Source organism: Bos indicus x Bos taurus, chromosome 7 (genome assembly GCF_003369695.1).
Source record: "Bos indicus x Bos taurus breed Angus x Brahman F1 hybrid chromosome 7, Bos_hybrid_MaternalHap_v2.0, whole genome shotgun sequence".
NCBI classification, from domain to species: domain Eukaryota; kingdom Metazoa; phylum Chordata; class Mammalia; order Artiodactyla; family Bovidae; genus Bos; species Bos indicus x Bos taurus.
Window position 1 is genome coordinate 15050972 of NC_040082.1, and position 144179 is coordinate 15195150.

At 39.1% G+C, this 144179-nt stretch overlaps 1 long non-coding RNA gene across 1 annotated transcript; it reads right to left on the minus strand.

The window, feature by feature from the left end:
• Window positions 1–4257: 4257 nt before the first annotated feature.
• LOC113894984 lies at window positions 4258–57273 on the minus strand. Its single transcript, XR_003511725.1, has 3 exons — window positions 57182–57273; window positions 7504–7578; window positions 4258–4295 (listed from the first exon to the last, which is right to left on the minus strand). It is a non-coding gene; the product is annotated as an uncharacterized LOC113894984 (long non-coding RNA).
• Window positions 57274–144179: the final 86906 nt, after the last annotated feature.

A 144179-nucleotide genomic window follows, 5' to 3' on the forward strand; every position in this document is an offset into this window, starting at 1 on the left:
TTCACCTCACTGCTTTCTTCTGCCAATCCCCACTTTGCCCCAGAGCATGACTCATTAAGCTCATGGTAGAATAATTACTTTGTTGTGTTTTCTTATTTTTTTAAATCATTTGATGTCTGCAACATAATCTAAAAGGAAATGTATTTTATTTCACCTAAAAATTTGAATTAGGATCATGAATAACTGAAAAGGTTTAGCAATGAGCAAATATACCTAATATATACATTTTTTTAAAGTCGTTTTTGGCCTCACCACGCTAGAGGCATGTGGAACTCCCTGGCCAGGGATCAAACCTACACCAGGGTATTAACCCCTGGACCACGAGGGAAGTCCCAAACCAAACATGCCCAATATAAAAGAGGAAAGGTGAGAATAAACTCCAATAGTTACAGGAATAGAAAAAGCATAGTCTGTAAAGGTATATGTATGTATGTGCTAAGTCAATTCAGTCCTGTCTGATTCTTCATAACCCTATGAACTATAGAGTGCCAGGCTCCTCTGTCCATGGGATTCTCCAGGCAAGAATACTGGAGTGGGTAGCCATGCCATCCTCCAGGGGATCTTCCTGACCCAGGGATTGAACCCGCATCACCTGCGGCTCCTGCACTGAAGGCAGATTCTATACCACTGAGCCACCAGGGAAGCCCCATAAAAATATATACTAGTGATTTAATGATGAATTCATCGAGATGTAAAACAAAAGCAAAAAGTAAAACAAAAACCTTAATTCTCACCTGCTCCCAAAATAAAATATTCCTGAAATTAGATACTCTTCTCCTATCACACATCAATCAATGCCTACTTTTGTAACTATCAGAATAACTGAGTAAGATTCCAACCACAGATCTATACATGGAAACATGGTTGGCTTTTACCCTCAAGAGCTAAGGAAGTAATGATCCTCGAATTTGGAAACTGCTATTCGGAAACTGCTAAGAGAGGAACTTCCAGATGTTCAAGCTGGTTTTAGAAAAGGCAGAGGAACCAGAGATCAAATTGCCAACATCTGCTGGATCATCAAAAAGGCAAGAGAGTTCCAGAAAAACATCTATTTCTGCTTTATTGACTATGCCAAAGCCTTTGACTGTGTGGATCACAATAAACTGTCGAAAATTCTGAAAGAGACGGGCATACCAGACCACCTGACCTGCCTCTTGAGAAACCTATATGCAGGTCAGGGAGCAACAGTTAGAACTGGACATAGAACAACAGACCGGTTACAAATAGGAAAAGGAGTACATCAAGGCTGTACATTGTCACCCTGCTTATTTAACTTCTACGCAGAGTACATCATGAGAAACGCTGGGCTGGAAGAAGTACAAGATGGAATAAGGATTGCCGGGAGAAATATCAATAACCTCAGATATGCAGATGACACCACCCTTATGGCAGAAAGTGAAGAGGAACTCAAAAGCCTCTTGATGAAAGTGAAAGAGGAGAGTGAAAAAGTTGGCTGAAAGCTCAACATTCAGAAAACGAAGATCATGGCATCCGGTCCCATCACTTCATGGGAAATAGATGGGGAAACAGTGGAAACAGTGTCAGACTTTATTTTTGGGCTCCAAAATCACTGCAGATGGTGATTCCAGCCATGAAATTCAAAGACACTTACTCCTTGGAAGGAAAGTTATGACCAACCTAGATAGCATATTGAAAAGCAGAGACATTACTTGGCCAACAAAGGTCCATCCAGTCAAGGCTATGGTTTTTCCTGTGGTCATGTATGGATGAGAGTTGGACTGTGAAGAAGGCTGAGCGCCGAAGAATTGATGCTTTTGAACTGTGGTGTTGGAGAAGACTCTTGAGAGTCCCTTGGACTGCAAGGAGATCCAAACAGTCCATTCTGAAGGAGATCAGCCCTGGGTGTTCTTTGGAAGGAATGATGCTAAAGTTGAAACTCCAGTACTTTGGCCACCTCATACGAAGAGTTGATTCATTGAAAAAGACTCTGATGCTGGGAGGGATTAGGGGCAGGAGGAGAAGGGGACGACAGAGGATGAGATGGCTGGATGGCATCATGGACTCGATGTACATGAGTCTGAGTGAACTCTAGGAGTTGGTGATGGACAGGGAGGCCTGGTGTGCTGTGATTCATGGGGTTGCAAAGAGTTGGACACGACTGAGCGACTGAACTGCACTGAACTGAACTAATAGGCATTCTAATCTGAATGTATAAATGCTAAGCTCAGGTTAACGCACAGGAAAATGTAATAAATAGGTGAATACACTTTAGGTGACTAGAAGATCTGAGAAATACTTTGATAATTTGATACCCACACTCTTCCTTATTAGCTAAAATACCTTTAAAAAAAAATTAGGTTTCACATATGTTGCTATCCCACTGACTATTTCAGGGTGTCCATTTTGCTTTCCCTGTACAGATAGAGCTGTAATGATACAGGGATAAAGCAGGTGGGCACCAGGGCTCTGGGCACTCAATCTATTTCTATGTGTGTGTTCTAAGTCTTTTCAGTCGTGTCCAACAGTTAGCAACCCTATGAACTGTAGTCTGACAGGCTCCCCTGTCCATGGGGTTCTTCCTCTAATTCCAGTTTTAAGAAAAATCTACTCAAATCTGAGCATCAAATAAGTGTCTTAACACATTTGGTTTTAGGAAGCTAAAGCTAAATTCAAAGCCAGGGCCGCATAAGGAAAGCAATTGTCTAAGCTGAGATGGGATAGCCATCACACTGGTGAAATTCAAAATGTACAAAACGGTCTCCTGCTCGAAACATTTTCTGCCCTTGCCTGGCTATTGTCATTAGAGTTCATCACACTGACCAAAATATCCACTAGATACTGATTTCAGAAATTCAAATGACACTAAAAGCTGTTTGCACTTTAGTATAAGTTAGCTTGATTTGATTTCTATCCTTTCAACAGAAATGGCAGCTTCTAGCTGTTCTCAACCCTGGCCTGCACACTTAGAATCACCCACGAATATCTGAAAACGATGCAAATGCCGGGGCCCCACCCCAGAGATGGTGTGGTTCTGGGCACACTAGGACCTAGGCAGCAGCACATTTTATAAGCACCCAGCTGGCCCTGGTATGTGCCAGGCTTGAGAATCACTGGTTCAGACACTCTGCCTCCTGTAAAAAGAAGTAATAACATTTGCTGACCATGTCCGTATTTTCTGTGGTTTCCATCCTGCAAAGATTAACCTTTCTCACAGAAGGCTATATTAAGAGAGAGAGAAACCATCACAAAATCTACTCTGAAATAAGAAACAAAAGTTGTGTGGAAAGAAGATTAAAGGAGGGAAAGTCTGTTTTTGGTGATGTTAAAAAAAAAAAAAAAAAACATGTTATCTGACTTCTTTGGGATATAGGAGACATGATCCCATTTTCTTAAGTAATCCTTTAAATATGATTCATTTTGAACTACATACTTCTTAACTGCCTGTGAGTCTTTATGAAGTTTACCACAGCTGCCATATGATAAGAGTCAAACCTTAACTGGCAGACTCCAGTCATTCTGAGACCACTAGAATTTTGACTACAAAGTAGGTTCAACAACCAACAAATTCAATTGCTATTTCTTTTCATGACATTTGATCAATAGTACAGATCTGCAATATGTAAGTTAGTCTGGATGAAATACCTATATTTCAGGAATCTAGGTCAGAACATTATTATTACTGTAAGAGGTTAAAAACAGACATCCAACTTCACCTAAGGTTCTTACAGGAAAATTTCACATATAAAATAACTCTTTCCATTAAAATGTGAAACTTAGAAGAATTAACAATCAACACTCTCTGCTACTAATTTTCTGTGCAATCAGATAGGTTGCTTAATATTCTGTGAGCCTCAATTTCTTCATTTTTAAAATGGGACTATTATTGTCTACCCTACTTCCCTTGAGATTTTCTTAAAGATTTTGTTACAATGCTTGTGCACTTGAAAAACTTCAAAACACAATACAAAGGTAAGCTGTCAGTAGCCACTTAATCATAAGTTTTATGAGGGCAGAAACAGTTTCTCACAGATTTATGCATTCTCCAAACTTAGCACAATACCAAGCATATGGTAGGTACAAAGTAAATGAGCAATATTCATTAAATAAATGAATGTGTGCGTTCTAACTAGCTTCAGTGACATCCGACTCTTTGTGACCCTATGGGCTGTAGCTTACCAGGCTCCTCTCTCCATGGGATTCTCCAGGCAAGAATACTGCAGTGGGTTGCCATGGTCTCTTCCAGGTGATCTTCCTGAATCAGGGATTGAACTCGCATCTCTTACATCTCCTGCATTGGCAAGTGGGTTCTTTACCACTAGTACCTGCTGGGAGCACTGCAAAATATATGATCATATTGAAACTCACAGAAAACATGAGCTAATGATTGTAAGTAAAATGCATTTTTGGACTTTTTTCCCCCTACCACAAAAGCTACCATTGCCTTTATGAAATCAGTAACCATATATTTAACTTTTTTTTTTTTTTTGCCACTTTTTCCTATGAGCTAATAGGAAAACCTCCCGAAGAGAAGCTTTCATTGAATGTCACATAAAATTCTCCAAGAATCAACTAAGAGTATGTGGAGACCAGATGCAATCTGCATTCATCCACCTATTCACCTATTCTTGGACTGTGAGCTTACATTCCACTCCTATCTCTAACACAGAAATGAAGTAGAAAACAACATGAAAAGAGTATACTCTTCAACTTGGCCTCCTAAGTGATGTTAAATGCCAGCGTTCTTGGTGCTGAAAACAATCTTTGTCTAATGGGCCAGAGAACAAACCAATTGAGGCATTTTTCAAGTTTTTTGGAATGAAGTTACTCATCACATGCTTGTATTCATTAGACTTAGGCAAGAAGAAGGCCCTTGACTATTATACCACAACCACTAGTTGAGCTATCGAGGTCTAAGTTTCTCTCTAGAGAGAATGGTGACTGGTTGATGTCAGTGATACACCAATTCATCTCATCTTTTACTTTCAGAGACCAGGAATAAGTTTCCAAGACTCCTTGTATAGTAAGCATGCATTTTCTTTGCTTTTATTTAGAGTGTTTCTGAAAGGTTACTACTATGCTTCCTCCTTCCCATTCCCCTTCCAGTGAATCTGGGATTCTTGGACAGAAAAAAAGCTATCAAAATGTGGTTGGATGAATTTTGTAGGTGCCATCCATCCCAACAGGACTGTACTTTGGAGTAATTTATTAAAATATCATTGGTATTAACACATATGCCATACAGAACTTTATTAAGTAACTTACACACGTTTATAAAATGACTTTACAATTATGCCATTTATTGATAAGCTTTTAATAAGTTATGCCTTTATGAAGAAATTAGCACAACTGGAAACTGGTTTATGGTCCTGCTATATTTATGCACCGATGATACTGTAGAGCAGAAAACAGGCCAGCAAAGAGCAGGTGTTCAACTTTCAACAGATAGGAAGCCTTAGTAAACAGTTAGATTATTGGCTCTGAGCTCAGATCAGTTGGATAAACAAAGATCTGCCCAAGTAAGGAAGGACTGCTCTGTGTTTTTTCTCTGATCTTCCATCAATCAGTACCACATTCTGAAGTTGGGTTTCCAAAGACAGACACAGTCCCATTCTTCTCCTCAGGGTCATCCCATATCTAGACTGTTGTTGAAGCAGGGGAGCCACAATTCAGAAGAGGATATATTAAGAGGACATCCTGATGCAGACTATCCACTGCATATCTTATATTTAACCTACTCTTTTTTTTTTTTAAACCGAAAGAACCCTGCTTTTATCTAGGGTAGCAACAAAACATTGCTTAAAAACTACATTTCCTCACCTCTCTTGCATTAGAATTGGGCATGTGATACAATTTGACCAGTAAGAAATAGAAGTTGCTGTTAATGTGTCCTAAAAAGCTCCTTAAAAGGAGAAGCAGACTCAGGAGGCTTGCACTCTATTGCTTTGGGCTCTTCCCATTTTTCCCTGCCTGCAATGGGAACACTGGTGGCTGTAGCCACAGTGGCCACCTCCAGAGCCTGAGAAAGAGAATCGCACCTTCAGGCAGAGGAGAAACCTAGAAGGTCCTAGGTCCCTGATGAATCCGCTGAGTCACCACGGAGCTGTCTACTGCAGGGTCTCTTCTATGTGAGAGAAAAATAAACTCCCTTCTGTTTTAAGCCTCTAGTTTGGTGGTTCCTATTGGTTCATAGCAAAATATAATTTCTGACTGAAATAAGTCCAGTCCTAAAGTTATCAATCATAACATAAGAGGACTTGAAATCATGTCATTTGAGAAAGGTTGAAGGAACTGGGGATTTACATCTGGAAAGAAGGAAGTGGAAAATATAGAAAATAAGTATATTCAAAGTTGTGAGTCACTGATGTATGAAGAGCCACAGAAGCCAAGTTAGAAAGGATGAGTGAGAACAAGAGGAGCAGACCAGCTCAAACTAAAAGATTTTTCACATAATAAGACCTAGCTGCTCATGGATGGGGTTCCATCAGGGGAAGGGTTCAAGTATTAGGATGAATGTCTATTCCACAGGAATACAGTAAGGACAAGAAAACACTAAATGGGATAGTTGGGCAGGATGATATTTACTTACATTTCCACACCCAATCCAGAGAGTCTATAAATCTATGAGTTCCTAATACCTAATCATCAATTCTCTCTACTATAACAAATATTTTCTGAATGCCTGTGAAGTGGATTTTATTGCTTTCCTCTGTTTATTGTGTTTAATTCACCTAACTTATGCCATCTGTAGGCCTCTTTCAAGGACAACTGCCTTTTCACTTAATCTTAGAAGTGTCTTTAGCTTGTCAGAATTTGAAAAGAAATTCATTTGCAGCTAGAACAGACTAAGCAGAAGTTACAGACATTCGCTGCATCTAATTGCATGCCAAGCACTGAGCCATGTGCTCTAAATTCATGATCTATAATTTCACAACAATCCTATGAGGAAAACAGTTTCATTGCTTCCATTTTTAAAGGAGTAAAATAAGGCCCAGGGAGCTTAAATAATTTTTCAAGATGACATAACTAAGGGTGATGCCAGAATGGAACTTGTCAATCAGACTCTAGAATCCCATACTCCTGACACCTATTCTATGTCTGGCTTCAAAAAGACATATACATCTAAGGATCATAGTAAAACCAAGAGTGAATTACAGGGACCATAAAATCAAAGGATGAAGTCAAATACCCTGTGGTTTCTGAATATGTCTCTTGGTAAATTTATTTATTTTTAATTGAAGGGTAATTGCTTTACACTACTGTGTTACTTTCTACCAAACATCGGCATGAATCAGCCACAGGTTTATCCTCGTCCCCTTCCACTTGAACACACCTCCTTGAATATTTCTTTACCAATACTTTCTTCTTTTACATTCAATGTCACTTTATCCTTGTCTCTAAATATCACCTGGTAAAAAACAAATATGAAATAATGCACATTAAAAAGGTATATGGCAGCTATACGACAAAGGACGGTACTTAGTCTCTGGATAAATTGGTGAGGGGTTATAAGGTCAGCCTTTCTCCACAAACAGCTACAATTACCTTTGTAAGCCAAAGCAGCTCCAACCGAAATCTTCTCCCATCGATGACTGAGTGGAGGCCCACAGATTAAAAAACCTTGAAAGTATAAAAACACAGTAATTTTTCACAACAAATCTGACAACAAAATTTAAAAGTCAATATTTGAAATTAGCTTAATATTTGAAAAACAAGATACTTATTGCAAAGGTCCTAAACTTTTCTCTTACAGCATCGTTAACACAAGAATATGAGCTGGCACAGTGTTTCATCATAAATCCTTGTCAGGACTTAAAAATCTGTCCCTTAAAAGCTGAAATAACTGCTTAATTGTTTTTTAAAAAAATAGCCACTGACATTACAGCTGAACAAATAAAATATTAATTTATTAACTTTATTCTAACCTCTTTTTTTCTGGTTTCATTTTTAAATCATTTTGAAGCTCTATCGCATTTGGCCACTTGTTCTGATACACTCTGATTCTGCCTTGCATGCTGATCAGTCAAGATAAACTCAGGATCAGAACTCTGAAACCGCAGACTTCAAGTATGCCCAGACATATGCCGTGCGTTTCATCTTACAAAAGCCTGGCACATTGTGACCCCCTCACCATGGAGACCATCCTATTTAGTGCACCCTGTATCATCCTGACTACAGGCACGGAGACCCCGATAGTCATGAATACGATTTTCCCTCTCTTTACACCCAGTCAATGCGCATCAAGTAGTTAAATAAAATATACTTTGGAACTAGGTCCAAAAGGAATGAGGAGCAAAGAAGAGAGAGGCAGGAAGAAAGAGAGAGAAAGAGAGGAAGTAAGCTTTGTAGAGATAAATAAATAAAGGTGAAGCCAAGAAAGCTTGGTGATGGCTCTCATTTTTTGGCAGGTGGATTTATGGTGTTAATGGCAAAGAGCAGAAAGCCAGGAGGAGGTCCTTCTCACTGACCTCAAAAATACATGCATCAATTATGGGCTTTGGTAAATATGTCTCCTATAAGCAGTGGCCCTACCTGTCACCACCAAGGGGTCTACTATGACTGAGCCTGTAAGTTAGGAACGTCCTTCCTCCTGTCCCCCAGCCGTGTGTCTCACATGGCCGCTCTGGGGCACCAATCGCCTTGCTCAGAACAGCCAGGGCAGTGGCAGTTTTTCTCTGCACATTGCGCCTCGGCCCTTTGCTCCCATAAGATAACCCTGCAGGTGCTTTTCTTTGCTTAGACTATCAGCATATTTAAAGGAGCTGCATTTTCCTAAACTACCAAGCATGCAAGGGGCTGTGAAGTTATGACAGTTGCCAAGCAGTTTTTCTGGGGGCAAAATAACAGGAAAGAGAAAAGTTGGGTCTCCTTCCTGCTGCAGCCCAGGACCCAGCATGGCCGCCATCCCAAGAGGGAAAGAAAAATCACTGATCGGACTGTGTCTGCTCCACATTCCAGCTGGACATTGCATCCTTTCCCTCCATCCTGAGTGTGCGAGACAGGAGCATGCTGACACATGTGGACACATGCTTGTTCCAAGTTTTACATTCTAAACAATAACTCCTCAGCAATTCAGAACTAACCACTGCAACAACACAGGGTCCTCTGAGACACAATCAGGCAATCAAAGCCAACAAGTAAACAAAACCTTCTGGGCAGCCAGAATACAAGTCACAGTATTCCTCTCCCAGAGCTGGACAGTGACTCTCAGGAAAGATTGCCAGAGCTTTGCCCAAAATCCAGCTCATTCTAAATAAGACCTAGTTCTCAGCAGTTTGGCTATGTGGGAGTACAGCCCACAGAGATCAGAAACAGAAATGAAAGCATGTGTACGTACTGACAGCGGTACAGAAACAGCTGGCTTTCAAGGAAAACGCAGAGCTAACAGCAGCACACAAGCAAACCAAAACCCGTAACAACATAGGATTAAAATGCAGGAGAAAATTATCTGCTTCAGTGACTTCCATAATATACTGCATAGCTCAGTAAAATAAGTCATATTTTAATGACAATTCTGAATCATCAGGAAGCATACAAAGCTTCAATGCCTGGTGAAAGCTGAGGAGTTTTAACTTTTTTTAAAAAAAGTCATGGCACTTCAATAGGTAAAGTTCCATTTTCTGCAATTCCCAAGTAATTTTACTGAAATGATTATACACCAATATGTATCTTTAAGGTACATGGTTATTAGCCACCTAATAAGAGTCAGACATGACTGAGTGACTTCACTTTCACTTTTCACTTTCATGCATTGGAGAAGGAAATGGCAACCCACCCCAGTGTTCTTGCCTGGAGAATCCCAGGGACTGGGGAGCCTGGTGGGCTGCCATCTATGAGGTTCACAGAGTCGGACATGACTGAAGCGACTTAGCAGCAGCAGCAGCAGCAGCAATAACCGGTCAGGGCAAAGCCAAGCCGCAAAATGGGGAAACTGGATGAAACTGTCAAATTCAGATTACCACGCAGCAAAGCTGTCGACTTGAGAGAGGTGGGTGGAGGCTTAAGAGGCGGATGTACTGAGAAGCTTGCCCCGAAGACAAGTCTTACTCTTCCAGAACATGGTGGTGGTTATTCATGGGCCCTACGTGGCTGCAACCACGCCGGTGGAGCAAAGAGCGGGGGTCACTCCTTCTACACAAAGAACTTAGAATAGGAGCGTGGAATTCTAGCTGATCTCCAAGTTAAGAAGGCAGCTTTCCAGGATCCACTCTTGGATATGCTAGCTTGGAATGTCTGTCTGGATCCCTGGAGCCTGCATCTTTTAAACCTTGGCCAAGCTTGGTACCACTGACCGGGGATGCTGCTCTGGGGAGGAGCTCTGTGTGCCTGGACTTCTCAGTTCTGCACCTCCCACCTGAGGGGCCGCTGATCCAAAAGGCACGTGGTGCTGCCTCTGGGACCACTCTGTTCAGCCTGCCTCCCACGTGAACACACAGAGCCCACCCTCTCCCAGGGGAGCCCGGTGAGACTCCGAGCCAGCACCCTCGAGCTAGGTGCAACTAGCACCGAGCTAGCTGCAAGAGATTAAGGCAGAATAAGAAACATAAAACTAGCCACAACTTGGTTTTCTTATATTATTATAAGTAATTGATCCCCACCCTCCACCACCAATGAAAAATACTTGAAAAAAATTAAAAGGAGATTGAATATTTTACTGCATCAAAATCAGTTATAAGAAAAATACAGTTTGGGTTTTTTTTTTAAGTTTCTTCAGGAAACTGACCACGGTGATCAGAATGTTCCAATTCTAACCACTTTCTAGCCTTCTGGCAGTCTGTTTAATAAAAATAAAAGCTCACACTTAGGTACTGCTTAGCCTGTTTATCCCTCGATCATTTATTCAGGTATTTGTACTATTTGGCTTCATTCTTTAATGAATCTCTTTTATTTTCTTTTATCAATTTGATTTCTCCACAGAAATATTACAGTCTCCCCAACTGCACAGATTTTTCAAATACAATCACACATAGACAAAGTCTTTAAAATAAAATGAATCACTAGTAATGAATTTGAATATACATACAAAACCTTCCAGAATGGGTAGAACCAAAGCCTGGCTATGCTTCTTTGGCATTTCAGCCATACTCATTACCATTATGGTCTTTTTCCATTACATAGAAAGCAAACATTGATATCTCTGAGCACACAGAAAATTTCTTCTGCTTAAACTAGGTGAACTCTACTGTCAATGAGGGCAGCTTGTTTAACCTCTTCCCTTCTATTGCTAAACAGGTATACTACATAGTGTGAGACTGAAGGGAAGGAACAGATTAAAGTTTACAGTATTCTGTCCCTTTCTGAAAGATCCCCATTATAAGTGCTAGCAAAGGCAAGAATAAAGTACTTGCCTGATTTGTCCAGAGATGCTATGAAAGTTTCCACACAATCATTAGATTCTAGCTCTTTGGAGGGTGGGATGGTGGCTTTTCATCTCCGATGTGTTTAAAATTGTAACAGCAGGATTGGTAAACTTGGGACTCTATCCAGTTTCTAGAAGTTTCCAGCTGTCTTCATCAAATAACACTCTTTACATTATTCCTGCATAGAAATACCCTGAAATTAAGTGAACTAAAATTCTCTAGAACATGGTATGGCTCCTAAACACACTACTATATGTATGCATGTTCGATGAGTAGGATAGAGTGGGCTCAGGGGAACAATGAAAAATATTTCTCTGGAGTCAACTGAAACAAATTTTGAGTGGATTATCTGAACAAAATGAAAATCAGCTATTATTCTTTCCTTGATTAGTAGATATATTTTACAGTTATTCTAAATAACCTGCAAAGTTCCTTCTTCTACATATTGCCATCCCCGCTTCCTAAAACATATTCTCTGAGGCTATATTTACTACATTCATAGAGGCCTTACCCACACAGTCACTCAGTACATATTTAATCAAGGAATGAATACACACCATTTAAAAAACTCAACCAAATATCTCAGGTATTGAAACAGAAAGATGTTTACAATTTAAGGATGCTACCTTGAGTCATTGTAGGAGAGAGTACAGGTTTTGCAGTGATTAGAACTGGGTTACAAGTCTCGTTAGAGGCTAACTAATGTACAAGCCTCAAACATTCAGCTTTCCCATCCATCAAATGAGGTTAATCATTTGCAGAGTTTCTAGAAAGATTAGAAATAATATCTGGAAATCTCTAAGCACAGTGTCTGCATATATCATTTTAATGATGATGATTAGTTTTCTTTAAAAAATAATACTAAGAGCACGTTATTTCCATCATTTTGAATGTCCCAATTTTTTCTATGCCAGGTAATCCTACTAATATTTTATTTTGCTTGACATAACTTCCCAGAACAGTAGAGCAGCATATTCAGAAGATATAAGAAAACACACTCCAAAGTAAATATAAATAATTTTTAAATCTTAGAATATTAATGAATTCCAATGTTTGGAACTGTACTGAGAGTTTTTCTTTATCCATGAGGATTCTTGGATTGCAAGAAGAGAAAGTTGAGTCAAAATGAATTTATCAGAAGGATACAGGGTAGTTCACAGAATTGGAGGAAATGCTTTATAATCTTGCCTTGGAGGAACTGACAGAACTAGGTCACTCTGGAGACCAGGGTAGAGGAACTAGGAGTGAGCTTTAGGGCAGCCAGGTGGAATGTTCCAAGTCTAACCACTCTCTAATGTTCTGTCACTCTGCTTAATAAGAAAGTTCACACTTGTATACTGCTTACCCTGTGCCAATACTGCTTCTAAGTACTATGCATGCATTAAGTCAATCCTAACTTAATGAGGATTTATGAGACAGGGTAATTCTCAGGAAAAAAGTAAAGTCTCATCAGTATACCTTGAGTCATGTTCCTATGCATTGGGTAAGGATGTATCTCATCTGATAGTCCCACCAAGGTGAGATGGAATAGCCAACGCCATGGTAATTTTAGCAAAAGAAGGGTTAAGCGTGGCTGGGCAGGTAAAATCCACAAATATCTACTACATTTGATAGAACCCATATGTCTCGCTTTGAAAGATTCTATGTCTCTATTTCTAGTTGGCAAAATATTTTCTATTAGTGATATGCACTGATGAGCATTTCAGCTCAGTTCAGTCACTCAGTCGTGCCTGACTCTTTGCGACCCCATGAATCGCAGCACTCCAGACCTCCCTGTCCATCACCAACTCCCGGAGTTCACTCAGACTCACGTCCATCGAGTCAGTGATGCCATCCAGCCATCTCATCCTCTGTCGTCCCCTTCTCCTCCTGCCCACAATCCCTCCCAGCATCAGAGTCTTTTCCAATGAGTCAACTCTTCGCATGAGGTAGCCAAAGTACTGGAGTTTCAGCTTTAGCATCATTCCTTCCAAAGAAATCCCAGGGCTGATCTCCTTCAGAATGGACTGTTTGGATCTCCTTGCAGTCCAAGGGACTCTCAAGAGTCTTCTCCAACACCACAGTTCAAAAGCATCAATTCTTCGGCGCTCAGCCTTCTTCACAGTCCAACTCTCACATCCATACATGACCACAGGAAAAACCATAGCCTTGACTAGACGAACCTTTGTTGGCAAAGTAATGTCTCTGCTTTTCAATATGCTATCTAGATTGGTCAAAGCTTTCCTTCTAAGGAGTAAGCGTCTTTTAATATCATGGCTGCAGTCACCATCTGTAGTGATTTTGGAGCCCAGAAAAATAAAGTCTGACACTGTTTCCACTGTTTCCCCATCTATTTCCCATGAAGTGATGGGACCGGATGCCATGATCTTCGTTTTCTGAATGTTGAGCTTTCAGCCAACTTTTTCACTCTCCTCTTTCACTTTCATCAAGAGGCTTTTGAGTTCCTCTTCACTTTCTGCCATAAGGGTGGTGTCATCTGCATATCTGAGGTTATTGATCTTTCTCCCAGCAATCTTGATTCCTGCTGTGCTTCCTCCAGCCCAGAGTTTCTCATGACATACTCTGCATATAAGTTAAATAAGCAGGGTGACAATGTACAGCCTTGACGTACTCCTTTTCCTATTTAGAACCAGTCTGTTGTTCCATGTCCAGTTCTAACTATTGCTTCCTGACCTGCATATAGGTTTCTCAAGAGGCAGGTCATTAGAAAGTTCAAAAATAAAATGCCTGTCTTCCAGAAGTGGAAGTTATACTTTGTCTTCTATTATATATGTGGATAGAAATACAGAAATACTCAAAATGAATATATGATTGCACACTGATTCCAGTGATTAATAAAATTAAAAAATAGGTATTGAACAACAACAAAAAGAAACTGTAAATTCAGTCAAGTTTAGCACTCCTGACTTCACTGGGTCTAGGAACCATAGAAGAGAGAAGGAAATTCTCCCTCCATTACCCCAGGATTAGCGAGATAAACATTCTCCCAATCTCTTGTAAGCCCCTGGTAAAACAATCCCTTCACTGAGTTACTCAAATAAACGAGACTCCCACTGCCAGAGAAAAAAAGACATTCTATTATCCCGCAAACTTTCATTTTCAAAAATCAGTTCTGATGTTTGACCTGAAAAAGGGGGGAAAAAAGCAGTTGCTGCCAATAAACTATATGTGAGGTTCCTGCGGGATAGTAGGAACAAGTCAAAAGTTATAAGTGAAAAGAACAAACAATCGAAGCTATTTCAAGAGTAGTCCCCATTTTTTTTTCTAATCAGAACCTGATTGTCATTACTACCATTTGAAGTATCTTAGAAACATGAAGAAACCTTAAAGTTTTCAACACATAAAGAATAATACAAAAGTTATACAATGATAATTCGTATCCTTTAAGTTCAAGGTGATATTCATCCTTTGTTTCGTCATTACATGTTCTTTAAAAGCCTGTGACATTCAAGTCAATAGGATAATGTTAAAAGAACTCGATATGTGAATCAAAGTGTAAGTGCCTCACACCCCCTATTCTTAGATTTCCACTGACGTTCAAAGGGTTATCAAAGATGAGAAAGTCACTTTCAAATTAGAAGCCATGGTAATAATCTTCCACAAAGCAAACACTTAGAGGAGTTTCAGCTATATAAAGTAGATAAGATATAAAGCATACAAGAACAGTCAAGGAATAACTCTCAAATTCTCCAGCACCTAGTCACTTATTTGTAAGGACAAGATCTAATAGCTGGGTGTTCTAAGACAGCAGAGAGTAAAAATACATCCCTTCAATTGGTATCTCAAAGATTTGAATAAGCACCATTTGAAGCCCTCAAATTATTATAGAGGCCGTATCAAGTTGTAAGATTGCAGTTGGGCATAGATGCAGCTTACATATAGCATGAGGCGAGCTGGCTAACAAACAGGCAGTCAAGAAGCCTGCATAGCACCTTCACCAAATATGGAGAGAAAACACTGCCCAATCAACCTTCCTCGATTGGACTACACAGGTGTCCCTCTCCCTTCCTTCTCTCTACAGTCTTCAGGAGAGGAATCTGCTAATCAACAAAATAACTAATACCAAGCTTAAGAAAGCTGGAATCTAACCTACCAGCATGTGGGGAGACAACAAACATGAATAGCCCACTGCTCACAGAAAAATGAGAAACAGGGAGAAAAAAATACTATGTAGGATTGGTTTATAAAGACATTCTATGGCATAACAAATTGAAGACAGCATTCAAGATTTTTTAAAAATCAAACTTACATACCTACTACACAGGGAAATACAAGTAAATGTTAGAAAACATGACCTTCATGTCCCCAAGAAGATTAAGAATACATGAAATGGGATTAGATTATAAATTCGATGGAAGTTTACTTGGCTAAAAGGGGGAGGTAATATCATACGGAGACCAAAAGATGTAGTATCATAACTTTAACCTATGTGGACACTGCAGAAAATAAAATTAGAAATACCAAGGTAGCTGCACAAAGAGGTATGTAGGATCATTTTTAAGGCAGTATTTTTATTGGCTCCTCCCTTATTACTTTCCTAGCCCTTATTAAATAGTGAACCTATTAACATAGGAAACAGGAAGCATATTTAATATTCATTAGTATTTATATTCATGAATATTCATCATTGTGAATATTCATCAGTGGTGGATAGTTTAAATAAATTATACTGTATCTAAACTGTGGAAAACTATGCAACTATCAAAAATGATGAATAGGTTTTAATTTTATGACATTAAAATTTATCTAAAAATTGAAGAAATGCAAAATTGTATATAATATGATGTCATTGAAAAATATGTACAGAGGGAAAATGAAAGCAGAGGAAAGAGAACAATCCAAAACAATATGCCCCCAAAAGCTTAACATTTGTTAAACCAGGTTATACAGATTACACTTTTCTCTTGTTTTCACTTTTCTCAAAATGATTTGAAAAAAGTAGCACTGTATTTAATTTTTTCTTAGTTAAGGGAGATGGTTTAAACTTTTGGGTTATACTTACATGATCTTCCATTATTAAACCAAGAAATAATGAAAATGAAAGAATTAAGTATACAATTTCAATAAATTAGAAGGTAAAGCAAACCTAAAGAACAAAAAGAGGGGCTTCCCTGGTGGTCCAGTGGGTAAGACTCCACACCCCTAAGGCAGGCGGCACCGTTCCGTCCCCGGTGGGGAAACGAGATCCCTTCTGCATGCATGCTGCAACCAGGAGGCTACATGCTGTGACTAAGCCTGAATGCTGCAGCCAACCATCCTGCAGCCTGCAGCCAAAATACATAGAATGTTTTTTGAAAAGAACAAAAAAGAAGTATAAAGGTAAAAATATATCTTAATAAATTCAAAAATAGAAAAATAAAATTAAAAATAAATCCATGACAAATCCTTTGGATAAAAATAAGCTTTATGAAAAGTTAAGAATGAGTAAGGAGACAAATCAACAGATACAGAGAGGTTTTTTTTTCCCATTGCTAAAATACATACATTCAGTTTTATGAAAAATAAACTTGAAGTGTGAATAAAAATGATACGCTTAAAGAAAAACATACCAATTTCCAAAATTCAATCAAGAAGATAGAGGCAACCTCAACAGATCAATGATTATGAAAAGAATTTAAGACTTTGTCAAAGATCATTTCCAGAATATGGTTCCAGGTCCATTTTATTTTTATGTACAAATGATAGAAAATGTCCAAGGAATTGATGATTTTTCAAACTACTAGTGATTGCTTCCACAAACTTCTGGACAGCATTTTAAGAAACCAATTTACCCCTAACTCCCACATTAGGCAAAATTAGAAAACAGATATACCTAAAAAAAATTTAAACACATATTTGAAAAAGATTCATATACATAAAATTCCAGCAGAGACAAGCCAAGGGTACTCACCCCTGTAGGAAGGTTCTGAGGTGGCTCATTATGCCAGCCCTCTTCTCAGGGTTGTTTTTTTCCTCTCCCTACAGAACAAGACTCTTGAGAGTCACCACAGCCCCTGGTGCAGATTCAGTGTGGACAGAACTCACACAGTTTTAGTTCCTGTTGAACATCAATGGATTTGAATTGCTAGAAGGCCAGAGGGCTGAACTCAATGACCAGAAGCACCTGGGTCTCAGCTTCTCTCTGAGAAATGCTTCCATCACTGTATGTTAAACACACAAAGAAAACTAGAGGTGGGCTAAAGGATTCAGTGGAAGAAGATTTACTTCTGATTGGAAGGATGAGGAATCAGGAAAGAGATGGTGGCATCTGAGTTGGTATTTCAAAGATTCACAAGATATTGTCCAACGTAGGACCACCAGATGAGATACATGCCACTCAGTTAACTTTGAATTTTAGATAAGCAAATAATTTTTAGTATGTGCATGGTAAGTCATTTCAGTTGTGTCCGACTCTTTGAGACCCTATGAACTGTAGTCTGCCAGGCTCTTCTGTCCATGGTATTCTCTAGGCAAGAATACTGGAGTGGAGTACCATGCCCTCCTCCAGGGGGTCTTCCCCACCCAGGGATGGAACCCATGTCTCTTGCTGCTCTGGCATTACAGGCAGCTTCCTTACTGCTGAGCCACTGGGGAAGCCTAGTTTTTAGTATAAGTATGCCCAAACATGCAACCTTGGGTAGAAACCACCACAGAGCTAGGAATGGAATACCAGAAAGTTCAGCAGGAATGCCTTTGACTTGCTCTTTGGACATTCAGAGCATGATTTTGTTTTGCCTTTCCTCCATTCCTTAGCCCTCAACTCACAACAATTCAGAGAGATACACTGGAAGTGCCATCCAAGCACATAACTTTGGGCTAAGGAAAGGGAAGGCCTCCAGAGTACCTTCAGAAGGCAGTCCTAGAGAAGCACGTGTGTAGTGAGTCCAGCTCCGGTCACCACCAGGACACAGAGTGCACCAAGCTCTCAGAACTGGTGACTGACCACTGGGCCAGGCAAGCGAGCAGAGAGCCAGGCTGAAGGCAGAAAACCCAGGAGCTTGGCAACGACAGTTGCTTTTCCTGGACATATCACTGAATTGTGAGTTTAAAAGGGAAAGAGAGCTAACCATTGTGGTATTTGGGATTTCCACAAAACTGTGTCCAAAGACGGCTGTGATAAATATTTCACAAGAATAGGTAATTCCAAAAACAACCAGTCGAGCATAGTGGTTTGAAAAATGGAGTCTGAAGTCAGAGTTGGGTGTTAGTCCCGACCCCACCCCCTGTGAGTCAAATGACCTTGGACAGAGTGTAAGTCATCTCTGCAGACTCAGTTTCCTTTCTGTAAAATGGGGAAAATCGCAAGGTTATTAAATGAGATAATATAAAAAAAAAAAAAATACCTAGCTCATGGGCTTCCCAGGTGGCTCAGTGGGTAAAGAATCCACCTGTGACACAGAAGTTTGTGGGTTCCCTGGGCCAGGAAGATCCCTTGGAGAAGGGACTGGCTACCCACTCCAATACTCTTGCCTGGAGAATCCCATGGACAAAGGAGCCTGGTGGGCTACAGTCCATGGGGTTGCAAAGAGTCACACAACTGAAGTGACTGAGCACACACGCACGCACACCTAGCTCATAGAAGTTACTTAGTAAGAGGTAATCTCTATAATATTCCAGGATGTTCTAAGTAACCAAAGGCAAAAGAAATGACAAAAAAAGTTAGAACTGTTGCTCTTCTCAGTATTTCCTTAGACCCCTGAGAGAGCTCAGGAATCATGTGGGCCAGAATCAAAGGGCCATCATCTAGGACCCATTCCAGCATCCCTAGGCATCCAATGTCTCTAGAGTGCTCAGAGTGTTCTCAGGTTCTTGCTGTTAGGAGAGGAAACCAGAGTTACCCAGAGAGCAGGGAGGGGTGGGGAAATACACTCCAGTCCCTGAGCGACTTCAAAGTAGAAGAATTTTCAGAAGCAGGGAATTTCTGAGATTCCAAGAAGATATTTGAGAACGTTCTTCCCCCAGAGGGAAGAAACTAGGTCGTGTGCTCTTAACCCAATGAGGTTTAGGGTCACAGTGGAGAGGGAGAGAGAAGATAGTTGGCCTTAATTAGCTCCCAAAAAAGCCCAGGACTCCTGGGATTAATCCAAAAGCAAGCAGAACTTCTGGTGGAGAGATCCAAGCTCCCAAATTGTAAGTACTAGTTTCGGTAGGATGAAACCAAATCTAGGACAGCTCCTGAACAATTACCATTTTAACTACATTTCCATGCTATAAGGACTAAATTTACCCTGACCACAACTCCTGTTTATAGAAAAGGCTCAGTCGCCACCAGAAAGTACGCTCTGTGAAGGGACGGACTGTGTCTCCCCTTTTCACTGCATATGCTCAAGGAACGGCAGCGTGCCTGGCACGTAGTTGGTACTTAATAAATATTCACTGAGCTGAATCATCAAAGCCACACAGCGAGTTAGTGGAAGGAGCTGGGATTTGAACCCTAGTCTGACGCTCAGAACCACACTTGCCCCTGCCAGGCAAAACACACAGGCCAGAAGCTACTGCAATGCAAGTTTTTGCCCTGGCTGTCTCCCTCCAGCCTGTCCTGGGGTCCACCAAGTTTTTCTACCAACTGGGAAAACCACTTGGAAGGACACCCTGTGGAGAATCTACGAAGCAAAACGCTGTGGCAGACACTGCTCGTGACCTCTCAAGCATCTTATCTTCTCCTTGCTAAAAGAACTTTGATCTATGCATTCACCTATGAGAAATGTTTGGTAGCTTAACTGTCGTGAAGATTTCGTAAGTGTACATAAGTCTACTAGATAGGGTTTCCATTAAAGCTATTGTGATACTGTTCAATTTGAATATTAATAACACGAAATTCCACTCAATCATTTTAATAGCAGGGCCTTCCTCAGCTCTACAGGGAGGTCCTCAGTGTGGATTAGAAAATGTGTCTGTAAAACTACACGGAATCATGAATTGACCACAGCCCCTGACAATAGCAGAGGTTTTGCTGTCTACATATTGCTTCCCTGATGGCTCAGATGGATGAACTCTTGCCTTTGAGTTTCCCTTTTCTTTCTGTCCAGAGGTGAAACAGCTGTCCTGAGAGAATAAGGACAGAAGCCTCAAGCTAAGGCCAGTGAAACAGCAAGCTACAAGGAACCTGATCACTAGTCCCTGGTAACTATCTGGAGAGGCTACACCTGCCTTGGCTGGCCCACCTCCTGATTTCTTGCTTTGTGAGACTACAGGGAACCTGATCACTAGTCCCTGGTAACTATCTGGAGAGGCTGTACCTGCCTTGGCTGGCCCACCTCCTGATTTCTTGCTTTGTGAGACTACAAGGAACCTGATCACTAGTCCCTGGTAACTATCTGGAGAGGCTGCACCTGCCTTGGCTGGCCCACCTCCTGATTTCTTGCTTTGTGAGAAAAATAAATCTCTATTTGGTTGACCTGACACTGCATGGTTTCTTCAGATGCTGCTTGCAATTGCTGAGTGACAGTATTCCCAAGCAAAGCATAAAGAAGAGAACCCTGCACCATTCCTCAAAAAATCTTCAGTTGTAAGACCCAAGCCTCCCTAGTCTTATCTCCTACTATGGCCTTTCATAAACACGTCCTTCCAAGCCTAGCAGGCTCTTTCCCTTATTCCAAATAAGCAATGTATTTTAAGATTAATGCTGTTTTCCTAACCTGATATGTCTTCCTTCCATAATCTTTTACAGGCCTTGGAAGATTCAAAGAATTTATGTCGATCACAGTGGCCAGTGGAAGACTTGAGAAGAAAATTTGTCTTCTAAATATAAGCCAGATGCTTTTGCCTTAAATATCCATTTCTGGAGTAGGAAAATCAAATGCTCTGGTAAGAGACCTGATTTACTCTTGGCTTTTTTTTTTAATATGAAAGACTATCACCTTTAAAAAAATGATTAATAAGTTATGTATTTGGAATGTTAGAATGGAAAAGCTCATTTACAGCAGTGGTTATGAGAAAAATCAAAATTTTAAGAATATTTTTCCTATTCTACCATATCTGATTATACATGAAGATATAAAGTTTTATATATGTAACAGAATATATAAGTAAATATGTTATGATAAAGACTTATCACTGTGATCTAACATTCTGTGTGTTGGCCAAACCCACAAATTATTGACCAAATATTTCGTTTCCAGAGCTACTTGTTATGTAACTAGGAGAAACTAATTAAACCTCCCAGTTCACCCATCTGTCAAAGAGAAATAATATATTTGCCATCTGTGCAGCCTTCAGGTATGGCAAATACTGATGAGAGGATTTTAACTAAGTATAGGGCTTTGTGTCAGCTCATTTCAAAACTTTATCAGTACTGTAAACTCCAGAAATCAATTTTTGTATATTGATGTTATTTATTTACTCTTTAAAGTATTCTAGACACAGCTAAAGTGCTAATCCCACCCCAGGCTTTCTCTCTCTTCTTTCTCCAGAGGTATCCTAAATTTGGGGGGAAGCAATTCCATGTAAGACTGTATAATTTTACCACATGCATATGCAGGAATTAATATATATTATTATTTTTGTTTTTAAATTTAACTTGCATGTATTTTGTTTTATAAGTCTATTCCTACTGATATAGGAAGATTGACACAAGTACTTTATTTTAACTGTTAGCTAGTAATAATCTACAGTTAACTTATCCATCCCCTGATTAGTGGAGAGTTAGGCTGTTCCTCATTTTTCACTATACCCAGCAATGCTTTAAAAAAGAATATTTGTGTACATATATGCAAGTGTTTCACTAAAATATGTGACTGTATTTTAAAGTAGAATTGCTGTGCACTTCTGTGCATTTTTACCAAAGGCTCTATAGGAATTTTTATTGGAATGGCATTCAATTTTTAGATAAATTTAAGGAGACTTAATATTTTTAGGAATCTAAAACTTACCTGTGAATATGGTATGTCTCTGAAAATTCTAAGATCATCTACTTTATGTCTGTAAATAAAGTTTCATAATTTCATGCATGAAAAAAGGAAAAGTTTCTGTGAGATTTTTTCCCCTAGATATTGTATATTTTCTCTCTCCACACTGTTCCCCATGCTTTTTTAACTTATTGCATTTTTGAGTTACACTTTACCATTTTTCATATTGCATTCTTACAAGGTTGTGCTGTTATACACATACTCTACTGAGTTGCTTTTTTTTTTTTTACATTGAATTTCTGGTCTTAATTTTGTATTCAGCAAACTTGATGAACACTATAAATTCTAAAGGTTCTTTTATTTACCTCAGGATGTTTCTGGATTTTCCAAAAGCTTTTGTCTGCAGATTCCCATGGGTTTTCTTTCAGAAACACATTATTTGTGGATAAGGACATTGTCACTTCTTTTCAGTCATCGCACATTATCTTTCCTATCTTAATTTGTTAGCTAGAACTTATGTTATCATATAGAATAAAAGTTTGGGGGGAAAAAAGCATCTTTGTCTTCATTTTGCCTTTAAAAAAATACAGCTAATGGTTCTAGGTCTAATGATCCTAGTTTGTTATCAATTACTATCATTAATCAGTGGGTCATTTTATAAGTTTCCAAGTTTCATTATCAATGTCCAGAAATAGAGTGTTTAAATAACAGATGACCATAATGAAAATTTTTTTTTAATCTGATTGTTCTAAATAAACATGGGTAATAATTTTTCTATACATCAGGTCATATCTTGAAGCCCCAGTCCAAAATTCCTTCAAAAAGTCTGGGGAACTTTGAGAACTAAATAGTTTAAAAATGAATTTCAAATATTAACAGGAATTTTTAAAGTCATCTCACTTGATGAAACAGCACATAATTAATACCTTCCATCTACTAATACAATTAACTCTTTTGATAGGACATAGGCAAATAATCAAAATTAACTCTAAACACTTAAAGCAACTTTTTAAAAGTCCAGGTTGGTAGGAAGATTAAGTTGGTGAAGGCACTATGGAAAACAGTATGAAGGTTCCTCAGAAAACTAAAATTAGAATTACCATAGGATCCAGCAATCCCACTCCTAGGCATACCAGGACAAAAGAATAATTCAAAAAGATACATGCACCCTTATGTTCATAGCTGCACTGTTCACAATAGCCAAGGCATGGAAACAACTGAAACATCTATTGACAGATGAGTGGATAGTGAAGATGTAGTGCACATGTACAACGGGATACTGCTCAGCCACACAAAAGAATGAAATACTGCCATTTGCAGCAACATGGAGGCCACTGGAGAGTATCCCATTAAAAGTGAAGAAAGACAGAAAGAGAAAGGCAAATCCCATATGATATCACTTATACGTGGACTGTAAAATATGTCACAAATGAAAACAGGAACAGACTCACGGACATGGGGAACAGACTTGTGGTTGTCAAGGGGGTGATAGGGTGGTGGGGGCAGAAGGGAGGAGGAGGGATGGACTGGGCGTTTGGGGTTACTAGCTGCAAACTATTACATCTAGAAGGAATAAACAACCAGGTCCTACTCTATATCACCAGGAACTACATTCAATCTCCTGTGATAAACCGCAATGGAAAAGAGTGTATATAAATAAATATGGGTGTAATTTCTGTATCACACAATACTATAAATCAACTATACTTCAGTTTAAAAAAACAGAGAATAAAAAGGCAAAACATGGTAATATCCCACTTTACTGTTATTACTGGCTTGTCTAATCTGTTTGGGGTCATTTTTCCTAAAGATGGGGCAACTTCTTGACTGCTTTTTGCCCAAAAGATAATCTACTTGTGAGGAGCAAATGATCTTAAAATTCATTTTTTAAGCAGATTATCATGCACATGCAAAATATTTTCTAATGGAAACATTCCCCATCAGCAGATGAATGGATAAGAAAGCTGTGGTACATATACACAATGGAGTATTACTCAGACATTAAAAAGAATACATTTGAATCAGTTCTAATGAGGTGGATGAAACTGGAGCCTATTATACAGAGTGAAGTAAGCCAGAAAGAAAAACACCAATACAGTATACTAACGCATATATATGGAATTTAGAAAGATGGTAACAATAACCCTGTATACGAGACAGCAAAAGAGACACTGATGTATAGAACAGTCTTTTGGACTCTGTGGGAGAGGGAGAGGGTGGGATGATTTGGGAGAATGGCATTGAAGTATGTATAACATCATATATGAAACAAGTCGCCAGTCCAGGTTCGATGCATGATACTGGATGCTTGGGGCTGGTGCACTGGGACGACCCAGAGGGATGGTACGGGGAGGGAGGAGGGAGGAGGGTTCAGGATGGGGAACACGTGTATGCCTGTGGTGGATTCATTTCAATATATGGCAGAACCAATACAATATTGTAAAGTTTAAAAATAAAATAAAATTTAAAAATAAAATAAAATAAAATTCTACTTTGAAAATCAAAAAAAAAATTATTAAATTCTCACACTAACTCATAAAAATCTATTTATTCCATGATATACCAGAAACAAGTACAAAATACGTTCTTTCAACTATACCAAGCCATCACTTATAACATACCTCTATAATGGTAATTTATAAGAAGGTCACTTTTAAGACCTTCATGATCAGGGTAAGGAGTTATGCATTTGTTGGGAAGGAAAGGTGAATGACCTTGAGTGACAACAGTTTGTCTTCTTTAAATCAGATCCTTTAATTTAAACTGTTAAACTATTTTCATTTAGAATTACAATAAAAACCTTGATTCAAGATTCTGAGATTCTCAGGCTTACTTAGCCCAGTATTGGTTGCTCAGTCATATCCAACTCTTTGCAACCTCATGGACTGTACATTTGTCCATGGGATTTTCCAGGCAAGAATACTGGAGTGGGTTGCCATTCCCTTCTCCAGGGGATCTTTCTGATCCAGGGATCGAACCTAGGTCTCCTGCATTGCAGCTGGATTCTGAGCCACCAGAGATGATTCAAATTAAGCTTTGTTACATTCTGCAACTTCATAGAACAAATATCATAAATCCAATCAACAGGGCCTTCTTGCTTAGTGTCAGTGTTCAGAATTACCTAGTTAACTATATGAGGTATGGATATGTTAATTAGCTTGATGTGTTATTTAGCTCGTTATTTCACAATGTATATGTATACTGAACTATCAAGTCCAGGTCATTCTCTTTAAATACATACAATGCTTATTTGTCCATTATAACTCAATAAAGACGGAAATAAAAAAGAATCACCTAGCAACATTAAAATTCCTTCCATTTTTTTTATCACCCTACCCTGCAAAGATATTGATTCATAGGTCTAGGGTGAGATTGATAAATTTTCATTTTTGATAAGTATTCTCCACCCAAAATACTGATGGGAATTGACCCCGATTCATAGAAACACTTCTGTAGATAAAGTATACACCCACAGTTGTGGTCTTCCTTTTACCATCAACATATAACATATTCTTTAAAGCACAGTGACCCTATTGGCGTCTCAACTCTCTCCATTCAATCCTGATTAGTAAAAAAAAAAAAAAATAGGTTAAGCATCTGCTGAATTGAGATTGGCCTCCTGCACCAAGTTCTTGGGGCTTCCCTAGTAGCTCAGTCAGTAAAGAATCTGCCGGCGGTGCAGGAGACCCAGCTTTAATCCCTGGGTCAAGAAGATCCCCTGGAGAAGGAAAAGGCAAACCACTCCAATATTCCTGCCTGGAAAATCCCATGGACAGAGGAGCCTGGAGGGCTACAGACTATGGGATCACAAGAGTCGGACACAACTTAGCAACAAAACCACCACCAAGTTCTTATTTTACATAACCTTCTGGCTATCTCTTCTGCTCTGACATGCAGTGCTTTACTGAATAGCATCTAAATACCTAGGTCACTGCCAAAATTCAATATGCATGTTTTTGCCTTTCTTTTTTAATATTTTTATTTATAATCTAATCATTTTGGTCTACAATGAAAATAATAAATCATAAAATATTAATGTCATTGTTTTCAGTTTATTTACCATAACTATTTTTAACAACTTTATTAGGATATAATTTATACCATAAATTTCACCTGTTTAAGTACACGTAAGTATGTAAGTCAATGGTATTTAAAATATTTACAGGATTGTGAAACTTACTATATTCTAATTTTAAAATACTGTCATCGTTCCAAAAAGAAACCCCATGCCCATTAGCAGTCACTTCTCATCCTTGTCCCTCTCTTTCCCACAAACTCTGGTCAACCATTCATCTACTTTCTGTTGTTATAGATTTGCTTCTTGTGCGTTCTTCATACAAATGGAATCACACAATATGTGGTCTTTTATGACTGGTTTCTTTCACTCGGTGTAGTGTTTTTGCAGTTCATCCATGTTGTAGCACATATCATTATTTCTTTTTATGGCCAAATAATATTCCATTGTGTGACAATATAATATCTGTCTATCCATTCATCTGTTGATGGACGGTTAGAATATTTCCACTTCTTGGCTATTATGAGTAATACTGTTATGCATGTTCATGTACAAGTTATTATTTAGACTGTTTTCAATTCTCATAGGTACATACCTAGTAGTAGAATTTCTGTATCACAGTAACTCTGTGTTTAATATTTTGATGAGCTGCCAAACTGTTTTGCAGAGTGACTGTATCATTTTACATTCCCACCAGCAAAGTATGAGAGTTCCAATTTCTCCACATCCTTGACAGTACTTGCTATTATATATTGTGTCTTTTTTGTTAAAACCATGCTAGTGAATGTGAAGGAAATGGAGAAGAAAATGGCAACCCACTCCAGTGTTCTTGCCTGGAGAATCCCAGGGACAGGGGAGCCTGGTGGGCTGCCGTCTATGGGGTCGCACAGAGTCGGACACGACTGAAGTGACTCAGCAGCAGCAGTGAATGTGAAGTAGTATTTCATTGTCACTGTGATTGGCATTTCCCTAATGGCTAATGATGCTGAGCATCTTTTCATATGCTTGTTGGTAATTTGTATATATTTTTTGGAGAAATGTCTATTCTTATCCTTAGCATATTTAAAAAATCTATTGTCATTTTTTTATGGAGTTGTAAGAGTTTTTTATATAGTATGGATATATGTTTAAATATATGATTTACAAATATTTTCCCTCGGCCAATAGACTGTCTATTTTCTTCCTAATGATGTCCTTTAAAGCACAAAAGTTTTTAATTTAATGAAGTCCAAGTTAACAGTCTTCTCTTCTATTGCTTATGCATTTGCTGTTGTGTTTAAGAAATCATTGCCTAATCCAAGATGAAGAGTTACTTCTGTGTTTTCTTCCACAATTTTTATTACCATGACTACTTTTATAGATATGAATGAATGGGAAGTGAAATTTAAAGTGGTATAATCAAAGAACTATCCAGGGAAAATATTTCAATTACTTAATTTTACAGATAATAATTACTAGGATTATGGGATAGTTTCTGGGCATTAACTCCAACTACAGGTAAGTTGATAGAAGAAGTATCAATAAAGAGAGAACTGAAAAGTCATGGTGAACCTAAAAACACTTAAGGAATAGGTAGGAACCTGGATTAGTGAGAAATCAGAGGACTTTGTCTCCCTGCCCAGGGCACCTCTGGGGGACATTCCAAAGCAGTTCTAATGGCTGCCAATCATAAAGGAGAAGTCAGGAACCCTAACTCCTGCCCTCATACTGTAGGATATCAGCTAGAGGGAATGGAGTCACTTCCAGGCTATACAACCAAGTTCAGGCTTGATACCATACTGGCTTGATCAGTCATTTGTCACCATAAGAATGAGAGGTTTCTTTCTTCAACTGGTTAAGAGGTATATCTGAGCACAAGGAAGTATCAGCTTTGTCACCATCGGTCCAACAGCCAACTACCAAGAGTCATTGGTCAACTGTTCTCCTTGGTCCAGATGGGAAGAAGAACCAGGAAGATACTATTATTTTACAACAGAAGGAACATGGGTGAGGATAAGAGAAGAATTTACTGATGGCCTGTCAAAATAAAAAGAAATGAGTATCATGGGCATTTTGAATCTAGTTTCCCCTTCACATTTCCGGTACTATGTGAAAAGTAAATGTCTCCTAATTCAATGAATGGATCACAGGAGTGAAAAACAGCACACACTGTGTTGAAACCTTATTCCTTCACTTCAAAACACAAAAGGAACATAAGGGTCACTGTGAACTATGTGATACAACTAAGTCACTATACCCTGAAGGCATTCTAGAAGGCATCATTTATGAAAAACAAACCCAATCACAACACAATGGTGAAATGTGAAAGGTCATTTGCCAGCCTAGTGGAAAACAAAATGTTTTCTAAGGACCTGATAGAGAAAAGAGCAAAGTGTTGTCTGTCTGGCATCCTTCATGTAATAATCTAGAAGTACTCAACACATGATTTGATACATCTTCATAACACAGGATCACTCTCTATTCTGTAGAGAAACAGAGCATTTAGAAGAGAATCTATCCTCACCTAAGTGGAATGGTTTGATGGGTTCTCTTTTAAAGTTGGATAGTGGATAACCTGAATTTTTCAGTCTTTCCAACCCCAGGATTCTGTGGAGTCACAAAATGGTTATTTTAAACAGAGAGCAAACCAACCAGAAAAGGTTTTTTTTTGTTTTTTGTTTTTGTTTTTACACAAAACGGATAAATATAGGAACAGAACTGAATATTCAGGTAATTTTCATCTAAAATTCCCTATATTTTGAGATATTGTCTCCTACATATTTTATTCTTACTTTCACATTTTTCATAAAATATTTGCTCATAATTTTCTATTTTGGTATAATGTCATCTACTTGTTCCTTAAAACAGTCTCCAGGATAGAAATTCAAGGTTTTGAAATACAATCAACTTTGCAAGCATGCTGACACATTAAATTCTCTCTGAGTATTACTGTGACTCAGAATAGTTATATCTTCTTTTCAAATCAAGGTTTTCAGTATGTAAATGAATCATGCAATAATCCAGAGCTTACTTTGTCAAGGCTTTCTGTGCAGAGATGGATTATAAACTTTACATAAGTTTCTTTGGATAAATGGATTGCAAATGCAGACACTAATCTACAGGACAAATAAAATTTACTGGAGTCCCACACTTAAAAACAGGTTTAATCAAGACAACAATCCATTCATTCATTCAAAGAATAATCTAGTGATGGAACAGGGTAGAAGAAGTGAGGAAAACATATGAAATAAGAAATTAGAAGGCTGGAGTCCCACACTTAAAAATAGGTTTAATCAAGACAATAAGCCATTTATTCATGCAGAGAATAATCTAGTGATGCAACAGGGTAGAAGAAGTGAGGAAAATATATGAAACGAGAAATTAGAAGGCTAATCAAGTAGTCGAGTCAAGACTATGTTACCATGTTCTCTTATGAACTTGAGCAGATTAATTTCTCAAGATTTATTCATTAGAAATGTGCAGAGATATGAGTAATAGAAAAACTGACGAAAAGTGGCTTAAGAAAGAAAGACATTTAATTGTCTCATGAAGGAGAAGAACCAGATGTTCCAGATGTGTTGCAGTGGCTTGCTGCAGGAACCAAAGACCCAAGCTCTTCCCATCCTTCTGCTCTGTGGTCACCCCATCCCTAGTCTTGCCACCTCACAGTCCCCAGATGGCTGCTGACCTTTGAGTATTACACTCCTATTCAAAAACATAAAGCCAGGAAGGCTGAGAAAGATTTTTATCTTCCATCTAGCTACTTCCCCTTAACAATGAAAAGATTGTTTTTCTCCTGAAACAATCCAGCAAATTGTTCCTTTTATACTGTTGTCCAAAAATTGGTCACATGGCCACCTGTATATACAAGAGAGTCTGGCAAAGTGAGGATCTGGCTTATCCAGTCTCTTAAGAAGATGACAGACAAGGAAGAAGGGAGCCTCATAGCTCTGTCTAAAAAATGTGGGAATTGGATCAACTGATCTCTCAGGCATAGCTCTAGACTAATGAATGAAAAACAAGTCATCTGACTTCTACTTTATATGTTTTTAAGAGGCTTCAGTTTTTATTTCAAGCTTCCTGTGATGGAATTTTTCCTCCATCTAAAAACAAAACCAAACAAACTTCCTCCATCCATGAATCTGAAGTTCTAAAGTGACAAGTGTTTCCCCTTTCCTAACTAGGGGGGAAAAAACGCTTCTGAGTGGTCCAGACACTGAGTCATTCAATTTAACTTTGATGGGGCTGCATCTATTTTTGAGGTCTTGCCATCGTGGTTTAAGAGCACTGACTGTCTATAGACACTTCAGATGATTTTCCCACCACCTCTCTGAGTTTACTCTGCACTAAATTTGAAATGGAAAATTGATGATGTAAAAGGTTGAGTAAATAATTCTATTGGAAAAACACGAGTAATCTTTTTCTTTAAAAAAAAAATCCAAAGAATTCAAAATGTATTGAATTTGTCCAACTGACATTCTATTTATGATGTCTCATACGCCCATGAAATATTACAATGTACCTCTACTTTATTTTTTTTTTACAGAAAATTACACAGCAGCCTTTTCTTATTAAAAGCATCCAACACCAAATATACATTCACACTAAAATTAAAACAAGGAACTAAATGGGAAAAGCTTGGAGGCTAGAATATTGCCAGCTGTGTACATGAGGTATGATTTAGAATGACAGCAAGCAATGCTCCAATCAGCCTGTTGGTTAGTTAGAAACTGTGGACACCTAGATGATATTCCACCTGAATACACACCCAATGGTGTACTCAAAACTACTGTGCAAAAATGCTTGTTTTACCCAGGTATCCTATGAGAATATTTAGCTGTTACATTGTAAATGCTGTTATTTTGGTTTCCAAAAATGTCATGACAGGAAATGATTCCATGGCATAGTTGCCAAGATGGCTGTTGAGCAGAATCAAGAGCAGGGGGGCGGGGGGCAGTTAAACTTAGACAACAAGAAACTGGAAAAGGTGAAAATATTACTTACTTTCTGCAATAAAATAATTCTTATAATCCAAAATAATTTGATTATTTCCCTCTAACTGTCATCACTCAGAAGGCTGTTTATGCTTAAGGAGTCCCTACTGCTCTTTGTCCCAATGATTATAAAATCTGCTGTCACCTTTGGGTCAATTACCTGGTTGATAAATGACTAAAGAAAGACATCCAATTTGTATAGAGACAAGAGATGAGTACTTCTTGTCCTTATTTCCCAGCTGCTACAGCCAACAGGCAATTGAGGTCTTTTGGTAAGAATTTCTGCAGGTTCAGAAAGACTCATGCTTGTACTGATTCTTATTCTCACCCTATCTGAGAAGTACAAGGTGAAAACAGGTAAAAATAGAGGCTGTTCAGGAAATAACTATAGTTATTGTTTAACTATAAATATATTTATGCTGCTGCTGCTGCTAAGTCGCTTCAGTCATGTCTGACTCTGTGCAACCCCATAGACGGCAGCCCACCAGGCTCCCCCGTTCCTGGGATTCTCCAGGCAAGAACACTGGAGTGGGTTGCCATTTCCTTCTCCAACGCATGAAAGTGAAAAGTGAAAGTGAAGTTGCTCAGTTGTGTCCGACTCTTCGCGACCCCATGGACTGCAGCCTACCAGGCTCCTCCGTCCATGGGATTTTCCAGGCAAGAGTACTGGAGTGGGGTGCCATCTAGTTAGTGCCATATTAGGAGTTTGACCTTCCTCAGAGGGATGCTAAGTTAGGTAGTTTAGTAATTGAAGAGCTGTAGACATTCAAAAACATAGAAAGGGGAAGAGATGGGAGGATGAAAGAGAATTATTAATAACTAAATTGGTTTTTCTTCCTCAATAGATTCATATTATAGAATAGCTCTAAGTATAAACTTCCTGATACAGCCAACTTACTTCCTGTTAATAATATTTATCAGTCATAGTGGCTCAGTTGATGAAGAATTTGCCTGAAATACAGGAGACCCAGGTTTGATCCTTGGGTGGGGAAGATCCCCTGGAGAAGGAAGTGGCAACCCCCTCCAGTACTCTTGCCTGGAGAATCCCATGGAGGGAGGAACAGAGGAGCCAGGAAGGCTACAGTCCACAGGATCACAAGTCAGACATGACTGCAACTAACTTTCACTTCATTTATCTTTAAGCAATAATTTGTCTTCATTACTCTTTCTGTTATATCTACAAATATTCAAAAACCACAACAACAAAAAATCACCCAAGAGAGATAACTAGCTATCTACATTCTTAAGGAGGTTCATAGTTCATAAGTAACATCTTTTCAGAAAACTTCCAACATATTTATAGTTTTACTTTCACTGCTTTCAAGTAAACTCAATACTCTCCCCTCTTCTACAGCAACATGAGTGAGCTTCTTCCACCCTTTATTTTTGGACTCCCATTAACTCTTTACTATTTAGTAGGTTCCTCATGTGTTTTACAGTATAAGTTGCAAATAATTTTATTACTTGTATTGTTACATCCCTTTATCCTCCCTTTCAATTTTCTTTTTTTTTTTAATTTTATTTTATTTTTAAACTTTATAATATTGTATTAGTTTTGCAAATATCGAAATGAATCCCCCACAGGTATACCCGCGTTCCCCATCCTGAACCCTCCTCCCTCCTCCCTCCCCACCCTCCCTCTGGGTCGTCCCAGTGCACCAGCCCCAAGCGTCCAGTACCGTGCATCGAACCTGGACTGGCGACTCGTTTCATACATGATATTATACATGTTTCAATGCTATTCTCCCAAATCTCCCCACCCTCTCCCTCTCCCACAGAGTCCATAAGACTGATCTATACGTCGGTGTCTCTTTTGCAGTCTCGTACACAGGGTTATTGTTACCATCTTTCTAAATTCCATATATATGCGTTAGTATACTGTATTGGTGTTTTTCTTTCTGGCTTACTTCACTCTGTATAATAGGTTCCAGTTTCATCCACCTCATTAGAACTGATTCAAATGTATTCTTTTTAATGGCTGAGTAATACTCCATTGTGTATATGTACCACAGCTTTCTTATCCATTCATCTGCTGATGGGCATCTAGGTTGCTTCCATGTCCTGGCTATTATAAACAGTGCTGCAATGAACATTGGGGTACACGTGTCTCTTTCCCTTCTGGTTTCCTCAGTGTGTATGCCCAGCAGTGGGATTGCTGGATCATAAGGCAGTTCTATTTCCAGTTTCTTAAGGAATCTCCACACTGTTCTCCATAGTGGCTGTACTAGTTTGCATTCCCACCAACACTGTAAGAGAGTTCCCTTTTCTCCACACCCTCTCCAGCATTTATTGCTTGTAGACTTTGGATCGCAGCCATTCTGACTGGTGTGAGATGGTACCTCATAGTGGTTTTGATTTGCATTTCTCTGATAATGAGTGATGTTGAGCATCTTTTCAGGTGTTTGTTAGCCATCTGTATGTCTTCTTTGGAGAAATGTCTATTTAGTTCTTTGGCCCATTTTTTGATTGGGTCATTTATTTTTCTGGAGTTGAGCTGTAGGAGTTGCTTGTATATTTTGAGATTAGTTGTTCGTCCATTGCTTCATTTGCTATTATTTTCTCCCATTCTGAAGGCTGCCTTTTCACCTTGCTAATAGTTTCCTTTGTTGTGCAAAAGCTTTTAAGTTTAATTAGGTCCCATTTGTTTATTTTTGCTTTTATTTCCAATATTCTGGGAGGTGGGTCATAGAGGATCCTGCTGTGATGTATGTCGGAGAGTGTTTTGCCTATGTTCTCCTCTAGGAGTTTTATAGTTTCTGGTCTTACGTTTAGATCTTTAATCCATTTTGAGTTGATTTTTGTGTATTGTGTTAGAAAGTGTTCTAGTTTCATTCTTTTACAAGTGGTTGACCAGTTTTCCCAGCACCACTTGTTAAAGAGATTGTCTTTAGTCCATTGTATATTCTTGCCTCTTTTGTCAAAGATAAGGTGTCCATAGGTGCGTGGATTTATCTCTGGGCTTTCCATTTTGTTCCATTGATCAATATTTCTGTCTTTGTGCCAGTACCATACTGTCTTGATAACTGTGGCTTTGTAGTAGAGCCTGAAGTCAGGTAGGTTGATTCCTCCAGTTCCATTCTTATTTCTCAAGATAGCTTTGGCTATTCAAGGTTTTTTGTATTTCCATACAAATTGTGAAATTATTTGTTCTAGCTCTGTGAAGAATACCATTGGTAGCTTGATAGGGATTGCATTGAATCTATAAATTGCCTTGAGTAGTATACTCATTTTCAGTATATTTATTCTTCCAATCCATGAACATGGTATATTTCTCCATCTATTAGTGTCCTCTTTGATTTCTTTCACCAGTGTTTTATAGTTTTCTATATATAGGTCTTTAGTTTCTTTAGGTAGATATATTCCTAAGTATTTTATTCTTTCTGTTGCAATGGTGAATGGAATTGTTTCCTTAATTTCTCTTTCTGTTTTCTCATTATTAGTGTATAGGAATGCAAGGGATTTTTGTGTGTTGATTTTATATCTTGCAACTTTACTATAATCATTGATTAGTTCTAGTAATTTTCTGGTGGAGTCTTTAGGGTTTTCTATGTAGAGGATCATGTCATCTGCAAACAGTGAGAGTTTTACTTCTTCTTTTCCAATTTGGATTCCTTTTATTTCTTTTTCTGCTCTGATTGCTGTGGCCAAAACTTCCAAAACTATGTTGAATAGTAATGGTGAAAGTGGGCACCCTTGTCTTGTTCCTGACTTTAGAGGAAATGCTTTCAATTTTTCACCCTAGGATAATGTTTGCTGTGGGTTTGTCATATATAGCTTTTATTATGTTGAGGTATGTTCCTTCTATTCCTGCTTTCTGGAGAGGTCTTATCATAAATGGATGCTGAATTTTGTCAAAGGCTTTCTCTGCATCTATTGAGATAATCATATGGTTTTTGTTTTTCAATTTGTTAATGTGGTGTATAACATTGATTGATTTGCGGATATTGAAGAATCCTTGCATCCCTGGGATAAAGCCCACTTGGTCATGGTGTATGATCTTTTTAATGTGTTGTTGGATTCTGATTGCTAGAATTTTGTTAAGGATTTTTGCATCTATGTTCATCAGTGATATTGGCCTGTAGTTTTCTTTTTTTGTGGCATCTTTGTCAGGTTTTGGTATTAGGGTGATGGTGGCCTCATAGAATGAGTTTGGAAGTTTACCTTCCTCTGCAATTTTCTGGAAGAGTTTGAGCAGGATAGGTGTTAGCTCTTCTCTAAATTTTTGGTAGAATTCAGCTGTGAAGCCATCTGGACCTGGGCTTTTGTTTGCTGGAAGATTTTTGATTACTGTTTCAATTTCCGCGCTTGTGATGGGTCTGTTAAGATTTTCTATTTCTTCCTGGTCCAGTTTTGGAAAGTTGTACTTTTCTAAGAATTTGTCCATTTCTTCCACGTTGTCCATTTTATCGGCATATAATTGTTGATAGTAGTCTCTTATGATCCTTTGTATTTCTGTGTTGTCTGTTGTGATCTCTCCATTTTCATTTCTAATTTTATTGATTTGATTTTTCTCCCTTTGTTTCTTGATGAGTCTGGCTAATGGTTTGTCAATTTTATTTATCCTTTCAAAGACTATTACTGGTATTGATTACTGAAATGTGTGAAAGAAAATTCACCTTTTACATTCTATATTACGATGGATGAGAGAATATAATTCAAATAGATCTGAAACTTCATTTTTCATTTCTTCACTGGGTGACTATTGACTATTTTATTCTATCTCAAGTCATTTGGATTCATCTGGTGTTGGTCTACTTCACAGATCTGAGGCATCCCTTATAAAAATGCATGTCCTGATTATCAGCCAACAGTATAGATAAATGTCAAGTTCACACACCTAAGGAGAAGAGGGTTTCTAACAATCTTTCCTTCTGTCTTCACTGAGGACAGAATATGTTGTCATTTAAATGTTAGGTGGCACATATATTGATTACTTGAATGTGAGAAAGAAAATTCACCTTTTACATTCTATATTACAATGGATGAGAGAATATAATTCAAATAGATCTGAAACATAAATTTCTGTTTCTTGAGGCACCTATAACACAAACATTAAAGGCCAAAAACAAAGCATTAAGGACCATGAAGATACATGTCTGCTTGCCACTATTGTTTAAAAAACGATAAATTTCATGGCATAAAGAACAGAAGCTACTGATGCACTGGCTGAATAAAACCTGAAAAGAGCAAGCAAATGACACATCTCTTTAAAAATGCAAGTATATCTTCTCCTTCAGTCTTCAAAGTTGCTCTTACAACACTTGATCTAGTGATTGCCTCAAAGCCCTACCTGCTGATCAACATGAATTTCTTGACAAACAAAACATCTATATATATGAAATATATTTTAATGAAATGATTATATATTGAACATTGTAGGCTCTGCTATAATGATGAAATAAAACATTGATTATGTTTACATCATTAAAAAAATGAGGTGTGGTGCATAAATAAAAAGATAATTTGATGGAGAAAGTAAAAGAAAGGACATGTATACTGAGTTGGTACATAACAGATAAGATAGAATTGAAGTCATACTGTACCAAATTAATCTGAATGTATTCTAGATGTATTCCTGGCTAATTTTGCTATTACAGTAAGACATTTAGCACTATAACACTAAATTTACTGTTAAGTATCCCTTTAATTTTAAATTCAACAACACCAACAAGAAAATATTATGTACAATTTGGGCCACCAACTAAAAATAAACATTTCACTAACCTCCACGAATTTACAGGAATTTTTCTCCTTAAAAAGAAGAGAAGCCAGATAAATACAAAACAAACCATAGTGTAGTACTTTAAATGATCTAATAAGTCCAAAGCAAACTAATAAGGACTGAGAAGAGGATAGCATCAAGACATGAAGGAATTCTGGCAGGGGTCACATGGTAGATACTTGTTGGCTCGGAGTTAACTGGTAAATTTCCTTTGGGAAATCAGTGCAAGTGGATGGGCGGGCCTTCACTCCTGAGTACGTGACTCAGATGCAGCCAATCAGAACAGCTAATTACCTAGACGGTACCAGTTGATTCAGGGGTGGGCAGGTGACCCAAGCTGGCCACGTCAAAGTGAATTCTACCACTTGTGTGCAAGCCATAACAACAAACGCTGTCTTTTTCAACCGACTTGAACCCTGAGGAGAGCTCTGACAAGCAACTTGCCACCGTGTGTCATCTGAGAAGATGAATTAGTAGTCTGTGGCAGTCGAAACAAATTACCACAAATTTGGTATCTTAAAACAACAAAAATGTATTTTCTCACAGTTCTGGAGGGTAGAAGTATGAAGTTCAAAACTGAAGTATCCTCCGGGCCATGCTCCTTCTGAACACTCCAGGAAAGACCCTTCTCTGCCTCTTCCTAGCTTCTGGTTCAGTTCAGTTCAGTTCAGTTCAGTCGCTCAGTCGTGTCTGACTCTTTGCGACCCCATGAATTGCAGCACGCCAGGCCTCCCTCTCCATCACCAACTCCCGGAGTTCACTCAGACTCACATCCATCGAGTTGGTGATGCCATCCAGCCATCTCATCCTCTGTCGTCCCTTTCTCCTCCTGCTTTCAATCCCTCCCAGCATCAGAGTCTTTTTCAATGAGTCAACTCTTCGCATGAGGGGGCCAAAGTACTGGAGTTTCAGCTTTAGCATCATTCCTTCCAAAGAACACCCAGGGCCGATCTCCTTTAGAATGGACTGGTTGGATCTCCTTGCAGTCCAAAGGACTCTCAAGAGTCTTCTCCAACACCACAGTTCAGAAGCATCAATTTTTCAGTGCTCAGCTTTCTTCACAGTCCAACTCTCACATCCATAGCTTCTGGTAGTTGCCAGCAATCCTTGGTGTTCCTTGGCATGTAGACACGTCACTACCATCTCAGCCCCCATCTTCACATGGGACGCTTCTAGCGTCTCCTCTGTGTCTCTGTGTCCAAATCCCTGCTTCCTCATAAGAACATCAGTCACTGGATGTGGGGCACACCCTAATCAAGTAGAACCTCATTTCACTTCATCATATCCATGAAGATCCTATTTCCAAATAAGGTTATATTCACAGGCATCAGATGTTAGCACATCAGCATATCTTCTTAGGGGACACAAATCAACCCAGAATAGGCTACAGAGGACAAAGTGACCTTCAGGTCATTCATAATGACCTGACACTGCTTAATTTAGCACTGAAAATATATCCTGTGAACGAAATTAACTATAATCTCCTTCAGTAAAGCATAAACTTTATATATATCATGGTACCAGAAAGTGATACAGCTCTTCTTTCTCTGATAGCCAAGGGCATCAGAGAAAATATATTAGGTCTATTTTCTGCAGAATAAGTGAAATCATAGTACTTTAATTTCAAATAACTTATTAAACTCAAGGAAGACTGTCATAAGAAAAGAATGTCAGATAATATCACTAAATAGCCAACTAAGTTCAGAACTATTTAGTAATAAAAATGAACCAAACAAGCTGAATCATTTTAGATAGTCAACTTAACTAGTCACAAATATTTTCAATGGCATAGCTACATATGAGTGATGTCTTACTCATCAAGGAATGTCTTCTGGAACTAACACTGAATATAGTCAGAAGACCCATGTTTTAGTACAGGATCTAGCCAGCTCTGTAACTTTGGGAATGACTGTTAATTGCTCTGGGTTTCTTTTCTCAGTAAAATGAAGAGTTGATAATCAAGATAATCTCAAAAGTCTCTTTCTACTAAAAAATACTTGCATAAAATTATATTTTTTACTATAGTCATTTTATTTACATAGCCTGTGCTTCACAGATCAATAAAAGAGATTAATTATAGTTAAGTTCCAGTGTGCCTGATGGTATATTTTACCATGTGAAGATAAAAAGCATGAGGAAGAAATTCCCTGGCAGTCCAGTGGTTAGAATTCTGGGTTTTCACAGCCAAATGTCTGGGTTCAGTCCCTGGTCATGAAACTAAGATCCCACAAACCATACAGCATGGCAGAAAAAAAAAGTATAAGGGAATTTTATGGTCACAAAATGGCTGCTACAGCTCCAAACATCACATCTTCACAAATCAATGTCCAAAGCAGGAAAGGTAGGAAAGGTAGAGACTCTTCTTATGTATCTTTATAATAAGAGGTGAACCTTTCTCAGAAGTCTCCAAGGAAACTTCTTCTCTGGTTCCATTAGCCAGGACTGATTCACAGGCCCACCCCATAACAACAAAGGAGGAAGGGAAAACTAGCATTTAGCATTTTCTGCCTCTACCATGACAGATAGCAAGGCAGAAAGGGGAGAGAAAATTGTTTATCAGGCAACAAATAGGGCTAGTCAGAGGCCCCCAAAGAAAGTGACTTTAGAACCTTTGTGACAGATTCTGATGGCCTCCTAGCAAGAGACAGAGCAGGATCTTCAGTGGATTCAGTGAGAGAGAAGAATTTCAGAGATATCAGTTTTGTCAGTCACGCCAACAACTTCGGCATGGCCTATATAATATCATTTATTAGCTTTATGACCTTGGATTAATTACTTAGTATCCTTACAGGGGTCAGTTTCCTCATCTATAAAATAGGCATAATACTTACTTCAGAGATATATTCTGAGGATTAAGTGAGAGAATACATGTAAAGTGCCTAAATAGTGCCTGAAATACAGAAGATCCACAATAAATGTGTCTCCCCTCTACTCCTCTTTCTTAGAAAGCCCTTAACATAATTAATTTATATTAATTACATATACTCTGCTGTCTCACTTTCTCTTCATTTCCTACCTACATACTGAATGGCAAGGAGCTGTGGGCAAACAACCCTTAAAAGTAGGTTATTAATGGCCTGGCAGAGTATATACCATGATTCCTCACTCCACTCCCTCAGGAATAAACTGAAAAGACCTTTTCCTGGTGAGATTCCTGAAGAAAGGCATCTAACGACATGGTCACTTTCAACCCATGAGTACTGCTTTTAATATTCCGTGTGATATAAAGTATGCAAAAAGGACCTCAACTGCACCCAATGTTCAGTTCAGTTCAGTCACTCAGTCATGTCTGACTCTTTGTGACCCCATGAATCGCAGCACGCCAGGCCTCCCTGTCCATCACCAACTCCCAAAGTTCACTCAGACTCACGTCCAATGAGTCAGTGATGCCATCCAGCCATCTCATCCTCTGTCATCCCCTTCTCCTCTAGCCTTCAATCTTTCCCAACATCAGAGTTTTTTCAAATGAGTCAGCTCTTAGCATCAGGTGGCCAAAGTATTGGAGTTTCAGCTTCAACATCAGTCCTTCCAATGAACATTCAGGACTGATCTCCTTTAGGATGGACTGGATGGATCTCTTTGCAGTCCAATGGACTCTCAAGAGTCTTCTCCAACACCACAGTTCAGAGGCATCAATTCTTTGGCGCTCAGCTTCCTTTATAGTCCAACTCTTACATCCATACATGTCTACTGGAAATACCATAGCCTTGACTAGACAGACCTTTGTTAGCAAAGTAATGTCTCTGCTTTTTCATATGCTGTCTAGGTTGGTCATAACTTTTCTTCCAAGGAGCAAGTGTCTTTTAATTTCATGGCTGCAATCACCATCTGCAGTGATTTTGGAGCCCCAAAAAATAAAGTCAGCCACTGTTTCCACTGTTTCCCCATCTATTTGCCATGAAGTGATGGGACTGGATGCCATGATCTTAGTTTTCTGAATGTTGAGCATTAAGCCAACTTTTTCACTCTCCTCTTTCACTTTCCTCAATAGGCTCTTTAGTTCTTCTTCACTTTCTACCATAAGGGTGGTGTCATCTGTATATCTGAGGTTACTGATATTTCTCCCGGCAATCTTGATTCCAGCTTGTGCTTCAACCAACCCAGCATTTCTCATGATTTACTCTGCATATACAGGTTTCTCAAGAGGCAGGTCAGGTGGTCTGGTATTCCCATCTCTTTCAGAATTTTCCACAGTTTATTGTGATCCACACAGTCCAAGGCTTTGGCATAGTCAATGAAGCAGAAATACATGTTTTTCTGGAACTCTCTTGCTTTTTTGATGATCCAGCAGATGTTGACAATTTGATCTCTGGTTTCTCTACCTTTTCTAAAACCAGCTTGGACATCTGAAAGTTCAAGGTTCACGTATTGCTGAAGCCTGGCTTGGACAATTTTAAGCGTTACTTTACGAGCGTGTAAGATGAGTGCAATTGTGCGGTAGTTTGAACATTCTTTGGCATTGCCTTTCTTTGGGATTGGAATGAAAGTGACCTTTCCAGTCCTGTGGCCACTGCTGAGTTTTCCAAATTTGCTGGCATATTGAGTGAAGCATTTTCACAGCATCATCTTTCAGGATTTGAAATAGCTCAACTGGAATTCCATCACCTCCACTAGCTTTGTTCATAGTGATGCTTCCTAAGGCCCACTTGACTTCACATTCTAGGATGTCTGGCTCTAGGTGAGTGATCACACCATCGTGATTATCTGGGTCATGAAGATCTTTTTTGTACAGTTCTTCTGTGTATTCTTGCCACCTCTTCTTAATATCTTCTACCTCTGTTAGATCCATACCATTTCTGTCCTTTATCGAGCCCATCTTTGCATGAAATGTTCCCTTGGTATCTCTAATTTTCTTAAAGAGATCTCTAGTCTTTCCCATTCTGTTGCTTTCCTCTATTTCTTTGCATTGATCGCTGAGGAAGGCTTTCTAATCTCTCCTTGCTATTCTTTGGAATTCTGCATTCAGATGCTTATATCTTTCCTTTTTTCCTTTGCTTTTTGACCACTTGTCAACTTTCAATGTAGTATCAAAAAATATCCACATTTATCTAAAAAAGAAACAATGAATTTATCTATATGAGGCTGGGATTTCTTCACATGCTTTAAATAAAACATATATCAATAGATCACTGGAGAAGCAGGGGTGATACGCCAGCTACTTTCTCAAAATCAACTGTCAAAGAGATCGCAAAATGTAAAACAGGGCCCCTATTCTCACTAATTTTTTGTTTGGGGAAAACAGATTTTTAAATAAAAATATGCTATTTGCACTAGCATGCAATGAGTTTAGCATTATTTTTTAATGTTTAAATATTTTTTAAATTTCTCAGTTTTGTATAAGAATACAGTAAACATGGATAGCTATAATCTACATACTCAAAAGCTCTTTAGAGTCCTCAGTAATATTTAAGGGCACAAAAGTCCTCAGACCAAACAGTTTGAGAACCTTTGCTGTACAGTATTTCATTGTGAGCAAGGATTTAATTTTAACAGTAACTTCTGGGAATATCCTTGAGATAGTATATATTTAGCTTAATTTCCTCATCTGGCCTCTCTGCTTGTGGTTTCTTCTGCTCTCCAACCCGTCCTGCACCAGGCCAATCAGATCATCGTCCAGTTCAGTCCTTACAGTGGCTGTTACATCAGGTGCGCTTTCTTCCTCCTGGCAGGAATATCCCAGAAAGCTTTACCAAGAATGTGGGACTGTGCTGTGGCTTAAGGATCTGGCCAGAAAAAGGTCAGAGGAGGACAGAGCAAACTAGAGCAATGTAAGCACAAGACTTTTTCTTGGATTATGGATATGATTTCCTGGGCTTCTCCGTTTAACAGCATCTCCTAACACCAACTCTAAAACATTCTCCCTGTGTCTCTGTAACACATAACTCATGTTTTGTTCTCACCGAAATGCTGAACACTACCTTTTTTTTTTTCCTTGATTTTTATTCCTTTGTTTTCATTCTTCCTCACTACCTTCCCTGGAATATGAGCTCTAAAACTGCAGGAACCTTGTATGCCTTCTTTATTGACTGGAACTGTGTCAGGGATGCAGTAGGTACCTAATATATTTTTGTTTAATAGATTAAACATCTCCTCTTCATAAATCTGTTTATTCTGCAATTCATAAAAGGCAAATGAAAATTCCAAGATTTAAAATTGTCTTTTAGTTCATGGGATATTAGGCTTTTCTGATCTGGCAATGTAAGAAATAAGAGCATAAAGTATTCTACAAAGTTTCCAGGAGCTATATTTTTACTTACAATATAGCTTTTCCTTTTCTTGGTTTCATTCCATTATTCTTAGCCATGTATATATTGATACTCAATAACTTCACAACTCCCTGGAAATTTATGACTTATAAATAGATTCCCATCATGTTTCTTATAAATTATTTCTTATTCAAGCTATATACATTTAGCAATTTACATATTCCATGATAAATTATATTCTCCATTCTGTTCCTTAAATGTCTTCAATTCATGTAGATTTTCAGATTTAATCTTCTTGTGCAGAATAGCACACTTACCAAGACTGGCTTTTTTTTTTTCTGTGTGTGTGTAGCACAGTTTTATTAAAGTAAGAAAAGGGACATAGAAAGCTTCGGACAAGACATCAGAAGAGGGATGGAGAGTGCCCCCTGAGACTGGCTTTTAAGACTTTTGAAGCTAGAAGAAAATACTTTTGTTTATATGTTACCAGCATGCTCTATATATACCAACATAGAAAGATCTCTAAGATATGGTATTAAGTATATGCAAAGAAGGCTTCCCCAGTGACTCAGCAGTAAAGGATCCATCTGTAATGCAGGAGGTCTGGGTTTGATCCCTGGGTTGGGAAAATCCCCTGGAGGGGGGTATAGCAACCCACTCCAATATTCTTGTTTGGAGAACCCCATGGACAGAGGAGCCTGGCGGGCTACAGTCCATAGTGTCACAAAGAGTTAGACACAACTGAAGCAACTTAGCACTCCCCCACATACATAAAGCAAGACATAGGACAGTATATATACTTTACTCTTATTTGTATTTTCTTTTTAAAGAAAAGATATATAGTCCTATAAGTATTTATATGTACGTAGAATGGCTCTGACTTGGAGAAGGAAATGGCAACCCACTCCAGTGTTCTTGCCTGGAGAATCCCAGGGACAGAGGAGTCTGGTGGGCTGCCGTCTATGGGGTCACACAGAGTCGGACACGACTGAAGTGACTTAGCAGCAACAGCGGCAGCAGAATGGCTCTGAAAGATGATAGAAGGCTGAAGAAGATAGTTGCTTAGATGGGAAGACTGGGGGAAAGAGTAGAAGGAGCCTGATTTTTAATATGTTCTCTTTGATATCTTTTGAATTTTGTACACTGTATTACTTATTTAAGGTTTAGAAAATAAATGTCATACATAAAAGCATGTTTATATGCACTAATTAAAGGTAGAGATTAGCAGTGGAATTTAAAAAACATGACCCAACTATATGCTGCTTATAAGAACCTCACTTCAAATATAATATACATAAGATGAAAGTAGAAAGATAGAAAAAATTAATCATACAAACATTATTCAAAAGAAAGCAGGTGCGAGGCTTCCCTGGTGACTCAGTGGTAAAGAATCCGTCTGCCAAGGCAGAAGACACAGGTTCAGTTCCTGGTCTGGGAAGATCTCACATGCCACAGAGCAACTAAGCCCCTGCACCACAACTATTGAGCCTCTGCTCTAGAGCCTGGGAATTGCAACCACTGACCCTCATGCCGAGAGCCTGTGCTCTGCAACCAATGAGAAGCACACACACTGCAAGGAACAGTCGCCTCCTCTCCCCACAGGAAAAGCCTGTTCAGCAACGAAGACCCAGCACAGCCAAAAATAAATAAATAAAGTCTAAAAAATGAAGAAGAAGAAAGCGAATGTTAATATCAGATAAATTAAGGAGCAAAGATTTACCAGAGACAGAGAGTGACACGACAAAATGATAAAAGAGTCAAACCATCAGTAAGACATGGCAATCCTGGGTAGGTAAACAGCAAAGCTACAAAATATCTGAAGCAAAAACCAGTGGAATTGAAAGACGAAACAGAAAAATCTACAACTATAATTGAGACTTCAACATCCCTCTCTTGACAACTGGTAGGACAACTATATAGAAAATCAGCAAGAATATAAAAATAATTCAAAACACCATCAACCAACAGAATGGAATCAACATTTATGGAACAGTCTCCTCAACAACAGCAGAACTCACATTCTTTTACAAAACTATGGAACATATACCCAGATAAACCACATCACAGGCTATAAAACAAATCCCAACAAATTTAAAAAATGTAAATCATACAGTTTGTTTTCTGACCACAATGGAAGTAAAATAGAAATCAATAACAGAAAGAAGAACAATACATTTCTAAATAATCCATGAGTCAAAGGGGAAGTCTCAAGAGAAATTAAAAATAACACTGAACCTAATGAAAATTAAAGTAGAATATATGAAAACTTGGGAGTCACAAATAAAGCAATTGCTGACAGGGAAATTTATATTAGAAAATAAGAAAAGTCTTAAATCAGTAATCTAAGCTCCTACCAGAAGAACCTAGAAAAAAAGAAAAAAGCATATCCAAAATAAATAATAAAGACCAAAAAGAAAAAAAAAAAAAGAATCCACAAATTAGCAAAATTAGGAATTATACAAGGGATATCACAATAGGCCATGGGTAATACAGGAGTACTGTGAAAAATTTTATACACGTAAGTCAACTTAAATGAAATGACCAACTCTGAAAAGCACAAACTACCACAAGTGATACAGTATTAAACAAATAATTTGTATAACCCAATAACTATAAAGGAAATTAAATTCGTAATTTAAAATCTCCAAAAAAGAAATCTCCAGGTCCAGATGATTTTGCTGGAGAATTCTTCCAAATATTTACAGAAAAATTAGCATCAATTGTACACAATCTCTTCCTGAAATAAAAGAGGAAAGAACACTTCCAGTTCATTTTATGAAGCTAGTATTACCCTGATACCAGACCAAGTGAGTACAAGAAAAGAAAACTACAGGCCAACATCACACTTGTAAAAAGCCATAAAAGAAACACTAAATAAAATCTAGCAATAAATAAAAGAAATTATATACCACAAAAAAGTACAGTTTATTCCAGGGACACAAAGAGAGTTCAATATTTGAAAATCAGTCAATGTAATCTAAAAGGGGAAAAGCAGAAGCAGTGACAGATTTTATTTTCTTGGGTTCCAAAATCACTGTGGAAGGTGACTGCAGCCATGAAATTAAAAGATGCTTGCTCCTTGGAAGGAAAGCTATGATAAACCTAGACAGTATATTAAAAAACAAAGACATCCCTTGGTGGACAAAAGTCTGTATAGGCAAAACCATGTTTTTTTCAGTAGTCATGTACAGATGTGAGAGTTGGACCATAAAGAAGGCTGAGTACTAAAGAACTGATGCCTTTGAACTGAGGTGCTGGATAAGACTCTTGAGAGTCCCTTGGACTGCAAGGAGATCAACCCAGTCAATCCTAAAGGAAATCAACCCTAAATATTCAGTGGAAGGACTGATGTTAAAGCTCTAATACTTTGGCCACCTGATGCGAAGACCTGACTCATCGGAAAAAGCTCTGATGCTGGGAAAGATTGAGGGCAGGAGGAGAAGGGGGCAGCAGAGGACGAGATGGTTGGATGGCATCACTGACTCAATGGACATGAATCTGAGCAAACTTTAGGAGATAGTGAAGGACAGGGAAGCCTGGTGTGATGCAGTCCATGGGGTCACAAAGCATCGACATGACTTAGTGACTGAAAAACAACAAATGTAGTATACCAACCATTCAGTTCAGTTCAGTCGCTCAGTTGTGTCTGACTCTTTGCAACCCCATGGACTGCAGCACACCAGGCCTCCCTGTCTATCAGCAACTCCGGGAGCTTGCTCAAACTCATGTCTGTCGAGTCAGGGATGCCATCCAACCATCTCATCCTCTGTCGTCCCCTTCTCCTCTGCCTTCAGTCTTTCCCAGAATCAGGGTCTTTTCTAATGAGTCAGTTCTTCGCATCAGGTGGCCAAAGTATTGGAGATTCAGCATCAGTCCTTCAATGAATATTCAGGACTGATTTCCTACAGGCTAATAAAAATATCATGATAATATCACTTGATAAGAAAAAACATTTGACAAAATCCCATAATAAAATCCCATTCATAATAAAAACTCTCAGAAAACTAAAAATAGAGGGGAACTTCCTCAACTTGATAAGGCTTATATTATAGTTAATAATGAAAGACAAAATGTTTTTCTACAATATCAGAAACAAGGCAAAGACACCCATACTCTTATTCAACATACTACTGGAAGTTCTAGATAATACAGTAAAGCAAGGGAAGGAAATAAAAGGCATACTGATCAGAAAGAAAGAAATAGGACTACCTACTTACAGATGACATGACTGTCTACATAGAAAATCCCAAGGAATCGACAAGAAAGCTTCTAGTAATACTATGTCAGTTAGCAAGGGCATAGGATACAAAATAAACTGATTATACAAAAATCAATCCCACTCTTAAATACTAGAAGTAAATATCAAAATTAAAAATATAATACTAATTACAATCATTAAAGAAAACCCAAATACTTAGGTGTAAACCTAACAAGATTTGTATGTGCTGACTACTACAAAATGCTAATGAAAGAAATAAAAATAAAAAATATTTAAATAAATGTAGAGACATACTGTGTCTTGTCAAGCCTGTATATTGTCACCCTGCTTACTTAACTTATATGCAGAGGACAACATGCAAAATGCTGGGCTCGATGAAGCACAAGTTGGAATCGAGATTGCCAGGAAAAATATCAATAACCTCAGATATGCAGATGACACCACCCTTATGGCAGAAAGCAAAGAGGAACTTATGGGCCTCTTGATGAGGGTGAAAGAGGAGAGTGAAAAAGCTGGCTTAAAACTCAGCGTTCAAAAAACTAAGATTATGGTATCTGGCCACATAACTTCATGGCTAATACATGGGGAAAAAATGAACCTCAATGGACATGAGTTTGAGCAAACTCCGGTAGACAGTGGAAGACAGGAAAGCCTGGCATGCTGTAGTCCATGGGGTTGTAGAGTTGGATACATCTGAGCAACTGAACCGAACTGAACTCACCATGTCTCTGGACTGGAAGAGTCAACATAGTAAAGATGTTAGTTCTCCTTAAATGAATATATAGATTTAATTCAGTTCTCATCAAAACCCTAGCCAGAATTTCTGTAGATATGTTGTTGTTGTCAGTTGCCAAGTCGTGTCCAACTCTTCATGACCCCATGAACTGCAGCACACCAGGCTTCCCTGTCCATCACCATCCCCTGGAATTTGCCCAAGTTCATGTCTATTCAATTGGTGATGCCATCCAACCATCTCATCCTCTGTCACCCCCTTCTCCTTCTGCCCTCAATCTTTCCCAGCATCAGAGTCTTTTCTAATGAGTCACCTCTTCGCATCAGGTGGCCAAAGTATTGGAGCTTCAGCTTCATCATCAGTCCTTCCAAAGATATAGGCAAGATTATTCTTTCTAAAATTTATGTGGAAAGGCAAAAGAATTAGAATAGCTTTTAAAAAAATTGAAGAAGAATAATAGAGGAGAAATCAGTCTAGCCAATTATTGTGTATCTACAGTAATCAAAATTGTGGGGTGATGGAAGGACAGACATACAGATCAGTGGAACAGAATAGAAAACCTAGAAGTACACCTACACCTGACTGACTTTTGACAAAAGTGCAAAAGAAATATAATGTAGGAAGAATAGACTTTTCAACCAATGGTTCTGGAACAATTGGATAAGGAAAGAAGGAAGGGAGGAAAGGAGGGGAGAGGGAGAAAGAAAATAAATAGGTAGAGACCTCAACCTAAGTGTCTTATACAAAAATTAATACAAAATGGATCATGACCTTAAATGTAAAATGTTAAACTATATTACCTTCTAACTAGTAGGAAAAAAACAGGAGAAAATCTTTGGGTTTGAGATCCAAGCAAAGAGTTCTTAGACTTGACACAACCCATAAAAAGGAAAATCAATAAACTGTCCTTTCATCAAAAGGAAAACTCTGCAAAAGACCAAAAAAGAAAAAAAAAGAAAAACAGACGGGAAGAAAATATTTGCAAACCACATATTCGACAAAAGCCTATTGCGTAGGAACTTTCAAGGCCGAACTGTAAAAAAACAAATCATCCAATTAGAAAATGGGCAAAAGACATGAAGATGTGTTTGTCACAGTAGTTGTTGCCAGAAGACTTAAAGACATAAAAAATATATGCAGGTATGAACTTCGCTGAATGTTAGAAGAGAAATTGGAGAAAAAACAAAAAAAAGGCTAGACTTTGGCATTTCTACTCAAGATGTTATTTTGTACTAAATAATCCAGAATATACAGATGATGAACTAATAAATTACAGGCTGATCTCTGTGGGTATAGCTCGGGTCTTCTCCATACAGTATTTTCACGGTCGATCCCAGGAAGGGTCGGAAAGGTAGACTATGAGGAGCAGGACTTTCACTGAGAGAAGAGAAATTCTCATCTGTCTGGGGACTTTTGGGGAGTATTTAACAACACTCCCAAACTGAGCCAGAGAGTGAGAAATCCCTTTAGCTGCCCTGAGGGAAGGCTGGTCCTAGATATAAGTTGTTATACTCTGGGTGGTACTTCCCAACATTACCTGGCCCACATCCCACAACGGGTGAAGTTTTGTGGGAACTTGCAGCCTGGTCTCTGCTGTGTGGAATTAGGAGAACTGGTCTGTGCTTGAGGCACAGAGAAGACTCCTGCACACCTGCCCCCAAAACCAAGTCAGAGAGGTAGAACAAACATCTTCATATCAACCTCATGAGGGTGACTGACAACAGAGGCAATACGTGGTGGCTCTGCAGAAAGCCAGGTGGAAAAATGCGAGGATCTGCTCTATTCTGTGCATCCCCAGGACAGCATCCTTGGGGAAGGGAAGGAAACTTAGAGGAAATCTTGCGGGAGGGGCCAATTTCAGGCAGGTAGGCCTGTGAGACCAGAGCTTGTATTGCTTGGGTATTTAGAGGAAATAAGATAATATTTCGTAGGGTTTCCCTTATAGCTCAGTTGGTAAAGAATCCACCTGTAACACAGGAGACCCCAGTTTGATTCCTGGGTCGGGAAGATCCACTGGAGAAGGAACAGGCTACCCACTCCAGTATTCTTGGGCTTCCCTTGTGGCTCAGCTGGTAAAGAATTTGCCTGCAATGCAGGAGACCTGGGTTCAATCCCTGGGTTGGGAAGATCTCCCGGAGAAGGGAAAGGCTACCCACTCCAATAGTCTGGCCTGGAGAAATCCATGGACTGTCCATGGGGTTGCAAAGAGTCAAACACAACTGGGCGACTTTCACTTCACTTAAGATAATATTTCGTGACTAGGAAATATTGGTTGTTGAAGCAGGGACATTTGGTTTCACTAAGCTAAGAGAAAAGTTCAGTCTCCCCTTTTCAATAACCCGTTGTCTTTTCATTAGAAGCCTTAAATAGCAGGGTTTTTCTCTGCTCTTCCATTCCTTTGAAACCCTACTCATAATTAGCTTCCCACAACTCTCCTTGGTTTCTTCCACCATTACTCATCATCCTGGTCTATTTGTGTTACAGATTATGATTCTCAGCCTCCATTGGTTTCACCAAGTTTAGTACCATTTTGTAATTTTAAGTCCATATAGCTAATCTTTGGGGAACATACAATACTTCTCCCTGATTACTAGTTTCAGTGCTCTCAATAATCTGATAAATAATCTTTTTAATCTGATAAATTTAGTAAGGTTCTTAATCTGAGGCCTGTAGCAATGAAGGTTCACATATAAAATTCAAGCTATCTGTGAGTCTGGAAGGGACACATTTCACATCTTTATTTTTATTAACCTCTCACTGAAATTGAGTGTTTCCTTCTATCACTAAGATAAGCAACAGATTACAATGAAGTAAATGGAACATAGCAGCTACTATTACTCTAATTGCTTTAGGCATCTCAAAATTCATTTATGTTTATCACCAGTTAAAATTATTGTTATTATTAGATGTGCCATTAGATATTGTTATTTAACAAGAGGCACATATATCACAAATTTAAAAAAAATATTTTGATAATCCTTTTGATATAATTGGTTTCTTCTGTTAGCCTATATTTTTATGCAAAAAATTATTCTGAGAAGGGATTCACAGGTTCAACTAAACTGTCCAAGACAATAATGGCACAAAAATGATTTTAAATTCTTGAAATGGCCAAAAGTGTCTACAAGATAATAGTTAAAAGATTAAAAGCAACCTAAATGCTAATAACAGAAGATTAGTGAAATCAATTATGATATATACATACAGCAGAATATTATGCAGTCACTAAACAAAATTCTATAGAACACTAATGGCTTACATGGATAGATGTCACAATATATTGTCTAAAATAAAAAGTGCATATGATCATTTTTTTGTAAATCACACATACATACACATATATACATACTTATAGTATACATGGACAGAAAATGTGTATCAAGACACACAAAAACGCTTATGGTGGTCACTTACAGTTGGTAGGAACTGTAGATAATCTTGTTATCTCATTTGTAAAAAGTTTCTACACATTTATAATTATTTTTGCAAGAAAATTTTTAAAAATTATTATTTTTAAATAAAGCCCTAAGGAAATATCCATAAAGATATGCTATTCTTACTTCTGATCAGTTCTGTGTACAGTCATTCAACAAATAAACTTCAGTTCAATGGTCAATGTTATAAAATGAATTAATGCTATCTATAAAATCTCCCATCATTATGGGGAAAAAAATCTACTGATTTTCATACAATGATTTAGCAGCTGAACTAGTAAAAGGGTTAATTAGGCACGATTTATCAACTTTATAGGCTATGAAACCTAAAGTAAATTGCCATTGGCACAAATATCATATACTCATCACTTTCAAAATTGTGTCCCACCAATCATTAAATAATTTTATCTTCGTAAAGTCCTTTTTGTTTTATTTTGTTTTGCTGATTGGCATTTTTGTTTTTTGAGTGTCATTTAACAAAGTAAATATAAATTTAGATCCCCTCATATCAATTCTCCTCTTAAAAGTCAGCATATTTTATAACAATACATGTTTCTGAATTCACATTCCTGGAAACACAAGCTTTTCCTTTCTCTATGATTGTGCCACACCATACAATTTTGATTGATTCTGGGTCACATTGTCATTGGCACTGGAAAAAATATTCACTGTTATTTTATTTTTATATCTGGGTATTAGGAATTCCAAAATGCATATCATATCCCTTTATGCTAACATTTTGTTAGCTGGAAAAAATATGCTAGGTTTTAATAATGCTCCTAAATGAGGTTTATGACTTTTAAATACAACTTTTCTAAAAGCAGACATTCATCTAATATGCAAGATGTGACTTTAAGGAATTAGCCTAATATAATTCTCTTTGTTCATAAAAGCACCAGACTTTACATAGGAAATGCATGTCATCTTCTCTGAGCAGTCACCTTGGGACACCTCAGACAAACCTTGATGAGGTTTGTCTTTGTTCAGAACAATCTTAGGACCTCTCTTTTAGACTTGATTGTGCTCTGTTCCTTTTTAAAAAAATGAATGTCTTTAAATATGGCAAAGCATTGCCCTTTAAAGTCAGGTAAAGGTAATCTAGAGTAGGAGATGGGATCCTAGGTGCACCAGGTTAAAAAAAAAAAACAAAAAACAGTGAATGTGACAGGATTGCATGTGTGCTCAGTTGCTTCATTTATGACTCTTTGCAACCCTACGGACTGTAGCCCATCAGGCTCCTCCGTCCATGGGATTCTCCAGCCAGGAAAAATGGAATGAGTTGCCATGTCCTACTCCAAAAGATCTTCCCAATCCAGGAATCAAACCGGTGTCTCATGTGGCCCCTGCATTGCAGGCAGATTCCTTACCCCCTGAGCACCTGGATTAGGGGAAATGCAACGTGACACTAAATGTAATGTGACACTATGGGCTTCCTGGGTAGCTCAAATGGTGAAGAATCCGCCTGCGATGCGGGAGCTCTGGGTTCAGTCCCTGGGTCAGGAGGATCCCCTGGAGAAAGGAATGACTACCCACTCCAGTAGTTTTGCCAGGGGAATTCCATGGAAGAGTCAGACACAACTGAGTGGCTACCACTTTCACTTTCAATGTGCCACTACATTAGGGGTGATATATTAGATACTCAGCAATAGGTATGGCAGGGCACAGATCAATCAAAACAGATGTCACTGAGCCAGGGGACTTTGACCAACATCCAAATACTGACTCTTTAGTGGCAGGACTGTGAGTCCTTCTAGAGGGTCCAGTAGGGGAAACTGTAGTGGTGGGATGAGTGGGCACCTGGGGATTTCTGAACTATGCTATGCTAAGTCGCTTCAGTCGTGTCCGACTCTGTGCCACCCCACAGACCGCTGCCCACCAGGCTCCGCCGTCCCTGGGATTCTCCAGGCAAGAACACTGGAGTGGGTTGCCATTTCCTTCTCCATTTCTGAACTATGGCAATAACCAACCAATAAAGGAGATTTGGGGTATTTTAATGTCAGTTGAATATTGGTCCTTCCAAAAGTAGAGACCACTGCTGTTTTTATGGGGTTTGGGCCTTGCCCAAAAGTTGTTTGAAGGTGTTGAGAACAACAGCAGCAACACTGGAACAAATGTATAGGATCTCAGGATAATGTCTTTGAAGGGCACTGCTTATATGAATATTTCTCTAAACTTATGAAGAATAAGCACCATACTTTTCTTTTTACTTTTTTCTCATTAGCACCTAATACAGTGCTTGAGATATAGTAGTGGTTTAGTAAGTATTTGCTGAATGAATGCCGTATTTGTTAACGAAAAGTAACTTCTAAACAAAATCTCATCTTTAAGGTTTTTAAAAGTTATTTTTTTAGACCCATAAACTCTCTTTATTTTATTGGAAATAATTCTAAAAACCTCTTTGAAGAAAGAAATCCACGAACATTTATTCCTGACTCAAAACCTTTTGATAGCAGCCTACTTCTTTCTCGAAAGCAATCCTTTACAATGACCTTTTAACTATTACCTATCTTGAAAGTCATGGTAGCTGTCGATCTGTCTTTAAACCCCTGGGAGCTCCTATTATTTCCAGCCAAGAAGAGTCTTCCTTTTAGCCCACAGGACTTGAGCTCTCCTGGGCCTAGGGCTACTATACCGTAGCCTGCTGGCCAATATTTTTCAGGCAGTGGGGGTCAGGGCTTTCCTGGTAGCTCAGTCAGTAAAGAATCCGCCTGCAATGTGGGATACCTGGCTTCGATCCCTGGGTTGGGAAGATCTCCTGGAGGAAGGCATGGCAACCCACTCCAGTATTCTTGCCTGGAGAATCCCCGTGGACAAAGGAGCCTGGCAGGCTGCGGTCCATGGGGTCACAGAGTCGAACACGACCGAGCAACTAAGCATAGTGAGTGTCTAGTGCTGTGCACTTAATACATCCCTCCCCTCTCCTAACCACCCTTTGTGTAGCTGAGGAAATTCAGTTCTAGAGTAGCTCTGCAAGTTCCCCATATTTACACAGCTAGACAATGGGGAAGGTACCAGTTGAATCCAAGTAACTTGATTTCAGAGCTGAGCACCCTTGACCAACACAGTATAAGGAGTCAAGGCTGGCTCATCTTCAGTCAATCAGCAAGATAGGAATTGAAGGATTTCTCATACCTGGAAAGTACCTCAGAGCTCCTATTACATTGACATTTAGAAACGAGGTTTCAGAAGGAAGATTTCATTACACATTAACAAGTATTTACTGAACATATATATATGCGGGCACTGTTCTAGGTTCTGGGAGGACCGGCAAGGGAACCACCATCTCCTTCTGCTTGTTACATGCAGCACTTTTAACTCAAGTTTCCTAGGGCTCTGTTTTCCTCTACTTTTAAAGAGGGGAAAAAAACTAAACCCCTGTATTGAGTTTGAATTCTGGATCCTAAGCAATCCTCCTCCTCGATGAACTGCAAAATAGACATACCTCTAGAAAGGAGGAGATCTACCACTTTCTTCTTTCTGGATCCCTCTAGGGGAGTATTTGATCTCCTTTGACATCCTGTCCTTGTAAGGAGAGCAACAGGGGCAGGAGGAGGTGGTGGAAGTTAGGACTGAAGCACGCAGACGATTTATCTCTACAAACATTTCATTGACATGGCAGCATTTTCCTGTTAGTGCAGGATTACCCTGCATAATGCTGATATATCCCAAGTCAGGCTAATTGTTTGACATGAATTTTTTGTTTTAGGAGGCATTTTTAGTTATACAGTGGTCTTATATGCTATCATAATTGGAAACAATAGAAACATGAACTGAACTTTGTACCTTCCTTAGAAGATTAAGTTGTTTAAAGGGAAGTTAAACAATAACCAACGAGAAGACTATCAAAGAACTGACTTAGAATAGTAAACCATACTAAATGCCCCAAGCAAGCTGAGAGTTTAAGAAACACTAACTTTTCACCAAAAATTATCCTAAACGTGCTGAAAAGCTAATCTGCTATAAGGGAGTTAATAAATTCACCCCACTCCTTGCCCCAGTAATATTTCAAGATAAAATAAGAATTTCTAACAACAATTCTTGGAGAACGAAATGACAACCCGCTCCAGTATTCTTGCCTGGAGAATTCCATGGACCAAGGAGCCTGGCAGGCTATAGTCCATGGGGTCACAAAGAGTCGGACACAACTGAGCAACTAACACACAACAACAACTCTAACAAAACAAAGAGTCCTTTCCATGTCTCCCTAAAGCACCAAATTCTCAATATTAGAGTCATCCTAATATTCTCAATTATTTATTTTTACTGTTTTTAATCATATGAGGCATGGCCTTGAATCTCCCATTCAGAACAAAGTACAAAAATAAATTTTTAGAAAGAAGTAAACAGACAAACAAATACATAAATCAATAATTGGGAGGATTTTCCACTCTTTCACCTAAAGATTTGATCCTTGTGAAACTATATCATTCTTTGGGAGACAGAGATGGTGTTTTAAGCAGTATTCATCATTTTCACTTTAGTATAAACATGTACTTGAGGCTTTCTTAAGAACAGATTTCGCTAGAAGATAAAAAGTGAGACTTTCTTCCTCTTTTCCTAGAGGCAGAGAAGCCAGAATGTTCCTTGTTCTGATTTTGGCCCAAGAACAGGGATGTTCTGCCTTTAAGACTGAAATGCCAAAATCTCTCTCTCAAAAGTAAAATATTGATGTACACTCATCTTCTATTTCTTGGAATAGAAATTATATTTGTATCTCAAATTTAAAAGAAACTTCTCCCTCACACTCCTTTCTTATATTCAAAAGCAAATAATCAAGTTAACTTGTCCTATAGTCACATCACCTATAGGAATAAACTGTTAAAGCATTTTTGTCAAAGAGATTACGGAAAATCAGTCCCTTTATCTCATGAAGTGTTTTTGAATTTTCTGGTCCTTTAAGCTTTCCCCTCTCCTGTGTTAAAGTCAAAACATCGGATCAATAATACATGATGCTCAAGCCTTGCAATTTCAGGCTCACGACTGATATAGAGGATGCAAAATGGACATTACAGCACACAATTGTGCTCTGTGGAAACTATGGCGTAATACCCTGAAAAATAGCTTCAAGTCATAAAAATGCAGTGCACCGACCCCCCGGAAGGAATTGTGTCCACGGTCCCAGAATGATGTCTGTTGTCCAACACCCTCACTCCACGTCTGAGCCCTTTTGCTCCATGTGGTTTTTCCCTCAGGGATCATTATTGGGTTTCATAATGATTAGTTTGTGTATGAAAAAGGAAAGCTCAAGACTATAATTTTATACATACTTAAAAAAAAAAACATATAAAGAAAATTCAGTAACGAGACAAGCAATCTCCTGGAGCCTGCTGTGAGCAGGAGTATACCTGTGAGAGCGACAAGCTGATAAATGAATGTCCCAACACCCAAGGGGACAAACCACAGAGAGGAAAGCGTTGTGTCCCCGTAGCTTAGGGGGCTCTGCTCTCCTGCTCCCCACTTCAGACATAACGAGAGCACCCACAGAGAAGCAGACGGCAGCTGGTGAAGCAAATGAGTGTTGGACCATCTGAGTCGGGAATTCAGGGCTAAGGAGAGGGGGAATGTTTCTTGTCATTTTGGCAGCCAGATGATGAAAGAGATACTTATCAATAAAGACCCAAGGGAAGAATAGGTAGACGCAAAGTGGGGCTGAAGCAAGGCCCAAGGGTGACCTCACAGAGAGACTGAAGGAGGAGACAGGGCCACACTGGAAGTCAGGAAGACAGGACACCTACCTGGTAAACGGGTCTTCAGCACTACACCTGCAAAGGCTCCCTTCTCTGCAGATCCCCAAGTCCTCCCGCCTGGAGAGGCAGCGTAGCCTAAAGAAGAGAAAATCCTGGGTGACCCCTCTCAGTCTGTGGCCGGGTTCCCAACCTCCAGGATCTAATGCCTGATGATCTGAGGTGGAGCTGATGGAATAACAGAAATAAAGAAATGCAATGTCCTTGAATCATCCCCAAACCATTCCCCTACCCCAGTCAGTGGAAAAATTGTCTTCCACAAAACTGGTCCCTGGTGCCAAAAAGGTTGGTGACCACTGCTCTATGGGGCCTTGAACCAGTCACTTAATAGTTCTGAACCTCAGTTTCCTCATCTGTGAAGAGGGTTAACAATAAGAGAATCAATCCAAGAAAACCCTGGGCCACATAACAATCACTCAATAAACTTTAGATTTTGTTATATTCTTATCAACTGTCACGTCAACATATTACTTTTCTTTTTAAAAAAAAAAAAAAGTGTTAACAATGTGTCCCCACCCCCTTCAGCTCTACCTATGATTTAATGAAAAGGAAAGGTAACTTGTTCATCCTCCCTTCCTCCAGTGGAATAAATTAAGGTGTTTCCTACATTTTTATTTGTATTCATCTCTGTGTTCCTCCACATACAAAAAGTAAATCCCTCAAAATGACAGGATAACAATTAAGATCCGTGTGTGTTTTAGAGTAGATGGATGAGAAGGGGAGCAGTTGGGCGGCTATGTTCCTCTGGGGACAGAAATTAAAAGGTAGCAACTAAAAGGAAGGAGCCTGTGGGGAAAAAAAAGGAAATGGCAGAAAAAACTGAGTATTGGTCTCTGGATTTTAACTGGGATACACATTTGGCCTATAAAGACCAAGTTTTCTTGTTCAGTCATCTAACCGAGTGATTCTCAACTGAAGGCAGTAGTAAGCTAAGAGCAGGGAGAAAGGAAACTGATGATATTTGCTAGACATGTGAACATCAAGGCTGAAAAAGGCAAACTCAAGAATCAAGTTGTACGAGTCACACACATGACTTTATTGATTGTGAATGTCTATTGAAAGGGGCACATATGTGATTGTCACACACATTCTCTCAGTTAAAAGCTTTATTCTAACAAGCAGGCATCATGTATAAACTGAACTAATGCAATAGCCTTCGAGCTGGTCTTCATTCCACTCTGACTGGGGTCCCTTCTCTACACAGAGCTGGAATTATCTCTGTAAAATACAAAAGTAAAAAGACCTGATACCGGGAAAGATTGAAGGCAGGAGGAGAAGGGGACGACAGAGGATGAGATAATTAGATGGCATTGCCGACTCAATGGAAGTGAGGTTGAGCAGGCTCCGGGAGATGGTGAAGGACAGGCGTGCTGTAGTCACACATAGGATTGCAATGATTCGGACACAACTGAGCAACTGAACAACAACAAAACCACAACATCACTGCCTAATTAGAACCTATCACATTTAGAATACATTCAAACTCCTATCATGGCCTGTGAGATTCTGCATTATCTAGCCCCTGCCTTTTTTTTTTCCTTTAACTTCCTTTTGTCCCCTCCCCCCAAAGTTTTCATTACAATGGTACTATATTAACCTCTCAATTCCTCAGCTTATTCTGATCTCAGGGCCTTTGAACTGGATACTGTCTCTCCCAGAAGCTTTTCTCTCACAACTGCTCAGGTCTTGGCTCAAATATCACCTCCTTTTCCAAACCACCTCATCTAAAGAAAAGTCCCCCAACAGTTCTCTGATCCAACTGATTTCCCTTATAACATTTGTCACTAGCTGAAATTCTTATATATTTACCCACAATCTTATTATCTCTTTCCTTTTATCAGAACATAGCTTTCTGAGAGCAGGGGTCTTATTTACCCAATACCTAGCCTTGTGCCTGGCATAAAGTTAGCTCCCACTAGGTTTCTGCTGAATATGTAAATGAATAATATTCAAATAGAGTCTAGATGCTAAGAGAAGGAAAATATGTTTATGAGAAACATTTCTAAGGCATTGAACAGCTCAAAATATATTAGAAAAATTTTTCTCAAGACTTTCAAAAAAATTTGAGCAATGTTTATATATTCAATTGATTGATGGCATCTGTCTAGTTTCTTATACCTGTAATTTAAGGCCTAGCCTCTTGTCAACAGTTGAAAGCCTTTTAGATCATCTATACAGAGAAGACTAGAACAGAAACTCAATAGGAAAAAAAAAAAAAAAAAAAACCCTCAAAAGAAATAAGACTAGATAAGTCCTACTCAGAGGACTTTTGGGCTACTCTTCTAGTCTGCCTTCATAATGGTATTACTGAGACAGTCACTCAAGCTATAATAAAATGAAATACTCAAAAAGGAAAAATTACTTCAAAATAACAAAAGTCCCAATTAAAGTCCTCTTCTGCAAAAATAAACATATATTTACTACCATTTTAAACTAATAGGTTATTTGAAATTGGAAATAATGAATCACTAATCCCTATAAATTAAAAACTTTGGCACAAACATGTATCTGTTTGACATTTTTACATAACCATATTTCACAATCAGGTCCATAACTCTTTTTCCTCATGTGAAGCTAATTCCTCTTTCAAGCTCAAATCAAACCATATTTTAAAAACAGTTCAGTGCTTTTATTTTGTGTTGATGGTCAGATAACCAGTTGTTTCAGATGTAACTTTTAAATAACTAATAATAAAATGTGATATTAAGTGGATATTCAAATGTTAATGTCATTAAAAAATGCTCTTTTTATAAATTTTGTAGAATCTTTCATCACAGATGCTTCAAAATGTTGGGAGTTCACTTCATATAATTGTTTTCTCCAGCAGCAGGCAATTTAACTTACAGTATCCTGGGCTTCCCTGGTGGCTCAGATGGTAAAGCGTCTGCCCACAGTGCAGGAGACCTGGGTTTGATCCTTGGGTTGGGAAGATCTCCTGGAGAAGGCAATGGCAACCCACTCCAGTACTCTTGCCTGGAAAATCCCAAGGATGGAGGAGCCTGGTAGGCTACAGTCCATGGGGTCACAAAGAGTGAGACACGACTGAGTGACTTCACTTCACTCCACTCCACTCCTGGGGTATCTATTAAACATACAGATTCCTTAGTCCTATTCAGAGAGTTTCTGTTTTTATGGATCTAAGCAGAGATCCAGGAATCTCGACTTATTTAAAAGGCTTTCCAAGTTGTTATTAAGGCCTTCCAGGCTTCACAAACAGTGATTTTCATTCAGCTTCCAACTTAGACCCTATTTTATACACAGTAATGTGTATATGTTAATTCCACACTCCTAATTTATCACATTTCTAAAAAATTGTTACTCAGACATGTTCTGAGCTCTTCCAGAGGAGATAATCCCATCTCCATGTAGTTTGTTAACATCTACTGGAAAGGTCTGATTGTCAGAAAACTTGTTTACTTTAAACTGAAATGGGTGCTGGTGGCTTCCTCCCACAGGTCTGCCCTCTGGCACAACAAGCGTTATTATATATGACAGCTGTCCATGCATTTCAATGCAGTTTTCGGGGACCCTCAAGTTTTTCTTCTATAGCTGGACACCCGGTTTCCCAAACAACTGCTCTCAGATCCTGTATCACCCGAGGTATCTCTGCACCCTCCCACACCACCCACATTCTCTTTTCAGAGCCTCTCCTCCACCAGTCAGAAGGAGAGCCCCTAGCCCAGCTATGAGCCTTTCGGCCCTGCCCAGCAGTGGAGCAGCATGTTGGGAGATCATATGGAACTGTACACATCCTGCACTGTTGCCTCTCAAAGGCTGACGTGCCGAGTGACGCCACAGGCTGAGGGAAAATGGTGAAAGGAGAAAAACAGCTAAGTTCATTCCATCTAAAAGATTCTGGTACTTTCTTCCTATATCATGATCTGCCCAGGTCCTTCTGAAATTTTTGTTTTAAATGAAACTAGAAGGATACTAGTTTGCTTGGTTGGTTGGTTGGTTTTACTAGAAAGTTAGCCATCCTATGCTGATGAATTCTATTTCTTGAAGAGCTGCAATGGTCCATAAAGATCAAACTCTAGGAACCACTGCCCTGGACTTGCCTTTTGTGTTACCACTGTTCTCTAATCCAGCTCTTGCCTCTGGAACACCTATCACCTAACAAGACACAGTGGCTGACAAATCATTAGATCATTAGGATCAATGGAGTTTTATGAAAATACAGATTCCACCCAGGGCCCCCCACCAGAAATTATGGTTCAGTAGGTCTGACGTGAGGCTTGGTATCTGCATTTTTAAAAGCTCCCCAAAGATCCTGATGCTCATCCAGAATTAGAAAGAATTAGAATTAGAAAGCACTGGAAAAACCATACCTTTGGTTTTTTTATCATAAATGATATGCATTTATTCAGTGACTCTCTCCCGTGTATTTATAGCTTAGTATCACCAGGGAGCAGAGTTGATTAGGAAAGCAGGAGTCTGATCAAGTGTTAATACAGCCAAGCAGGTCTTGATACATGAATGTGTAGTCAGCTTCCTCCCTTAGATATGGACACATCTGCAATTGGTATCCTTTCCTCCTCCTCTGTAAGAAGGTAAGCCTTCTCTTAACAGACCAAGTGTTCTCCCTTCAGCTTTAGACACACTAGCTCTATCTGTCCAATTCTACCCAATAAACTGACCTCAACACTCTTGGGTTTTATCAACATTTCTATTAAAGGATAATACTTGAACAGGACATAATATTAATGCATAATCACCTTTTAATAAACTGGATATTAAATATCTACTATTATTATAGCTTCAAATTACCTTCAGTTTTATAGAGACACCAGCAAACTGATGCTATCTGAGGTCTGGACCAATCCATACTACTTGGCTCTACTTGAATTTCAATAAGCAGTTCTCCTTTATCCAATATAACTGATGTTTACAAATACAACTTCAAGTTATATATTTATTCAAGTTATACATGAAATTATTCAGAACTTCAGGTTTTAAAATCTATCACATATTTTCAGTACCTTTTCAACAGATTATAGCATTTTCGATGCTAACTTTTCCATCCAACACATTGAAACTCTTTTCCAGAGAATTATCTTATGTAACAGTCTAATGTTAAATAAACTTGAGAAATACAATTTCTATACAGTCGTTCAAATAACTGATAACATATATTTTAACAGGGATAGCAGAAAACACAGAGCTTCTTAAAGATTTTGTTTGAAAGTGGCTAATGTCACTTTTCACATTCCACTGGCCATAGCAAGATACATGGTGAAGTCCGACATTGAAGGGGTGGGAAGTAGACTCTTTCTACACAAAAGGGCCTAAATGAGAGGTTCATGCAGGAAAGGGGAGTAAATACTTAAAACGCACAACATAACTGATCATCTTTCCTTATTTGAAATTGGGGCCTTACACACCTTTCTCCAATCTTTTGTATTTTTTTCTGTCTTTTCCAAAATTTCCCAAACAATATGATAGTACTATGATCATATCAATAAGATTGTTTATTGCCTAAAATGTAATTTGTCTGGGCCTGGAATTTGAGCTCATCTAAAATATTTAAGTTATCAAAAGTTTCTCTTACCCTGGATGTCAATGACCTCTAAACACAATGATTTCTCAGTGTTGCCAGCTTAAAGGTCATCTTTCTCGGTATAGACAGGAAAAAAAAAAAAAAAACGGAAGTACTGTGTTTTCTTTTAACATGATACCCTCATTCTCAAGCAATGGACCTATAATTTTGATCTATCTATTGTTCTGAAAATAGCTCTAAAAATTGCTGCTGCTGTCTTTAGTGGTTTTTGTGAGCCTCAGCTAATCCTTGGCTTTAACTCTTGAAATTCTTGTCCTATTCTTTTGTATTCCCTTTAGTTATGTATTCTCCTATCCACAAGTTACACAGATATTTTCCAGCCTTATCAGTTTTCAGTGCAAATATGCCAGCTTCTCTTCAGGCCTCCCATTTTCTTTCCAATGAGAGTATGTTTAATTGTGTAGCCAGAATTCCATAATTCAAATATTCCTTGGGGGCTTCCCTGGTGGCTCAGATAGTAAAGAATCTGCCTGCAATGTGGGAGACCTGGGTTCAATTCCTGGGTTGGGAAGATCCCTTGGAAAAGAAATGGCAACCCACTCAAGTATTCTTTACCACCACAGAATTGTATTAATCTTTTCTCTCTTTTTGAAAGTGTCTTTGTTTTTTAAAGAAAATTTTTTATCAGCTATTATTCAAAACTCCATCCATATTCTATCCTCATGGCTTTTTTTTTTTTTAATGATGTGATTATGAGAGACAATATGGCATAAAGTTTAAGAGTTCAATCTCAGGAGATGAAATCTGAACCTTGGCTTTTTTTACTCATGAGTTCTGTGACCTTGAACAAGTGAGTCAACCTTTCTGTGTCTCAGTTTCCTCATCTATAAAATGGGGACAATTACAGTATTTCCCTATACTGTTATTGTAAGAACTGAATAATGTACATAAAGTACCTAGAACAGTGCCTGTCACATAAGTGGCTCTCACTCAGTTCAGTTCAGTCACTCAGTCGTGTCCAACTCTTTGCAACCCCATGAACTGCAGCACACCAGGCCTCCCTGTCCATCACCAACTCCCAGGGTCTACTCAAACTCATGTCCATCGAGTTGGTGATGCCATCCAGACATCTCATCCCCTTCTCCTCCTGCCCCCAATCCCTCCCAGCATCAGGGCTTTTCCAATGAGTCAACTCTTCACATGAGGTGGCCAAAGTACTGGATTTTCAGCGTTAGCATCAGTTCTTCCAATGAACACCCAGGACTGATCTCCTTTAGGATGGACTGGTTGGATCTCCTTGCAGTCCAAGGGACTCTCAAGAGTCTTCTCCAACACCACGGCTCAAAAGCATCAATTCTTCGGCACTCAGCCTTCTTCACAGTCCAACTCTCACATCCATACATGACTACTGGAAAAACCATAGCCTTGACTAGACAGACCTTTGTTGGCAAAGTAATATCTCTGCTTTTGAATATGCCATCTAGGTTGGTCATAACTTTCCTTCCAAGGAGAAAGCGTCTTTTAATTTCATGGCTGCAATCACCATCTGCAGTGATTTTGGAGCCCAGAAAAATAAAGTCTGACACTGTTTCCACTGTTTCCCCATCTATTTCCCATGAAGTGATGGACTAGATGCCATGATCTTTGTTTTCTGAATGTTGAGCTTTAAGCCAACTTTTTCACTCTCCACTTTCACTTTCATCAAGAGGCTTTTGAGTTCCTCTTCACTTTCTGCCATAAGGGTGGTGTCATCTGAATGTCTGAGGTTATTGATATTTCTCCCAGCAATTTTGATTCCAGCTTGTGTTTCTTCCAACCCAGCTTTTCTCATGATATACTCTGCATACAAGTTAAATAAACAGGGTGACAATATACAGCCTTGATGTACTCCTTTTCCTATTTGGAACCAGTCTGTTGTTCCATGTCCAGTTCTAACTGTTGCTTCCTGACCTGCATATAGGTTTCTCAAGAGGCAGGTCAGGTAGTCTGGTATTCCCATGTCTTTCAGAATTTTCCACAGTTTATTGTGATCCACACAGTCAAAGGCTTTGGCATAGTCAATAAAGCAGAAATAAATGTCTACAGGGGGTCATCAAAGGTCCTTGAATAAAACAGGTGCACTGGTTCACTCATACACACACACACACACACACACACACACACATACATCTAACACACTCAGGACCTCTGCATGTAAAAGGTAGTTCTTTGTTCACTTCTATAAGAGAAAAATAGTGCAGGCACCTAAAGGAATTGAGCAAGCTGCAGGGCAAAATACAGGTTGCTAGTATGAGCCCTGGTTTCTCACTCTCTCATCCACTCACCCTTGTGAAAATTCTGCAGATAATAAGCCCTACGTACATAGAAAGAGCCTTCACTTCAGGGGAAGAGGCATCCTGGAGAAAGAAAGGACCTACAGAGTAGTCAAGGAAACCTGCACCCCAACCTGGAATAATCAACCTAAACATTTAGTCTAAAATAGAAACTGATGATCAAAGACTACCAGCATATGAGGAAGATTAACAGCATAAAAAAGAGAGATCAAGATCAAATCAGAGCCATAGTTCCAGGAGAACATAACAGAAATACAAGGAACAGAAGAAATCTTTATCTTAAATTTCAATTAGACTCCTAATGAGTTTTTAAATGCTATTATAACCTTAAAAACAAGATCTACAAAAAAATGGGGTAGATCACAGTAAGAACTAATTCCTAATTTTTTTAAATGCAAAGTTCAAAAATTCATAAAAGGGCAGTAAGATATCAATAAAAATACATCAGAACATAGAATGGAAAAATATGAAACAAATCAAGAGCTGATAAAAGCCATAAAATGTCAACATACAAATTTCAGTGTTCAACCAACTGGGGTTCCAGAAAAAGAACAGAGAGAACAGAGAAAAGTAAAGTTTTCCAAAAAATTAAAAAATATAAAAAGATACAGGATCATAATGAAAAGCTTATGAATATTATCACCACCTAACTTAGTACTGATTCAAGAAGTACATCTAAAGCAGAGGGAACAAAAAATGAAACATATTATTGGTATTATTGCAGGCATGGACAAGTAACAACAGAAAACCAAAAATTAATAATATAATACCAAACACTAGAAGAAAGAAAATTCGAGTAGTGCTTCAAGAAGTTAAATCCACAGGATATAGAGCAGGAAAACATCACTAATTAAAGTTTATTTGATCAAGAAATAGCTATAAATATACTACCGTATTTATAGAAGAAACTATTGAAAAAGTTAGGAGTGATTTTAACTGAGAAGAATGTACTCTCCAAAAAGGACAGAGAGTAGTATCAGTTCAGTTCAGTTCAGTTCAGTCGCTCAGTCATGTCTGACTCTTTGTGAGCCCACAGACTGCAGCATGCCAGGCCTCCCTGTCCATCACCAACTCCTGGAGTCCACCCAAACCCATGTCCATCGAGTAGTATATTTTATTACTAAATCTTTCTACACTAGATGATTTTTTTACTTGGCATCTCAGTCTCCATTCAGGCTAGTACTCTTTTGGTGCAACATAAAGGTTTAGGCCTATAGAGTCAGCATGTAATGAATATGTAAGGAAATAGTAGTATGTTCTATAGCCAGGCTCTATAGGAGAATGCAGACAGCCCCAGATGGGAGAGTGGACCAGTGACTGGCTAAACAAAGTGAGCCAGTCATTCCATGGGTGACTACAAAAGCATTTGAGTCTCCTTCCAAAACCCCAGGCCAGGCAAGAATCTGTTTTCATCTTGACTGAGCTGCCAAGATTCCCATACCTTAGTAAGATGACGTTCATTACTGGACATCATTCTGTCACTATCAAGCCCAAGTCTCAGTACTTCAAGTAAGCTCTAACTTTGCTTTGGAATTTAAAAGAGATAAAACATAAAACTTTTGTAGTTGGTTTTAACTTCAGTAATCTCAGCAGCTGAGTTGAGCTATTCAACAAAATTGACTGAGTGCCTACTTTGCACAAGGCACCATGGGAAACACACAGATAAATAAAACAGATATGTTCTCTCAGGGAGCTTAAGAACCACTGAGCAAGAGAGAACTGAATGCAGCTAATCTTAATACAAGATTGAATGCAAGTGGATTGGAGCATAAAGAAGGAAGAAAGTGTGTCCAGCTTAGAAAGGGATCAGGAAAGACTAAGTCAAAGTGAGGTGGAACCCTGGGCCTTTCATCAACAGGATGCCTGCAGGCTAGTGCCATGATGCCGCTGTGACTTGGAATATAATCTGAGAGCAATATTATCTGATCTGTGCCTGCCCTGGCCAAGGACAATGTTGGGATCTCCAGTTTGGGGTGCTCTGAATTTCTGATTAAATGATTTCTGATTAAATTAAGTGATTAAATTTAATTTAAATTAAATTAAGTGATTAAATGCTACATTCATTTCAAATGCCTCACTTACCCACATACAGGCATTTTCCTTGGAAAGTATGAATTGGTAAAGTATAAATCTAGCACAGAAAAGTCTGTGCTATGGTATAAGCAAACCAGAAGTCACTCGTAACTCCAACTAAATCCAAAATTCTGGGTACTTTCTATTTTGAATATTGTATCTCAACATGTGTTTGTGGCCATGTGTCTACATTGTCCTCTCAAGTTCTGAAGATAGAAGAACCAGAGAACATTAAAATTGGAAAGGACCTCAACTATTATTCAACACAATCCTATCATTTTACAAATGATAAAATTAGGCCAAGATACAGTAAGTGTGACTTCCCAAGGTTACGCAACCACAAGGAGCAAAGTCTGGATGTAAAGCAAGTTTCCAAGTGCAGGTCCAGAAGCTCTTTTTTCTGGATACTATATACCAAAAGGAAAATGAAAGGATAGGGAAAAAAAATCAAAGATAATAAAGAAATTAAACGTAATGCTTAATTTAGTCATTACCAATAGATGTAGAAACATCAGTGTTTCTGAAATAAATTTCAAAAAAGCTTTTAAGGGATCCATATTTTTTAATATGTTTTCTGCTGCTGCTAAGTCACTTCAGTCGTGTCCGACTCTGTGCGACCCCATAGACGGCAGCCCACCAGGCTCCCCCGTCTCTGGGATTCTCCAGGCAAGAACACTGGAGTGGGTCGCCATTTCCTTCTCCAGTGCAGGAAAGTGAAAAGTGAAAGTGAAGTCGCTCAGTCGTATCCGACTCCTAGCGACCCCATGGACTGCAGCCAACCAAGCTCCTTCGCCCATGGGATTTTCCAGGCAAGAGTACTGGAGTGGGGTGCCATTGCTGTTTTCTACTTGGACAAAATAAATACATACTGGTTACCAAAATACAAAATATTTCTTTTCAAACTATTTTAACTAATTTTTAAATAATTATTAAAAGCATAAATTTCTATTCTGTTAAAGTAGCCAGGGAAAAGGTAAGTAGCTAATCATCCACATACATAAAATTTTTGCTTTCTAAAAGCAAAAACAGGAAATATTTTAAAATAGGTACTCTCAATGTTTAAAATAAGTACTCTCAATAATAAATAGACACTCTCAATATCTCAGAGCCAACCCATTGGAAAAGACCCTGATGCTGAGAAAGATTGAGGGCAGGAAGAGAAGTGGGTGACAGAATGAGACGATTGGATGGCATTACTGAATCAATGGATATGAGTTTGAGCAAATTCCAGGAGATAGTTGGATGGCATCACTGACTCAATGGATATGAATTTGAGCAAATTCCAGGAGACAGTGAAGGACAGGGAAGCCTGAAGTGCTGCAGTCCATGGGGCTGCAAGGAGTCAGACATGACTTAGCAACTGAACAGCAACAACAACTCAATATTTATTTAATATTTATATCTAAAGACACTGTATTTTAAAAATAGACTAGAAAAATTAGAACAGAGTCTGTGCTGTGTCTGCTTACGAATATCATCTACCAGCATCTACCATAGCAACTCCATAGGTCCATGAATCAAGACAAATTGGAAGTGGTCAAACAGGAGATGGCAAGAGTGAACATCAACATTCTAGGAATCAGCAAACTAAAATGGACTGGAATGGGTGAATTTAACTCAGACAACCATTATATCTACACAGTGGGCAAGAATCCCTTAGAAGAAATTGAATAGCTGTCAGAGTCAACAAAACAGTCTAAACTGCAGTACTTGGATGCAATCTCAAAAACACAGAATGATCTCTGTTTGCTTCCAAGGCAAACCATTCAATATCACAGTAATCCAAGTCTATGCCCAGATCAGCAACACTGAAGAAGCTGAATTTGAATGGTTCTATGAAGACCTACAAGATCTTCTAGAACTAACACCCAAAAAGATGCCCTTTTCATTATAGGGGACTGGAATGCAAAAGTAGGAAGTCAAGAAATACCTGGAGTAACAGGCAAATTTGGCCTTGGAGTACAGAATGAAGCAGGGCAAAGGCTAATCGAGTTCTGCCAAGAGAATGCACTGGATATAGCAAACACCCTCTTCCAACAACACAAGAGAAGACTCTACACATGGACATCACCAGATGGTCAACACTGAAATCAGATTGATTATATTCTTTGCAGCCAAAGATGGAGAAGCTCTATACAGTCAGCAAAAACAAGACCAGGAGCTGACTGTGGCTCAGATCATGAACTCCTTATTGCCAAATTCAGACTGAAATTGAAGAAAGTAGGGAAAACCACTAGATCATTCGGGTATGACCTAAATCAAATCCCTTACAATTATGCAGTGGAAGTGACAAAAAGATTCAAGGGATTAGATCTGATAGACAGAGTGACTGAAGAACTATGGATGGAGGTTAGTGGCATTGTATATAAGACAGCAATCAAGACCATCACCAAGAAAATAAATGCAAAAGGCAAAATGGTAGTCTGAGGAAGACTTATAAATAGCTGAGAAAAAGAAGAGAAGCTAAAAGCAAAGAAGAAAAGCAAACTCTCCATCAGAATGCAGAGTTCCAAAGAACAGCAAGGAGAGATAAGAAAGCCTTCCTCAGTGATCAGTGCAAAGAAATAGAGGAAAACAATAGAATGGGGAAGACTAGAGATCTCTTCAACAAATTTAGAGATACCAAGGGAACATTTCATGCAAAGATGGGCTCGATAAAGGACAGAAATGGTATGGACCTAACAGAAGCAGAAGATATTAAGAAGAGGTGGCAAGAATACACAGAAGAACTATACCAAAAAGATACCCATGACCCAGATAACCATGATGGTGTGATCACTCACCTAGAGCCAGACATCCTGGAATCTGAAGTCAAGCAGACCTTAAGAAGGATCACTATGAACAAAGCTAGTAGAGGTGATAGAATTCCAGTTGAGCTATTTCAAATCCTAAAAGATGATGCTGTGAAAGTACTGCACTCAATATTTCAGCAAATTTGGAAAACTCAACAGTGGCCACAGGACTGGAAAAGGTCAATTTTCATTCCAATCCCAAAGGAAGGCAATGCCAAAGAATGTTCAAACTACTACACAATTGCACTCATCTCACATGTTTGCAAAGTAATGCTCAAAATTCTCCAAGCCAGGCTACAACAGTATGTGAACTGTGAACTTCCAGATGTTCAAGCTGGATTTAGAAAAGGCAGAGGAACCAGAGATCAAATTACCAACATCTGTCAGATCATCAAAAAAATAAGAGAGTTCCAGAAAAAAACATCTATTTCTGCTTTATTGACTATGCCAAGCCTTTGACTGTGTGGATCACAACAAATTGTGGAAAATTTGTGAAAGAGATGGGAATACCAGACCACCTGACCCGCCTCCTGAGAAATCTGTATGCTGGTCAACAAGCAACAGTTAGAACTGGACATGGAAAAATACACTGGTTCCAAATCGGGAAAGGAGTACGTCAAGGCTGTATACTGTCACCCTGCTTATTTAACTTATATGCAGAGTACATCATGCGAAATGCCAGGTTGGATGAAGCACAAGCTGGAATCAAGATTGCCGGGAGAAATATCAATAACCTCAGACATTCAGATGACACCACCCTTATGGCAGAAATTGAAGAAGAACTAAAGAGCCTCTTGATAAAAGCGAAAGAGGAGAGTGAAAAAGTTGGCTTAAAGCTCAACATTCAGAAAACTAAGATCATAACATCTGGTCCCATCACTTCATGGCAAATAGATGGGAAAACAATGGAAACAGTGACAGACTTTATCTTTTGGGGCTCCAAAATCACTTTGGAAGGTGACTGCAGCCATGAAATTAAAAGATGCTTGCTCCTTGGAAGAAAAATTATGGCCAACCTAGACAGCATATTAAAAAGCAGAGACATTACTTTGCCAACAAAGGTGCATCTAGTGAAAGCTATGGTTTTTCCAGTGGTCATGTATGGATGTGAGAGTTGGACTATAAAGAAAGCTGAGCACTGAAGAATTGATGCTTTTGAACTGTGGTGTTGGAGAAGACTCTTGAGAGTTCCTTGGACTGCAAGGAGATCCAACCAGCCCATCCTAAAGGAAATCAGTCCTGAATATTCATTGGAAGAACTGATGCTGAAGTTGAAACTCCAGCATCAGTTGGAAACTCCAGTTGGCCACCTAATGCAAAGAACTGACTCATTGGAAAAGACCCTGATGCTGGGAAAGATTGAAGGCAGGAGGAGAAGGGGATGACAGAGGATGAAATGGTTGGATGGTATCACCGACATGATGGACATGAGTTTGAATAAACTCTGGGAGTTGGTGATGGACAGGGAAGCCTGGCGTGCTGCAGTCCACAGAGTTGCAGAAAGTCGGACATGACTGAATGACTTAACTGAACTGAATGATAGCATCTGGCTTATGGAATATATATACTCAATATATCTTAGTTGAAGAAATAAATTAGTTAATACTGCCATGTTGTCCTCCAGGATTAAAATTTTCAAGCAACCTTTGTATATTACATATTATGTCCAGTATTTAGATGATAAAAATCTGATATGTAACACTAAAATTTGGAAGAGTTCAAAACTTCAGCTACCCTTGATTTAAAAGCAATCCAGGGAGAGGAGCTAAGATGGCAGAGGAATAGGACAGGGAGACCACTTTCTCCCTGACAAATTCATCAAAAGAACATTTAAACGCCAAATAAATTCCATAAAACAACTTCTGAATGCCGGCAGAGGACATCAGGCACCCAGAAAAGAAACCCATTGTTTTCAAAAGGAGGTAGGAAAAAATATAAAAGACAAAAAAAGAGACAAAAAAGGGAGGGACGGAGTTCCGTCCCGGGAAGGGAGTCTTAAAAAGAGAGAAGTTTCCAAACACCAGGAAACACCCTCACTGCCGAGTCTGTGCCGAGCCTTGGAAGCACAGAGGGCAACATAACAGGGAGGAAAAATAAATAAACAATTAAAATCCACAGATTACGAGCCCAATGGTAACTCCCCCAGCAGAGAAGCAGCGCAGACGCCTGCACCCGCCAGTAGCAAGCGGGAGCTGGGCAGGGAGGTGTGGGCTGCATCGCTTAGGTAAGGATCTGGCCTGAATGCCCCAAGCGCTATCTGAGCAAACTAATTTGGGCTAGCAAACCAGACTGGGATAACTACCACGCGAAAAGCCAGCCCTAACCTAAGACACCGCTAGGCCCGCGCACTAACCTAAGACACCGCTAGGCCCGCGCACGGAACAAAGGACTGAACAGAGATAGCCGGCTGCAGACCATCCCCCTCCAGTGACAAGCAGCCAGAGCCGGAAGGGGGCAATCGCAGCCCCAGAGAAACATTATCTACAAAATAAGCAGGCTTCTTTGCTAACTAAGACTTCTTGGGGTTCTGGACGGTCAACACCCGCCTGAGAAGGTGCACCGGTTGTACACCCAGAAAACCGAGCAGCGGGGAGGCGATAAGTCGCAGCAATCGCGCTCGCCAAACACCTCATCACCTGAGCTGCTGGGACCTGGGAAGGTCACAAAACTCAGGCCCAACTGACTCTGCACCTCTGAGGACTACCTGAGTGCCTGAACCTGAGCGGCTTAGACCTGGGAGGTGCAAGCAGCCCAGGGCCGGCCACGGATGGTTCCCGGCAGAGCAACCTAGAGCCTGAGCAGCCTGGGCAGGGAGGCTACACGTGCCATGAGTGGGGGCAGGCCCAGTGTGGCTGAGGCACTGCGAGCACACACCAGTGTTATTTCTTTGCAGCGTCCCTCCCTCCCCACAGCGTGACTGAACAAGTGAGCCTTAAAAAAAAAAAAAAAAAGTGTCCACCACCACCCCCTTTGTGTCAGGGCGGAAACCAGACACTGAAGAGACCAGCAAAGAGAAGAAGCTATAACAGAGGGAACTGCCTTAGAAACAACAGGCAATAGATTAAAACCCTGTGGTTAGTACCGACTACATAGGAAGGGGCCTATAGATCTTGAGAAATATAAGCCGGAACAAGGAACTAGCCGAAAATGAACTGACCCCACAATACCCACAACAACACCAGAGAAAGTCCTAGATATATTTTACTATTTTTACGATCATTCTTTCTTTTTTTTTTTTTAATTAAAAAAAAATTTTTTAATCCTCTATTACTCCTTTAATTTTCACTTTTATAACCTACTATTACTTTGCAAAAAAAATTTTTAAAAGACCCTATTTTTTTAAAAGCAAACTTCATATATATATTTTTTATAATTTTTGTGACCTTGTTTTTTTTTCTTCTTTTTCTCTTGCTTTTTTTTTTTTTCCTTTTCTTTAACATTGTAGTTTTGAAATTCCAAATTCTAATCTAGATTTTTAATTTTAACTTTTTGGTATTTGTTATGAATTTTGTACCTATATTTTTTTTTATAATTTTTGTGACTTTTTTTCTCTTTCTTTCACTTCTTCTTTTCTTTAATATTGTATTTCTGAAATTCCAAACTCTACTCTAGATTTTTAATTTATGCTTTTTCATATTCATTATCAATTTTGTACCTATATTTTCTTTATAATTTTTGTGACTTTGTTTTGTTTGTTTGTTTTTTCTCTTTCTTTTTCTTCTTCTTTTCTTTAACATTGTATTTTTGAAATTCCAAACTCTACTCTAGATTTTTAACTTTTGCTTTTTGGTATTTGTTATCAATTTTGTACCTATATTTTCTTTATAATTTTTGTGACTTTTTTTTTCTTTTTCTCTCTTTCTTTTCCTTCTTCTTTTCTTTAACATTGTATTTTTGAAATTCCAAACTCTACTCTAGATTTTTAATTTTTGCTTTTTGGTATTTGTTACCAATTTTGTACCTTTAAGAATCCAATCTTCAGTCCAGCAACACGGGAACACAGCCCTGAGCTCCAATATACAGGCTGCCCAAAGTTACTACAAAACCATAGACATCTCATAACACATTACTGGACACTTCATTGCACTCCAGAGAGAAGAAAACCAGCTCCACCCACCAGAACACCGACACAAGCTTCCCTAACCAACTAACCTTGACAAGCCACCTGTACAAACCCACACACAGCGAGGAAACTCCACAATAAAGAGAACTCCACAAACTTCCAGAATACAGAAAGGACACCCCAAACTCAGGAATATAAACAAGATGAAGAGACAGAGGAATACCCAGCAGGTAAAGGAACAGGATAAATGCCCACCAAACCAAACAAAAGAGGAAGAGATAGGGAATCTACCTGATAAAGAATTCCAAATAATGATAGTGAAACTGATCCAAAATCTTGAAATCAAAATGGAATCCAGATAAATAGCCTGGAGACAAGGATTGAGAAGATGCAAGAAAGGTTTAACAAGGACCTAGAAGAAATAAAAAAGAGTCAATATATAATGAATAATGCAATAAATGAGATCAAAAACACTCTGGAGGCAAAAAATAGTAGAATAACAGAGGCAGAAGATAGGATTAGTGAATTAGAAGATAGAATGGTAGAAATAAATGAATCAGAGAGGATAAAAGAAAAACGAATTAAAAGAAATGAGGACAATCTCAGAGACAACCAGGACAAAGTTAAATGCTACAACATTCGAATCATAGGAGTCCCAGAAGAAGAAGACAAAAAGAAAGACCAAGAGAAAATACTTGAGGAGATAATAGTTGAAAACTTCCCTAAAATGGGGAAGGAAATAACTACTCAAGTCCAAGAAACCCAGAGAGTCCCAAATAGGATAAACCCAAGGCGAAACACCCCAAGACACATATTAATCAAATTAACAAAGATCAAACACAAAGAACAAATATTAAAAGCAGCAAGGGAAAAACAACAAATAACACACAAGGGAATTCCCATAAGGATAACAGCTGATTTTTCAATAGGAACTCTTCAAGCCAGGAGGGAAGGGCAAGACATACGTAAAGTGATGAAAGAAAATAACCTACAGCCCAGATTATTGTACCCAGCAAGGATCTCATTCAAATATGAAGGAGAAATCAAAAGCTTTACAGACAAGCAAAAGCTGAGAGAATTCAGCACCACCAAACCAGCTCTCCAACAAATACTAAAGGATATTCTCTAGACAGGAAACACAAAAACGGTGTATAAACTCGAACCCAAAACAATAAAGTAAATGGCAACGGGATCATACTTATCAGTAATTACCTTAAACGTAAATGGGTTGAATGCCCCAACCAAAAGACAAAGACTGGCTGAATGGATACAAAAACAAGACCCCTACATATGTTGTCTACAAGAGACCCACCTCAAAACAGGGGACACATACAGACTGAAAGTGAAGGGCTGGAAAAAGATTTTCCATGCAAATAGGGACCAAAAGAAAGCAGGAGGAGCAATACTCATATCAGATAAAATAGACTTTAAAACAAAGACTGTGAAAAGAGACAAAGAAGGTCACTACATAATGATCAAAGGATCGATCCAAGAAGAAGATATAACAATTATAAATATATATGCATCCAACACGGGAGCACTGCAATATGTAAGACAAATGCTAACAAGTATGAAAGGAGAAATTAACAATAACACAATAATAGTGGGAGACTTTAATACCCCACTTACACCTATGGATATATCAACTAAACAGAAAATTAACAAGAAAACACAAACTTTAAATGATACAATAAACCAGTTAGACCTAATTGATATCTATAGGACATTTCATCCCAAAACAATGAATTTCACCTTTTTCTCAAGTGCACATGGAACCTTCTCCAGGATAGATCACATCCTGGGCCATAAATCTAGCCTTGGTAAATTCAAAAAAATTGAAATCATTCCAAGCATCTTTTCTGACCACAATGCAATAAGATTAGATCTCAATTACAGGAGAAAAACTATTAGAAATTCCAACATATGGAGGCTGAACAACACGCTGCTGAATAACCAACAAATCACAGAAGAAGTCAAAAAAGAAATCAAAATTTGCATAGAAACGAATGAAAATGAAAACACAACAACCCAAAACCTGTGGGACACTGTAAAAGCAGTCCTAAGGGGAAAGTTCTTAGCAATACAGGCATACCTCAAGAAACAAGAAAAAGGTCAAATAAATAACCTAACTCTACACCTAAGGCAACTAGAAAAGGAAGAAATGAAGAACCCCAGGGTTAGTAGAAGGAAAGAAATCTTAAAAATTAGGGCAGAAATAAATGCAAAAGAAACAAAAGAGACCATAGCAAAAATCAACAAAGCCAAAAGCTGGTTCTTTGAAAGGATAAATAAAATTGACAAACTATTAGCCAGACTCATCAAGAAACAAAGGGAGAAAAATCAAATCAATAAAATAAGAAATGAAAATGGAGAGATCACAACAGACAACACAGAAATACAAAGGATCATAAGAGACTACTATCAACAATTATATGCCAATAAAATGGACAACGTGGAAGAAATGGACAAATTCTTAGAAAACTACAACTTTCCAAAGTTGGACCAGGAAGAAATAGAAAACTTTAACAGACCCATCACAAGCATGGAAATTGAAACTGTAATCAGAAATCTTCCAGCAAACAAAAGCCCAGGTCCAGACGGCTTCACAGCTGAATTCTACCAAAAATTTAGAGAAGAGCTAACACCTATCCTGCTCAAACTCTTCCAGAAAATTGAAGAGGATGGTAAACTTCCAAACTCATTCTATGAGGCCACCATCACCCTAATACCAAAACCTGACAAAGATTCCACAAAAAAAGAAAACTACAGGCCAATATCACTGATGAACATAGATGCAAAAATCCTTAACAAAATTCTAGCAATCAGAATCCAACAACACATTAAAAAGATCATACACCATGACCAAGTGGGCTTTATCCCAGGGATGCAAGGATTCTTCAATATCTGCAAATCAATGTAATACACCACATTAACAAATTGAAAAATAAAAACCATATGATTATCTCAATAGATGCAGAGAAAGCCTTTGACAAAATTCAACATCCATTTATGATAAAAACTCTCCAGAAAGTAGGAATAGAAGGAACATACCTCAACATAATAAAACCTATATATGACAAACCCACAGCAAACATTATCCTCAATGGTGAAAAATTGAAAGCACTTCCTCTAAAGTCAGGAACAAGACAAGGGTGCCCACTTTCACCATTACTATTCAACATAGTTTTGGAAGTTCTGGCCACAGCAATCAGAGCAGAAAAAGAAATAAAAGGAATCCAAACTGGAAAAGAAGAAGTAAAACTCTCACTGTTTGCAGATGACATGATACTCTACATAGAAAACCCTAAAGACTCCACCAGAAAATTACTAGAACTAATCAATGAATATAGTAAAGTTACAAGATATAAAATCAACACACAGAAATCCCTTGCATTCCTATACACTAATAATGAGAAAATAGAAAGAGAAATTAAGGAAACAATCCATTCACCATTGCAATGAAAAGAATAAAATACTTAGGAATATATCTACCTAAAGAAACTAAAGACCTATATATAGAAAACTATAAAACACTAGTGAAAGAAATCAAAGAGGACACTAATAGATGGAGAAATATACCATGTTCATGGATTGGAAGAATCAATATAGTGAAAATGAGTATACTACCCAAGGCAATTTATAGATTCAATGCAATCCCTATCAAGCTACCAACGGTATTCTTCACAGAGCTAGAACAAATAATTTCACAATTTGTATGGAAATATCAAAAACCTCGAATAGCCAAAGCAATCTTGAGAAAGAAGAATGGAACTGGAGGAATAAACTTGCCTGACTTCAGGCTCTACTACAAAGCCAGTCATCAAGACAGTATGGTATTAGCACAAAGACAGAAATATAGATCAATGGAACAAAATAGAAAGCCCAGAGATAAATCCACACACATATGGACACCTTATCTTTGACAAAGGAGGCAAGAATATACAATGGATTAAAGACAATCCTTTAACAAGTGGTGCTGGGAAAACTGGTCAACCACTTGTAAAAGAATGAAACTAGAACACTTTCTAACACCTTACACAAAAACAAACTCAAAATGGATTAAAGATCTAAATGTAAGACCAGAAACTATAAAACTCCTAAAGGAGAACATAGGCAAAACACTCTCCGACATACATCACAGCAGGATCCTCTATGACCCACCTCCCAGAATATTGGAAATAAAAGCAAAAATAAACAAATGGGACCTAATTAAACTTAAAAGCTTCTGCACAACAAAGGAAACTATAAGCAAGTTGAAAAGACAGCCTTCAGAATGAGAGAAAATAATAGCAAATGAAGCAACTGACAAACAACTAATCTCAAAAATATACAAGCAACTCTTACAGCTCAATGCCAGAAAAATAAATGACCCAGTCAAAAAATGGGCCAAAGAACTAAATAGATATTTCTCCAAAGAAGACATACAGATGGCTAACAAACACATGAAAAGATGCTCAACATCACTCATTATCAGAGAAATGCGAATCAAAACCACAATGAGGTACCATTTCACGCTAGTCAGAATGGCTGCGATCCAAAAGTCTACAAGCAATAAATGCTGGAGAGGGTGTGGAGAAAAGGGAACCCTCTTACACTGTTGGTGGGAGTGCAAACTAGTACAGCCACTATGGAGAACAGTGTGGAGATTCCTTAAAAAACTGGAAATAGATCCAGCAATCCCACTGCTGGGCATACACACTGAGGAAACCAGAATTGAAAGAGACACATGTACCCCAATGTTCATTGCAGCACTGTTTATAATAGCCAGGACATGGAAGCAACCTAGATGTCCATCAGCAGATGAATGGATAAGAAAGCTGCGTTACATATACACAATGGAGTATTACTCATGTAATGTAATGTAATGTATTAAAAAGAATACATTTGAATCAGTTCTAATGAGGTGGATGAAACTGGAGCCTATTATACAGAGTGAAGTAAGCCAGAAAGAAAAACACCAATACAGTATACTAACACATATATATGGAATTTAGAAAGATGGTAACAATAACCCTGTATACAAGACAGCAAAAGAGACACTGATGTATAGAACAGTCTTTTGGACTCTGTGGGAGAGGGAGAGGGTGGGATGATTTGGGAGAATGGCATTGAAGTATGTATAACATCATATATGAAACAAGTCGCCAGTCCAGGTTTGATGCATGATACTGGATGCTTGGGGCTGGTGCACTGGGATGACCCAGAGGGATCGTAAGGGGAGGGAGGAGGGAGGAGGGTTCAGGATGGGGAACACATGTATACCTGTGGCGGATTCATGTTGATATATGGCAAAACCAATACAATATTGTAAAGTTAAAAAATTAAATTAAATTTAATTTAAAAAAATAAATAAAAGCAATCCATCCTTTTCCAAAGAAGATTCCATGATTAAGTCTTTCTCTAGTCCCACCTGTAATTAAGTCCCAGGTGATAGCCAGAACCTGAATCTGAAGCAGAAGTAGAATCTTGCTTTCCTCTTTCCTCACCCTAACCCAGAGGAGGGCTCTAGAGGTGAAACCCATGCTTGACTTCAGACCCTACTCCCAAGCATGAGTGAGGACTTCTTAACTGGCCAAGAGTGTCCAGTTCATATCACCAGATACCTTCTCATTAGTGCCTTACAGGCCACTAACAGACTAATTAGGAAACACCCTAAGAAATATGAAGGGACTTCTGATCCAGAGGGCTATTTGCCAGGGCATACAAATGGAAGAGAGAAACTCTAAGTTTTTTCAAGGATATGAAGAACCTCACTGAGGAAGTTAAAGATGGAAACTAAATATGAAAGGCTTTTTTTAATCACAAGGACCTTATTTAAGTGTTATGCATATATATGTGTATATAAGAAGTTAACACACCTTTGTTATCTTCCTCATATATTTTATAGAAATGAGAAAAATGTTGCGTTTTGAAAACTGGTGTCACTGAGGTTTTCCAATTGCTTAAAACGACAACAACAGGGGCAGGGGAAGGGATAAATTTGGAGATTGGGATTGACATACACACACCACTATATATAAAATAACTAATAAGGACCTGCTGTATAGCACAAGGAACTCTACTCAATATTCTGTAATGATCTCTTTAGAAAAAGAATCTAAAAACAGAGTGGGTATATATAAACCTGACTCACTTTGCTGTACACCTATACTAACACAACATTGTAAATCAACTATAATCCAACAAAATTTTTTAAAACAAAAACAGACAAAGCTGCCATTTCTAATCTTCCTTTGAATGTTTTATATAGCAACAATGAATGTTATAACTTCTGACTTTCCTATTTAGTGTCTGTGTACTTATGCAACTAACTATAAATGAAATATTGCAAGTCTGACTCTTTTTCCACTTACCTGTATATAAAGTCATTTAAGTATTAAACCATATTTCCCCTACTCCACTAGTAAAGAAAAAACCTGAGAAATACTGAGAAGAATAAAAACACAGGAGCATGAGTTAGGGAAAGTGAAAGTGTGAAAGTGTTAGTCACTCAGTTGTGTCTGACTCTTTGTGACCCCATGGACTGTAGCCCACCAGGCTCCTCTGACTATGGAATTCTCCAGGCCAGAATACTGGAGTGGGTAGCCATTCCCTTCTCCAGGGGATCTTCTTCTACAGGGGATCTTCCCAACTGAGTGATCAAACCTGGGTCTCCTGCATTGCAGGCAGATTCTTTACCACTTAGCCACAAGATGCTTTTGAACTGTGGTGTTGGAGAAGACTCTTGAGAGTCCCTTGGACTGCAAGGAGATTCAACCAGTCCATCCTAAAGGAAATCAGTCCTGAATATTCATGGAAGGACTGATGTTAAAGCTTAAACTCCAATACTTTGGCCCCCTGATGCGAAGAACTGACTCATGTGAAAAGACCTTGATGCTGGGAAAGATTGAAGGAGGGAGGAGAAGGGGACAACAGAGGATGAGATGGTTGGATGGCATCACTGATTCAATGGACATGAATTTGAGTAAACTCTGGGAGTTGGTGAAGGACAGGAAGGCCTGGCATGCAGCAGTCCATGGGGTTGCAAAGAATTGGACACAACTGAGCAACTGAACTGAACTGAACTGAACTGAATTATGCCAGAGTTAGGGAAGTTGTCGGCTAAGCAGTAAAGAATTTGCCTGCAATGCAGGAGACATGGCAGGAGCCATAATTTTGATACTGGGTCAAGAAGATCCCCTGGAGAAGGAAATGGCAACCTCCTCCAGTATTCTTGCCTGGAAAATCCCATAGACTGAGGACCTTAGTAGGGTACCATCTGTGGGTTTGCACAGAGTTGGATACAACTGAGCAACTAAATAACAACGATTCTTCCTAAACTAGCTTCTACTACTGAGTCACCAGTTATACTCCAGCTGCCCACACCTCACTTTTCTACGTCTGAGAAACAAAGACCAGAGTCACAGTTACATCAAAGACAGAAATGAGAAAAAATAGCAAATGGTGGCTTGCAAGTCTTACCAATCTTCTTGGGAAGTTAACTGTGGATCCTCAAGACCGTTTGATGCCTAGTGTCCCAAGTCCACCTCAGAAGGTAACAGCAGCCCCAGGAAGGAGGCAAAGGACAAAAGCAGACCCTGATACACAGAATCTGGAAACTCATCAGGATTTGCCCACATTTTCATTTGAAGAAAAAATTTGCACTGACTCCAGAGGGAGAAAAATCTTGATGTATAAATTTTGAATTTTTCTAATGAAGCTGCATCAGGTACTAAAAGTAATCTGGAAAATTTCACCCCAGATGAAGAATTTAAGAAATTCTGTCAAGAGAATGAAGACATAACAGCTTGATCATTTTAAAAATGTAAGTATGTTTCCTGTTGTGAATATTCTCAGAGATGCCCATGCATTCTTTATCTGATGGCAAGAAGAGAAAATAGGTACATTAACAGTGTAAAAGAGAAAAAGAAAAAATAGGGTTCCATATGCTATTGTGTGTTTCTATGAAAAAACTTTGCTTGTGAGTGCTAAGTCACTTCAGTTCAGTTCAGTTCAGTCGCTCAGTCGTGTCTTACTCTTTGTGACCCCATGAATCACAGCACGCCAGGCCTCCCTGTCCATCACTAACTCCTGGAGTTCACTCAGACTCACGTCCATTGAATTGGTGATGCCATCCAACCATCTCATCCTCTGTCGTCCCCTTCTCCTCCTGCCCCCAATCCCTCCCAGCATCAGGGTCTTTTCCAATGAGTCAACTCTTCGCATGAGGTGGCCAAAGTACTGGAGTTTCAGCTTTAGCATCATTCCTTCCAAAGAAATCCCAGGGCTGATCTCCTTCAGAATGGACTGGTTGGATCTCCTTGCAGTCCAAGGGACTCTCAAGAGTCTTCTCCAACACCACACTTCAAAAGCATCAATTCTTCGGTGCTCAGCTTTCTTCATAGTCCAACTCACACATCCATACATGACCACTGGAAAAACCATAGGCTTGACTAGACAGACCTTTGTTGGCAAAGTAATGTCTCTGCTTTTGAATATACTATCTAGGTTGGTCATAAATTTCCTTCCAAGGAGTAAGCGTCTTTTAATTTCATGGCTGCAATCACCATCTGCAGTGATTTCGGAGACCCCAAAAATAAAGTCTGACACTTCAGTCATGTCCAGCTCTCTGCAACCCCATGGACTGTAGCCTGCCAGGCTCCTCTGTCCATGGGATTCTCCATGCAAGAATACTGGAGTGGGTTGCCATGCCCTCCTCCAGGGGATCTTCCCAACCCAGGGATTTGAATCCAAGTCTCCTGTGGCTCCTGCATTGCAGGCGGGTTCTTTCTCGCTGAACCACACACAACTGCATATAGAACAATTATCTTTAATAAACAGATTTGTTTGGCAGCTTGGTTTTAGATGCAGTTCACACTCTCCAGGAGTCTGGAGGATGGACAGCTGAACCTGCTGGCCAGGTCAGGGAGGTCTGTCTGCTTACTAGCTTGATCCAAGCCGGATTTACTTGTTCCTGCACCCACTGTTTGCATGAAGAAATTACACTTTGCCCATCTTCTTCAATGATGGTAATTAAATATTTCTACTGAGTTGGCAACCTATTTTACTTGAAATTGTGAATTTGTTTTATTTTTCTAAGTAAATATGGGGTTTTTTTCTATTTTTTATTATTTATTTACCTCAAATTTTAATCATTTTTCCCTGAATATTTTCTTTAATGTGTCTTTCCTTTTCTATTCTCATTTTTCAAATGTTCCCCTTTCTCACTGTAACTTTTTTTTCCCTTTTGTCACTTTCTAAGCAGTCAAAAACGGGAAAAAATGGAAATAAGCTGAGAAAGCTCCCAGGAGTAATGCATTCAACCTGACTTTTCCAAGAAGCATTTCATAGACAGGATCCACAGGAAGGGGATAAGGGACCGAGAGTTATGAAGGACTCTTTGGCTCCCAGATCAAATTTTCAAAATTAGACATTTGACATAACCTCCCAAGGAGGCTCTATATATAGCCCTAGAGACATGCAACAATAGTAACAAGAGACATTCATCTCACAAATTTTAATCTGTAGTCCAAGTCCATTACCTGATCATACCTCTTACAGTCTACAAAAAAAAAAAGTCATTCACATATATATGTGTGTGCTATATACATATTTATGTACTATATTTCTTGTATGTTTATCCAATTACTTCTCATTAATAATAACATTAAACTGCATTGTAATATTTTACGTCAAAAGGGCTAATTTGTTAAATGTAAGTATGTAAGAATATTACCAGTGTAATTCTGTTCAGACACTGCTTCAGTTTTAACTGTACCTAGAGTCTCAAGAAAAGCAACAGGAAGCCTTTCCAACCCTTGAGAGAAGCTGGTCACAGATAATAACAAATGTGTCATAACTCTGAGTATGGTTCGTGCCACAGAATTCTGTATGTCACCTTTGATTCTTTAGCAGCTCTAAACCATTTGTAGTTTCTCGAAACATGGCAAGTTGTCTCAAGCACCGGTACATGTTATCCTGTTTGCCTCAAATACATTGTCTTATTTCTCCCTCAAGAGTGAGTCAGTTCGTGACTTTAATAAACAAACCTTGATGAGTCTTATGAATATATTATGTGGAACTTTGGAGAAATTAATTTTGAATAGGAATTAGTCATTGAAATGATATAAAACATTCCCACTGTTCTTATTACTTTAATTTTAAAAATTTTCATTAAAACCAGCACTACTTTTCAAATGCATGTACCCTGTTTATGGTAAACCAAATCCTAATACTGTATATTGCCTACAATAAACAAAAGGAAAATTAAAAAATGAGTCAGTTCAGCTCCACCTTCTCTGTGACTTTCTCCGATTACTCTTTGTGTTCATTCACCTGTAACTCCCCAGGCACTCTGCTAAATGCTGAGTAAGTAACACAAAAACAGTACTCCTGCCCTCATGTTGTGTGATGCACGGTGGTCAGAAGAGGTAAGGTGGGAACATTTCGTGATGGGGCCGGGGAAAGGTTTCCTGGAGGAGGTAACAGCTGGATCAAAATCTGAAAGCTGGGCAGGAATTATCCAAGAGAAGAAAGGATGAGGGGAAGGCATTCAAGAAAGAAACTAGGAGGAAGCAAGGGTGGAGAGAAAGAACACTGGCTGAGAGGTCAATATGTCCTTCAAGGGAGTTTCAATTCTACTTTTTTTTTCTAGAAGGCAATGAGGATCCTTTGAAGCAGAAGAATGAGATGACTAGATGTATTTTTTTTAGAAAGTGTGGAGATTAGAGAGAATGAGACTGGGGCAGTTAGGAGACCTACTGGTAAAGAAAATAACATGTGTAATTTGTATGGGAATTAACATGGGAGAGAATTTGACAGAGATGAATGAGTGAGAAGGGAAAGGACTTAGTCATGGATGGGCCATGGTACACGAAGCACAGAAAGACAAGAGGGAAACCCAGGCTTCTCTGCCTTCTTGCCAAAGTGGACATGAGACTCTCACTGAGATCAGAAACTCGGGAGGAGGAGGAAGAGGTGACGGGTTGAGTTCTGAATCTGTGTAAATAGGAGAGACCTGTGGGACATACACATGGAGAGGTCAGTGATCCTTCTACTGTGTGCTTGCTACCCTGTTGCATTACCTCGTGTTTCCATTGTGGGGCTTGTCTGTCTTCTACCTCTGACTTTCTCCAGACAGGAAGGACCAGTCCCCAAACCTCCCCTTCAAGGTGCCCTCAACTAGCCCAAGACAAACAAGGCTCTCTCATTTTTCCTGTCTCCCATTCAGTTCAGTTCAGTCACTCAGTCGTGTCCGACTCTTTGCCACCCCATGGATTGCAGCACGCCAGGCCTCCCTGTCCATCGCCAACTCCAAGAGTTGATTCAAACTCATTGAGTCGGTGATGCCATCTCTTCCTCTGTCTCTCATCAGAGCAGTGCTAACTTAGAAGAAATATCCTACAAGGGCTGAAGTTCATCACCCCTTCTAGAGAGAGCAGAAACATGGACTGAGAAAAGAGAAATGCTGGTTTGCCTTTATTTTAATATCACCCATTTTCAAAGAAGCCATTGTTTCAGGAGAACTGAATACTTTCTAAGGTAAATAGAGTGAATGTGAATAACAATCTTGTTTAAGATTCCAACTTGTTAACAGAAAACATGTGTAGACTTGAGAATTAAAAATAAACATGCCTTTAAAGATGACCTGGAAGGCTTCTTACCTGCCAAGAATAGAGTTCAAGACCTCAGAAGGCCTACGTTTTCCCAGAAATGGTAGATTATATTGCTAATGATGGGTGAAGGCATTAAACCATAAGGGGTTCCCCACTATAATTTTGATACTATTTAGGTGAGTTTTGTAATGAACTGAAATAAGAGAAGAAATCTGAAGACTGATCTTGGGTTGTGGATATTGGGTCTATGATTTTATCCTTTGGAAGAATGTTTCTATTACAGTTCCTGATTATAGTTCTTGATTTTTATACAGTTTTATATATATATAATATACGGGATGAGCCCCTCTCATAATTCAAATTACATTTTAGTGATCTTGGTTGTCTTGGTATATACAAATAAAAATTTATTTTTAGTTTCTCATTATTTATCTTTTAGTTCAATTGAACATTACTAATGAAGAGTATTAGTTCTTCTTTCAATATTCTTATTCATTCCAAATTAGAGAAGGATTTCTGAGGGTTGTTATGAATCAACACAGCAAATGCCAGCAGCAGAATGTCTCCTAATGGACCATAGCAAGGGGCAGACCCAGAGGCAATTCCTCTCGCAGAACAGAAATTGATGTTGTCCTCCGCATTCACTGACTTGTCTGGTTTTCATATGACAAACAGATGAGTCAGTTTCTCCTTTTTCTAAGGGACTCTATGTGATTAGGGGCAAAGACTCAGCAAAGGAAAAAAATCTGCAGTTTTATAAGAGTGGAGCTGATGAGATGCCAAGGTGATTCACTTCAAAGGTGCTGGCTATTTTTAAAAGACAGCTGAGAAACCCTGCTGTTCTCTGAACTTGGGAGGCTGGTTCCAGCACATGCACAAATTCGGCTCGCCATATGAGCAAAAGTGAGATCATACGGTTGATGCTGGCAGAGTCTCTGAGAGTGCAGTAATTCACGCTGTCAGTTACTATCAGCAGCAATTTGCTTCTGGATTGGTTCCTGTGAGCACTCATGTGAGCATTCTGCACAAAGGACCAGAGTGCAATATTCTCTTGGATTTCAGGGATTTAGTGCAGTTTCAACATATAATCAAAAGTGCCACGTAGTTCACCACCTCGCGTTTTGTGTTAAAGAGACAGGGCTTAAAGTTGGTTTCCTTTCTGCTCTCCAAAAATAGAAAATTGATGGCAATTGCGAACTTATCTTTACAGCAATCGGTTGGTGCTTCACTGGAATCTACTCTGTTGGTTAAGTGTAGTTTTTTGTTCTTTTTTTTTTTTAAACTAAATGTTATTTCACTGTTTCCATAATAATAATAATAATCAAAAATTTGCTTTAACCACAAACCTTCACTTCTTAAATTCAACTTACATATGTGACCAACTCTTAATTATGACAGGACAAATGCACTGGAAAATGAGACATTCCCTTGAATTGCTATGTATTATAATAGTATATTCCTCCAAATTTAGCACAGCTTTTGAAAAGTTCTATAGCAGAGAAGCTATAACACTGCAGCCATAAGCTTAAAGGCACATTACTACAGAATCTTTGTGAAATAATACAATTTCAGTGAGTTCCAAATAACTTTAAGATATCAGTAGTACCCTTGCTACCAGTCTATCCACCAATCTCTTTCTATTTCATTAATACTTACTACTGAGGATTCAAGAGATTCAGGCTTTCGGAGCAGTCCTGATCAGAAGGGGTCTTTGTGTCTGTGAAATGGTAGTTTAGTTTCACTCAGAAAAGTGAAAAGTACGTCACAATCTCAAGTGCCATTGTCAACAATACATATATTCTGTGGTGTTGACTTATAATCTCTTGAGTGTTCTCAGATGAAAAATTGTTTTCATATTGCATCAAGTTCAAAAATCCTGCAAACCTTGGCATCCTACTTGATTAAAAAATGTTCTGTGTTTGCTATCAATCTTTCTCCACCACTTGAATATAGACTGAATGAGGGCAGGGACTTCTGTCTGTTCAATGATATGCCCTCGGTTCTAGAACAGTGCATGGTGCACAGGAAGCACTTAATAAAAATGTGTTGAATGAGCATTGTCCTTTTCTTCATCTAAAGTCTTACTTTCTTAACAAGACTCACCAGTCTCTCTTAATTCAGCCCTGCTGGTGTCATCTCTCTTCCCACTTTTCCTCTTGCGCTGCATCCTGCAGTCAAATTCAGGTTATTCTCTTTCCCTAAATGCATCATGTTCTCTCTCCCTGGAGACCTTTGCACCTGTTTCTCTGTATGCAAGACTTTTCTCTCCTGCTCCCCTGCTCCTTTGCCTGGGAAACTCCTCTTGCTCCTTCAGGTATCAGTTTAGAGGTCTCTTATTTCAAAAAAGTTTTACCTGGTATCCAAAATGGAGCTAGACAGGCTTATAACCCCCTGTGATTTCCACTGTGGTAACACTACTTGGACTATCATTGCTGCAAAGCAGCAACATAACTAGAAGCATAATGGTATTTGTAAAATTACCACTCAGTAGTTAGGCATCAATTGGGAGCTCAAAAGGAAATTAACTATGTATTCTTGGTAGTGGCATAAAAGTTTTTAAATTAGTAAGGATATATCAGAAGAAAATCACAAAGGTGTGAGAGAACTAACACATCTCTGGACTTATTGCTCCCACGCAAGACATGCATCCCCCCAGTCTAACCTTTAAAGTGTAAACATGAATGGCAGATGCATGGAATGCTAACAGACTAACTGGTTTATTTTTACTTCTCCCCCTCTAGATGATACTCTCCACAAGAGCAGAGACCTTGTATGTCTAGTTCAGCGCTTTACATTCCCAGAACCTAGATGATTGCTTGGCATTCAGCAGATGTGCAATAATTTTTTTTTTTAATAAATGTGCAACAAGAAATCTCAGAATTAAAGTAATTTCCATCTTGGCAGTAGGATGGCTTCAGTGGCACTGGTTGCCCAGAAAAAAAGAACTGCACACCCATTGCGCATTATCAAACATTCGTATGCACCACTGGGCTCTTCTCATCAACTAATGAGTCCTAACCAATGAAAAACCACTGTTGGGTACTGTACTGCCTTCACTCACTCAAGTGTAATATTTCATAATTAGGTTAAACTACATGTTCTGAGGATTACTCTTGGATATAAAAGTAAGAAACATTTATGTCTTAGAAATTGAAAAAGTTTATGTTGATCTTCTTCTGTTTTGATACATAAAAAGATACATATGAGGCTAAGTATTTTTTCACATACATTGAAATATCCAGTCAAAATGTGTTATCTTCCTATTGACTTGATTGCAAACTACTAATCTCAGTTTGCCTAGATAAATCTGAAATTAATAGAAAAAAATTGATTGAGGAGAAAAGTTTTTAACTTGTTAAAAGCCAAAAAAATTTAAATATATACTTTGGTGAAATGTTAGGATACCATATATCCAATCTGGGGGATGAATTACAGGGATTGTATATGGTCAGATCCTATTAGTTCTATGGCAACAATATGGAATCAATAGTCTACTCATTTTTATTGGTTAGAAAAGAGAAGATTAATAAGAGTACAAATCACAAGTTAGAAGCTACACAAAAGGAGAGAGAGGAAGGGAGGGAAGGAGAGAAGGAAGAAGAACAAGAAGGAAGGGCAGGGGAGAGAGAAATTGTATTTCCTCTAAAAATTCATTAACAAATTAGAGGCACCCAAAAAAAGTGTTCCTATATTAAACTACTGACTCTGACTAGAGAGGAAAACTTCTCTAGTTTATAATTTTATAAACTGAAACTATAACCTGTGTCCAAACATAAACCTTTATAATCCAATGAGCAGTAGACTTGCCACACGATGAGTCTGACACGGCTCTTCTTCCCCTCATAATGGAGAAGGGAATGGCAACCCACTCCAGTATTCTTGCCTGGGAAACCCCAGGGACAGAGGAACCTGGCAGGCTACCATCCACGGGGTTGCAAAGAGTGGGACACGACCGAACGACAAACACTTTCATTTTTTCACTTCCCCCGCATAAGCGAGAGGAAGAGTGACTGGCAGAAGTGTAGCAGTGATGAATGACCAGCACACGACGTTGTTCACAGCTACTCGACAAACACTTGTGAATTGATTGTTTAACAGACTATGCAAATTGGAGGATATCCTTCAGAGCAATAACTTGACCTAGTGGTGTATGGTCCAGAAAGAAGCAGAACTGAAATTTTTTTGGTGGAATAGAACCAAATGCCCAGAGCAGAGCAAACTGCTAAGCTTATGTAACCCAAAGAGGTTCCTGGGTATCTCAAAATCTCTCTGCATGACTTTCTCCGTGTCATATTTGATAGGGAGCCCTTTATCCAGATTCTCTGGAGTGACTATCTTCATGAGATTTGAAGCACAAAGAAGTCTGAATTAAAAATGAATCACCTAGTAGGTATAGGACTTAAATTTTATTTTTTTACTTCTCTGAGACTTAGGTTCCTAAACTAACAATGAATTGGTAGGTCATTCTGGCCCAAGGGAGCTGACTATTACAGTTTTAGGAACTTTTCAGTTATTTGTTAAACACCACCATGATTAACAATTAAATTATAGAAACTTACAACTAAATTTATTATATTAAAATTAAGTTAATAAATTCTCTGCTGCTGCTGCTGCTGCTAAGTTGCTTCAGTCATGTCCGACTCTGCGACCCCATAGACAACAGCCCACCAGGCTCCCACGTCCCTGGGATTCTCCAGGCAAGAACACTGGAGTGGGTTGCCATTAAATGTATTAAAAGAAAGGCCATAAATATACAAAAGTAATCATTTTCTAATTATTTTGCTACATTTACTGCTGTCTATTCTCTTGTGGTGATTTATATCTTTTGTATCTGAACTGGAGGAAATGGGCCATACGTTGTGGTATGTCACTGCCCTTTGCTTGCCAACTGCATGTTCAGTTGACACCACGTTATTTACACTATGGAAACTGCCAAAAGCTACCAATAGGGATTTGTTGTTTTGTTAATTGTTTAGATTTAAGAAAGTGATGAAAATGTTCATAATAAATGATGAAAGTGAGAAAATGTTAATAATGCAGATAAAATTCAAAAGTTTGTCCTATTTGTAGCTATCAACTTATGAATAAAACAAAAACAAAAGCCAACAAACAAAAGCTCTTCAGGAATTATTCTTCCGGTATTAGCAAGTTCAGAAGTAATCATAACATTGACAAACCAGTGAAGTTCTAACAGTTGTCATTATTGATCTACCTTTGTTCTACTTGTTAACTTAAATGAAAATGAAACCAACATTCATGTCAGAGCTATATGCTCTTTCATCAGTTGCAACCACAGGCTGGCTAAGGATATAGGAATTCAGCAAAAAGTCAATAAAAGCAGTCGGTGAGAATCCTTTGGTTATATGAAATTTACAACAAGGAGTATTGTGCATTTCATTATGTGAAAATTGGGTGACATCTATCCTTCATATCAAAAAAGTGCATAAAAAATGTGTGTACATAAATATATATATTTTTTTACCAGCATACCACTAGGTATATGGGAAGTTACTCACCAGGAAAAAAAGAAGAAATTATATGTCCTAAAACATTGGTCACCTGATGTAACTGCCAACTCATTGGAAAAGACCCTGATGCTGGAAAAGATTGAAGGCAGAAGAAAAGGGCGATGGAGGATGAGATAGTTGAATGGCATCACCGATGCAATGGACATGAACTTGGGCAGACTTTGGGAAATGGTGTGGGACAGGGAAGCCTTGTGTGCAGCAGTCCATGGGGTTGCAGAGTCATATACTACTTGATGAGTGAACAACAATAACAACAACAATTAGTACTTAAAAAGGAGGGGATGAAAGGAAGGGAGCGAAACAGGAAGAGAAGGCAGACTTACGACATAAATGAAAACGGTGAATACAATTAATTCTTACATTATGCAACTCTTTAAAGTTTTTAATACATTTTCACATAAACTTTCTTGATTTAAAATCTGTCCTCAGTCAACCTCTACCCCTCTCCATACAAATATCCTCCCCAGCGGAGGGCACTCAGCCCAACTGTGGCTCAGGTTTCTGCTCTATCTTCCTTCTCTATTCGTCTTCTCTTATCACCAACCCAGACACTATCTCTTGAGCTAATAAGGCAAAAAGAGGGAGGAATTTGCTGAGTTGTCAGCTTCACTTCTGCTTTCTCCTCTCCTATCACCCATTTGCCTGATACCTCTCAGAGCTCTCACTTTCTCCTCAGTCATTTCTGATCTTCTCAAAATCAAAATATTTAGAAATATAACCATAAATGGCAGCATCTTCAGTCTAGAATCATGCATACATCTCTTTCCAGAATTCCTATTCTTCATGTCCCACCACACTACCAAGGCTGCCCACCAATTTTCTTCCCCTTCCCTCAGCCTACCTCATGCCAGGTTCTGGACCATTCCAGAATCTATTTGCCACTACAGGTCCTAGTTCAGTTCAGTTCAGTCGCTCAGTCGTGTCCAACTCTTTGCAACCCTATGAATTGCAGCATACCAGGCCTCCCCGTCCATCACCAACTCCCAGAGTTCACTCAAACTCATGTGCATAGAGTCGGTGATGCCATCCAGCCATCTCATCCTCTGTCGTCCGCTTCTCCTCCTGCCCCCAATCCCTCCCAGCATCAGAGTCTTTTCCAATGGGTCAACTCTTCACATGAGGTGGCCAAAGTACTGGAATTTCAGCTTCAGCATCAGTCCTTTCAACGAATACCCAGGACTGATCTCCTTTAGGATGGACTGGTTGGATCTCCTTGCAGTCCAAGGGACTCTCAAGAGTCTTCTCCAGCACCACAGTTCAAAAGCATCAATTTTTCAGTGCTCAGCTTTCTTCACAGTCCAACTCTCACATCCATACATGACCACTGGAAAAACCATAGCCTTGATTAGACATACCTTTGTTGGCAAAGTAATATCTCTGCTTTTCAATATGCTATCTAGGTTGGTCAGAAAAGGCAGAGAAACCAGAGATCAAATTGCCAACATCCACTGGATCATCGAAAAAGCAAGAGATTTCCAGAAAAACATCTATTTCTGCTTTATTGACTATGCCAAAGCCTTTGACTGTGTGGATCACAATAAACTGTGGAAAATTCTGAAAGACATGGGAATACCAGACCACCTGACCTGCCTCTTGAGAAACCTATATGCAGGTCAGGAAGCAACAGTTAGAACTGGACATGGAATAACAGACTGGTTCCAAATAGGAAAAGGAGTTCATCAAGGCTGTATATTATCACCCTGCTTATTTAACTTCTATGCAGAGTACATCATGAGAAACTCTGGGCTGGAAGAAGCACAAGCTGGAATCAAGATTGCCAGGTGAAATATCAATAACCTTAGATATACACATGACACCTGCATATCTTTCTTTGGCAGAAAGTGAAGAGGAACTAAAAAGCCTCTTGATGAGAGTAAAAGAGGAGAGTGAAAAAGTTGGCTTAAAGCTCAACATTCAGAAAACTAAGATCATGGCATCTGGTCCCATCACTTCATGGAAAATAGATGGGGAAACAGTGGAAACAGTGTCAGACTTTATTTTGGGGGGCTCCAAAATCACTGCAAATGGTGATTGCAGCCATGAAATTAAAAGACACTTACTCCTTGGAAGGAAAGTTATGACCAACCTAGACAGCTCCTAGTACTTCTGCCTAATTCACAGACAGATTCAACGTAAAGAGAAAATAACAGGAAAATATTAGATCTAGACTTACGTATTCAGATTCTGCACCAATCCAAATCATAACAGTGACCAGGTAAAGTTACTTTTTTTCCCAGTTTATTCTCTCTGCATGATCTCCTGCTTGCTGGTTGACCATGTTCTTCACAAAAACAACTTCCAGACTGTTGGAAGGCAGAGATCACATCTGTCTTGTTCTCTTCCATCGCCTCATTGTTCAGTACAAAGCGGAGAGTCAGTAAAGATTTACAGATAGATGGTTAACAATCAGCCAACCATTTTCCTGATCTGATTTTGTGAAGCCTCCTCTAGCAAATCTTACTCCTCATGGCTTCTATTGTTTCAGATTCTACGAGATGAGAGGTTAGCCAGACAAGTCATCTAGACTAAAGCCATAATGAGACTGCACCCAGAATATACCTTCATTTAACCCAAAGGAAACAACACTTCAGTTCCTGCCCTTTAATGGTACCTGACACTTTCTACTTTATATTTGTAGGTGACTATGTCTCATTTTTCACACATCTCTGGAGGCAAAGGGATTCACTGATAATTGTTTTCTTATCTTCTATATTCCACTTATCTTGTACTTAGTGCATTTTATCAAGTGAGTAAATTACATATATTCATATATGTCTATACATATATATATATACACACCTATATATATGATATCATATATATATATCATAGAAAGATTAAAAGGAGAAATTAATAGAGGAGAAAACAGCAGTTTTAAGAGAGCCACCTACTGACTATCCCCACAGTTAAGACTAGCCCTACCCACACTGGCCCTCCCAGGCAGGGAGGGCAGAAGGCGCAAAGCAAGGGTGCTGACTCAGAGAATCTCCCAAATATCCAGACTGTAAAATATAAGCATGATCTGCATCCTCTCTGCTTATTTAACCTTGAACATACTGTAGGGATTTCATTGGTATCTGAAAAAAAAAAAAAACTATACTAGAGTATATTTCCCACAATGGAATATCATGATTTAAATTTTTTCTTTTTAAATCTAAAGGAAAGTTTATATCAGACTTCAGCTGACTAATAGACTTTGCCTTTCTCCCCAGTTTGAGCACACTTGGTAAGCAAAACACTTGGCTTGAGCGACTGAGGTCACAAAATTCAAAGTTATTAATGCTACTGAATCAATCCAAGTATTTAAGTCATATACACAGAGAACTAACTGGACTTTTAAGACACAAAACCTAAGCATGAAATAAAAACAACTAGCGTTTCCTTTACATTCTTCTCACTGAAGGCCAGAGTATCTAGTTAAAGTGCTGACAATCACTTTCATGTAAAGCATATTTGTCCACTTTCATAGGAAATCTCCTTCTGTGTTTAACCACAGCATCTACATCTGTTTACAATTAGATGCCCATGCTGACTGCACAGTCATATTTTCTATATGACAAAAATAAAGGCATCTTTTACACAAAATGTCAAATGTGTTATCATCAGTGTTATAACAATAATCCCATGGAAAAGAGAACTGCTGTGACACTATAATTTATGGTCCTTGCCTGGGACAGAAATATAAGATTCTTGATTTTTCATTTCCTGTATAATTACTGCCAACCCTCCTTAATCATATTATAACAGATCCTTAAATATAATGTGAGTAAAGACCTCTGGTCCTGAAAACAAATGAAATGATGGTGAGGGTGGCATAGAGATGCAGTTATTAAAAACTGGTTAAACCAGGATCCTCCTAGTGTTTCAGATTGGCTAAAGAAGCAATCAAAGGCTGTTGCTGACAGATACAGATTGTATGATAAAACGCAGTAAGAGGCACTGGAATAAAATTTGCTGTAAGTCTTCCTGGATCAGTCTGTGCTTACAAATTAAAAATCCATGACTGATTCTTTTCATGGCCTCTCCTCTCTTTGCTTAGTCATAAGTCTTTCCAGGATACGGACTGCATATGGGTGGCTGCCTAGGTGTGGCAGGATCTTATTTAAGTTTTAGCTTGCATTGTTAGGTCAGTTTTTGTCTTGAGGTTCTGTATGCTTTGAGGGGGTTTTTTTTTTCTGCTTTCATGACTGCTTTTTCTTTTGTTTCGTTTTACTGGTATTATATAGCAGGAGATGTTGTCTGCTTCTTTTGTGCAATTTTTGCCCTAGGAAAACCAACAGAATAAAGATTATATAAATAACCAATGGGAGACTTCCTTGATCAAAATCTGTTCTTTAGATGAATGTTTATTATTACTATCATGTCCTAAATCCACCTGCTTGAGTAAAGAAAACATTTAAAATAATCAGCTTGAGATATGTTTACAGGATGTGACATTTGTATTTTTTATGCGTCTATTTCTCTAAACATCACAGAGCACACACGTAGGATTAGAAAATAAAATAAGGATTTTCAACACAATGCAACCAATAAAAGTGCAGAGGCCGACTGCTGGCATATTCAGCTAAAAATTATTGAACTCACTCTCAGCTGAGGTTCCCTTTACGAATATTGCTGACAGTTTCATGAATCACATGTGCAACCAGCCTCCTGCCACCGTGATGCTTTAGGTGTGGCATCCCACAGTGGCCACCCCACAAACTACTATCTGAGCCACGCAGCAGAAAGATGGTTTAGGACACCAAGCCTCTAGAGCGTTTGTCTTTGGGGAGTTTTCCCAATACATTTTTCTAAATTCATAACATCCATGGTCAAATTAGGACACCCTTCTCAAACTCAGAGAACATCTGGGAGATTTGCCAAATCAAATCCTATCATCATCCAAATTATAAAGTTGGAGGGATGTTAGAAATCATCTAGTCCAAGCCCTTCCTTTACGGATGAGATAAGCAGGGCTTGTGCAAGTAAAGTGTCTTGCTGCTTATCACATGAATGGGGCAAAAGCAGACAAGACTCCAGTTGAGCAAAGATTCCGTTATAAAGAATAACTTAAAAAAAAAAAATTCTTGACCTTAGTTCAAATCTAATAAGAGAAAAAGAAAACATAAACCAATGAAAATGTAAATCATGACTGACTATTTAAAAAATACTTCAGGATACAACAGATTTTCACAAAGCAGTACACAAGAAATTTCCAAGTGAACTATGTAAAGACTTTATGAAATACATAATGTATTATTTTGGTAGTAAATATATAAAGTATATTATAAGACTTAAAAAGTCAAATAATTTTTGTGGATAAAGAAAGGGTAGTTTCTCAGTTGTGTCCAATTCTTAGCAACCCTATGGACTGTAGCCCACCAGGCTCTTCTGTCCATGGGATTCTCCAGGCCAGAGTGCTGGAGTGGGGTGCCATTTCCTTCTCCAGGGGGTTGAACCTGGGTCTCCTGCATCACAGGCAGATGCTTTACCCTCTGAGCCACCAGGGATAAAGGTTTGACAAAAAAGTTGACAGACTTTTGCTAAAGGCAATTAAACCCAATGACTTGTGCTTTAAAGACACCACAGAAATCAGACCTCAGGGGATTGTGCCCCCAGGCAAGCCTTTGAAAAGAAGGTCTCTGAGAAACTCCAGTCAGTTCAGCAAGTGGCATAATAATATGGTGAATTATAAACTTATGGTGAATAATAAACTTATTTATCTAGTCCTTCATTATGTTTAATTTTTGGACTTTGAAAAACAGACATGACCAAGATCAGAGAGTGGTTTGAAATATTTTATTTCTTCAATGCCAACATGCTTAATTATTTCTCCCTAATTAGAACTCAAATTCAGGCAGTTATTTGAAGATTATTCATCATCTAAATTATCTATACTTTTTTTCCTCAGAAGTTCAGACCATTTTCAAGACATCCGCATTATTTCTCTAAATTAGGGGGAAGAGATAGGATCACCCACAGTATACTAAAGACATGTGGGCAATGAAGTCATAGGTTGCAGATGGGTTAAGTGAAATTAATAGAAGAGAAATTTCCTGACCTGTGCTCCTTTGAAGACTGAAATAGAAAAACATCACTGAAGATATATTCCTGTCATCCCATCTAAAACAATTCTGGTGCTCATACCAACTAGGGAATTAGCCCTAAGATCATTATGATATTGGCTATTAGGCTTTAGAGGCAAGTTTGAACAGTAACATGTCAATACTAGGTCACACTGTGGCCCTAATTACAATGAATGCCTTCTTGGGGCATCAGTGAGCAAGTCCAAAAGCTAGAAAGACAACCTTGAGACTGTGTAAGCATGATGCTAGTAATCAGTAAGTGGAGGCTAGAGCTTAATTCTGGAAGGCTCCTATGACCAATAGGATACAAAATATATTTAATAATATTTAACTTTCCCTGCACATTAAATATCAAGACTCCTCTTTAGGTTGGTCAGTTGCAGCTGCTTTCAGCCACTTCCATGTCCCTTTACACATCCCTCAGTGAGTCCCCTCCCACTGGACCCTCTGTACCTAAAGATACAGTGCCTGGCACACAAAGACACAGCTGCAGCTCCAGGGCCCAGGTTGTCACACATTTTGAATACTATCCCTGAGGAGAAGCAAGTTTCAGAAGCCAGATAGAGACCAAAGGGGAGCTAGGACTGGAAGATAAAAATCTTAAGAGGGTCTCATCTAGCTGGGAGGCAAGGCAAGTGAGAAGAGTTGAGGAGAAAAGACTTAGCCTGGGACTGTGTGGCACATATGGGGCATCTAAGAAGGAAGTGGGAACGTAGGAGGGTGGACCGGGTCTCTGGTGACTATGGGAGGTGACTGCAGGCACAGAGCAAGAACCACTTACACTTCTTTCTATACACACCTTTCCTAGTAAGTAAAAGGAAAAAAATAATTCCAACTTAAGAGTTTCTATGAAAATGCATATTTAAAAAGGTCTAACAAATACACAAAGAGGAAAATCTGTCTTATTTTTAAAAACTTACACTCTTAACTCGGTCAATCATCATATCTCCCAGTATTTCCTTTCAGGATAAATTTGTTAAAAAGGTATGGAAACAACCAAATGTACTTCTTATTTAGAAATGGAAAGCCAAGCCAGGTATGATGGGAGGGGCCATCCAAGGCTCTGGGAAACAGGCCACCAATCCTTTCCTGCTAGTCCCTTTCATTCTTTCTTCCTATGATGCTGCTGCTGCTGCTGTTGCTGCTAAGTTGCTTCAGTCATGTCCGACTCTGTGCGACCCCATAGATGACAGCCTATCAGGCTCCACTGTCCCTGGGATTCTCCAGGCAAGAACACTGGAGCAGGTTGCCATTTCCTTCTCCAATGCATGAAAGTAAAAGTGAAAGTGAAGTCGCTCAGTCGTGTCCGACTCTTAGCGACCCCATGGACTGCAGCCTACCAGGCTCCTCTGTCCATGGGATTTTCCAGGCAAGAGTACTGGAGTGGGGTGCCATTGCCTTCTCTGCTTTCTTCCTATAAAGAACCACAAATCATTCTTCTGTCACCAGGGGGTACAGTGAGCAAGCATGTTGTAAGACTGTTTTAGATACAGTGCTGGTTCTGGTCCATAATCCCTTATCCACAATACCAAAGATTTTAAAGAAAGAAAAAAAAAAAAGATTTCTTAACCCATTTGGCAGCAAAATCTGATTTATGGAAAGAGGAGACCAATCTCCCATGCAGACGAATTCCGAACAATTTACAGATACTCCCCGCTCTAGGAAGAGGGCCTTAATTCCCTGAAGTATGGGTCATGCAGAGTGACTTCCAACAAGTACAGAATGAAAAGGCAAGAAAAAACAGGAGAGCAACTTTTCAGTGGGAAAACTTGACAAAACACTGCCACAATCAGGTGATAAGGTTGTGATTTAACAACATCAACAGTGATCATTCATGCTGATAGTATGTACCCTACAAATGTGACGAGAATGGCATTTTTGTGGTCTTCCTGCCCAAAACCCATAAAGTGAAAGTGAAGTCGCTTAGTCGTGTCCGACTCTTTGTGACCCCATGGACTGTAGCCTACCAGACTCCTCGGTCCATGGGATTCTCCAGGCAAGAATACTGGAGTGGGGTGACGTTTCCTTCTCCAGGGGATCTTTCTGACCCAGGGATCAAACCCGGGTCTCCCGCATTGTAGGCAGACGCTTTACCCTTTGAGCTACCAGGGAAGCCCATAACCCCAGTCTAATCATGAGAAAACTGTCAGACAAGTCTCAGTTGAAGGACATTCTAGAAAATATCTGACCAGTACTCCTCAAACTGCCAAGGTGATGAAAAACAAGAAGAGTTTAAGAAACCGTCATCACCAATAGGAGTTTATGGAATCATAACAACTAGAAATGTAATGGAGTGTTTTGGATGGAATCCAGGAAGAGAAAAGGAAATCACATAAAAGTAAAGGACATTTGAATAAAGTATGGACTTTAGCTCATAATAATATATCAGTACTGGTTCATTAGTTGTGACAAATATACCACAGGAAGGCAAGATGCTAACCATATGGATAACTGGACACCAGAATATGGGAACTCTCTGTATCATCTTCACAATCTTTCTATAAATATGAAACTGTTCTAAATTTTTTAAAGCTATTTTTAAAACAAACCAGCCTGAATTGACAAGAGGCCATGTGTAGTCTTTATTTACCACACATTCACTCAATAGGTTTCACGATAAAAATACTAAAGTATTTGATAACATGGCCCTGCCTCAAATACTCTAAGCATGATGCAATATATAATTTATGTACATAGTTCTAAAACCCCAAAATTTCTGAATTCTGAAAATATCTGGCCCCAAAGGTTTTAGATAAGAGACCATATGTACCTGAAATACTGTTGGTGCTAATAATACAATTAGCAGAGCGTATCAGTTGTAATACGCACTGTAATATGCAAAATGTCTGTGATTTAGCAGACATTTTGAGTTTAGCCTGAAACTCTCACCATGATTGGTAGCAGTGATAAGAACTTATCGTTTACAATGTTCCATACAATTAAGTTTATATAATAATCTGACTGAATCCCTAATATCTGTAAGATAGGAATACTTATGCACATTTTCAAAGGAGAAGAATGAGTTTCAGGAAGATCAAGTTGCTTGCAAGCAATATGACCCAGACTCAGATATGAAGGCCCCACCCCTGACACCCTCAGGACTCAATACAGAGGACACGTGGAAGTCCGCAGCCCACCGCCCCATCCTCCTCTTCCTCACCCCACACCCGTCCTGGTCAGGCCCCACCCTCCAAGGGTGGATAGCCCAGCCAGCCTGTCCTAGGCCCCTACAGTCCTTGGTAGTGTGTTCCCAGTTGCCTGGCCAGGAAATTCAAGTCCTGAAAGCACACCAACAGAGGGTTCAGGTAGTCATGTGTACTCAGCCCTTTGGACTTCTCTCCCTGTGAGAAGGACTGCAACTGTCACAGGGTCAGAGAGGACCCTCCAAAGAGGGAAGCTAGAGCAGGGTCCCAGACTCCAGACCTACGGGTTGGAAAGCCGATGTTGAATCGCATGTTTGCTTGATTCAAATGCTCATGCGCTTTCTCCTAGTGTGTGTTGCCAAGAGAAAAGTATACCCAAGGACTGCAATATCAACTTGAAAACTGGTGTTTGAAATACATTGTGTTGTAAATTAAAGAGTATCAACACATCTTAGGGTCCGATATTCTTGTACAGTACTGACAAGACAGACTAGTCACGAAGCACTCTAATTCAAAAAGAATTCTAATTGAAATTCTTAGATCCCTAAATCCATCGACTTTGATTTTTAAATGTATCTGCTGAGAACTTTCTGAGAACCAGGCTGCCTGTTTGGAGAGTGACTCCTCTCTAAGGCACAGGTTCTCATGGGACAGATTCCTTCTCCCCACCACGGGGAAAAGAGGACAGACATAGCACAAACTCTTGCCTTCAAAATTCAGAACTGTTTTCTCTATTTACAAAATATTCTTGTAAAATGAACATAACTGGTTTTGCACTCTGAATGCACTTGCTAGTTTCTCTGTTGAGAACGTGTTATCAGGAAAGTGGACAGACAAAAGCTAGTGACATGGAAGGCTCTGGTCACTGAGATTGCGCTGTCTTTTCTTGTATTCACAGGAAGCACATTTCACCTCTTTCTTCACCTCTTTGAGTCGGCTCTGTACCTGTGTCCACCAGATGTGTTGAGAATGGCCATTGTATCTCCCAACCAAGGCGTTCCTTGGAAGCCGTGGCTGTCCGTCCTTGTCTCCCCAGCCTCCACAGGCCTTGGTGCTCTGCTCCCTGCCCTGAAATGCTCTCTCCGAGTGGAGACTGAGGGCCAACTGCAACCCCAGCAAGGCTGGGGAAGTGCCCCCTACACCTGCACTGTCTGAGGTCTGCCCGGGATCTGAGCTTTAAGTGGAAGAGTCCACGTTCCGACAGAAACTCTCCCCAGGCCTTGGCCAGGCCACCAGTTCAGCTTTATGCTCTTTTTATTCCCTAAGTGAACAAACTTACGCCAGAGAAGGCGAGCCACTTTTCCAAGCATTGTGTCAATGAGAGGAATTGTATCTGACCCAATCGACAGAGATGCTGACATCTCACCTCTGTTATTTTGGATGGCACGCTTACAACAAGTAGTCTTTTCTGAATCACACATAAACAGAGCCAGAGAACATGTTCAGAGGTTTTCCCTCCCTCCTGGGACTGCCAAGGAGCTCTGTGTCTCTTTACCCCGTGCCCCTACACGCCATAAAAGGTCACCAGTGCGCTAGGAGAGGCTGTTTACGATGGCAGTTCTTTGAAAAGGGGAGAACCTTATCTGGGGCCGTCAGGAGCTGGAGGGCAGAGGGCAAGAGCTTCTCTGCTCTTCACAGCTTTTAGATCTCAACCTTTTATCGTAATTTGTTTTTCGTTTTGTTTTCAGTGTTGAGCAGTTAAGCTTTAAACCTCCGAGAAGGAGCTATTTATCCTGTTTGTAGTCACAGCATTCAGCTCAGTGCCCTGTGCAAAGAATGAACGGAGCCTTGGTTGACGCCACTCGAATGTTTGCTGGATGCCGATCATATGAGTCCACATGAACGTTAACCAACGTCGTTCCTCAGTCTGGACCTACAGGCACCTCCTTCCCCGGCTCACGCCAAACACAGCACAGCTGACTCCTGCTCATTCACTACCATTTCCTGAGAGGTCACCCGTGTCGAGCTCTCTACATGGGCACCAGACCACCTCCCTATCCCCCTCCCCACTATCTTTTAAGAACAGAGTTTTGTAACTCTATGTCTTATTCACTCACAGCATTACCCAGTTGTTAAAGGAACCAGGATCAGTATGGTGCGAGCTGAAAGCCATTTACCCTCTCCTCCTTCTGCTACTTCACATCTGCCCCCTCCACATGTCCTTCCCCGTGGTTTAGACGGACATTTCCCACCGGTCCCGTAGCCATTCTAGTCACTTTATGATCGTAAACAAGCAGTCCCTTTTCCGGAGTCATTTTAATGGCAAGACCCCAAACCTAAGTTAACAGGCCATTTCTCCTCTCTGCCAGCTCAGACTGCTTCAGGCTTGGAGGATTGTTCAGTGGGGCAAACTTCTCCTCACACTCCCTCCTCTCACCTCGCTGTGTGGATTCAGGCCCTTCAGGTTGGGGCAGGGGTAGAATAGAGTAGGGGAAATAGATCACACTTGTCAGGAACTTGGCGGGCAACCAAGCTTCTCAAGCCCATTCTTCTTGGGGTTCCAGCCACTCCCATCAGGCCAAATGTCTCATCTGCAGCAGCTTTGCTAGGCAAAGCCCTTTGTGGTTGGTCCATTAGAAATTTCCCCTTCATTCCCACTCAGCTGCCCCAGTCTAGTTGGTTGGTTTAGTCACTAAGTCATGTTCACCTCTTGCGACCCCATGGACTGTAGCCTACCAGGCTCCTCTGTCCATGAGATTTTCCAGGCAAGAATACTAGAATGGATTGCCATTTCCTTCTCCAGGCAATCTTCCCAACCCAGGAATCAAACCCAGGTCTCCTGCATTGCAGGCAGATTCTTTACTGACTGAGCTATGAAGGAAGCCCCAGTCTAGAGACCCATCTCTTTTTTTTTTTCTAAAGTCACCTAGCCCCTCCCTATGGTCCTCTTTGTCGAGTTACTTTCAAGGTGACTCAATCTGTTCCTCCTTCAGAGTCTGTTCTTGCCCAGTCAACTGCCAAAGTGCTGGCATTCCCAACGCAGCCACCTCTTCTCTGCTGTGACCCTCATCACCAGGTCCCATCCTCCTCCACTTTGGCCTCTGCCTTGAGATGCCATAGATGTTAGATACCAAGTTCCCAAAGTCCAGGGAACACAGGACAGTACTCTCTCTCAGTGATCCCTAGACTCTTTCTTCCAAAGAGGTCTGAATGAGGGGACACGCAGCCCCTCCCCGAGGTGAGGAAAGCCACCACTGCACAGGGACAGCTCTCCTCAAAGGCACTCTCCCTACCAGCACTGGAACCTCCAAGAACACTAAGCCTTCTCATCGGTGCCCTGGAGGTAATGGGTCAGGCTGGCAGAACCAGTTCTGAGGTACCCTTTCTGCAAATCCTGCAGAGGTAGTCTGCCACCTCAGATGGGAAAGCCAAGGAACTCGACACCTATTGCTTTGTTCTTTGGTGCCTCAGTCGAAACTGAGCCGGAAACATCCTGTTCCTCTTGTTTGTGCTCAGTCTCTGCATTAAGCTGCAGACTCCAGAAGGGCAGGGACATGAGCTGATCTATTCACCACCGTGTGCACAGAACCTAGCAGAATGTCCCACATCGGTTTCAAGAGGTTGTTTAATACATATTTTTTTTAAGATAATGAACATATAATACAATGAAGATGGTGATGGCACAGGCACCATTTTATTGAAGAAGGAAAACAACGAAGAGGGGATTTCTATATTACTCAATAAAATATCTGATCTTGAAGTAAGGTATTTTGTGATTCCTTCCCTTGAAAGAACCTCTGGAAAGACCTAAGTCTAAATATTAGAACCATGGTTTTCATTTTAAGCCAAAAAAAAATGCCTGGGGCACAGACAGCAAATGCTTACACAAGAGTTAACAGATTGGATGCTGGCTGATGATGCTAATATCAATTCTTTGTCTAGACATGCAATGGCAGTTCTGCTGACACATCCTCTCAGAAGCTTTTTTGCAGGATGTGAAACTGGCCTCTGGGTGAATTGATATTCAGAAATAAGCCTGGACCTCTGCAGAGAATACTCTTCAAAGGGACTCCAATCCCTATGTTCTGCCCCTGATGAGGGTCACCAAGCCCCCTTCCCCAGGGGCAGATGGAGAAGTAAGGAGGTACCACTGTATTGCAATGAGGTTGACACCACATTCTTCTTCTCACTTGGCACAAGGATGGAAGAAGAGGAAAAAGTTGAAAAAGCAAATTCCCTGAGGCTCTTTCCATGGCAAACCAACCAAGCATATGGGGGTGAGGGTGAATACCAGAGCTACTACCAAAATAACCTGGCAAATGCTCTCCCCATGCCAAGATGTCTTCTGTCCATCAGTTAGTTACCATGGGTAGCAGGAGGTGGTTTAGAGTTTAGCCTCCAACTCTGGGAAAAATGGAAAGCAGGGCTGTGAAGACAGCCTGGCCGTACAAGTCTGTGCCTGCTCTGTACACTCAGCCTCTGTAGACCCAAGCTTCACTCCGCAATTCCCTTCTGTGCTCTTCAGCAGAGTTGATGACAGAGAGAAGATTCCAGATGCCAAGCCAGAGCCAAGGAAACTCTCTCTCATACCAATTGCACTTAAAAATAAATCTTAAAAAGAAGGGAATTTTTGCCTGGATTAAGATTCACCTAAGAAGGATACTTCCTAACACAAACATAACAGCTTTCAACATCAGCAATAGAAATTTAGACTTTAGGGAACATCTACCCTGATGCCTCACATTTTACAAGTGAAGACACTGAGGTTCTTGGGAAGTCACGTGACATGGCCAAGGTCACACAGCTCTCACTGGAATATGCTTCTTCCAGCTGTAGCGCCTCACTCTTTCCACCACATTAAGCAGTCTTCTGTCTGTGCTCAAGTCTTTCTCTGCCCACTGGGGTAGACAAATATAGCCACGCTTCTGAAATGAATCACATAACTTTATTTAAATAGTCTCCAATTTTTCTAATTGCATATCATCTTATTGTTCTAGAAAACATTAAAATGAGAGTGTCCTTGCCTCCAGATATTTAACATCAGAGTTACACAATGTGCTTCGCCCTGAGCACATGAACTAAAGTTTAATACTAAATCTGCCCCTGACTCACTAGGATACTTTGGGCTAGTCATGAAATTGTCTCAGTTTCTTCATCTGTTCAGTAAGAAGAGTTATGCTGATCTGTCACTTATTAATTTAAAGAGGCTCTCCATCTGGTAGCTACTAAACAATTGTGGGGTCGGGGGGGTGGAATTCTATAATGATTCTAAGTATCAACTATATATAGAGACCATATAACTAAAGCATCAAAGGACATAACTCAGATGCTTTCTAACAATTGTGACATACATTATTTTAGTTTACCAAACAAAGACAGGTGACTACCAGTCAAGCATGTTCCTACAGAAATCATCTCATCATCATACTGTTTGAATACCAGAGGTATTAATTAAGCCTGCAGAATTCAAGAGGCAAAACTGAAATGGAAATTTGCCTCAAAGCTACTGAGACTGGTTGTATAGCACATTACTAAACAAGCTTATCTGCCAATTAAAATCTTCCCACCAGCAGAGGAAAATAGGAACTGCTTTCGCGTGACCAAATAATCTCTGTGTGGCTGGAGTCCTGATCACCAATATCACTTTTTGTGGAGGCGCTGTAAAAAAAAAGAAAAGGTAGGCAACGGCAGTAAAAGGGAAACTGACGAAGAAACTAAACCCAGTCTGTGCTTTGTTTCTCACTGACAACACTCGGTACCAAATTATCTTATACTTGGCTAACAGTGGGATTTGTATGGATAGGACAAAAATAGATTCCACTTCTTTGTTTTCAAAAATGCCCACAAGATGGTTTTAAAGTCCTGCTAATGCCCTGTTGTCAATCAGCACAAGCTGTCCAGGCTTCAGCAGCATAAAGTAATCACCTGATAATTACCTCAAGAATCATGTGCTTGGGGAAATCAGTGAAGAAAAAGAGATAGTATTCACTACTCTTTAACAGAACAACTAAAATGGCCTGGAACAAAGGCTTACCAAGTTACTGGTAATACTAGAGTTGTTACAACAGATTTTTCTTTTGAGATAAGGATGTCACTAGGCTTCCTGTTTATTTCCACACAGAAAATTAGGAATAAAACCAGAAATTACCCATAGATGAGAACAAGTATCTTAAAGTCCTGATAATAATTTTTAAATGATTGTAAGCAGAGGTGTACGTATGGTTCTGAAGGCCTGTGGGAGTCTTTCCACTTCCAGACCTGCCTAATCACAGGATACGGGACATTAAAGTTAGTTGGGTGCTTTAGCAGAGATGGTCAGGGTTTGCTAATTACCCATGTGTTCCCAACATCTCTCAGCTTCTTTTGCATTTAGGTGGAGGTCATGTGACTAGCTCTGGCCAATCACCTCTGGGAGAAGGTAACTTGCATCACTTCCAGGCTGAGGCATTTCAGAGCCAATGTGCCTTGTTCGTCTCTCTTTCCTTTTCCCCTCCTGAGCAATACTGAGGGCTGCCTGTCCCAGATGCTGTAGGGACATACAGAGGAAAGTTACTGACTCACACTGGACTTAACATGAGTAAGAATACACCTTTGTTGTGTTAAGCTAATGAGATTTCAGGGGTTGACAGCACAGCCCTAGGATCAATGACCAAGACAAACATAAAGGCCCATGTTAACTTGTTCATGGTGGCCTGCAACTTACACTTGTACTCCTGGCTTTTGAAGATACTGCTAGAGGAAAAGAATATATTTCCTTCTTTTCTCTTTTTAAATTTTCTTTTTCTGGCCCTCCAGGTGTCTAAGGTAGTGGTTCTCAAAGCATGCTTCCAAAGACCAGTAGCATCAGGATTCATTTGGCGGTTAGTTAAAAATGCAAATTCCCAGACTCCACCCCAGGCTGCTTAATCAGAAACTCTAGGGGTGGAGTCCAGCAGTATGTGTTTTCACATGCCCTTCTAGAAATCCTGAACACTCAAGTTTGAGAATGAATGATCTAAAGTAAACTTCTTAAAATCCAACCAAATGTGATCATGAGCAGCCAGTTTCCCCCTTTTTATCACATGCATTCAGGAGATACCTAGTCTTTTTTATATTCCTCTCTTTTTTTCAAACACTAGCTTTTATATTGGTTAGTTACACATAGATTTACTATAGTTGATTAAAGTTAACTGCTATTTCTTTGTCATTTCCCCACCCTCACCATGAGAAGTGAAGTCTATTTCTTCACCCCTTTGAATATAAGTTGGGCCTGTGATTGCTTTGACCTGTAGCATATAGCAGAAGGGAAGCTCTTTCACTTCAGGGCTAGCCTTTAAGAGGACTGGCAGCCTCCACCTTCTGCTCTTGAAATCCAACCACCATGCTACACAGAGCCTAAACAATCATAAGGAGACGCTCAGGAAGTCTTGAGGAAAATCAAGACCCTCAGCTGACAGTCCTAGCTGAGCTACCAGCTGATGGACAGCATCTCTATTACCTAAGTATGACATCTTGGGTGCTCTGATCCAGACGAGATCCAAGGTAGCTGCAGCCCCAGATGACTTCATATGAAGCAGAAGAACCACGCAACTGAACCCCGTCAGTCCACAGAATTAGGAGATTAATGGCCGTTGTTTTAAGCCACCAAGTTTTGGGGAAGCAGAGAGTTATGAAGCAATAAAGAATTAAAGCATTCTTTGGCTCAAAGAAACTGACTCCTATGGTTTCTTATAATGCCTTTTCCTATTATTTCCCTCTTCTTCAGCTTAGCTACAATAATAACCTTAAGTAGTTTCTCCATCCTCAAATTTGCAATCTTGTAATAATTTCTCTACTAACTACCTCACAAATTTCAAACAGAAATCTAAGCATTTTGTCTTCTATATCCATAACTGTTAGGAGAAAGAACTAAAAAACTGGAAGCAGAAAGTTTATAGCTTCAATAAAGTGTAATGGAGGATTCAGATTTTGTAACTTATGTAAAAATTTTCTTTCAACATCCACACTCAAATTTAGTAACCAATAAGATTAGAACCTTGGAGAAGGAAATGGCAACCCACTCCAGTATTGTTGCCTGGAGAATCCCTTGGACAGAGGAACCTGGTGGGCTACTGTCCATGGGGTTGCACAGAGTTGGCCACAACTGAAGCAACTTAGCATGCATGCATGCATGCATTGGAGAAGGAAATGGCAACCCACTCCAATATTCTTGCCTGGAGAATCCCAGGGACAGAGGAGCCTAGTGGGCTGCCATCTATGGTGTCGCACAGAGTCGGACACGACTGAAGCGACTTAGCAGCAGCAGCAGCAAGATTAGAATCTAGTTATCAGAAAGCTTAAAGCTATATTTAAAAAGAAAAAGCATTATCCTGGATTTGAAATTCTCATTGAAAAAGAGACGTGCAAAATGAAAGAAAACTAATATTAGGTGGCCATATCTTTTTTTAACAGTTGGCTAAAGACAGTTTTGGCTGATTGACTTTCACAGATACTTAACAGAATTTAGGAATCAACTATTTAAAGTGAAGAATCAAAAGCTAAGCATTGAAAGTTTAAGCACATGCCCAATGGTTATAAATAACAAAGGACCAATCTTGCAAAGAACTTGCACCCAAAAAAAAAAAAAGATACTGTGCAATAAGCTCTTAGATGGTGGGAAGCATATCTGCATATCTTTAGCTCTCTGTTCTCATGACCCAATAAGGTGTTTGGTATATGAAGTTGTCCAGTATATGTTTATGAGTGAAAAAATGGAGAGTCATGACAAAGAAAGAAAAAGAGACCAAAATGAAGAGGAATGAGTAGTAAGCAAGAATTTCAACTAAAAATCCCTCCTGGAACAGGCATCACTGACTTTTTCAAAGCTGCTTTCTCAACATAAGCAATCAGAATATAAACCTTGGTCAGCAGAGGGAAATAACAGCAGCTAAACAGGCCCTGCAGCTTTGAGCTGCCCCAGGCAAGTCAGGCCTGGACAGAGGAGAAACAAAACTTTTAGTACCTTAAAAGGACCTAAAGAAAGGAAAGGTCTCACACTCCTTCCTGGCTAGTCCCTCACATCTATAAGAAAAGGTAATCAGTAGTCATGTCATTTTGCTTTTTTGCATTTCTTTTCCATGGGGATGGTCTTGATACCTGTCTCCTATACAATGTCACGAACCTCAGTCCATAGTTCATCAGGCACTCTATGTATCAGATCTAGTCCCTTAAATCTATTTCTCACTTCCACCGTATAATTATAAGGGATTTGATTTAGGTCATACCTGAGTGGTCTAGTGGTTTTCCCTACTTTCTTCAATTTCAGTCTGAATTTGGCAATAAGGAGCTCATGATCTGAGCCACAGTCAGCTCCCGGTCTTGTTTTTGCTGACTGTATACAGCTTCTCCATCTTTGGCTGCAAAGAATATAATCAATTTGATTTCGGTGTTGACCATCTGGTGATGTCCACGTATAGAGTCTTCTCTTGTGTTTCATTCCAATCCCAAAGAAAGGCAATGCCAAAGAATGCTCAAACTACCGCACAATTGCACTCATCTCACACGCTAGTAAAGTAATGCTCAAAAGTCTCCAAGCCAGGCTTCAGCAATATGAGAACCGTGAACTTCCAGATGTTCAAGCTGGTTTTAGAAAAGGCAGAGGAACCAGAAATCAAATTGCCAACATCCACTGGATCATCGAAAAAGCACGAGAGTTCCAGAAAAACATCTATTTCTGCTTTATTGACTATGCCAAAGCCTTTGACTGTGTGGATCACAATAAACTGTGGAAAATTCTGAAAGACATGGGAATACCAGACCACCTGACCTGCCTCTTGAGAAACCTATATGCAGGTCAGGAAGCAACAGTTAGAACTGGACATGGAACAACAGACTGGTTCCAAATAGGAAAAGGAGCATGTCAACGCTGTATATTGTCACCCTGCTTATTTAACTTATATGTAGAGTACATCATGAGAAACACTAGGCTGGAAGAAGCACAAGCTGGAATCAAGATTGCTGGGAGAAATATCAATAACCTTAGATATGCAGATGACACCATCCTTATGGCAGAAAGCCTCTTGATGAAAGTGAAAGAGGAGAGTGAAAAAGTTGGCTGAAATCTCAACATTCAGAAAACGAAGATCACGGCATCTGGTCCCATCACTTCATGGGAAATAGATGGAGAAACAGTGGAAACAGTGTCAGATTTTATCTTTTTGGGCTCCAAAATCACTGCAGATGGTGATTGTAGCCATGAAATTAAAAGACGCTTACTCCTTGGAAGAAAAGTTATGACCAACCTAGATAGCATATTGAAAAGCACAGACATTACTTTGCCAACAAAGGTTCGTCTAGTCAAGGCTATGGTTTTTCCAGTGGTCATGTATGGATGCGAGAGTTGGACTGTGAAGAAAGCTGAGAGCCAAAGAATTGATGCTTTTGAACTGTGGTGTTGGAGAAGACTCTTGAGAGTCCCTTGGACTGCAAGGAGATCCAACCAGTCCATTCTAAAGGAGATCAGCCCTGGGTGTTCTTTGGAAAGAATGATGCTTTAAAACTGAAACTCCAGCACTTTGGCCACCTCATGCGAAGAGTTGACTCATTGGAAAAGACTCTGATGCTGGGAGGGATTGAGGGCAGGAGGAAAAGGGGACAACAGAGGATGAGATGGCTGGATGGCATCACCGACTCGATGGATATGAGTTTGAGTGAACTCTGGGAGCTGGTGATGGACAGGGAGTCCTGGCGTGCTGCAATTCATGGGGTCGCAAAGAGTCGGACACGACTGATTGACTGAACTGAACTGAACTGAGTCATGTCATAAGAGGTGTCACCTGGATTTAAGTCAAAGTCAATTCCATACATACAGAAGCCTCCCTCTATGGGAATTTTTAATATACCTAAATTCTTGATGAAAAAACTTTCAAACATTAAAATATCCACTAAACAGGACAAATTTTCACTTAGAAAAAGTACTTGAACTAAATAATACAAAATTTTCTTGATTCAATTTTTAAATAGTCATATGCTAACAATCATGGATGTTTGCTGGCCATTAAGATACTAAATTATGTCTTGTTGTTTTAATTTATTTTCACTATTTAACTGTCTATAAGTATATTATTCAAGTCATTGTTCATTTTTTACTACAATTTTTAATGGCTAATCCGTTAAGTAAATGTATATAAACAAAGAGTTCCCCAAACATTTGGTCACCTAATTATTTTGTAATGCTTTCAGAAATACAAACGAACATAAATAAACCAATTAATTAAAATTAAACAATAATACTTCAATAAATCAAACTCAAAATATTTCTGTTTTCCTGCATCATTCATACCAGGGCCTCAGAAACACTTTAGGTTATGCATATTTGCCGTGTAATAGAATACATAAAATCACAGAGTCAAATTTTGGAGCTGTAAGGAAACTTCTTTTTACTAGCTAGTCCAAATCTTCATTTCACAGAAAAGTCTAAGGTCTACTGAGCTGCAGTAACTTAACCTTGTTAGAGTAAATGGTTATCGTAGCACTACTGTTAATGGATAGATTCATCTGTTTAATAATCATATATTGAGCAGACAGCTAGAGACCAGACACACCACCTGTCCTAGGGGATACAAAGGTGGAGAAGTTGGGTCCCACCCTCAAGACACTCTCTTTAGGAACAAACCTCAGCAAAACTGAAAGATGCAATTCTGGGTCACAACTTCTGTAAGAAAAGTGATATTACCTACAAGAGAGCAAATCCAACTAGGTCAGGAGATAAGATTGAGGAGATTACTTGGAGAAGACTTCTCATAGAAGGAGATTTTAGCCAGATATCAAAAGTGCATACCTGAGGGACAATATCACCATCTCAGTCGAGTTTAAGTTAACCTATCAAGCCCATTTCACAGATCAGACAAGAAGTAAAGAGTGTTTGTGTAGAACTACTGCTTATATAAGAAAGATCATGCACGTGGTTGAGTCGTGTGGGGATGAAAATTAAGTTAGTCTGTTATATCCCCTAACATACATATAGTCTATATACACATAATTATTTCTTATCACATTCATCGAATTGCATTATTTTCTTTTATGGCAATTTACCTTGAAGTCATTATAATATCTTTATGCGGGAGGTGGGGAAAGAAAACCATTATGCTCCTTATGGAAACTCAGATATTGTAATGTTGACCCATATTCCTAAGAGTCTGGCAAGTAAGTCAGCAGCACCAGAGTATTAAGCTTTAGGGTTTGTACTAATCCACTGAATCATACTGTCTCTTGTAAATGGGCCTCCTTTTGGACATCTGAATGGATAAGATTAGGTAATAACACAATAACCAGCAAGCAGCAAGAGCCAATTAGTACGTGCCTCATGAAGGTGTTCTGGATGTGCTTCATCCTGAAAGGAATGAGAGGTTGCCAGATCTTACACAAGTCATGTTTGTTCCTGTACTTGAGCTGAATAATCAAAATTTTCTTGATTAAATTTTTAAATATTTTCCCAGCTGCAACTCTACCTCATCTCTTCCCACACCACTGCACCGAAGGATATACGGTTGAAAGTTTGCTTTGGGCTTCAGAGGAAGAAAATAAATTCAATGACAAGTAAAAGCGGGAAGTGCCAACTGGGGATCATTTAACATTCACAGGTTTCAAAGTCTGATAAGAACCTCAAATTCCCACACTCTGCTCAGAGAAAAATACTATCTTTTTGTTTAATCTGGGCCTTTAGGCTGGATCTGTAAAATATGGAGTAAAGTGATCTGGTAATTTTATGCTCAATTGAGTCAGTGTAAAAAAAAATTGTAAAAAAAAATTCAAGTTTCAAAACAGAATATGATATAGTCAACTGGGGTGCCTACATTAAATTAACTAGATTATTGCTAAATCATTTCCCTTTGTTCTTTGTGGGTATTCTACTAACCATGGGAATTTATGGGATGTACTTATAGTCATGAGAGATGATATTTAATTACTCAAGTGATCAAAATTTGAAGGTATACCCCCCAAAATCTCAACTTGTAAACTGGCCTAATGCCCAGGTCAAATGTTTCTACACAGCCTCCTAACAGAGGCTGTCACCACCTGCCACTGTCATAGAGCTGCAGGAGAACTGGGCTCACCAAAAACAAGCCAAAAAACAAACCATCTCTATAAATAACTCAAACTCATCCTTACACACTGTAGGACTTCTCGGAAGAAACAACTATAGCAATTTCAATGGATTTTCAGCAGCAAAATTATACACGTATAAAAATATGGGCTTTACCAAGATCAAACATTTTAAAGAATATTTAGTTGGTAAACTGGGATGTCCATCCCAAAGGCAATCAGTCCTGAATATTCACTGGAAGGACTGATGCTGAAGCTGAAACTCCAGTACTTGGCGACCTGATGCGAAGAACTGACTCATTTGAAAAGACCCTGATGCTGGGAAAGATTGAAGGCGGGAGGAGAAGGGGACAACAGAGGATGAGATGGTTGCTTGGCATCACTGACGCAATGGACGTGAGTTTGAGTAAACTCCAGGAGTTGGTGATGGACACGGTAAGCCTAGTGTGCTGCAGTCCATGGGGTCACAAAAAGTTGGACACAACTGAGCAACTGAACTGAACTGAACTGAAACTGGGATGTGGTGTGGGGTGGCTGCTGTTGCTTCTTCAAGTAGGTCAGTTATGCCCTACTTATCTGGGAATGAAAAAGGAGCAGTATTCTTCCCTATTTTGCATTAATCAAAGTATCTTTTCTGGAGGAGAATATGAACTCTCTACTAATAGTCAAACAAAGAGTGTCTATTGCGAAGTGTCTATACTGCTTATCACCTGAGTGAAGAGTGAGTCTAACAGGAGAACCCCAACCATTTCTATGCAGCAATGGAGGTTCAATTTCTATATCTCCAATCTTTTCAAGAGAAGCCTGAAATTCAAACTCTTGTCAATTCCTCTGATTTATTTTAACATCACAAGAAACCAAACAAAACAACTCCATATACTGAGTTTGGCCCTTTGACCACTGGTTTAAGATGTCTCATATACACAGGGATTTTTATTCATTTTATTGTTAATGCACTGAATATATACTTATCTGACCAATTCTTATATATTTACGGTTATCCCTGTACTAGCTTAATCCTGCACAGTTTTCTTAAGTAAACTGGCTACCATCTCATGTTAACTAATGAGAATTCAACTATGACAAGGTTAACATTTCTGACATCAAAGAGATACTGTCTAATGATAGAGAAAAGTCAGGAGATAAGTTGGGTGTGCTATAACAGAAAAATGGGGTAAATTTAGGGAGTCAGTGATGGAAGATGAGGTTCGAAAGACCAGCTGGCAAAATTTCATATGACAAGGTGATGCAAAAACCAGCAGCCACCATTACTGAGTACATAAAATGTACCAAACACTGTGCTTGCCTTACACACACAATACCCAATCTAACTCTCACAGCAACCCTCATGAGGGGAAAAATAATTACTATCTCTATTTTATAGATGAGGAAGCTGAAGCTTAGAAAGGTCAAGTAAAGTGTCCAAGAACATGACTGTGTGTGGCAGCCAGAATCTGGGCTCACGATATCCGTCTGACTCCAAAACCTGTGTTTTCAGCCACTATGATATTGCTAAGGAATTTGGATTACAGCCTATAAGAAATGGAAAACAAATGAAGAATCTTATTTCTGTTCTGTTCTTATAACACTCTGTGAGCTAAATAATGGAAAGTATGATTACTATTTTATATCTGGAGAAATCAAGAAAGGTTAAGTAATTTAAAGCAAGGCAAATAATGGGCTCCTAGCACCCAAATGGCTTAATTTCTAGCCCAGGATTCATGCTGGTTTTACATGGTTGGCAAGTATTACTTTCCAAACACTTGGTGTGCTTTCAACAATCATACTTCTTCAAATCCAGAAATTCCAAGAGCACATTCCTAATTAAAGCCTTTTCCCAGGAGAACCTTAGCTATTTCTAGTCAAGTTGTTCCTAATTAGTGATGTCAATCTGAGAAATACAAAATCAGCACTGTGATAAAGAAATACAGCCGTCACCAACTTCATCCCTGCTCCCAACTGTGTGCACAGGTTCCACAAATCCCATCTGAGTGGCCATAATGAAGTACTAGTCTACCAAGGATTCTCTTTTGTGTATTAGCAACTTGTTAATAATGTTCTTTGCATTGATTTATAATTTCTATAAAGCATTTAAACAATCAATTTTCCAGGTTATAGCCACCACACTTTATACACATCCATGAAAGACTGTCCCCATCAAGTTTCCCCACAACAAAAACTTAATACCACTTCTATTACCCAGGTTAAGGCTAGTAATTAGAAGATTACTTACTTATAATAGTGATACATAGCATGAATGGATCTAGAATTTGACCAAGATATTTCTCCACTCACAGAAGAAAAGAGTTGTGTAAATGCAACTCTAATCTGGTCGCTTTCATTGCCTAGAAATGTCATACAACTGGATATCTTAATGTTTTCCAGAATGAAAAAAATACATTTACTTTCTCCATAAATGCAGCCACTTATTGAGTACTTATGCTACAAAGATGCTTTGAGAAAGGCGTAATATACCAACTTTTTCAGCAGAGAAAATTAAGGCTCAGAGAGGTAAAATAATTTTTCCCAAGGTCAGACAACTAGTACAGGGAAATCTAGGAACTGAACCCAGGAAAATCTGACCCCTATGTCCACATGCTTGACCACTAAGAAGTCTTAGGCACTGGAGAGACACATAAAGGAAGAATGAAAATGATCCAAAGAAGCTCAAAGTTTATCTGAGAGCTGGATTTCCCTGGTGGCTCAGACAGTAAAGAATCCACCTGCAGTGCAGGGGACCTGGCTTTGATCCCTGGGTTGGGAAGATCCCCTGAAGGAGGCAATGGCAACCCACTCCAGTATTCTTGCCTGGAAAATCCCATGGACAGAGGAGCCTGGGGGGCTACAGTCCATGGAGTCGCAAAAGAGTCAGACATGACTGAGTGACTTTCACTTTCACTGTATGTAATAATCTTGGGAAACAAGTGTAAGATGTGTATATGACAACAAAAGATAGAACAAAATATAAATACAAATTATAGATTAGGGATAATATTTGCAAAATCTTTGACAAACAGCAAACTAAGAACTTAAAGAGAACATTCTTAAATTGATAAAGAACATCTACAAGAGATCTACAACTGTTAGGTTGGTGGAAATGTAATCGTGGTTTATGCATTGTTGAAATTTGCCATTTGATACTGGAATACATTCTGAATAAATGTGGTTATGTTATATATCACTTTAATGTGCATTTCTCGCTTTATGCTTTTTGCAAATTATTTATTACTTGCTGTGTATTTTATGTTTATTTATATTTAATTTATATTTATTTAGTCTAATTCAGTCTAATTAATTATATTTCATTTAGACTAGGGAAATAATGTTAGACAAAAAGCAAATTACAGCAATTTTCTTATTTGAGTTCAAAAAGCAGCGGAAAGAACTCACAAACATCACCAACGCATCTGGCTCAGGAACTGCTAATGAGCATATAGTGCAGTGGTGGTTCAAGCAATTTTGCAAAGGAGACGAGAGCCATGAAGATGAGGGGCTGGCCTTTGGAAGTTGACAACGACCAACTGAGAGCCATCGTTGAAACTGATCCCGTTACAGCTACACAAGTAGTTGCTGTAGAACTTCCATGGCCGGTCGTTGGCATTTGAAACAAATTGGAAGGGTGAAAAAGCTTGATAAGTGGTTGCCTCATGAGCTGACTGCAAATCCAAAAAACCATCATTTTGAAGTGTTGTCTTCTTTTATTCTATGAGACAATGAACCATTTCTCAGTTGGATTGATGTGCGCCAAAAAGTGGATTTTAAATGACAACTGACGACAACCAGCTTAGCAGCTGGAACAAGAAGCAGCTCCAGAGCATTTCCCAAAGGCACACTTGCACCCAAAAAAAAAGGTCCTGGTTTGGTGGTCTGCTGCCAGTCTGATCCACTATAGCTTTCTGAATCCCAGTGAAACCACATCTGAGAAGTATGCTCAGCAAATCGATCAGATGAACCAAAGAAAACTGCAACACTGCAGCCAGCACTGGTAACAGAAAAGACTCAGTTCTTCCCCACGACAATGCTTGATCGCATGTCACACAAGAATGAACAGGGCTATGAAGTTTTGCCTCGTTTGCCATATTCACCTGATCTCTCACCAACCAACTACCCCCTATTGAAGCATCTTCACAACTTTTTGCAGAGAAAATGCTTCCACAATCAGCAGGATGCAGGAAATGCTTTCCAAGAGTTTGTAGAATCCTGAAGCACAGATTTTTATGCCACGGGAATAAGCTAACTTACTTCTTGCTGGCAAAAAATGTGTTGATTGTAATGATTTCTATTTTGACTAATTAATAAAGCTTGTTAGAATGATTTAAAATTCATGGTCCAAAACCACAATTATTTTGCACCAACCTAATAACACCATCGGAGAAGGCAATGGCAACCCACTCCAGTGTTCTCGCCTGGAGAATCCCAGGGACGGCAGAGCCTGGTGGGCTGCCGTCTATGGGGTCGCACAGAGTCGGACACGACTGAATCGACTTAGCAGCAGCAGCAGCAATAACACCATGCTTACTGAAAAGAAACTGGCTGTTTTTTCCCTTAGATCCAGAACAAGGATAACCCCCCTCACTCTACCCAATTTCATGTGTTACTATAAAGCCACAGTAATCAAGATAGCATGGTATTAGAAAAATAATAGACAATGGACAGAACAGAGAGTACACTAATAGGTCCCCACAAATATAATCATCTAATCTTTGATGAAGGAGAAAAGACAAGTTAATTTAAAAAGGATATTGTTTTCAACAAATGATGATGGAACAAGTAGATGTTCATATGTGAAAAAATAAATTATTAAACACCCTTGGCATAGACTTTACACTTTTCACAATAGTAAGCTCAAAATAGATCACAGACCAAAATGTAAAATTCAAAACTATAAAAGCTAGAAGAAAGCATAAGCAAATACTATGTCCTTGGATTTAGTAGCGAATTTTATTCACAACACCAAAAGCACAACTCATGAAAGGAGAAATGGATAAGTTGGAACTTCATTAAAGTGAAAAACTCTGCTCTGCAAAGACATTGTGAAGAGTACAAAAAGACACACTACAGGCTAGGAGAAAATAATCGCAAAATACATATCTGATAAAGGACTTATATCCAATATACACAAACATTTAAAAATCAACACTAGGAAAACAAACAGCCCAAATAAAATACTGACAAAAGATGTGGTAGATTACCAAAGATGGCAAATAAATATATGATGAAAAGACGCTCAACATCATTTGTCACTCAGTTCAGTTCAGTCGCTCAGTCCCGTCTGACTCTTTGCGACCCCATGAATCGCAGCACGCCAGGACTCCCTGTCCATCACCAACTCCCGGAGTTCACTCAGACTCACGTCCATCGAGTCAGTGATGCCATCCAGCCATCTCATCCTCTGTCGTCCCCTTCTCCTCCTGCCCCCAATCCCTCCCGGCATCAGAGTCTTTCCCAATGAGTCAACTCTTCGCATGAGGTGGCCAAAGTACTGGAGTTTCAGCTTTAGCATCATTCCTTCCAAAGAAATCCCAGGGCTGATCTCCTTCAGAATGGACTGCTTGGATCTCCTTGCAGTCCAAGGGACTCTCAAGAGTCTTCTCCAACACCACAGTTCACAAGCATCATTTCATTTGTCACTAGGGAACTACAAATAAAACATAAACGAGATACACCTACATACCTCTTAAAATGGCTATCATGCAGGGAAAAAAAAAAAAAAAACCTTGCCGGAAGCAATCACGGGTGGCTTGAAAAATGAGGGAACCATGACTCAAGGCACTGGACTTCTCGGAGGAAGCCAGATTTCACAGGATCTCAGTTCTACCAAGACTCCAGGAGTCCTGGGATGAGAAACACCTACCTGGGTTCTTCCTTCTCACCACCTTAACCCCTGGCAACCCACTGATCTTTTTACTGTTTCCATAGTTGTGTCTTTTTCAGAACGTCCTCTGTAGTTGGAATCATACAGTGTGTAAACTTTTTAGATGCTCCTTTCATTTAATAGGAATAAGCATTTACGGTTCCCTGCAAGTCTCCTTCGGAGAACGCGATTGTACCCTACTCCAGTACTCTTGCCTGGAAAATCCCATGGACGGAGGAGCCTTAAAGGCTGCAGTCCATAGGGTTGCTGAGGATCAGACATAACTGAGCAACTTCATTTTCACTTTCATGCACTGGAGAAGGAAATGGCAACCCACTCCAGTGTTCTTGCCTGGAGAATCCCAGGGACGGGGGAGCTTGGTGGGCTGCCGTCTATGGGGTCGCACAGGGTCGGACACGACTGAAGCAACTTAGCAGCAGCAGCAAGTCTCCTTATAGATCCACAGGTGATTTCTTTTTTTCACTGAATAACATCCCCTTGCCTGAATGTACCCAAATAGGATCTTTTCCTCTACTGACATCTCAAGTGCGTCTATGTTTGGGCAATTATGAATAAAACCCTATGAATATTTGTTTAAATCCCTAAACCTGACACAGTACCAACTGGGAACTAGAGTGCAAATCAACAGGAACTCTCACTCTTGCTGGTACTCACAGCTACTTTGGAAGGCTCTTTGGCAACTCTTACAAGATTAAACCTCATTTTACCATACGACCCAGTAAGTGCTCTCCTAGGTATTTACCTAACTAAAAACTTATGTCCACACAGAAACCTGCACATGAATGTTTACAGCAGCTGTAACATTATTACACAGTAATTATAATTATAATAACAATTATAATATTGTTATTATTGTTCACAATAACCCAAAACTGGAAGCCACCAAGAAATTACCCCTGAAGTGAATGGATAGGGAAAATATGATACAATGGAGTTTTTCAGTGATTTTAAAAAGGTATAATCTAGAAAAATATGAAAAGACATGTTAATCTTAAATATATACTGCTAAGTGGAAGAAATCAGTGTGAGAGGGCACCTTATTCAGTGACTCCAATTGTATCACATTTGAGAAAATGCAAACCTACTGAAATGGTAAAAAGATCAATGCTATGGAATGAGAAAGAGGTGAATAAGTGAGTCACCAGGAATAGTGTGGGCACTGAATCTATTCTGTATGTTATAGTAATGATGGATAAATGACACCATGAATTTGCCAAAATCCATAGCCTTTTACAGCAAAAAGAGTGAACCTTAATGTATACAAATTTTAAAAACAATTTAGTAGGTCAGGCAACCTCAGGAAGGAATGTAGAATGTGAAAAAACATTCTAACCGCATGACAAATGCCTGAAACAGCCCCACAGAAGGGAACCAAGGCAAAAGGTGCTGACCTAAACAAATGGAAACGAGTAGAATCTACAAGACTAAAGCTGAATTCAAGCTGACAAAGTCTTCTCCCCTACAAATAAGTGTAGGTTAACAATTTATACACAATGGTACAAATAAGGAAATGAATAGTCAGTGCGGGGAGCTAGGTTTCTTGTTGTTCAGTCAGTCAGTTCAGTGGCTCAGTCGTGTTCGACTCTTTGCAACCCCATGGACTACAGCATGCCAGGCCTCACTGTCCATCTCCAACTCCCGGAGTTTACTCAAACTCATGTCCATTAGTTGGTGATGCCATCCAGCCATCTCATCCTCAGTCATCCCCTTCTCCTCCCACCTTCAATCTTTCCCAGCCTCAAGGTCTTTTCAGATGAGTCAGTTCTTCACATCACATGGCCAAAGTATTGGAGCTTCAGATTCAGCATCAGTGCTTCCAATGATATTCCGGACTGATTTCCTTTAGGATGGACTGGTTGGATCTCCTTGCAGTCCAAGGGACTCTCAAGAGTCTTCTCCAACACCACAGTTCAAAAGCATCAATTCTTCGACACTCTAGCTTTCTTTATAGTCCAACTCTCACATCCATACATGACCACTGGAAAAACCATAGCTTCAACTAGACAGACCTTTGTTGGCGAAGTAATGTCTCTGCTTTTTAATATGCTGTCTAGGTTGGTCATAATTTTTCTTCCAAGGAGCAAGCGTCTTTTAATTTCATGGCTGCAGTCACCATCTGCAGTGATTTTGCAGCCCAAAAAAATAAAGTCTGACACTGTTTCCATTGTCTCCCTATCTATTTGCTATGATGTGATGGGACCAGATGCCATGATCTTCGTTTTCTGAATGTTGAATTTTATGCCAACTTTTTCACTTTCATCAAGAGGCTTTTTAGTTCCTCTTCACTTTCTGCCGTAAGGGTGGTGTCATCTGCATATCTGAGGTTATTGATATTTCTCCCAGCAATCTTGATTCCAGCTTGTGCTTCTTCCAGGCCAGGGTTTCTCATGATGTACTCTGCATATAAGTTAAATAAGCAGGGTGACAATATACAGTCTTGATGTACTCCTTTCCCTATTTGGAACCAGTCTGTTGTTCCATGTCCAGTTCTAACTGTTGTTTCCTGACCTGAGTACAGATTTCTCAAGAGGCAGGTCAGGTGGTCTGGTATTCCCATCTCTTTTGGAGGTTACAAATAAATGAGAGGAGGAGATTAGAAATGATCCAGTGGTAATGGATGAGAGTTATGGACCTAACAGAAGCAGAAGATATGAAGAAGAGGTGGCAAGAACACACAGAAGAACTATACAAAAAAGATCTTCATGACCCAGATAATCACAATGGTGTGATCACTCACCTAGGGCCAGATATCCTGGAATGTGAAGTCAAGTGGGCCTTAGAAAGCATCACTATGAACAAAGCTAGTGGAGGTGATGGAATTCCAGTTGAACTATTTCAAATCCCAAAAGATGATGCTGTGAAAGTGCTGCATTCAATATGCCAGCAAATTTGGAAAACTGAGCAGTGGCCACAGGACTGGAAAAGCTCAGTTTTCATTCCAGTCCCAAGAAAGGCAATGCCAAAGAATGCTCAAACTATCGCACAATTGCAATCATCTCACACGCCAGTGTTCTTGCCTGGAGAATCCCAGGGACGAGGGAGCCTGGTGGGCTGCCGTCTATGGAGTTGCACAGAGTCGGACACGACTGAAGCGACTTAGCAGCAGCAGCAGCACACGCTAGTAATGCTCAAAATTCTCCAAGCCAGGCTTCAGCAATACGTGAACCGTGAACTTCCAGATGTTCAAGCTGGTTTTAGAAAAGGCAGAGGAACCAGAGACCAAATTGCCAACATCTGCTGGATCATCGAAAAAGCAAGAAAGTTCCAGAAAAACATCTATTTCTGCTTTATTGACTATGCCAAAGCCTTTGACTGTGTGGATCACAATAAACTGTAGAAAATTCTGAAAGAGATGGGAATACCAGACCACCTGACCTGCCTCTTGAGAAATTTGTATGCAGGTCAGGAAGCAACAGTTAGAACTGGACATGGAACAACAGACTGGTTCCAAATAAGAAAAGGAGTATGTCAAGGCTGTATATTGTCACCCTGCTTATTTAACTTATATGCAGAGTACATCATGAGAAACTCTGGGCTGGAAGAAGCACAAGCTGGAATCAGGATTGCCAGGAGAAATATCAATAACCTCAGATATGCAGATGACACCACCCTTATGGCAGAAAGTGAAGAGGAACTCAAAAGCCTCTTGATGAAAGTGAAAGAGGAGAGTGAAAAAGTTGGCTTAAAACTCAACATTCAGAAAACGAAGATCATGGCATCTGGTCCCATTACTTCATGGGAAATAGATGGGGAAACAGTGGAAACAGTGTCAGACTTTATTTTTTTGGGCTCCAAAATCACTGCAGATGGTGACTGCAGCCATGAAATTAAAAGACATTTGCTCCTTGGAAGAAAAGTTATGACCAACTTTCAATGGCATATTAAAAAGCAGAGACATTACTTTGCCAACAAAGGTCCGTCTAGTCAAGGCTATGGTTTTTCCTGTGGTCATGTATGGATGTGAGAGTTGGACTGTGAAGAAGGCTGAGTGCCAAAGAGTTGATGCTTTTGAACTGTGGTGTTGGAGAAGACTCTTGAGAGTCCCTTGGACTGCAAGGAGATCCAAGCAATCCATTCTGAAGGAGATCAGCCCTGGGATTTCTTTGGAAGAAATGATGCTAAAGCTGAAACTCCAGTACTTTGGCCACCTCATGCGAAGAGTTGACTCATTGGCAAAGACTCTGATGCTGGGAGGGATTGGGGGCAGGAGGAGAAGGGGACGACAGAGGATGAGATGGCTGGATGGCATCACCGACTCGATGGACGTGAGTCTGAGTGAACTCCGGGAGTTGGTGATGGACAGGGTGGCCTGGCGTGCTGGAATTCATGGGGTCACAAAGAGTCGGACATGACTGAGCAACTGAACTGAACTGAACTGAGAGATATCAGTATGAACTTATTAGTGTAATATAGATACAGAAAGTTACATATAGAAGGATATATTCATTTGTATAGAAATGTATACACATACATTTCCTTGCCTTGTCTGCTGAATTTGTCATCTTAGGTAGAGCCAGATTATTTTCTAATATTGTATAGTAAAGGAATCATGGTCCCTTGGAGAAATGGCTGATTCTAGGACCGCAGCAGGAAATATAGTAGATGAGCCTGGAGGATCTTGCAGAAACTGTAAGGAAGTACTCTTGCTAAAACAAACAAACAATGATAGGAGTATTAACAAATAAAAAAAGTAGGGAGAAAGATTCAAATCTCCCTTGCAGAATTACAAATAATTTACGTAAATACTGCACCCTCGAAGGAGGTTGACATGACTCCCCATTCCTTACATGTTTGGACTGCACATAGTAACTTCTTCCCAGAGTGCAGTTAGCACAGAAAGCGGGGAGGCCAGGGAAGAATACCTGGACAATGAGGAAACACAGCAAACACTGCATCAGCCAAGCAATCAAGGTGATCACCAACAAAGATAACTCATGTTGATGGCATGTACGCTTGATGTGATTCAATGTCAATGGCATTTCACTTCTGCGATCCTGCTTCCAAACACCCATAAACTCAGTCCAATCACGAGAAAAACAGACACAAATCTCAACTGTGGAGGCATTTGACAAACAGCTGCATGGTACTCCTTAAAACTGAAAAGGTTATCAAAAACTAGGAAATTTTGAGAAACTTTCACAGCACAGAGAAACCTAAAGAAATATGACAATTTAAAGCAATGTGGTCCCCTGGATGGTATCCCAGAACAGAAAAAAAAATATTAGGGAAAATAACTAAGGCTATTTGGACAGCAAGGAGATCAAACCAGTCAATCCTAAAGGAAATCAACCCTGAATATTTATTGGAAGGACTGATGAAGAAGCTGAAGCTCCAATACTTTAGCCACTTGAATCAAAGAACCAACTCCTTGGAAAAGACCCTGATACTGCTAAAGATTAAGGGTGGGAGGAGAAGGGGGCAAAAGAGGATGAAATGGTTGGATGGCATTCAGCAGCAACTTTATGGACATGAGTTTGAGCAAACTCCGGGAGACGGTGAAGGACAAGCAAGTCTCGTGTGCTGTAGTTCATGGAGCCACAGAGTCAGATGTGACTTAGCGACTGAACGACGACAACAACTTGAATAAAGTATGAGATTTATTTAATAATGATGTATTTTATGGGTTCATTGACTGTGATAAGCATTAAGATGTTATTAATATGTATTTCGTAGGCTCATTAATTGTGGGAAATGTTAAGATGTTACCGATACAGGAACTAGGGGCAGGGAGGAGGAGGGAAACACAGAGACTCTCTAGATTATCTTCACAATTGTTCTCCAAATCTAACACTGTCCTAAAATTAAAAGTTTATTTTTAAAAACTTACAAATACAAGATTACTAGTTCTAAAATATAAAGAACTACAAATTGACAAGAAAATAAACAACTCAAAATAAGACTGAGCAGAGGTTATGCACAGGATACTCATAGGAAAGCCAAATGGCCATAAAACTTAAACAAACAAACAAAAAACAAAAAAAAAGACACAAAAAACATTGACCTTATCAGTGGACGGTGGGAAACAGAAAACAAAACATATTATTTCTAAACCATCAGTTTTTGGCCTATGTTTAAGAGAGTAAAAATATCCAGTGTTCAGAAAGACACAGAAAAATGGACACTCCTACATCACTGATGGAAGCATGAACTGCTACAGCCTTTTGCAAAGTACTGTGGCAATATTTATTGCAGTAAGAAACATATATACCTTGACTTACCAACTATACTTTGGGGAATCTATCCTATAGCAGTAAAAGCACCATAATAAAAATATATGTATGCATAAGGGTTATCACTGTAACATTTTATTGTTGTTACACAATATTTTTAGTGAGTGGCAAAAAAATTAGAAATAATCTTAAGGTATATTAATAGGGTAATGGCTATAAATTATAGTATATCTGTATTATAGAACATTATGCAGCTATAGAGAAAGCATAATGCAGATCTATTAATCTGGAGAAATACAATAATGTTATTTTAATGGTAAAAGAAAACCACAGTATAGTATGCATGGTGTGAAACTATTTTTAAAAACCCTCTGAATGTGCCTTTATGTTGAAATATTTTTGGCAAACTGCACACCTAGCTGATAACATGCTACCAACAAAAGAGTCAGATGGAGCTTTAGATTTAATCTTGTTACTCTTACACACATATTCTAAAATAAAATAAAACATCAAGCATGATTGTCTTATGTTACTTGTGACAGGAATATAAAGATGTAAATGAATGCCAGAACAACTCGCATGATCACAAGCAACATTGTAACACAGTAAAATAAGATGTTTTCTATGGGCCCACAGTAACCTACTTTCTACATCAAGAGAGAAAGCACCAAATTATTAATTTTTATCAGTGACCTACATGAGAGAAAGGAGCACAGTCAGTCGGTATTTGTCTTCACTGGGGTACAATTGTTAAGCTTCTAGGAGTTGGAAAAGGGTTCCGATTGGCTGGGATGATTCAGAGAAACAGCATTTTCAAAAATAAAATGAAGTCCAGTGTATGTAAGTAGGAAACCATAGAGCAGAAAACCAAAAACAATAAATTCAATCCAGGAGACATTGACAAACATGGGTAATCTTTGAAGTCAGAAGTGCAATCAGCAAGAGTCACAGGGCATAATGAATAAACACAAGCACAATGGGGTAAATCTAGAGGGGGGGAAACCAGAAAAGAGAAAAGCCAGCAGAATATTTGAGAACCAAGGGCTCCATTTCCTCCGTACTCAACACAGTCAAAACTTCACTCAGCGACACAGAAGAAAGACGGCATCTGGAGCTACTCGATCTAATCATTAAACTTCTGGCTACAGTTATAATCATATACTCTTTGACACAGAGCAGTGTCAATAATTGTGTTTTAAGGAGGGAGGGGAGGGAAGAAAAGAGGGAAAGAGAAAGGAAATTACTTAGAAATAAAGAGAATAATGAAAATGTTCATTAGAAAAATAGGCTATGCTTAGTCACTCAGTCATGTCTAACTCTTTGCAACCCGATAGACTAGCCTGCCAGGCTCCTCTGTCCCCGAGAATTCTCCAGGCAAGAACACTGGAGTGGGTTGTCATGCCCTTTTCCCAACTCAGGGATCAAACCCAGGTCATTGCAGGCAGATTCTTTACTGTCTGAGCTACCGGGGAAGCCCAAGAATACTGGAATGGGTAGCCTATCCCTTCTCCAGGGGAACTTTCTGTCCCAGGAATCAAACCAGGGTCTCCAGCATTGCAGGTGGATTCTTTACCAGCTGAGCTACCTGATAAAGTAAGGAGAATAATGCAAATGTTAATACAAAAATAGCTAATCTGAAATGTGAAGATATGAACATTAAAAGGAGGAACTTCTAGACTTTCTGTAGACTAAAAGAATAAATAGAAGTAACACTACAGTTTTATAGCCCACTTGGTTAGCATCAATCTTGCAAATAGAAGAAAAACATGTCCCAGTCATAGTAAACCCCCAGAATGCGAATTTTATGAGTAAGCTTGAAGCTTACCCATTGGACTTCAGTTTTCTAGACAAGTGGACCAAAGACGACATGCTACAAGGGGCAGGGTAAAGAGCAGTCTTCATACCAAATAAGAACATCAGTGTATTTCAGATTAGAGCATCCAAGATACTAAGAAGCTGACAGGCAAGAATCAGGCCCCAGGGGCAGTAAAATTATAGTGCTTTCTTTATCAACCATGCCTATACATCTTAACTCCAAAAGATCTCACAAATGAACAGAAAATGTTTTAAAACCCTTACTTATACCTAAACGGGCTTCCTGGTGGCTTAGATGGTAAAGAACCTGCCTGAAATTTTGGAGACTTGGATTCAGTCCCTGGGTCAGGAAGATCCCCTGGAGAAGGGAATGGCCACCCACTCCAGTATTCTTGCCTTAAAAATTCCATGGACAGAGGAGCCTGGCGGGCTATACTCCAAAGCCTTATATGTACTAAGGCATTTGCTGCAGCAAAGAGAAGGAAGGATAGAAAAGAACAAGCTGTCACCAGACAAAAAGAAACTTAAGAGATTTACAAATGTATTCTCTCTTGTTCAAAGGACACTTTCAGTCCTTATGCCTCAAAACCCTCATGAGAAAAGCTTAATTTTCCCTAGAACTTTTAAGTGACGTAGTTTTGAGAGATAAGAGTGTGAGAAAGAGGCAGAATAATGGGAAAAGTGCTAGAGCAGGACTAGTCTGTTCTAGTCTTGGCTCTGCCTCTGATTCACTGAGGGGTCCTGAAGGTGTCTATGAAATTCTCTTTAACATGACAGACATGAAGTATCCCACTCCAATGTTTCATGTTACTGAAATGTGTTCTGTTTTGTTTTAAATGGAAAATTACTTGCGTTTATACTTCTGAGTTTCCCATATTTTGCTTCTGAAAATAAGGTTATAGTCAAATTTTAGCCAATTGTTTTTTATTACAAATTCCTATAATATTTTAAATTCTCTCCTGAAGCTGCAATGGTCTAGGCCAGTGGTTTTAAAAAAAACTTGTTTTGAGAGCATGAAACCATTGGTCAACAGACTTGTCATAAACAAGACTGATATACAAAATAGAAAAAGAAAGTCACTTTGCTGAGGAGGAAATAGGAGGGAGTAGGAGGGCTTTCCAGGTGACCCAGTAGTGAAGAATCCACCTGCCAGTGCAGGAGACACGGGTTTGATCCCCAGGTCAGGAAGATCCCCTGAAGGAGGAAATGGCAACCCACTTCAGTATTCTTGTCTGGGAAATTCCATGGACATAGGAGCCTGGCAGTCTACAGCCCTTGGGGTCGCAAAGACTAAAGTGACTGAGCAGGCATGCAAGCACGAGGGGATAAGAGGGGTGGATACAGGGGAGAAAGAGTAGAGTTCTGCTCACCCCACCTCCCCACTGTGCTTTTCCAGGGGTCCCTGAGGACTGCCACTGCAACCTTGAGAACATCAACATTCTGTGACAGCTTATCACACACAGGAGTAATGTAGGCATATGTATTTGGAAACAAAGGTCAAGGAACACAACTCTATTTAAACTATTGCAAAACTTCTCTTTTTCAGTGGAACTAATATTAGTTGGCCTTCGCTTGGTATAGATTAATCACAAACAGAAATGCAAATGAGCATACTGCAAGGCTGCTACAGTCCACTGTTACAAAGTAGGTTTCCAGGTCATCCAAAATATGCTCAAGTAAAATTTCTTTTAGAATGCCATCAAAATGAAAATATAAATAAAGATAAAACCAAAGCTGTATTAGAAAGATGCTAACTAGTAACAGGAAAACATATGAAAGCATAAAACTCACTGGTAAAGATATATATAGTTAAATTCAGAACAGTCTAATATTGTAATAGTTGTGGTAATACAGTTCTATTATAAAGTTAAAATACAAAAGTATTGAAAATATTTACAACTGCAGTATTTGTTAGTGAAAATCATTAAATGAGGGGGGGATAACAATTTAGAGTTATTGAGTGCATTTGAAATTAGGGTGTTGTTAGCTTCAAACAGACTGTTATTAATATGTTTTTTTATATAAGCCCCATGGTAAGCACAAAGTAAAAACCTATAGCAGATACATAAAAGAAGAAAGGAATCAAAGTACACCACTACAAAAAAAGTCAAATCACAAAGGAAGAGAATAAAAGAGGAAGAGGCAGAGAATTATAAAACAGGCAGAAAATAGTGAACAAAATTGGAAGAGTAAGTTCATACTTATAAATAACTATTTTAAATGTAAAGCAACTAAATTTTCCAGTCAAAAAGAATGACTGAATGGCTAAACATACAAGATTCAGTGATTTGCTGTCTACCAGAGACCTATCTCAGCTTTCAGGTTTAAAGTGATATAATTGAAAAATTAGACTTTAAGTCAAAGTCTAGACACACAAAAAAGTCATTATGTAATTATAAAAGAATTTATTCATCAAAAGTATAAAGCTTTCATATATATTTATGCATCTAACACTGGAGGACCTAAATATACAAAAGTGTTAATCACCCAGTCGTGTCTGACTCTTTGCAACCCCAAGGACTGTCACCCGCCAGGCTCTTCTGTCCAAGGAATTTCCCAGGCAAGAATACTGGAGTGGATTGCTATTGCCTTCTCCAGGCAATCTTCCTGGCCCAGGGATTGAATCTGGGTCTCCAGCATCGCAGGCAAATTTTTTACCATTCGAGCCACCATGGAGGTGATCTAAATATTCAAAGCAAATATTAACAGATCTGAAAGGAGGAACAGACAGTGGTATAACAATAGTAGGAGACATCCGTAATTCACTTTAACATTGGAGAGACATTCTGGATAGACAGAAGTATCAACCAGCAAACACTGTATTTAAACTGTGTGTTAGACTAGACGGACCTAACATTCATCTATAGAACATAGCATCCAACAACAGCAGAAAACATATTATTCTCAAGTACACATGAAACGTTCTCCAGGAGACATTGTATGTTAGGCCTTAATAAATTAATTTATTAATAAATTTAGTTAAGCTTTAATAAACAAGTTTTAATAAATTTAAGTGACTCTTTCCAATCACACTAGTATGAAACTAGAAATCAATCACAAAAAAAGAAAACTAGAAAATTCACAAATACGTGAAGATTAAACAACATGCTATTGAATAACCAGTGGGTAAAGAAATCAAAAGAGAGATTTTTTTTTTTTAAATCTTGGGAAAAATGAAAATGTAAACACAACATATCAAGACTTATGTAATGCTTAACTTCTTAAAAGATAAACAAAATAGATAAACCTTTAGCTAGACTTGCCAAGAAAAAAGAAAAAGAAAACTCAATAAATAAAATTTTTTAAAAATGAAAGAGGAACTATTAAAAGTGATACCACAGAAACATAAAGATTTATTGGGATTTGGGGATTAGCAGATGCAAACTATTATACATAGAATGAATAAAAACAAGGTCCTACTTTACAGCACAGGGAACTATGTTCAATATCTTGTGATAAACCATAATGGAAAATAATATGAAAAGGAACATAAATATTCATACACACATACATATATACATATATATAGCAAACATTTTGCTGTACAGTAGAAATTAATGCAAGATTGTAAATTAACTATACTTCAATAAAATAAATTTTTTTAAAAAGTGAGGCCCAGTTTCAGCCCAATCTGTGCCCCTACTGGGTGGGACTCAGCCATGGCTGGGTCTTTTTGATGACTAGAGGGGTTGCTGCCCACCCCGCACTGGAGTGGGCAATGAATCGATTAGTAGGAGGTTCACTTGATGAGAGGAACAGAAAAGAGGCATGTGAAAGTCAAAATACAAGATATCAAGTCTCAAGGACTCTCTTACCTGTAAGGAAAGCAAACATCTGAATAAAGAATTCTTTCACTCAACCAGTATTTATGGACTGCTTACTAAACAATGGCAATGGGACTACAGCAGTTGTGAAAAAGCCACAAGTTCAGAAATAAGAACATAAATTCTAGATCTTAATAAGTGCTGTGAAAGAAATAAAGCAACGTACTAAATGGGGACAATTTTCCGTAGAATGGAACAGGACGATATCCCCAAAGAGGGATATTTTAATCAATATGGAAGAATGAGAAACCAGGGACAGGATAAGAAGGGAAAAGATGTGTGCAGGAGGCAAGAATAAAAGCCCTAAGGCAGGAGGAAGCTTGGGACCCAAAACACAGGCAAGGAGTGTGGCTGGAGCCAGTGGAGAGTGGGTGGCATAGGGTGAGGGATTAGCATCCCCCAGCACTGCAGAGGTTTGAATCATCCTCAGTGTTAAGAGGACCCACTGGTGCATTTTTAACAAACGGGAACTTTGATTTTCTTTCAGTTCAGTTGAGTTCAGTCACTCAGTTGTGTCTGAAACTTTGCGACCACATGAACAGCAGCACACCACGCCTCCCTGTCCATCATCAACTTCCAGAGTTTACTCTAACTCATGTCCATTGAGTCGGTGATGCCATCCAACCATTTCATCCTCTGTCGTCTGCTTCTCCTCCCGCCTTCAATCTTTCCCAGCATCAGGGTCTTTTCAAATGAGTCAGTTCTTCACATCACATGGCCAAAGTATTGGAGTTTCAGCTTCAACATCAGTCCTTCCAATGAATATTCAGGACTGATCTCCTTTAGGATGGACCAGTTGGATCTCCGTGCAGTCCAAGGGACTCTCAAGAGTCTTCTCCAACACCACAGTTCAAAAGCATCAATTCTTCGGCGCTCAGCTTTCTTCACAGTCCAACTCTCACATCCATACATGACCAATGGAAAAACCATAGTCTTACTGTCCTAAATTGGGGTTCTTCAAGGGAATTAAGTCCTCATGCCCAAAGGCATCCATTGGATGAAAGGAATGAATTCCCTCCTAATGCATTCAGTCTCTTGGGAGACTTGAAAAAACGACCACTCAAATCAATTTCAGTAGAGCTTAGTTCTCTCACATAAAGTTAGCTCAAGTTAAGAAAGACTGGAGGACAGTATCACTTTCAACTTCTATTTTAAAAAGCAAGGTCAAATCGGGGGAAAGATCAAATCTGGTAAAGGCAGAGACCCTAAAACAACAATAAAAAATAAACCAGAAGCCAGAAAGTCTCTAGAGAACTAAGGATTCAAAGAGAAAAGTTAGACTCACTGAAGGTGAGTGCTCTAAGGAAAATAGAACTCTGCAGAGGCCAGGGTGAAGGAAACATCAGCTAGACTAAAATCAAATACGGGTGCAGCTGAAACCAAAACACATGCTCTCATTCAAAAAAAGAGACACACCAGAAAAAGCTTAGAAAATATTATGCTTTTCTGTCCTCCTCAAGGGGCCCCAAAACATTTGAAATAAACTGCTACACACTCACATATCCTATAAACAATGTTCTAATCTCACAAAGACAATAAGGCATGCCACAAAAACTCTCAAGGCCTAGAAGTCACCCAGATGAGAAAGGTTTGTGTCAGAAGTTAATTTAAAATTCTAAAAAGGGCTTAAAATCATTTATTCTAATTGCTCAGTGTCTCTTTCCCAGAACGGAAATGACCTAACTCAAGGACATAAAAACTGATCATGGCCTTTTGCAAAGCTGACAGAGACATGACAAAAATTAAGCTGTAGAAATGCATTAATACTTCTGAAATAAACGTGTAATCACTTACCTCCATGTAGTTTAAGTGCATGGACTAAACATGCAATAATTCATCATACATATCTATCATTACCAGTAAAGGTGTATCACAAATCAACTTTAAGCAAGTGATGTAAAAATGAGATTTCTATTTAATGCACTATTGTAAATTGTACCAACTGCCAGTGTTAACACTGGCAGCATAAGATGCCAAAAAAGCTTTTAAATGCCTGGAAGGAGGATGCTTTCCAAAACTGTTAGGAAAAAAATAAAAAATAAATAAAAGGAATTAAGAAGAGGTGGGGGCAGGGAACCTTCTTCTTGTCATTTAATATTCTGGAGTAAGACCATAAAGGGTACTCAGAAATAAAGAAAACAGAGCTTTGAGCTTCTCAATCAAGGGCCAAAGAAAACAGTCCTTCCTTTCTCTTCTTTGCAGTTCATCAGTACAACACAGAGGTGTGGCTGAGATAAATCACTCCAGCTTTCCAGCTCTGCAAGTGGTAACCTCAAGTACATTAGCTCATTTTCAGATGATATTACAGTTTACTTTTAAAACAACAACAATGAAGGTTGATCCCTAAGAGTACCTGTCTTCATGTGAGCAATTATTGAATTTCACAGTCTCATAAGAAAACATAATCTGTAGTAACGTATCTAATGATCTCTAGTGACCTACCACCATCTACAAATTTTAAAGAAGCTCAATAAAATAATCTTGGACGTGACTACAAACAAAAATGTCTATTGTGTGAGTGTTAAGTCTCTTCAGTCACGTCTGACTCTTTGTGACCCCATGGATCGTAGCCCACCAGGCTCCTCTGTCCATGGGATTTCCCAGGTAAGAATACTGGAGTGAGTTGCCATTTCCTTCTCCAGGGGATCTTCCTGACCCAGAGATCGAACTCATGTCCCTTAAGTCTCCTACATTGGTAGGCGGGTTCTTTACCACTAGCACCATCTGGGAAGTCCAAAAATGTCTATTATGCCCTCTTTAACTTGTAATTTGACATTTGATAACATTGCTAAATTATTTCAACATATTTTAAAGGCCCAGGACATTGAATTGTTCAAATGTCATTGCCAATGAAAACATGGAAGACCAACTCATCTTTTTCAAGTAATTAAAAATAGTAAAAACTAGGGTTCAAGTTTCAGTCTGGCTAAGTTCAAAATCTGGCTTCTTAATTTACTAATTTTATGACCCTAACCTCTCTACACTTTAGTTTTCCCACCTATAAAAAGAAAGAAAAAAAAAAAATCCTCTGTGTAATGCTGTCTTGGGGATTCAGAGAGATAATTTACAGCGTGTTTTGCATGATTTGCGACACAAAGAAATGAACAAATGATTACTGTAATTCTGAGGAGATGAAAGATGTTTAGAATACCATAATTTGAATACCTATAAACATGACAGCTTTTATATACTACCTTGGTTTCAGGAAACATTTAAGGTAGCTTACAAAGATATTTGAAATACAAAGTCACTAAATCAAAATGTGAACACAAAAAGACAGTAAAAACGATGGGATTAATTTTAAAGGGGCAAAATGTCAGAAAAGATGAGCTTCATCAGTTTTATACAGTATGATTCCTAAGATAGAACAATTACTTAGGAAAATAAATCAATAATTAGCTGAGACTAAAACAAAACAGGAATTTTTTTTCAAGAGTCTTCCAAAAGAGGACAACAAAGAATGAAAACTATCTTCAACAATATCCTTACAAGAGATAAATTTCACAGACTTTCTCAGTACAGACTCCCCACCAAATTGCAGTGACACATTTTTTAAATAAAATCAAAAATCCCATACTAAGCAAGCAGACGTACTTTTTGAATTTGATAAATTAATTACATAATAGACTTTGTGCTGGGTTTGCAAAGAATTCCCCCACGGCACTATTCCTACATAAAACAGAGTAATGAATCTCACCTCAGATAAAGCCCACCACCCTCTGTACTCATCTTTCTGGAAGAGGGGGCACTCATGGAGAAAGGAGAAAGCAGGTGCTTTTGCCATTAAATAGTTTAAATGAGAGGCGATATCTCTGTGAGGGAGGCAAATATCATGCCAGGGATCAAGGTTGTAAGAACGCTGTTGAATTTAAGCTTTGTCATTTCACCGTGGTTGTTAAACTCTGCTTTCTCTTAGGAAGTAATATCAAAACTCCGAAAATGAAAGGGGCAACAAATTAGGAAGATGCCTTCCCCAGCACTGCCAGTCTGGAAAGGAGGAAAGAAGAGAAGGGGAAGAAAGGGGGAATCCTGAGGAGTAGATACTGAAATAGTCCTCAGGGTCCCTCCCATAATTCCTGGCCAACGGCATACCAATGCCAAAGAAAAAAGAAAAGAAAAGTAGAGCTACTTCATAGACAGAGAGTAATATCTGACCTTTACTGAGTGCTAATTGAGCGCTTTAAGCTAAGTATACCATTTCAAGCTCATAACAACCTTATGAAAGTGTGAAAGTGAAAGTGTTAGTCACTCAGTCGTATCTGACTCTTTGCGACCCCCATGGACTGTAGTCCACCAGGCTCCTCTGTCCATGGAATTCTCCAGGCAAGAACAATGGAACAGTTTGCCATTCCCTTCTCCAGGGGATCTTACCAATCCATGGATAGAACCTGGGTCTCCTGCATTGCGGGCAGATTCTTTACCATCTGAGCCACCAGGGAAACCCAACAACCTTAAGAGGGAAGTACTTTTATTATTATTACCTTTCTGCTTTTGACGCGAAAGTCAAATCTTTTGCCAGCACTTCCACACAGCTTGCAAATGGCAAAACCAAGAGTCAACACCAAACTAGTCAGTCTAACCCCAAAGCTCTCTCATAAAGCTTCCCATCAGATGAAAACTCCACTCACACACGTGACCCAGTATCTCACCATCTAAGTTAGCTTTGAACTTTAAAGAGCTAATTGCCCCACCACTGAGGGAAATCATTGAGGTCACTGTAAATAAGAAACTGCAATTATTCATATCTATCCATAAAATATGACATTTTATAAAGCTCTTAATCACTGGGCTAGTGACTCAAAATTTCATTCTCTAAATTTAAGGGCACTTTAGGTACCATGTAAAATGTTAAGCAAAAGCCAAACATCATCTTAAAGGCTGCAAAATCCTCCTAGTTAACCTACGGTCTCAGAACAATCTACATAGAATCAGAGCCCGATTTGGTAAGATATGGACAGTTGCGATGCCCAGAAACTGTCACATCTTTGTGACATTTTGTTTTAAGAATGGGGACAGTCCTTTAAAATTAAACAAGGGAGAAAAGAACACAACTATGTAAGACTAGTCATTAAAGTCAGTTGATGTCCTATTCAAACATCAAAGCACAGGGTAAGCAAGGGGATAGGATATAAAATAAAATGAGACTGAGATAACTTTACCAATATCTTCAGTACACATAATCATGCATTAATAGCTGCCGTAACTGTCAGTTCCGTGAAACAATTCGCATTGTTTCGTTACCATTCTTATAACTTGTCTAACATTTATATAAGATCAACATTCAAAGGGCTTATTGTTGATATTAAGAAATACAAATATGAACTACTATCCATTTGCTCATTAAGCAAATAACCATGCATGATGCTCCTTGTCTAAAGGTACCAGGCACTTCCTATAGGAAAAGAATGTAAAGTGGAATATGGGACAAGTAAGGTCTCTATGGTCTCTACCCTTAAAGGGTTTACACATTTAGATGAAAAAAATTTGAAGGTTATAATGAATTCTGGTTAAATTTGACTCAGCCCTATAGTTGGGTATATACTTGAAAATATTTAAAATTAAAGAATATAAAAAAGGAAAAGGAATAAAAAATGTTTAAAGATTTGAGATTAGGTCATTTAGAGCAAAACAAAAGACTATGGTCTCCTTTAAGTTCATAATAAGCTTTTTTTTTTTTAATGTTTTTATGGTAATAATAAGCTTTATATTAATAAAAATTTTTAAGAAATGGGAAGAGTTTGGTCTGAACACACATAAGGACAATGCTGTTAATCAGGATGAGTACATTGTCAGGGGGAGACATAATACTTTCCAGATATAAGATTCTGAGAACTCAATCAACCAGTCAAATAAATATTTCTTGTATTATTGAAAGTACCAACTAGAAAAATTACTCACCGAAAGAGGAGGCAGCTGAATAGAACCAGAGGCCTTCATACTCTGAGAGGAGAAAAAAAGACCTTGAAACAGGCAAAGCAGTGCTGGGATGGGGAAATTAAGCAAACAATTTTAAGAAAGAAACAGCCCATTTTTTTAATGTTTACAAAACTTAAATAAGATTTTTAATGTACAAGGATTCACAAAAGCTATTCACAAAATAGCTACTTAAAAAAAAAACTTAAATTCATGCCAAAAATGTAAAGGTGTCAGAAGCTTGATTTCTGAATTCCCCATCAGTATTTTTTTAAGAGCTTTTGCTTTTTTTAAATTAATTAGTTAATTTGGCTACCTGGGGTCTTAGTTGCAGCATGGGGGACCTCTGTTGTGGCAAGTGAACTCTCCATCTGTGACGCGGGCTCAATAGTTGTGGCTTGGTTACTCCAGGGCATGTGGGAGCTTAGTTTTCTGACCGAGGATCAAACCCACATCCCCTGCGTGGCAAGGCAGATTCTTAACCACTGGAGCACCAGGGAAGTCCCCTTGCATCAGGATTTTAACAGTATAGACCAACAAGCTTTTAGAAAGGAAGTCTTTCATTAGAAATTAATAATGTGTTCATTATGCCCACCACATGGCTAGTAAAACAGGAAAATGGGCCTAAGAGTCAGAATAAAGAATGATGAATAGTCTCTTAATCTCCAGGCTTTTCTGCCTCCTGACTTCATAGAGATGTGGTAAGAACATGCTAAAATAATCAATACGATTATTGTTTATTATAAAGTTATTCAAATTCAAGGATCTATTACTATAAGCTTAAAGCTCAACATTCAGAAAATGAAGATCATGGCATCCGGTCCCACCACTTCATGGGAAATAGATGGGGAAACAGTGGAAATGTTTTTAATGTACAAGGATTCACAAAAGCATCTCTCAATTCTCCCCATTCGGTAGTTAAATGGGTACATCAGCCTAATAATTCAGAAGACATTCCATTTTGTTGAATTTGCTCTTTAAACTACTTTGTAATCTGGGAGCACATATCAACCTCCAGGGACCCCCATTGTGAATACAAACTTGGAATAAGCCAACAACTGTCTAATCCACCAAGTAAACAATTCTCAAGGTAGCCCACAGTTGATTTTTCCATTATGCTGAACTTCAATCTTGGAAAATAGCTATTTTCTGTTTCTGTTTTCAATTTTGGAAAATAGAGTTGGTGATGGACAGGGAGGCCTGGTGTGCTGCGATTCATGGGGGTCGCAAAGAGTTGGACACGACTGAGCGACTGATATGATCTGATCTTCCAAAGAAATCCCAGGGCCAATCTCCTTCAAAATGGACTGGTTGGATCTCCTTGCAGTCCAAGGGACTCTCAAGAGTCTTCTCCAACACCACAGTTCAAAAGCATCAATTCTTCGGCACTCAGCCTTCTTCACAGTCCAACTCTCACATCCATACATGACCACAGGAAAAACCATAGCCTTGACTAGATGAACTTTTGTTGGCAAAGTAATGTCTCTGCTTTTGAATATGCTATCTAGGTTGGTCATAACTTTCCTTCCAAGGAGTAAGCGTCTTTTAATTTCATGGCTGCAGCCACCATCTGCAGTGATTTTGGAGCCCAGAAAAATAAAGTCTGACACTGTTTCCACTGTTTCCCCATCTATTTCCCATGAAGTGGTGGGACTGGATGCCATTATCTTCGTTTTCTGAATGTTGAGCTTTAAGCCAACTTTTTCACTCTCCACTTTCACTTTCTTCAAGAGGCTTTTGAGTTCCTCTTCACTTTCTGCCATAAGGGTGATGTCATCTGCATATCTGAGGTTATTGATATTTCTCCTGGCAATCTTGATTCCAGTTTGTGTTTCTTCCAGTCCAGCGTTTCTCATGATGTACTCTGCATAGAAGTTAAATAAACAGGGTGACAATATACAGCCTTGACGAACTCCTTTTCCTATTTGGAACCAGTCTGTTGTTCCATGTCCAGTTCTAACTGTTGCTTCCTGACCTGCATACAAATTTCTCAAGAGGCAGATCAGGTGGTCTGGTATTCCCATCTTTTTCAGAATTGTCCACAGTTGATTGTGATCCACACAGTCAAAGGCTTTGGCATAGTCAATAAAGCAGAAATAGATGTTCGCATAATATATGTATCCTAAGAACTTCTAAATGGCATAATGAGAACAGAATATCAGTAGTAATAGATGCCATTTATATAGGTCAAAAAGATAAGATTATAGTAACAAACCACTCCATTAGTTCAGTTAATTCATATTAAGCAGGTATAGAGCACCTACTATGTGCTGGGCACTGTGCAAGGCTCTGAGGATGGAAAAATGAATACGAATGGGCCCTGCAATCTGGAACTTACAACTGCACCACTGACTACAAATGTACATTATCATAAATAATGAAAAAAATATCACCATCTGGATAGTTACTTTATTTGACCTCACACGTATAAGAACATTTATTGAAGCTGACACAAAATAAAAGTGGAAAATTGATGCTGCATCTGAATATCCATTTAAAACCCGCAGAACAAATTCCACTTTCATAAATGTGTAAACTTGACTAAAACAAAAAAGCAAACAATGCTCCCCTTTCTCTGCCTCCCCCACCCAAAAAAACCCAGTAAGTCTTGCTTCAAGGTTTGTATAGTGGCCTTATCTCTTCAGCTGATACATGGAGATGAAGGCTGAGAGCCAACTGTCTACCGCCCATTAATGGGGCTCCATACTTATTTGCTTGGATATGCAGGCACAACAGAGCCATCCCTGGCCCCAGCTGGTTTTGATTGGAATAGCAGGTTTCAAACAAGATGGACTTGACCTTAACTAAAATATTGTCAGTACCATTTTATTATTTTATTAAAAAGAAATTTAGAAATTCAAAATGCTCTTGAGCTCTGGGAATTCACAATCCAAGGAAGAACTCTGAACTCCAGAGTTGAGTTATAAAGGAAAAATGAAAGTATCTCAGCATTTCAAAACTGCTGAAACTCAGAAAGGAAAGGTCTCATCATGTTATAAGGAAGTTATTAGGCAGTATTCTCCCAAGTTTGCAGCGAAACCTTTCCTCTACTTCTGACAAGAAAAACACAATCTAGCGGTTCTCCAAAACTAAAAAAGGGTAGCTTCTCAAAATTTATACTTCTGCTTTTGTGATTATTTTTCCTAACTAAATTAAAACTGACCGAGGAGATTTTGAAAGAATCCATTATTCAACAGTGTCCTATAATCATAGGAGTTCTCTTCAATCACTGAAATAACTTAAATACTTAGAAATTATGATCAAAACCATTTGAAGCCCTGCCAACCTAAAGAGACACAATTCTGCAGTAGGAAAAGAAAATTAGAATGCTTAATTGCAAAGGGAAGAAAAGAAATAGTCTGACTGAAAGAATAGACTAAATTTAGATTAGAATTATATTTATCTTTTTGTCACAGTACTAAAACCATTTGGTCTAATTGGTGTGTGCTGGGAAGGGGGGCGTGTGAAGAGGATGGAGGGATCAAACATCTTACTAAGCATAGTCCCTTCTTATGTCCTTGCTGCCACTCCAAGGAGTGTTCCTGGGAACACTGCGTTGACAGTCCATGTCTGCCTCGCCAGGCAAGCACACACACATTTCCCTATCCTGGAATCTGTGCCTCTAAGAGAACTAATAACATGATCCCACTCTACTTACACTTCAATTGAACTTGCAAATGAAATTTGCAGACTAGGAGGATCAATTGTATTTCTTGGCTTGCTTCAATCTGAGAGCTTCACCTCCACAATGCTGACTATGTCAACCTGCTGAAACTAATCTGAGCCTTTCTTTAAGCAAGTTCCATCCTGATCAGGTTGCCATTAATGTTTGTTTTGTTTTCCATCAAAATGAATATAAGCTCAATACTAGGTGGAGTTAGTCCCCATGACTGTCACAAACCAGTAGTTTCAACAAGAGTGAAATCATGAAAGGATTAGATTCTGATGACTCTGTCCTTTCTAATAGTTAAAGCAGCTAGGCTCAACAGCAAAAACAAATATTTACTATGTGCCTATTCTGTGCCATGCACCATGCTACATACTAAGTATTCAAGTCAAATAAAACATAACTGCTTTCCCAAGGAGTACGTCATTCATTCAACAAATTAATATGCCAAGGATTATTCTATATGGTGAGGATACTGAAGTGAATGCTATGTGCCCTTGCAAAGCCTATAGTCCATCAAGCATTTCGGCCTTAACCTGGAGTGAAGTGGGCAACCATTGGAAGGTTCTGAGCAGAGAAATGACCTGATTTGACTTAGAAATGTTTTAGCAGATGCATATAAAGCAGATACATACATCTGCCTTAATTGGTGAAGAGGCTACTTGAGCATTTTAGGCAAGAGATGGTATGGAATGTGGAACAGACTAGGGCAGTAGCGGGGAAGTGGTGAGACAGGGTCCATCAGTTAGAGCTCTCTGATTATATGCAAGAGAAAAACATGCAACCAAAAACAGAGAGAAAGAAAAGAAAAGAAAATGAAACAGAATATTGGGGAATTTCCTGAAACTGACAAGGAGCCTTGAAGAACCAGACTTAGGAACTGGACAGGAATAAGGCTAGAAACTATGACCATCAGAGCAATACTCCTGGAGTGCATGAGCTTTAACTGTTGCTTCTGACTTTGTACCACTCTGCTCAAGATTCAAATAACCAGGCGACTTCAGCTTTCTAAGTTTCAGTCACATGCCCATTTATTGGCACATACCCAGCAGTATGCCTCTTGAGAAACCTGTATGCAGGTCAGGAAGCAACAGAACTGGACATGGAACAACAGACTGTTTCCAAATAGGAAAAGGAGTATGTCAAGGATGTACATTGTCACCCTGCTTATTTAACTTATATGCAGAGTACATCATGAGAAACACTGGGCTGGATGAAGCATAAGCTGGAATCAAGATTGCCGGGAGAAATATCAATAGCCTCAGATATGCAGATGACACCACCCTTATGGCAGAAAATGAAAAGGAACTAAAAAGCCTCTTGATGAAAGTGAAAGAGGAGAGTAAAAATGTTGGCCTAAAGCTCAACATTCAGAAACTAAGATCATGGCATCCGGTCCCATCACTTCATGGCAAATAGATGGGGAAACAGTGGAAACAGTGGCTGACTTTATTTTTCTGGGCTCCAAAATCACTGCAGATGGTGATTGCAGCCATGAAATTAAAAGACGCTTACTCCTTGGAAGGAAAGTTATGACCAACCTAGACAACACATTAAAAAGCAGAGACATTGCTTTGCCAACAAAGGTCCATCTAGTCAAGGCTATGGTTTTCCAGTAGTCATGTATAGATGTGAGAGCTGGACTATAAAGAAAGCTGAGTGCCAAAGAACTGATGATTTTGAAGTGTGGTGTTGGAGAAGACTCTTGAGAGTCCCTTGAACAGCAAGGAGATCCAACCAGCCCATCCTAGGGGACATCAGTCCTGGGTGTTCGTTGGAAGCACTGATGTTGAAGCTGAAACTCCAATACTTTGGCCACCTGATGCAAAGAGCTGACTCATTTGAAAAGACCCTGATGCTGGGAAAGATTGAGGGCAGGAGGAGAAGGGGATGACAGAGGACGAGATGGTTGATGGCATCACTGACTCAATGGACATGAGTTTGGGTAAACTCAGGGAGTTGGTGATGGACAGGGAGGCCTGGCGTGCTGCGGTTCATGGGGTCACAGAGTCAGACACGACTGAGCGACTGTACTGAACTCAGCAATAGAGACTAAGAACCAAGCTTTATTTACCATCAGACCCAGATTCCCAAGTTGCATTACATGGGAGAGAGACAACAGGCCAAAAGGAAATCAGGATGCTACTAGGAAGGACAGATGAACACCAGGAAACCTAGCCGACAAGGCAATTTATGTCTGATGGATAAACGCAGAATTACAGACAAAAGATAGCTCAAAATAAAAGTGGTCTCATAAATTGACACATACTTTTCAGCAAAAAGGTATTTTCAGTAAAATTGTCATTTTACTCTTTCTAGATATAAAGATAACGCTGGTACTCAACAGACTATGGTGGAGATTATTTAGCTGTCAAGCGGTCACATGAAGGTTTTTGCTTAAAAGGTCCTAAATGTCTAGATAAAACATTTTGAAAGAAATTTCATTTTTTTAAGCCAGACAATACATAACACATGTATAGCTTTCTCTCAGAAGAATCAAAGGATGTATATTTAAATCAGTATATTTGAATTTGAATTATAGGGTAACTTTGTGAATTACTGACTGTAAATAGCTGAATAAAGGTCCAAATATATACTTTTAAATCATTCTTTTCACTCTTTCTAGGTAACTCCTACTCTTAGAACAGGAAACAGACATGGGAAACATGCTAACGTCATTCATTCTCTTATCTTACTTTCTCATGTCTATTTCCTGTTCAAAAGAAAAGAACTTATCTAGAGAGTGAAAAGAACGATTTTAAAATAATATGTTTGGATCAGAATATGTAAAACCTTACAGATCATGTCTCCAGAGGACAGGCTGGTGATATGAGACTTTAGACATCCCAAGGGGGCAGCCAATGCTCCAATCTAGTCACCCTTGCCATGTCAGAATGCAGCTCCAGAGATGCCAGACTTTCCAATTTTTCAAAAGAAGCTGAGATTCTAGATTTTTACATGAAACCTCTAGATTTTTAAATGCTGGAAATTTTAGTTTGGGTTTTGTTGTTCTTGTTGTTGGTGTGGTTTTTTGTTTGTTTTTCAGTTTTTGAATAGTCTATAGGTAAAATAAAAACCTAAATTTAGGTGACCTCTGTTCTTCATTGCATCAAGGTGTGGTCAAACCTTAGCAGAGATAAGCAGATGCCTGCATTTCTTTTCTTTCTGTTTCCAAAATTAACAACCACAATTCTTTCTTCCCTTCATGGGAACCAGATGTGGACTTGGCAAAGACATGGATTCCCCAAGAACTCCTTTCATACTCCAGCTGCAACCAAAATGATCAATGCTTTCAGAACAATTTCAGGATGACATGTTCGATGAAGATTTGGAAGCACCAACTCACTGCTCCCTGGATAATGTCCAGAACCACAAAGGGAGTGAACGGCTTCAGGGTGAGACAGCCATGTTGACTGGGACACGTGCAGAGGAACACAGGTCATCTAAACGAGGAACTCGAGAAATGAAGCAACTGAACCTAAGGAAAAAAATATGCTGAAATAGGACCTGGGGGAGGGGTGGCGGGTGGTGGTGGGGAAGGCCACAGTAGAAAGGAAGCCCTTCCTAATTTCTCAACCCCCACTTTCTTCCTTAGCACATCTCCCTAGGTCTTTTAGCTGCTTGCATTGGCTTCT